Raw genomic sequence first — 141528 nt, 5'->3', positions numbered from 1 at the left:
TCATTTCTGCTCCTTTTCTCTTCTTTCTATCTGTGCATTTTCATCCCTTTCATTCCTCCTCCCCTCCTCCCTCCATCTTTTCCCCCCAGGCGTCCTGTCCGGCCACGACAACCGTGTGAGCTGCACCGGCGTCCCCGAGGACGGGATGGGCGTCTGCACGGGATCCTGGGACAGTTTCCTCAAACTGTGGAACTGAGGAACCGGATGAACACGAAGAAGAAGAAGAAGAAGAAGAAGAAGAAGAGTAGGAGGAGGAGGTAGAAGAGAGGAAGAGGAGGAAAGGGTGAAGATAGGGAGGAGGAGGAGGAGGAGGAGGAGCCGGTGCAGATGTTTGCCCCCTCTTCTCTTTTTTTATTTCCTCTTTCTACCTCTTCCTCATTCATGTATGCAAAATATACGAGAGGTTGCGAGTGAGGCTTGTTGTGTAAATGGCATCAACACAATGCACGATGCATCTCGCTGTGTGTACCAGAGAGCTCTATCGACACAGTTTAAATATCTGGAGAATAAAAGTAAAAAAAAATAAAAATGACTGCAGAGCTCTTACTCTCGGTTAAACACTTTTAGATTTTTGAAAGATGACGAACGCTGAAAATAAGACCATAGATCTACATACAGATTTATTTTTATTGTCTTTGACCTGTAAAAGAGCCCTGCACTTATTTAGATAACAGATGTAAATTTATTTGTATTTTATAGTTTAACACATTAGACTTGATGTACAGTGTCTTTTATTTTCTTCTTCCTTGTTTCCCCCCTGATGCACATGTCCAGAGTGTATGTGTACGTAGAGCAAATCCAAGATGGCCGCCGACGTTTCCCAGTCACCGTGGGGGAAAAATGAATAAATACGAAACACCAACGAGGTGCTGAGAAGAACGAGGGTGTGACGGTGGTAGACTGAGCTCTGAATCGCTCTGTGAACGTTCCTTTACTCCCCCTGGGTTCAGCTGCGTTTTGTAGAACTTTTACACGTGTGCAGTTCCTCTGTAAAAAGACGAAATGTTTGTTGAAAATCTTTCTAATAAACATAGAATTCTGCATTAACACCATGTCAAGAGTCAAGTGTGTTTTGGCCAAGTTGAGAGGACGTTCGTGTTCACATCCAGAGCAGGACTTTGGAAATTTAGAAACCAGTTTGCTACGTCTCTAAGACGTTTAAGTTGCACAAAGGTTTTAACCAGGTAGAGAAAAAGAGATATTAGCTCTTATTTGGGTCCGATAACATCAGTCGCATGGCTTTTTAAGATAAATAGACACCCAACTCCCAACTACCTGTTAGCTCAGGCTACCTCCTGTCACTCAAAGCGGGGACGCACTTAATTCTGCAGAATTTTAAACCTTAATGCAAAATAAATGAATGAGTTAGAAAAACATTCACCCCCCGTGCAGTTGCCATGAATATTGAAATAAACCATAATAAACCATAATATAATTTTTGTACCAGGCTGTAAACATGTGTATTAATGCTGTAAAGTTGGGCTTTTTAACATTGGGGTCTATGGGGATTTGCGCCCTGTTGGCGCCTCTAGTGGCCACTCGATGAACTGCAGCGTGTTGAACTTCCGTGGGAAGGTTGGTCCTTGGTTATTTCATCCTGTGTCTTGATAATGATTATGATACTATGTTTCAATAGGCTGAGGCCAAAGAGTGGGCGTGGCTTCCCTTCACACAGTCCTGATTAATCACAGGTGAGCAGTCTCCTGATTGGTTAAATCATTCTTCTTTTTTTTCTCTGCTTGGCCTCTTTGAGGACAACAGTGTGTAATATCGTATTTATTCACCGCTCTTTCACTACGTAACACGTAGAGGGCGCTGGTTTACACATCGTAAAAAATGCTCAATAATTAAAGAAGAGGAATAAGGAAGTGACACAACCCAGAGGAAACTGTTAAAAGAGTGTGTATAGTCCTCAACCTCCAGGAGAAAACGCAATGCGATGTTACTTAGAAATGTATCACCCACCGAGACCAGATTAAAGTACTGAATAAAGTGCTGATCTAATATTTGAGCAGTCTGTGGCTGATGACCTTCCTTCTGGCCCCCGGCTGGATTTCATTCCCCTTTTTAAGAGATTTTTGCAGCAGTATTTTGTTGTGCGTCGTCCCTGCTGGTCTCGTTCAGGTTTGACTCATGTGCCTCAGACTTCCCTCCAGCTCTGTACATATTCAACATTAACACTGATTAAAGTGTCTACATGTATTTGTGCATCTTCTCTGATTGTGTGTGTGTGTGTGTGCAGGTATGATTCATGCAGCTGCACATTGTTGACCTCTGACCTCCCTCCAGACCAGTTCATCCTCCAGACGCTCAAACCAAAACAATCTCTTTTATTATTGGTCAATTTTAAATGATGCACAAAATAAAACTGGTGCATCACTGTCAGGGGGAAAGAAAATATTACATCTATATATTCTTCTAGTACTTTAACCTCCCAGATTAGTCGCACAGCATTTAGTGCAACTCGGGAGGCTGTGAAAGGAGCAATATTGTGAATTTACTGTAGCAAATAAAGGAGCTACTGAAATATCATCCTGCTGTTGGTTTGGGTCTGATTTTAGCCCCACGGCTGCACATTAAGGAGCTTCATTTATTGTCTGTAAATGTGTTTTTAGGACATTTTTCCTGCATTTCCAGCTACTCCGATGAAACATCTTCTCAAAACTCTCAAAAAGACCTTTTTTTTTTTAACTCCTTTTGGATATAAACTATGACCTGTATGACTGGGACCCTTCACAGACCTGATTATGTATCATCAGAAGCGTTCAGATAATAATAATAATGTGATTATTATCGTATTCTTTGTCAGTACAGGTGTAGTTCCTCCATCGTGTAGTACCGCCTGTGTACAGCAGGGGGCGGGTGATGTGCCGTAAAGCTGTTTGACTCCTTATAAACCCAAAGCAGAAGAAGAAGAGGAGCCTTCGCTGTTGACGTTTCATCCAGAAACACCTGACCTGCTGCAGCCGGACTCCTCCACTGACTTCTGATCCTCCTCCTCCTCCTCCACCTCCTCCTCCTCCTCCTCCGCCGGGTACCGGGTACCAGCCACCGTCCACCGGCCATGACGCTGCGGGGCTTCTTCGTGGGAGGAAACTGGAAGATGAACGGGACCAAGGAGAGTCTGGGAGAACTCATCAGCACCCTGAACACGGCCAACCTGCACGACCAGACCGGTGAGACCTGAGGGGACCGGGTTTATTTACGGGTTCATGGTCATTAGGAGAGATGGAGGAGGAGGGGGAGGGGCTAGAGAGGAGGAGGAGGAGGAGGAAGGCGTTGTTGTTGCTCAGGTGACACTATGACATTGAGAGTCACGTGACCTGGATGAGTTGCGTAAAAGCCTGTGAGGTTTCATGTAAAACACTGATTATTTCTACACTAAAAGTGCTTTTTTCCCTCTAATATTTAAAAAGAAAACGTTTTTAAATAATTTAATTTCACTTACTTTTGGGATTATTTTTCCTAAAATTTCATAGATAAAATCCAGATGAATTAATTTCTCGTATCAGGCTCCTTGTTCTTAAATAAGTGTAAACATGTATTTAGTCCTGAACGTCTCTGTCGTCATCTCTCCTCTCATCATGTTGTGTTTGTTATTCTTGCTGTTGTTATATTTGTTGTTGTTGTCGTCGTCCTCCAGAGGTTGTGTGCGCTGCTCCCTCCATCTACCTGGACTGGGTTCGCTCCGGTCTGGACCCTCGGATCGGGGTCGCGGCCCAGAACTGCTACAAGGTCCCGAAGGGGGCGTTCACAGGGGAGATCAGGTAGATACACCATCAATATTACTGTTATTATTATTATTATTAGTAGTATTATTATCATCTTCTTCCTCTTTTCCTTCTCCATTTATTCCTCCTCCTCCTGCTTCTCCTTCCTTTCTTCTTCTCCTTCTTTTTCTCCTGCTTCTTCTTCTTCTCCTGTGTTAATTTCTCATCCTCCTATTTCTAAGGCAGAGGATCCGTTTTACATACTTTCATGTTGCTAATCTCCCTTTAGTTGCTTGGTGTTTTGTCTCAGTTCAGGACGCATTGGTTTCCACTGGTGTCCCTAATGTTTTGTCGCGCCGTCCCTCCAGCCCGGCCATGATTAAGGACTGTGGTGCAGACTGGGTCGTCCTGGGACACTCGGAGCGTCGCCACGTTTTTGGAGAAAGTGACGAGCTGATTGGGCAGAAGGTGGGAGCGTCAGTATTTTAACGTTTTTGATTATTTTGTTGTTATTATTATTTTTTATTGTTGGACTGTGGGTTGACTCTCAGGTGGCTCACGCTCTGGAGAACGATCTGGGGGTGATCGCCTGCATCGGGGAGAAGCTGGAGGAGCGTGAGGCCGGCACCACCGAAGAAGTCGTGTACGCTCAGACGCAGGTCATTGCAGGTACATAACAAACATGAGTACTTTTTACTTTAACATTCAGCTTTGGTCAAATTAATCTATTTTTTGTTTAATTTTGAAATTTTTCTTGTTAAGCTCTATTTGATATATATATTTTTTAAATTTTTATTTAACTTTATTTTATTTATTATTATTATTTTAACATTCAGTTATGTTCAAATTCATTTATTATATTTAATCTTTTTTTCATTTAGCCTTATTCAATATTTATTTATTCTTTTTTTTTTACAGTTATTTATTTAACTGTATTTTATTTATTTATTTATTATTATTATCTTAACATTCAGGTATCTCCAAAATAATTGCTTTGCTTTGCTTTTTCTCATTTAACTTTATATGATATTTTTAGTTTTTATTAGTTTTTTACTTTTTTATTTATTTTTTTAATTTAGAATTTATTTGGCATATTTATTATTATTATTTTAACATTCAGATATGTTTAAAATTTTTATTTAATTTTCAAATTTTTCTCATTTAACTTTATATGATATTTTTATTTCTTCTTCTTTTTTTACTTTTTTTTAATTTAACTTTGATTTATTTTTTCAATTGTTATTTTAGGGTAAATAAATAAGTTAGAAGTATTATTTTTTAAATATTTTTTTCCAGATTAATTCCTTACATACATTCTTTGGAAACTCAGTTAATTCATTACTCGATTTAAATAAAATAAATTACTTTCATACACTCAAAACACACCATGATATTTGCATGTTTTCATCTTCTATCCTCGGTTTATACGAAATTTACATTTTTAAAGAGAATTTAACCGTCCTGTATCTGGTCAGTTTGCTGCTGAATATGTTTTACATGTGACTGTGGCTCCATCTTGGCCTCGTATTTCAAAGGAGACTCATTTAAAATGTAAATAGGTCACTGGTCTCAGCTGCTGCAGAAACACCAGCAGGATTTGCTCTGTTGTGTTTCAGAGAACGTGAAGGACTGGGGGAGGGTGGTGCTGGCGTATGAGCCGGTCTGGGCCATCGGTACCGGGAGGACAGCCTCACCTGAGCAGGTAACTCAGACCTCTCCTTCCTGATACCTATATATACATATATATGTTAAAGAAGGTGAGTCTCAGACTGGTGGAACGTGACCAACGTGTCCTCGTTCAGGCGCAGGAAGTCCACGAGAAGCTGAGGGCGTGGCTCAGGGCCAACGTGTCGGACGACGTGGCCGACTCTGTTCGCATAATCTACGGAGGTCAGTTCGGATTTGATTCGACTTTAAACCTGACACACTTCACCCAGTCCATCAGTCCGTCCACGCACAGTCCAAACATCCACATGTGTTCTTGTTCCACTCGGGAGGAAACTCTCCTAAAAATCCTCCAGAAGAAAACGTATTAAATCTAAAAGTGTGGAAGTGAAGGTTCTCAGTCTTCCAGCTTTTTGAGTCCTTGTCCCAGTTTACATGCAACAGAGAAAATCAAATACCTGACGGGAACATGTCCTCCTCCTCCTCCACACTAGGTGGCGATATGTGTCTTTCAGGTTGAACTATTACATCAAATAATAAATAAATGGAGCTGTTCATGTGTCAGACCGACATTTAAACAACAACCAGATGGATGATAGTTCAGCTTTTTAATCTGGTACATATTGTGTGCGTTATTTCTGGTGCAGATAGGTGGCGCTGTCCCTCAGCTGGTTCTTCTACCGGCTCTGTTTACCTTCTTCTTCTGTGACCGACTTTCTTGGATGTTTTTGTTTTGCGTTATTACAGCAGCATGAGCGAACGTGTTGTCCAGTTAAAGTCTGATTAAGGCGTTTACATGACGGAGAAAATCAGTTTCCTTTCACATTATCCAGGCGTCTTAATCAGATGATGAGAACTCAGATTTTAGTCGGAGTAACGTGTTTACATGCACTTATTTTTCTTATTTTTATTTTTAAATGAATAAAATGTTAAAATTAAAAGAAAAAAAAAGAATTTAAAGAATTAAACAAACTAATCGTATTATTTTCGGCTGTAAAAGGAGATCCTGAAAGACATATTATACCTTTTTTAAATTAAAGTTAAACTGTTAATCTACCCGTCGAGAACCTCATTGAATGTTTTTTATTATTATTTTATTATTTATTATTTCTTTTTTAACTCTATAGATTAAGGAGTTAACAAAAATAAATGGTAAATGACTTGTCAAGAGGGAATTTGTGGCTTCAGTCGACCAGTTGTGTTGTACTGAGTGAGGGCTGGTGATAAAATAATAATAATTTAAATAAAAATAATAATAATGAAAAAATCATGTTTCACTGCTGCTGTATATGTTGGTGTTAATGGAGCCTGTGAAGCAGAACCCAAACAAATCAATAAATAAGCGTCTAATTAAAAAGAAATGTTCAGTTTTGGTTTTCTCTTCGTTCTTTGGTCCAGGTTCGGTCACGGGAGCGAACTGCAGGGAGCTGGCGTCTCAGGGCGACGTCGACGGCTTCCTGGTGGGCGGAGCCTCTCTGAAGCCCGAGTTCGTCGACATCGTCAACGCTCGAGCTTAACGGGAAAAGAGAATCGCCCACGAGCTCCGGCCTGTAGATCTGAGTCACCGTGCGTCTGCACACTGGGCCGACTGACGCACACAACCTCATTCATTTAATATATGTAGAATAAGTAAATATCATCTCTCTTTTTGTTCTTCTGCTGGAACGTCTGCAAATATTCTAGTTCTTCTTTGCACCGACTCGTTAAATACCTTCACATTTATTTCCCGTGAGACAGAAAGCAGCTTTAAAATGTTGGTTAATGTTGTTAATTGGAGTTATTTCCAGCAGAGTCAGTCAGCCCAGGATGTTTAATGTGTTCACTAACAGACTGAAATCACTTTCCTGCACTAACTGTTCCCGTAGAGTCTGTAAAAATTAAAAGTGTTTAAATGTGTAACGTGGAAATAGAGACATTTATGTATAGTTTAACTCTTGGGACCAGTGAAGAGATCAGGGACACGTTGTAAGAAGAGAACGAATAAAACGTGATAAAAATAAAATCATTTTGTGTATTTTATTGTTTGTTTCCATATATTTTTTTTTGTCCCTTCAAAATAAAATGTGCAATAAATCCACAGGCTTGAACTGAAAAGATTTTCCCGACCACTTTTGGGACCACGCCCCTCATGTTGGACGCCACTGCTTTAAACACGTTTGGAGGCTGGATTGGTTTCTGCAGGTTAAGCTACACCAATCAGCCATTACATTATGACCACTGACGTGCTCGTTAGGCTAATTGACTCTTAATTGGCCGTGGGTGTGAGTGTCTCTCTGTGGACGTCCTGAGACGGATGTCGACCTCCTCCAGAGTTCATGGTCACAGAAAATTAAAAACAGACTCAATAAGACAAAACGCCTCCAGCTGTGATTGAAATTGTAAATTACCATCTTTTTATTTCACATATTTTCACATTATTTTCAATGACAAGCATTCTGTTGTTATGTTTTATTATCACTTATTCATTTATTTATTTATTTTTTATTTCTCTTTCTTCTTTTTCAACACAGCTACTCTAAGGACAACCAGGAGGAACCGAAAGGACTTTTCATATCTTCATATATTATTTTATTTATATATTTATTTTATTTTCGTGTGTGTGTGTGTGTGTAGAGACGGAGGCGGTGGATACTTCAAGCGGTGGAGGACAAATAATCAGGATCACAGTGCGGCGAGAAGAAAAAGGAAGAAAACTGAGAACAGACGCGACGAGAAGAAGGAAAAGGAGACGAGAGGATGAAGAGATAGAAGAGGAGGAGGAGGGAGGAGTGCAGGTAGTGTCCAGGTGAGAGTGTTCAGGTGTGTAAATTATTCTCTTTCACTCTCTCTCTGCGACTGCATCGTCCTCTTTATTTTTTAATTTATTTCATTTTTTTTCTCACATCTCTTTCAGTTGCGTGCTTCCTTCTACATTATTCTATAGCATCTCTAGGTTTCATCTTTTTATTTTTTTTACAGTAACTTATTTTTTTTTTGCAGGTCTGTACATGAACCATTCCCTTAAAACTACAGTAACAGTGCACGTCTGGCTTATGAATATTAGATTCTCGTGGTGACCCCCCCCCCTGCATGTGCATTAGCGTGGGTTGCATCTCCTTGTGTGTGTGTGTGTTTGTGTGTTAGTGTGTTAGTGTGCATACAGCATCATCTCCCTCCTCATACGTCCAGTGCATAATTTATTTAGCTTTAAATTTATTTGTTTATTTTTTGCTTGGCTCTTTTTTCTTTTGTGTGTGTGTGTTTTTTCTTTTTCATGAATCTTTTTTTTTTTTTTTTTGTACATGGCTCGTTCCTTGTGTGTTTTTTTTGTTTGTTTGTTTTTTGTGTGTGTGTGTGTCTCATTCGTCTGTCTGTCTGTCTCTGTCGCGTCGGCTTCACAGGGCGCTGGGGTTCCTGAAGTTGTGGCCAGCAAAGCGAGCCTGGTCACCCAGCTCCTCCTCGATCCTACGGAAAAGAAGAAGAAGAAGAAGAAGAAGAAGAAGAAGAAGAAGACGGCTTCATGAGTCAGACTGTATATAAATATGGACGACACTCTGGATTCTGAACCTCGAAAATGAAGCCTGAAGTGGGCGGAGCCTGCGGTCGCCATGTTGGATGAGCTTTACTCCGCCCACACTCGGATGCTCCAAATATGGGCATGTGGGTCAGGTTGGATGTTGAGACCCACCCACCCAACTCCTGTCACTCAAAGTGGGAACGCCCTTCAATTATGCTGAATTTTAGACTTAAATAAACTAAAAATTAAAAATAAATGAATGAGTTAGAAAAAAATTCATCCCCCCGAACAGTTAACTATTTAGACCAAAATCGTTTTTTTGAACCAGGCTGTAAACACGTTTAATAACGCTGTAAAGTTGGGCTTTTTAACATGGGGGTCAATGGGGATTTACTCCCTTTTGGAGCCTCTAGTGGCCACTCGATGAACTGCAGTTTTTTGCACTTTTCTGCATTCATCGCTCAGACCTCGAGGATGACGCTTGGTCTGATCAGTACAGTCTGAGGGCGGAGCTACAATATTGATGCCCCGCCCACACTTCTTCCAGAGTAATAGGCGGTTTAGACTTTAGCCCCTTTAGCTCTGCTGCTGTGCCGACGCTGCACGCGACGTCACCTGCATGGATGGAACAGAAGCTTCAAAATGTCTAAGACCAAACGTTTGTCAAACGTAACACCTGGTATGAGATTCAACATCTGACCACGTATAGCATTTTATTAAAATACCAGAAATGCAGCGTCTTTGATGCCCGACAGACGCCACACCACTGGTTTTATTATTTAGTTTATATTGGTTAATTTATGTCTTAGTCTTAGTTGTATTTATATTATTTAAATTGATATTCTGTTCAACTTGCACGTCACAAAATGCCATTTCAAAAGTACCTGTTTGGCTCCGGTATCAGATAAAACCTGAACCAGACCTGTCGATACTCGTGTCGGCCAAAGTTTTAGTTTCCATTGCTGAAAGTGAAGCAGGACGTGGAAACAAAAATAAACCCGAGTGGTAAAAAAAGATGTCGACTAGTGTTCGGTATTTTAGGTGGAGTTGTTACAGAGCAAACCAAGATTGACGAGGTAGAAGTAGAAGTGGCATTAGTGTTTTAGTTTTGCCCAAGTCCCATCCACTAACGTGGAGGGGGCGGAGCTTATGACCTATACTATAGCCAGCCACCAGGGGGAGCTCTTCTTGCTTAGGCTTCGCTTTAGAGGAGCAGCTCCGCAGTATATGCAGCCTGTAGGCCATGCTTTGTTGTATTTCTTTTATTTATTTTCACGACCACATGATCAGATCCTTCCCTACAATGTGTGAACGTCAGTAAAATAATCCAACTACTGTCACTCTCTCAACTCCCTTGGTTGTTGTGTGTTCATCCTTCAAAGAAAGAAACTCTCTGAGCATGAACCAAGAAAAATATTGAGAACCCATCACATCCTCTCAGGGTTTCAATAATCCAGACATGGAGTAAAGTAGTCTCACCGTCTTTGAAAGGTAAAATAATTTTGTAAAACCAGACTCAGACTAGTTTAATTATGTGGGAGAAACCAGGTTTCTAACTGATGCTGTTGCCGGGGGAACCAGGACTCCAGGTGCAGCAGTGTTTCCTGATCTTCCTTCCTCCCTGTTCTACTTTAACATTTTTTCCCTGTGCTTGTTAAGAAATGAAAACGTGCTCTCAGCTGGTGTCTGTCTGCTTTTCCGTCCGTCCGTCCTCCTCTCACAGTGCGACGGACTCAATTTCCCTCCGTGTACGTTCACGCTCGGCTGCACTGATTAGCATTTATCGCCGGTTAATGCCTCTGTAAGTCTCTCCACCCTCCACCTCTCCTGCGTCTCCTCAGCAGTCCGATGGGATTACACCGCTGAGCCGATCCCATCTCCCACCTCCCGCCTCCCTCCCCCGGTCCTCCCCCACTCCTCCCTCCCTCTGCAGCTTGACTGGCTCGGACACATGGGGTGACACCAGCGCCGCTGTCGCCTGTCATGTCAATTAACTCTCTGATGCTAAGCACCAGGACTGAGCGAGCTCCTCGGGAGCTGCTTTACAGCACAGCTACTGGCAGATTTAGAAGCAAACGGAGACGATGGTTACACCTTAAAAGAAAAATAAAGAGTCTGCAATAGTTGGTTTCTAGAGAGAGTTAAGGTTTACTGAGTCTAGATCTCATTTGTTGTCCAATTTAAGTACAAAACAGTGGTAAACTTTTATAATTCCTGTTTTAAAACATTAAGAAGAGACATTTTTTTGCAAATGCATCCTCCAAATAGTGAGTCTTTTCCTTCAAATTCAGTCAGGACTCCTGGTTTCGTGTTTATTTTATATTTTTGCTTCATTGCGCCTTCAAATGTTTTATCACACTCACGAGAAAAAGCCTCTCATGCCGACTGCTCAACTAGCAGCGCTGTGTCTCCGTTCATGTTGGCGGTGCACAAACTAGACCTGCCCTGTTAGCAAAGCTGCTAGTTGCTAGTGGCTGCCATTATGTCACATCCTCTTTCAGTAGCATCAGATAATGAACTAAAAGTTGGCACTTGGACATGAGAGTGGGCGGAGCTTATGACCTATACTACACCACCAGGGGGAGCTCTACTCGCTTTGGCTTCACTTCAGAGGAGCTGTTATGGCGTCCATCTTTATACTGACTATGGATCAAAGAGAGAACTAGTATGATCCTAGTGGACATTACTTCATTTAAATGTCTCTCACCCAGAGTTGAGGTCAGATTAGTAGCATTCAGTCAGATATGCACCTCTTTCTTTCTCTGTCTTGTTTTACTCCTACAGGGATAAATTCTTTTAATCTTGAAGTACTTAACTACTTTAGGAAGTCATGCACGTGACAAGTAACTGGATTTAATCAGGTTTGAACCCCTCAAGGAGATCCTTTACTGTAAAGACTTAGCACATCGCCACTTTTTCTGTTTCTTCTGGTGTCGGCCCTTCTGCTTTCTTTTTGTACGATTTATATCTTTGCTTTCTCCTTTCATGACACTTTTCTTCAAAGTCCCTCTGAAGCTTTTGACATTTTGTTCATTGATTCATTTCACCAGAGTGTCTTATTGTTCAACAGCACTTGCACGTATCCCTTGCAGACGTTTTGACTTAACAGGACAAAGACAGAACACCGACCTCATGAGCTGGTTGTACTTGGCCAGACGCTCAGATCTGCAGGGGGCGCCGGTCTTAATCTGCAACAGAGACACACAGGGAAACATGAAACTACAAACACGGCCCCAAAGTCTAATCTAACAGTCAGAACTAACATTTTAAAATGAATTCTCAAATGTGCCCGAAGCCGGTGGAGTGCCACTAAAACCTACTTCTCTACTGTACTCACAGTAAGTACTGAAATCTGTATCTATTATTTTTTTCTCCTACTTCCACTTTTACTTCTCCACTTATTTTTGATGAGTTTACAACTTTTACTACGACACATTTCTCATGTGCTGCATCGTTTCTCCTTATAATTGACCTTTATCGAAACCCCGCCCCCAAACGGTCATTGTCCAACCGTACGTCCTAGCAACCGTTACTATGGAAACAAGCTGCCGACCTCCAACAAGCTAAATTGGGAAGCGGTGTGATGGGACCCTAGTTACCACAAGAGTTTGTCTGGGGGGGTCATGTTATTTACCAACAGGAGCCGAGCCTGAAGTGGGTCAAACACCGAAGAACCCACTCCAGCTAAATCTACGAGAATAAACAAGCTACATACGTCTGCTCCAAGGTAAGGCTAAAATTAGCTAAAGCCATAGTGGTAGCTAGCTAGCTAACGTGAAGCTAGCAAGACACTCGTATATAGAAAACTGTTGATCAAAGTTATGGTTACTTTTGGTGAATATTAGTAATATTAGAGCATAACTAATGTTAGTTAACTTAATGTTAGCTAGCTAGCGGGTTCACATTAGCTTGCTAACTTTAGCTGTTACATTGAATCTCAATGCTGGGATCTCTCTCTAACCTTATGTTGCATCAGTTTACGTCAAAGTTGAAGATAACGTCCCAACAGACAAGTTAAAGTTTATTTAATTATTTTTTATTTTCATCTATCGTGTAGTATTTTGTGAATGGACAGGCTGCCCTGAAGCTAGTGACTGTTCATGTACTCTATCTTATACATTCCTGTGCTTGTACTGAGCGTCCTTTAGGTTTAACATTAGAAATAATATAAACAGTGATATTCAAACTTTTGACCACCTCCTATAAGAACTACATAACAGGATATTTGTACATTTGTTTTGAGTACTTGAGTAGTAAATATTAAAATAAACTACTTGCAATATTTTAAGTACAAAAAAATGTTGAATACTTTTGTACTTGCCTGCACTGCTTAAAGAACAGTTCAACTTCTGCTTAAGTCACTTTTTTGATAGAGTACTTGTACTTTTACTCAAGTCTGGGTCTCTAGTGCTTTATACATGTTTGTATGAGTTAAAAGTCTTTTAGCAGCAGCATCCTGAGTAACATGGAGGTAGTCAAGCTCTTTCTTATTAGTAGTAATCTAAACTAGAGTATCATGATGCCTGTATTTTTCCATCTCTTATGCTTCTTTATTTATTCTGTTTAGATTTTTTTTATTTTTTTATTTTTTGCAAAGACACTGGCTCTTGTCTTTCAGTTATTAGTACTTCCTGTCTCGGTGTCTGTGTGCTCCTCGCCTTGTTAGATCCATATGTTCCTCGTTACCATCACAGATGTTACCTGCTGTGTTGCTCTGCTTGTGTTTTCTCACATTTCCCTGCTGAATTCCTAGAGCTGCTTCATTTTTTGGATTCAACCTGCCTCTTTCTCTGTAGCACCTTTAATCCTTTAGTGTCCAACATTTGGGGCCAACCAACAGATTATCACGGGTTTACATCACGTAATCTGATTAGAAAGTGGTTTCAGTCTGATTATTAGTCCAGTGCCAGCGTCCCTGTAGACTGAGTGTTGTACCTGTCCAGTGCAGAGTCCCACCACCAGGTCGGCGATGAAGGTGTCCTCTGTCTCTCCTGAACGGTGACTGACCATCACACCCCAACCGTTCGCCTGAGCCAGTTTACACCTGAGACACAGAGACCAAATCATAGTTTTAATCTACAAAGAGTCTAATAATCACTGCAAGGCTAAAAAAAATGTTTGGTTGATATTAAACTTCAACAATCTCAAAGCCTTTTGTAGCTCTGAAAAACCCATTCATGCTAAATTGTTCCATTAGCATCGAATCCTGCTCACTGTTAAATCTATGGTGCCGATATCTCATCGCATCATTCGCATCCGCACATATTCAAGGTGTTAGCATGCTAACATTTGCCAATCAGTGCGGAAAATTTCATATATTTTTTATTGGTATTTGTTCAAAAACTAAACTATAGCAAAGATTTAGATTTTGACTTAATTACGGCGCAAAAAATCAAAGTTTATGTTGGTTTATCTTCAGGAAAACAAACATTTTATGGTAAATGGTCCAAGTAACTGGTCAATCCTCTGGGGACCATCCATCCAATAGCTTTTGCGCAAAGTTGTCAAAATACAAAAGGCGTCCTTTTGATTTCTTTCCTTGGACGGTTTAAAACCTGCAGCGTATCAAGAGTCAGCGCTAACGACAACATCGTGAGGCTCAAGGTCATGGATCAGACTCATTAAACCGTCCTCTCTGCATATTGCTGCGTTTTATCGCCTGTGTTAACTAATGTGATTGTGATTTATTTGTAACCGCAGCTCATTTGACACATTAACATTCAGGAAACATGAACATTCAGACTTGCATGCTTCAGGGCTCTGGAGCAGCTGAGCTACGATAAACCGCTCATATGTCAGATTTACGACACTGGAAGCTTTTCAGTGCATCACCTTTCCTGCCATCGACTCACTGTCTGTCCATTCATCTTTCCTACAAGCCTCCTCCCGAAATCCAGCTACACTGTGATGATTGATAGCTTCATAACCTTCAATGACGTTTTTTTTAAGACTTGGACTGATAGCGGACTGGAGTACACACACACTCTCCGCAAAGATTCTAACACATATCTATAAGAGACACGTTCACAATCAGCTGCCTGCGTACGTTTGACTGACAGCTGATCTTTGCGCCGAAGATCCTGTCACTTCCTGTCCTTCATTCATCTTCTTCTTCTTCTTGTGCTTCGTTGGTTGTTAGCGTGGCTGACAGGTAGCGGCCGATGTGACTGACAGCGTGTTGACTGACTTCGTGTGTGTGATAGCATGACCAGAAACCTGAGCCTTTCTCTACAGACTCAGTGTTAAACCCGTGTTCACTACATGTGGGAGTTTCTAGATTTATATAACTATAAAACTAGCTGGTACGCTGTCGACACAGCTCCTGTATCACAAAGAAATGTGGCGTTGACTGAATGTCTTCTGTCTCCATTTATCCCTTTACTAAAATATGGTGGATTCATGTTTAATTTAAATTTATGGGGGAAAAATAAAAAAAATATATATAGAAATGTCCTGCAGTCCGTCTGTCTTCAACAGAGGGTCCGTGACCCATAGGGTGGTACTGCTAATCAACCAAAATTGTTGGTTGATTAGATATTTTTATTCTTTTTGTTTTAATTTCCCTCCACAAGTTAAAATATCTTTAACATGTTCTAACTCATGGTGAATCGTGCAGTTGTTCTGCTCTTAATTCATTCTAGAGCATTGTGCTGCTGTGGATATATTTGCGGATTTGAATGCTTTTAAGATGAAAAATACGAGGAGTACTTTTCATTTCTTTTCTTGTGCTCTGGTTCTCTACGTCGCTGAATGACTAGTTTACTCAACGTGCTGAGCTGGTGCCAGGACAAGTTGTAAAGCTGCCTACAGTCATCCAGCTAACGTCGCTAACGGTGAGACACGCTACCAAATCTAGGGTCACGTCATGCTTCGTGAGTACCACCATCATCAGCTTGTGTTGCGGCAGCCTTTCCTCTCATGTCTTCTCAAATATTTTGGCTAAATTAAAAGGAGACAATGACTTTGCGTAATTTGGGTAAACATCAAAGAAACCCTCTGGTTTGAAAGGCTGGTTCTAACTGGCTTCTCTGTAAGTAGTTTCTTATAGAAAGCAGACGTACGCCTGTATGGCTTCGGTGACCGTTCCGATCTGGTTGACTTTGAGCAGTAGGCAGTTGCAGGCTCGCTCCTCTGCAGCTCTCTCTATCCTCTTCGGATTGGTCACCGTCAGGTCGTCTCCGACCACCTGGATTCCCACCTGGGCCGTCAGACGGGACCAGGCCTCCCAGTCGTCCTGGTCGAAGGGGTCCTCGATGGACACCACTGGGAACGAAGGAGACATAAATGTTTTTTAATCCTCTGAAAGAGGTACAAACCATCTTCAAACTATAAAAGTCAGCCTCAGAGGAAGTTTGATCCTCTGAATCCTGGGTAGATGGACTGCAGACATTTATTCAAAGAAGATGAAGAAGCTCTAGACCACATCTCACAGCATATAGCTCTGTTTTTATTCGTGGACTGTAGGTCGTTTCTCCCATTGATTGAACTTCTTCTCCAGTGTCCAGCCCAGTGTGTCCAGGCGGGTCAGTTCTTAGCCAGCTTCTTGTAATGTGTTTCTTTTCCGCGAGTGATAAGATCTTAAACAGGTGTATGTCATCTTTACCTATTACACCACCTGGTATCAGTCCTAGATATATCAGGGATCATTAGGAACATTGTGGTTCCCAAATTGTCCCTATTTTCATACACAACCAAAATACATGAGAGTGGTTAGCTTTCATTGTCTCCAACAGTTTTCTTGTTGACCTAGTTGTTTATTTTTTATTTAATCCGAACTCCCTCCATCTTTTAGAGCTGGTTGATGTGCGTTGGTTTTTATACACGGATCACCAATCACTCCCAGACAACTTCATGTTAAATTATCCATTGTATTTCCTCCCTGTTGCTTCAATAAACCTCCGCACAGTTTAGAGACGATTCTTGAAGGAGTTTGCTTGTATGAATCTGTCAACTCCTCATTCACATCAATCCCTTCCAATCAGATTTCCTTCTTTATTTCTGTCTCATAAATGACCCCTAATTGCACTTATTTTTCTTAAAAATTTAATTTTTATGTATGTATGTGTAACTTTACTTGTTCTTCTTTGCACTAAAACAAATTGACAGCTTGTTATTGGAGTTATTATACAGGGTATTATACTGTTGTGTTACTGGTGCGGCCCACTTTAGATCAACTTGGCCCCCAAACCAAAATGAGTTTGACACCGCTGCTCCGGCAAAACGCCCACAATAGATGGACCAATAGTAAAGAAACGCCCCACCTGGGTAGTTGTTGACGAAGCCCTGGTAGATGTCAGCCAGCTCCTCTGCAGTGATGTGTCGCTCCGGGTCGGGTGGAGACTTGAAGTCCAGGTCGTATTTCCCCTCACGGTAGAACTCGGAGGCGGCCACGTCCATCCCGACCACCACCTTTTCTGTGAAGCCGGCCTTCTCTATGGCCGTCTGCAGCAGGTCCAGAGCTGACGGGGTGACGGAAACAGAAGGAAAAGACTGATCCAAACTAATCACCCAAACTAAATCAGGTAAAAGTTATTCAATTTGTCTGTGATGGTTCTCAGTCATCCAGGTCACGGTGCATCCCAAAAAAAAAAAAACAAGCGGAAACAAAGGAAACTGGACTTGTAGATGTTTCCTTAAGATGTTTTATCTCCCAAATAGGTTCTTCAAATTAATTTCCACAGATTTACAAGAAAATCCTTAACATTTGTCCCCAAAACGTTTCACTCTCCTCACCAGAGAAGGAAAAGCAGATTCCTCCAGTTACAGGAAACAGCTGACAGACCTACGTTCCTATCAAAATCCCAACTCAACATCACTCGTTTAGAACTGGGATAAGTGGTGAAACATCTTCAAATAGGTGTACAAGTTTGTTTTTTCACAATAATTCAACCAGTTCATGGATACGTCTTTAAGCAAAGACCCCGAGGATGGCTGTGCTTATTTAGATTCATGCTCACCCTCACTGTTCTCCAGAATATTGGGAGCAAAACCTCCCTCGTCTCCCACGTTGGTGGCGTCTTGGCCGTATTTCTCCTGAATCACCCCCTTCAGCGTGTGGTAGAGCTCCGATCCTATCCTCAACGCCTCCCTGGAGGCAGGTAGGGAGGTACGGAGGTGGAAGGATCAGGCAGGCAAAAACAATCAGATCATTGCATCAGATTATTGGGAAATTAAAATGGCTTCAACTTATGGTTGCAAACTAAAAGCAAAATATCATAAATGAAAGGTGAATTCTTACTTGAAAGACTCGGCTCCGACCGGTAGAACCATGAATTCCTGCATGGCCAGTTTGTTTCCTGCATGAGAGCCTCCATTTATAACATTAAAGGCCTGAGGAGGAGAGAAGACAAGATAAGAAAACGGGCAAGAAGAGGTATGTAATTAGTGTTTTTCAACTTTGGATTGAATTGTAATCAGATACAGATTTAGAAGAACCAAAACGTCGTTTTTACAGATGTTGCACAGGAGGAAGTGTGAATGTTACCGGAACCGGAAGCACCAGCTCCGTGTTTCCGGCCAGGTCGGCTATGTGGCGGTACAGGGGGGCGTCTTTCTCCGCCGCGCCGGCCTTACAGATGGCTAGAGACACTCCCAGGATGGCATTGGCCCCGAACTGAGCTGTTTGACAGGAAACGATGGCTGTGTTATTCCTTTCATGGAACACATCGGTATGTGGCACATTGTAACTACAGGAAAGGCTTTTAAAAGAGGTGTGAGTCTCCTTTATGGTTTTATAGGTTGTGTTTTTGTGGATTTTATAGAGTAGAGGATCTGTCAGCATGGACTGCGAGGTCGGCTGCTGCAGTTTGTTGCCATGTTTCAGCTGCCTGTTTTTTGGGGGTTGATAAAGTACGTTAAAGACATGAACAGATGTGTGCACCAGATTTGTCAACTGGCTATTCACCTATCAAGTGTATAAGCTTATTATATGTTCATTGACGTGATTGGATTGGAGGCAACACATGAGCACACAATTAAACATTTGGTCTTTTAATTTAGCTTGTACATGATTAAATTCTATCAATGTGCACATTATAAAATCCCTAAAAATACTGATAAGGTCAATGCAATCACTGTTCGCGCCAGGAAACGAGTCACTGAGGCATGTTACATGTTGTTATGATGGCTGCTTTATATTTGTAATGTGTTGTAGCACCATTACCTCATGTGTCTTGTCTTGTTGACCTATTGCCTCATATAATAAACAACTGGAGTCGTTCATATGTCAGACCAGCATTTAAACAACAATAAGATGGAGAATGGTACAACTTTTTTAATCTCGTGTTACTTCTAGTGATGGCGCTATCCCTCCCGGTGGTTCCCTGTTTACCGTCTTCTTCTTCTTTTGCGACCGCGTTTCTTGGATGTTTTTGTTTTCAGGGTCGTACATGTTGTTTAGTTTGACTCTAATTAACGTGTATACATGGCACATTATCTAGTCTTAATCGTGTAAGGAGAATTTTAGTCCGAGTAATGTGTTTACATGCGGTTAAATTGTCCAGTTAAAGTCGGACTAAGATAATAATAATTTTTTTTCATGTGCATGTAAACGTACCGACCGAGTCACATGTTTCAGATTCAATCAGACAAGACAAACCCGACTGGTGCTGACATTTGTTTCAGTTCATAAAACTCTTTTAAGAAAAGTCCAGTTGTTTGTTTTAAGGCGTCTCAGTTATGTCGTGATTCTGCAGGCGATCCCTTCTAAACACTTTTATTAATCTAAACTTCTGTATTTCTTATTGTTTCCTTACTTTATAAAATGAGTTTAAAGTGAATTGAAGGTTTGCCAACATAGTGATGTGGTTTATGTGTAGCTTTCTGGATGTAATTGTGTCTCGATCTACGTGGACAGAAAGCAAAATTAAAACCTTTCAGCTGACTGACTTCCTGTGGCGGCTGAAATTAATTTCCCCCGACCACATTACTTTCAGACCTGTTTACTGCGCCGCCTGCACTGATTAGTTCAAATGCTTGTAGATGAAAATAAATGAACAGCGAATTCATTTATTAAGCCATTTGCCAGAGTTGGTTTGGAGCGGCCATCTTTCAGCTCTTCTGCAAGCACTCGCTTTAAGTGTGACTTTTCCACGAGTGGCTGGAAGGTTTCCAGCTGACGGGGGCGGGGGGGGGGACTCACATTTGTTTTCCGTGCCGTCCATCTCGATCATCATGTTGTCCAGCTGCTCCTGCTCCACCACACTGATGCCCTGCAGACAAATAACACAAACACACACATGGAGGAAGTCGTTTCCAGCATCTAACAGATTCAATTTAACAGATTTAAGTCACAATTGTTGTAAAAAAACGATGCTCGGAGACGATATCACATTCCCATGGATCTGGGTTTTTTGTCTTAATATAAGGAGCAGATGTTCTACTGTGACATGATACATTCACTGGTCTCAGATGTGGGAGGATCATCTACCAGATAATTAATGCATATTTTTGATCTACCCCAAGGACCCTCACGATAATTATCTTTTTGATCATTATTAGTGTTTTCCTCCTCGCCATTTAAGCCATTTTCGCAGTGAGCAGAGGGAACATTTGACGTCATTACCCAGACTGCATTGCGGCTTAAACAACAATGGCGACCCACAAGTGAAATTAAATTTTCTAATTTTTGAAAAAACAAAGACATCAAGGATATTTTTCTGACTCACAAATAAAATTATGGGTCCTCTTTAATTTCTGGCCTAAACATGCAAGTTAATGATATTCCCACCGCACCTTCCTGCAGATGTTTCACAATAAGAGCATCATAAATAAAAATGAGCGATGTATGTCCACTGAAACAGTAGGAGCCTCATAATTTGAAATGGATGCAGATTGTGTTAAGTTTGTTCTAACTGCGTCATGCTTTGAACTTTGAACAATGCAACCAGGAGCAAGATCTCTTAATAAACTACAGTAAATTACCCTCTGTAATTTAGGTAGATAAAGGTCTCAGACACATTTGAGTACAATATTATTTCTATAAATGTCATATGATCTTTTTTAAAAGATATTGCAATTACACCACAGACCACTAGGGGTTAGGGTTAGTGAATCATAGTGTGATAAGGGGGCGGAGTTAATAAGTTTATACTTCTTCCTGCTGCTTTTCCAGCTGATTTTTGCATATTCTTTCCTTCCTTTCCTTTTATTTTCATTATTCTATTCTGTTCCTAATGGAGTGACCGGTGAGTGTGCATGTGACCTGGTCTGGGGACTCGAATACATTGCTAAGGAATATTTCTTAAATCTTACTTATCCTGTTGCTCCCATGATGTGACTTCGGATAAGTGGATAAAAAATGAATGGATGAATGTTTGTTATTGATGTCACATCTCTTGTGTGAGTCCATATTCCAGCAGGCTGAGCCTAAAATAACTCATCAGTTATGTCTTGAACTATATTATTACGTTGGTTTATTGTTGTAAATCTAAACCTGTCTTGTATTTTCTTACTTTTTACACTATTCTGAGTTGTTTCTGATGAGGCGTTGAGGAGCTCGGAGCCTCTCAGCCGCTGTTTTCCCGCCTGACTGATCATGACTGAGATTCATTTCTAGTAATAATATCTCCTGCTGAAGGAAATTACCCATGTTGCACTGCAGATATCTGACTCATACTATTCTTGCACACACACTCACTTGGGATAATTTTTTTTTCCCACACAGATTATCATCATCATCATTATCACATATGCTCTCATTCCTCCACTGTCGCTGGAAGACGAGTGTTATCCAGATGTGCTACACATCTGGAGACTGATTAACTCCTTTATCATTTTCAGCATCAGTAAGTGATGCAACAGATTCATTCTGATAATAGACTCAGTGGAGACGTATGGAGCAAACCTCCCCGATGTGACTACAGCTGAGTGGAGCTCAGAGAAGAGATTCTGTTACGGTTACGAGACTAATTAACACATTATTTGTTCCGTTCGGCAATCGAGCCGAAGATTTCATATGATAAGATACAATACGATAAGATACGGTACGACAACATGGATACGATACAACACAATACGATAATATAAGATAAGATACGATAAGATACGATACGATAGATACGATACATCAAGATACAATGGGTACAATATGATACGATATGTTAAGATAAGATACGATACAGTAAGATAGATACGCTACGGTACGGTATGATATGTTACGATACGATACAATAAGATAGATACGATACGACAACATGGATACGATACAACACAATACGATAATATAAGATATGATACAATACAATAAGATGGATATGATACATTAAGATAAGATACGATACGATACGATATGATACAATACACTAAGATACGATACAACAAGGTACCATGGGTACAATACGATACGATACAGTAAGATAGATACGATATGACAACATGGATACGATACAACACAATACGATAATATAAGATATGATATAATAGATACGATAGATACGATACGATACGATACAATACAATAAGATGGATATGATACGATACAATAGGATAGATACGATACATTAAGATACGATACAACAAGGTACAATCGGTACAATACGATACGATATGATACACTAAGATAAGATACGGTACGGTAAGATAGATACGATACGACAACATGGATACGATACAACACAATACGATAATATAAGATAAGATACGATACGATACGATAGATACGATGTGATATGATACAATATACTAAGATCCGATAGGGTACAATAAGATACGCTACGATATGATACTATACAATAAGATACAATACGATAAGAAATGATACAATGAGATACGATATGATAAAAAATGATACAGTACAATACGATGCGATACGATAAGACTAGACAAGCTGAGATAAGTTAAGATACGATGCAATACGATACGATAAGATGCTTTATTAATCCCAAACTGGGAATTTTCACAGTTACAATTCAGTGACTTATTCACACAATATTTGTTCCATTCGGCAATCGAGGCAAAGATAATATAAGATACGATACGATATTTTTCCTTTGATAGAATCAATATGTTGTTTCCATGATAATCTATGATCAATCATAACCCAGAGCAACTTCGTCTCAAAAACTCTTTCAATATTTATGTTGCAGATTTGTTTGCGAGATGATCGAACTACATCATTATTCTGTCAAGACCTGATTTATTTACATCATATTCATGAAAAATGCGTCTTTAAATTTGACTATTGACGAATATATAAATGTTTTGGTGACTTACTGAAGCTAGAAGGGCTGGAGCCAGAGTATCGTTGATGTGCCCGACCGCCTTCAAAACACCTGGAGCCCACGGACAAGAAAGAAAAGAGTCGGTCAAGGAAAAGTATTTGAGGAATGTGTGTACATTTAGCATTTAGCTTCCTTTTGCAAACTGTTTTGGACTTCTAGCACATTCTCCTGTAGCTGGAGAGGAGACCAAACTGGAGCTAAACAGTGGATAATGTCTCTATGTGAGTGTGTCGATGGCTACGAATACGCTAGCCAGATAAAACAGTGACAATCACACACAATATGACGTACGCTTTTTAAGAATGTCTGCATTAAAAGATGAAGAAAAGAACATTTAAGCTAAAAGAAAAGCCAATAAAAGGCAATGTAATTAAGAATATAAGTCAATATGGGAAGTGATCCATTAGCATCTGTAAATATGCTTCTTTTATGAGAGTTAATGTCAGCATGAACAATTTTAAATTCCTCCGACCAAGGAAAAGTTCATATTGTTAGCATTCTGCATTAGCCTGTAAACTGCTAGCTCCTGCGTACTGTCTCAAACTGAAGTTTCTGATATTTACTGAATAAGCCAAAAGATGTCCTCTTGTATTTAACTTAATTTTTTTAGCAGCATTAGATCGTGACTGTTTTTCTGCCCTCGCTCTGTGAATCTAATCTTGCTGCCCCCTTGTGGCGGTGATCACTAAACACAGCTTTAAGGTTTCGTACCTTTGCCCTTGTAGCGGCTCTTGTCTCCATCTCGGAGCTCCAGAGCCTCGTAGATCCCCGTGGATGCTCCGCTCGGCACCGCGGCCCTGAACAGACCTAGAGACCAAACAGGACAAGGAATAAATCAGCAGCTAATACAGGTTGATTTCCAAAAGTCTTTGTTCTTCGACTCGTGGTCAAGACTGGTTCAAGTCTCTTTGATCCAGGTCAAGTAAACCTGATTCAAGATGTTTCTTCTTCTTCTTCACCCACAAAAACTTCTTCTTTTATCATGAATCATGATAAATCATGAATCTAAGAATGTGTTTCATATATTTACAGACTAAATGTAAATTTAGTCATTTAGCATTTTTAGGTTTTGGTTTTTAACCCTCCATGTGTCCAGGAACCATATGTGGTAACTTGCTGTCATGGTTCCTCTCAGTGAGGTTTATTGTCATGTGGTTTTCATTGAGCCAATCAGAGAAGATCCAGGAACAAGGTCCAGCTCTGCATGAACTCTGAGCACAACTGGCTTATTAGGAACCACGAAGAAGAAGAAGTGTCCTAATATTGTCTAATGTGATAATGTTCACAAGTGTCTGAATCAGCTCTGAGGTTCTAATGCTCTGGATCCATGTTTACATTAGTTTATATATATGGGGGAATTCATTCATCTGGATTTTATATTTTATAAATTATTTAAGTTTGCTGCAGAGATGTCGCTGCACTGCTTCCTTTCTCTTTCTGGCTCATCTCTAACGTGCACCGATGCGCCGATGGGGGAAGATTGTTCTATTTCCTTCCTCCACTATTTGCAGACAGGCTCTGTAGCGGTCACCTTTTTCTGTGCGAAGGTCCACTTCCACAGTGGGGTTTCCCCGGGAGTCCAAGATCTCCCTGGCAACGATGCTGATGATCGACATCCTGAGAGGAACAGAGAGAAGGAGGAGAAGGAGATCAACGTTCTGCTTCAGCTTCTAACCCGACATCAGAGCTGGAATTCTGGAAGGATTCGCTCTGATTGCGTTGGTCGTGATTTAATTTAACACTAATAGATTCTTGTGTGAAGTGGAGCTAAACACACCAGGAAACCTCCCTCACACACATTGTAGTTCATTATGATTCAGGTCCACATCCACCATCCTGCAGCAATGAGTAGTCAATTAAACACCTGGATTCATCCGCCGCTGAAAATAGTCCCAAAACAGAGGGAGCATCTTTCTCTTTCCCTCCACACAAACAAATAATAATAAAATAATCCCCACATGGTCTCACAAATATAAACAAGCCATCGTTGAAAGAGAAGCACATTTACTTCATGATTCTTTTCTAACTGTGGTCCTCAATCTTTAGTTTAATATTCAGCGTTAAGTTCTCTTCAATGATACTGATTTAAAATACTTGTTGTTGTTTTTTGGTGAATTTAAATGCAGCCACTTCATGAAATATAAATTAAATAAAATCTTGTTTATGTTTTTTGTGTCACTTTTACATTTTCTGGATGAAATTTAATGAATGAAGCGCGTCTTCGTTGTACTTTTAAAATCTTTGCAGGTTTTTTTCTTGCTGCTGCTGCTGTTTACAGCTTTGTGGATCCCTGGAGAAAGTGTTCGGAAAATGTTGCTAACAGAGGAAACGTGCGTCTGGTCTCTGGCCTCAGGTGTGTCGACCCCGAGAGCTTTCGCCTCGATAGTTCACCGATCTCACAGGTAGAAACTTTTACAGGATTTTACTTCACTCTTCTTACAACTGTGCACCTTTGGTTTGATCTGATTCATTTTATCTGGGGATGTTTGAGTTAGAAATTACCCCCTACATTTTTTTATGTGCTGCATTGTTAGTCCTTACAACAGACCTTTCTCAAAACCCCGCCCCCAAACGGTCATTGTCCAATCATACATCCTAGCAACCGTTGCTATGTAAACAACGTCCATCAAGCTGCCGACCTCCGACAAGCTAAATGGGTTGTGTTCTTCCTGAGGTCCAACTCCAGCTAAATCTCAAGAAAATAAACAAGGTAAGGCTAAAATGGGCTAAAGCCATAGTGATAGCTAGCTAGCTAACGTTTAGCTAGCAAGACGTTCATATATAGAAAACTGTTTAACAAAGTTATCAATACTATTGGTGAATATTAGTAATATTAGAGCCTAACTAACGTCAGCTAACTTAATGTTAGCTGTCTTAACGTTGCGTCTCAATGCTGGGAGCTCTCTCGCTAACGTTACATTTCGTCAGTTTACATCAAAGTTGAACACAGTGTCCCAACAGATATTTTAAACTGATTTTATTTTCATCTTTCATGTAGTATTTTGTGAATGGACAACTACTCCTGAAGCTAGTGACTGTACATGTACATGTACTGTATCCTGTACATTCCTGTACTTGTGCTGCTGCTACAGTCAAAGGTATTGTGAGCGTCCTTTAGGTTTAACATTAGAAATCATATAAAAAGTGATATTCAAATGTTTGACTTCTTTCATTAATAACTACATAACACAATACTTGTGCTTTAAGTATTTAAGTAGTAAATGTTAAAATAAACTACTTGCAATAGTTAAGTACAAAAAATGTTGAATACTTTAGTACTTCTACTTAAGTGTGGTGCTTAAAGAACTCTTCAACTTCTACTCAAGTCACTTTTTCGATAGAGTACTTGTACTTTTACTCAAGTCTGAGCTTCTAGTACTTCATATGTCTGGTGGGGGATGTTTGTTTGTGTTCATAAATGTCTGTGTGTATCATATATATATGAGAAAATCTCCTCTCCTCGCATCGTCCTCCTCTGTTGATGCTTCCCTTTCTTTCCTCTTCATTCAGATTCCAGGCGCGTGTCTCTGGAACTGCAACGATATGTCAGAAAAAAAATAAAAAGAGAAGAGGCCTTTGATGGCGTCCTCGCTGCTCCGATACTGTATGAATACTTTATCGATCTGTGAGCTAAATCCGGCTCGCTGCTAGCTTGCAGAAAACTGGCACGAAGGAGGAGGAGGAGGAGGAGGAGGAAGAGGAGGAGGAGGCCCGGACCTTTTTAACTAGTGCACTGAGAGAAAGAAGAAGAAGACTCCCCAAGAAGAGTCCATTCATTTTATCTGTCTTGCCTCCAGAATGAAAGATCTGAGCAGAGACAACGATGATGAAAATCCTATAGTCTCACTCTTTACCAACACTACAGGCTTTAGATTTCATGTTCTTACGTCCTTACGTCCCTGTGAAATAATCCCCACCAGGCTTCACAAATGTAAACCAGAGAATCGTCCTTTCTTTCATCTGCACCTTATAGATTTATTATCCTGTCTTATTTTTGCTCTTCTCAAAAATAAATCTGTAAACAAATAGAAGTGACTGCTCACGTCAGAGATGAAATGACGTCTCACTGCAGCGTTTAGAGGACGTCAAAGACACAAAATGAATAAATAAACTGATTTTAATGCACATTTCACTTTTCTCTTGCATGTGTGGGGGTTAACTCTGACATTCATCCACCCACTCACACATGATTCTCCAGAGGACAAGTGGTGACAGAAAATCAATGAATTTTACTCTTTCAGACCTGACGTCCTCATATGGGGACATTAGGTTTTAGGTTTGTTGCAGCTTCTTATTCTGCTTCATTTAGACCTGTTGTCCTCATAAGGAGACGCTTGGGTCTAGTTAGCGAAGGGTACTCGTTTGAGGACGTTGGGATTTCGTTTCCAATTCTGCTTTTGCATTAAAATAAACATTTTTTTTAAATATGTATTTTGGTTACACATTGGTGACTTAATTTGAAAATCAAATATCTAAAGATCTGAATCTTATCTTAAAGAAATTAAGAAGCATTCTAAACAAATGTTTGTGTCTCAGGAGGTTAAAGCTCATTAGGCTGATTCTCTCTCTGCTGTTTATCTGAATGCGTTAAACATGAAACTCTGCACATTTGTTTCTTTTCTTCTCAACGACACAAAGGTCTCATTTCAATCCTCTCGTCCTCCGGCTCAGGGAACATTTCCACTCATTTCCACGGCCTTCCTCTACCAGTTTATGCTTGTTCAGTTCTTCTTTCTGTAAAAGCGTCAGCAGAAAAAGTGTGAAACGTATTAAAGGTGCTCAGAGCGGGAGAAAAGGCAGATAAGGTTCGTGTCTCGCTGCCAGAAGAATCTTCTCACTCAGGAGAAAAGGGAATTGAAGCGTGGGTGGTTTATATCAATGGGCTTTCTTTCTTCTCTCCCTCTTTTTTTATTTATTTTTTTTAAAGCTCCACCCTGCAGCACTGCAGAGCAAACGGTTCCTCAGGAGCATGAAATACGATCCTGTCCAGAAATTTCTACCTAAACTGAACTAGAAGAATTACATGCTGGTGGATTTTACCTGGACTTTCATTAATGAGATGCCTTAGACCTGGTTTTGCTTATTTTAATCCTTATTTTATCCCAAAAAATTCTGCATAAATAAAGTTTAAAGTCACATCTTATTTTTTTTAGCCTTCACTTCCACTTATATTTATCTTTTTTATTGGCTTGATTGAATGGTTTCCATACTGTGTCATATTCTTTATCCATGCACCACATGGACCATAGGTGTGGTTAAGACAAATCTTTGTTCTTGGGGTTTCAGATTAAGATCCTGTTCTGAGGAATGAGCTAAAATTCCTCCATTTCACTAATCGTCTGTAGACCACAGATCTGCAGTTACCGTAAAGTTGACGTTATTGCTGCACTAGGAGGTCACAGCAGATACTGGAACCAAGGAGTCATTTACTTTTGCACCTCAAAGATAGTTTAGATCAGACCTGTGTGAAAATCCACTCATGCTTTGAGTCATTTGTATGCAGAAATTTAGAAAATTCTAACTGGTACAGATACAGTTTTACTAATACTGTGCGCCACCTGCAGGTGCAGTTAAGACAAACCTTTGTTCTTGGGGTTTCAGATTAAGATCCTAAACTTTTGCTGCCAATAAAACCCCTTCACAGTCTGTAAACAACGTGGTGTTTTTTGAGGGGCGGGGCTTAACTGGAGGCAAAACATCTGAAACGCTATAGCCTGTAAACTTCGGTTAGCGTGTTTCATTCTTGTTTTGGCAAGAATGGACGAAGAAAATGCATATTTTAGAGAATATACTAATATATTCACTCCCTGAGAACGTGAGTGTTATTTAAAAAAAGTTGACTCTGACTGATGGGACTATATTCACCGACGATTTGACCAAAGGTCTGTCTTTATCAAGTGAAGCCTCTCCAACAAAGATATTACGAGAAGTCAGTGAAACCACTGTGGAGGGAAACGTAGTAAATGTAACATCTGCTTGGACACGTCTGAAACATACAACTAATGTTGAGTTAGCTAACTGTTGGCATTAGCATTAACATGTAACAAGAATCCCCCAAATAATGCTTGACTTAACGTATTTTATTCTAACCCATAACATTATCCCGACTGAAACTGATGATGTATTTACCTATTGATCTGATCTGATGGGGTCTATAAGGAGGTTAAAGTGGCTCCGTCCTGATTAATGGGCTAAAATTCCTCCAAACATCCAATCAAACGTAGACGACTGATCAGCAGTTACCGTCAACGTTTATTTGATGTTATTGATGCACAAGGAGGTGTTGAATTTTATAACATTTTAGTTTCATACGTTTGATTGAGTTCCGTTTGTTGACTCTGAAAATCTGCTCATATTTTGAGACAGATGTTCTTTTCTCCAGTGACTGACCCGTGCACAACATTTTGATGCAGCAAAGACAAATCTTTGTTCTCAGTGAGTCATTTTAAAGTGGTTCTGTTTTAAGGAATCGGCTAAAGACACTGATCAGCTGTTACACCAAACACAGCACACACTGGACACAAGGACTCACTGACTTTTGCAACTCACATGAACAAATTATCAATTTTCTTGGATAAATCAAATGCACAAGTCTAATATTCATTTTTTATTTGTTTGACCGGGTTCTACCTCCAAGGAATCTGTTGATGTTTTGAGTCATTTTTATACAGAAATGTAAAAATTGTATGTTCTTCTCTCCATTTACATACATCGTGACTGATTTATTTAATTTAAATAAATAGGACAGTTTGTACTAATGAATGTTTACGCATAAATACGAGAGATTAAAGCCATACGGCTAATTTCCATCTCGAGTCCCATGAAAAAGTAAATTACATTAACTGAACAAAAAACATATAAACGACAAGAAAAACGAAGAAAAAACACCTCACATTGATGACACTACACTTTTCCCACATTCACGCTGCACATTTACACTATAAATGTCCCTTAACACTATTGCACATGTCCCTAACATCCGCCCCTTTTCAGTGCAGCTCAGACAAATCTTTGTCCTCGGTGAGTCACGTTAAAGCCGTTCTGTTCTGAGGGATGGGCGAAAAAATAATGTTGCTGCTGCATAAAGAGGTCACAGCAGATACTGGAAACAAAGCTTCACTTCCCTTTTGCAGCTCACATGAATAAATGACAAATTTTCTTGAATATATCAAATGCACCAGTCTAATATTGGTTCTGTTTGTCTACTTTCATGGAATCTGTTGATGTCTTGAGTCATTTTTCTGCAGAAATATAGATAATTTATGTTCTTTTCTCCAGTGACACACATCGTGTCACCTCTTTGTAGGAGCAGTTAAATCTTCTTTTCTCTGCAGTGCAGCGACAAATTCACGTTCTAGATTGAGAGACTTACGCACTCGGAAGTAATATTTGACAAATATTCTATGCACCAGCAAAGTGTTACTATCCACACGCATCTCCATCAACTCCTTCCTTCCTGAGTTGTCGCCACCTCGTGAGATAATCTCGTGACTCCCCATCTCCATCTCCCCTCTCTCTCTCTCCGCTGTTTGTGTGCACGTTGCCTTGTGTTACGTAAGCTCTACAGCAGCAGCAGCAGCAGCAGCAGAGAGACGGAGGGAGGAGGACACCCATGAACGCACCACACCTACCGGAGACTGCAGTGCTCAGCAGAAAATGTGCCAGCGCAGAGGGAGGGAGGGAGGGAGGGAGTGAGGGCACGCAAGGAAAGAGCATCTAGAAAAGGAAATGAGAGGATGCAGCAGGAAATAAACAAACGTAGAGGAGAAAACTACATGGAAGTGGAAGGAGCTGCAGATTGTTTCAGTTAAACTGAATTTTATCCTCCTGAGACATTTCTCTAAAATAAGATTAAGATCTTAGAAGTATGAAAAATAAGCATCATCTTTGAACTGGAAGTAGTTTTTGAAATAAATTATGTGGACACAGGGATTATTTCACTGTATATTACAATTTAAGTCACCAGTGTGTAACCAAAATATTTTAAAGAAACCTGTTTATGCAAAAGCAGAATTGGAAACGATGAAATCCCAACGTCCTCAAACGAGGACTTGTGAATTTGTTAAATTTTCATGTCATGTCAAACTAGAAAAGTTAATAAACATAAATAAACAAGTGTATTGAACCTTTGTTTCCAGTGCGTGGGAGATAAAAGTGTCTCCTTAAGAGGACAACAAAACTAAAACATAATGTCCCCATATGAGGACGCAGGAGGTTAATCTAATTATTAGAAACCCTCAGATTTTCAGTGTAGAAAAGATACATATAGGTTATTTAGTGGTTCAATTAACCAGACAGGTCTTCAGGTTAATGCAGAAATGCTCTTGAGCCTTTGAAATGAAAACATTTGCATCCTAGTTGCAGAATTCAGTGAAATTTTTTTTAGCTTTATTTTAAAATTTGAAGTTGTATTTTCATTCTTTATCGTCTTTACAATTAGAGCCCACATGACGATGCCCTCTTGTGATATGTGGAGATCTTTAGTTAGTTATAGAGATGGATGGTAACTTAATGAATCATAATTTATAGTTTTGTTATTGTAATATCTCTCGTCTGAATTCTATCAGCCAATGTCACCACATGCTCACAAGTTCAGTTTCTTTAAATATAAACATGAAGTTTAAGAGTCTGATTTGAATCTTTGAAACGTTTGAAACGTTGTATCTACACCTGCCAGTTCATTAGGTACACCAGTGCATTCATCCTAATTTAAAAGTCTTGCACTAAATCCTCCTTCATGACTTGTTTTCACGTTGAGTCGATGTTGAAACGGCGTCAAAGAGGCTGTAATTCACCTGGATAATCTATTTCCATCGGACGTTGTAGTTGTAGTTTCCTCAGTAGTGATCAAGTTTTTTGGAGAGAACCCTGATATTAGAGATTGTTCTGAGTGTATTTTTGTGCACAAATTGACAATTTGCGTAAAAAAACTGTAGATTAAAAAGCACCCGAGAACTCACATAACTACACAGATATTTATATAATACATGCACTCACTTGCCAGTTCATGAGGTAACTAGTGAATTCACGATTATTCTAATGCAGAAAGGTGGTAATTGAATTGAATGAAGACAGTGGAGGGTGTAGTTTGTGATGCTGTTATTTAGCCTTGTCTGCAAACTACAGTGTCAAAATATTAGGAACACGTGTCAGTTCAATCAATACATATTGTCATACAGATGCTGTAAATTTAGGTGCATTCACATTGAAATCAATATTGCTAGAAGCACCGTGCTACATGTTTCAGATCTTTTGGTTTCACACACAGAATGAACGTAGCTATAATGTTCTCTGTGTCCTTTTCTCTAGCGAACAGAAAATAATGAGCATATGTCCATCTGGTGAATGTAGAGTCTGACTCATCTTCTCCTCAATCGGCTGTTCTCTGGCACCGACAGGAAGTTAACGTTTGATTTGTTTCTCGTCTGCTAATTTGTACAAAAACGTCATTAATTTAATTCATTTTTTGGGTTTAAAATCCATTGTTACAGTGCGTGACAGTACACAACACTGTCACCAGTGTACCTAATAAAGTGGCAAGTGTGTGCACGTATGCAGAGAATGAAGAAGGAAGTAGAAATTGGGTTGAGGATGGAGGGATGTGTTTAGAGGGAGAGAAAAAAGACAAAACGTAAGAACTAATTAAATGTATGCAAAGACGAGGGGGCGAGAGACATAGAGAATGACAAGGAGGACGGAGAGAGAGAGAGAGAGATGAAGGGCGAAATGGAGAGAGAAGGAAAGAGATGGAGATAAATAATTAAAGAGGAGGAGGAGGACGATACAGGAAGTGGAGAGAGCGTCTCACACATATGTGATGCTAATAACATCCACACTTACACCCGTGCAATCACCACAAGTGCTCTAACGCACACACACACACACACACACACACACACACTTAGCATCCGCCCACTCAGAGGAGGCACAAATCAAACACACAAACATTTCAGACCGTAATCAAGCGCACAAACACACACACATACACACACACTGCACATCTGCTATCCAAGAACACACACACACACACACACACACAGAGAACTGACTGCAGGATCTCACACAGTCAAAACACATAAACAAAGTGAAAATCACACGTTAACAGAGAGTCGACACTTTAGCGGAGGTTGTGTTGACTTCATGTTAACGTGCTGAACCGTCGACGCTGCAACTTTAACGTAAGTTTAAATACGATTTAAGGATCAGAGACGACAAACGGTTCAGATGTTTTTCCGAAGGTGTGAAATATTGATTCAGTCCACAAATCTACACCCACCAAACTTCCCACAGTCGACATAAATGACCAAACACAAAGTAATTATGACGTCTTTTCACTCGTACAGTGTTTACGTTTAAAGGTAACGTTCAGGTGAAAGTAGCAAACACCTGTCAATCAAAAGCCCCAGTCACACAGGATTATTTTTACCTGAGGACGTCCTGTGATTTATATATTACGTCCTACGTCTGTGTTTCACGTGGCTCATTCACACGGGAATAAAACAAACAAATTTACGCGTTGTTGTTACGGCTCTGCTACTTTCCATCTCACTCCGCTGTGTCAGACACAGTTTTAGTTAGTTTGCAAATTACAGAGGATGATAAAAATATATATTTTTGATGCTATTTATCCCGGAGAAGAAGTGACCAATCACCTGTCAGTATTTAAATCAGCTCCACCTTTACAGATGAACACGTTTATGGTTGATTTAATGGTTTCATCCCTGGGTGAATAGTTCAGCGACATCTCGACTTTACGCGACTTTACGCTGTAACATTTGTCCAAACGTCGAGTTATAGCGAGTCCTTCGTGATTCTTAAGTGACAACAGGCAGAAAAAAAGACGCAAATCAAACAAAAATGGCGAAAAAGTAAAAACTCACCCCTGAATCACAGAGATGTCGATTCACACTGAATTGGTTTTATCAGAGAACCTCTGTGTTGGGTCCCCAGGTGAAACTAATCCTGTGCGAAGGACTAAAGTTAAACCAGGTCGGACGTATTTTTTAGGAGACAATGACGACTTCAGAGGAAACAATGGAAGCAAAAGAAACTTCTGCATTTTTCTAACAAAAAATCTTTTCACAAGACTTCTGGTTTGCACCCGACATGGAGAAGCCGCAAGTCTGACGCGCTCCGTATATTTTAACTTTTCTTTGAGTAGGACGCGACATTTAAACATTTTGGAGGCGTAACTCTGCAGCGCATATATTGTAGAACCACCTGTGCGTGTTATGGCGAGTTTAGCTAGCCCCTCACTCAAGCAAACGCTCCTGGCTAACGCTAACGCTAACGCTAACGCTAGCGCTACCACCACCCATCACCCGAACCCCCCGTCTCCGACACAGCAACCTGATGGCTACGCTCTTCACCAGCTACTTAAAGCGGAGATGGAGACTCCTCATCAACTACTGCGTGATACGATTAAACAAGAGATGGTGACTTTTTGTGCGGAAATATCAAACAAGACCTGGAGACTCTCTGGTAGGACACAAAGGCTGACGTCTCCTCTCTAAAAATGGAGTTTAGAGCTGAAATGGCGTCTTTGCGAGACGCTGCAGGAAAAACGCTGCGAGCTGCAGCCCTGGAGCTTCTACAATGACGCATTTCATTTCACACTGCAGACGATTTGAGCCGAGCCGCTAGGTTCTCGTTTGTTTGCGTGGTTGTTTGTTTAAGAGTAACAGTAGTTGGGTTTATTGTTTACGGCAAAATGTTTCTAATTGATTGGAGAAGTGATACAATTTGAGTCTGGTTACGTCAGGACAACAAACTGAACCCCAGCCAGAGATTTTGACGAAAATGAAAATCCTTGGGGTGAACAGCAGGAGGCGCCACTTAAACACAAACATGCTCCAATTAATAGTTAAACTCCAGAGGAAAATGTTGAAAATGTGATGGAATCGTTATAAGAGTTGATATTTTCTGAGCGAACCAAGATGGCTGCACATTTTTATGCACAAATTGAAGAATCTGCACAAAAAAATGTGAAAACAAGAACCTCTGTCACAGTGAATATGTGTGTGTATGTATCCTCTCACTGGCCACTTCATTAGGTTAAACAGGTGAATGCATTGTAATATAAATCCTCCTTCATGAAAAGATGAAGTTAAACTCTAAAGGTTACAACAGTCTGGTTGCATTGGGAAACATTCACTAGTGTACCTAATAAAGTGGCAAGCCAGTGTGTCTGTACATATATGTGTGTGTGTGTGTGTGTGTGTGTGTGTGTGTGTGTACTGCTGCCAGAACACACTCACTACCATCAATCTACACACACATTTGACACCAAGGACTCGGCCATAATTGACTGCAGGATCACACACACAAATACACACAAAAACAAACACACACACATACACTTGACAGCCATTTTACAACAACAACTAAAAAAAAAGGAAAATGCAGCAGATATCACACACACACACACACACACACATTCTAATGCTTTGCTTGCACACAACCCATCAACCACACACACACACACACACACACACACACACACACACATTTCCTTCCTGCTTTCACATCTACGCACACACACACATTTTTGACAGCCATGAGCCACAATTGCACACACACACATACAGTGACACCTCACACTATGCAGTCCACACACACACACACACACACACACACACACATATATATGCTTTCCTGTCTCCTTTCACACATAAAACCATTTTCAATACAAATGCATGATTCACACACACACATATAAAAGTGAAGCATCTCTCTCTCTCACACACACACACACACACACACACACACACACACTGCATCCTCCTGCATCCTCCCAACGTTCAGCATCCGCCAGGAAACACGAGCAAGCAACGACAATGATGCAAACACAAACACAAACACAAACACATAAGAAGAAGAAGAAGAGGAAGAAGAGGCTTCCTGTCTTTTTACCTGCCGCCTGTGTGTGTCTGTGTGTGTGCGTTCAGCCTCTGACGGCGACCGAGAAAATACTGGAGAAGGCAGAGCGAGTCGAGAGAGGGAGAGGAAAACAGGAGGGGAGGAGGAGGAGGAGGAGGGATGTGTGACGGAGGGGGGAGGGGAGATGACTCAGAAGAAGAAGAAGAAGAAGAAGAAGAAGAAGAAGAAGAGGGGAGATGGAGAGAGAGAGAGGAAGAGGAGGTTAATTAAAAAGGAGGAGACGGGTGAAGGGGCCGGGATGAAGGGATAAGGACGGGATGCAGAGAACTTCGCCCACGACAGAGGAGGTAAAAATAGAAGAAGGGAGGACCGACCTCCCCCCTCTCCTCCCTCCTCTTCTCCTTCTCCCCCCTCGGTGTCTCCCTGTCTTCCTCCGGTGCTGCAGTGGGGTTCAGTCCATGTGAAAAAACGTTACATAATCCAACCTCCAACCGCACACGAACACATCGCGAGGCCCTGGGTGACGACGGGGAGACGGAAAAAAGTCCCAATAATTTCACCTCAACGTCCAACAAATTCCACTGGATTTATTGTGGATTCTCAAGGTTAAAATTACTCGGAATAAATCTATGACTTGAATCTGCACTTGAAGCACTGAAGACACTTTGGCTGCAGAAACACAGACACTTTGTGTAAATACACACAAATGTGTTTAATGTGTCTGGTAAACCTGAAAGAAAGAAAAACATCTTCATAAAGAATAAAAGACATCAGAGTAATTTACAGTACATTGAGGCCGTGGCCTCTTTTATTATACAGCCGAGCAAATACAACAACAGAAAAACCAAACAGAGACACAATCACTCAAAACATGTGAAAATGTTAAATAAATAATGGTTTAACTATTAAGAACTACTATAAAATGAAACCTTGCATCTTAGTTGTGACCCTGTTCTCTCCTCTTCTGTCCTCCTCATCATAAACGCCTCGTATTCTGTGTTGTGGTTTAAGGTTTGTTGTGTTGCCACAACTCAATAGTTTAGTCACTTTCCACTGAGTTCCTACATCACGTCCAATGACTGAAGCATCCAAAGTATCGATATTTAGATTTTAGATTCGACTGTAAAGCATAAAGACTTGGTATCGGAAGTATCGATATTTCAGTATCGATCCACGCACTCATCACTAGAAAAGATACTTTGATACTTGAGCAGGAAAACGATCTGCTCTTTGGATGTTGCAGGAACATTGTAGAACATCTATGAAGCCGATCCAATAGTGTATCTTTAATTTGAAGCTAACAACGGCTCATAGTTGTGAAATTCAACTGGATTTATTGTAGATTTTCACGAAAGTCGTCTTTGCATCTAGGTGTTGGTTAAGTGAAAAAGATGATCTACACACTTGGATCAATGCAAGAATCAAAAACCCTGAACCGTTAGATTTTCCTGCAGCTCCTACATGTTTTGTCTGTGGCCTCAGGAACGAGGTCATAAGCAGAATGTCCTCTAAGGAAAGAGCCGACACTACGTACGTCGGAGGAGGAAAGGCCACGTGTTTCCGAGACGATGAAGTGCTGAAGCCGTTTTATTCAAAACCACTGAAATAGGAATCAACTTCTGCCTCTAGAAAAATGCCAGAACCAAAGAAATATTTGTACTTGCATCAAAACCTTGTTTGATGGATCCTGTTTGAAAAGATGTGGAACTGTTAGACATGTTTAACGAGCGGTCGGAGGAGATTCTGCTTTAATCTTCTATTTCTAACTTTGTTTCCTGTAGGTGGAGATCATAATCTGCTTTATCTCTCTTTTTTATTTAGGGTTTGCTTAAAATTAGGCAGAAAAAGTCCACAGCTGTGGTTTGTGTTTGCGTTTGAAGCACTAAAAAATAAACTGGCTGCAGAAACTCAACTGAAAGATGTTGCCGGGTTATTGTGGAGCATGTAGGGTGATGTCGACAATTTAACACAGCAAACAGTTTATTCAGCAACAATAAAGGGATGAATGGGGATAAAGGGGGCGTTTGCATGATTTTGCACCTGAATGAAAATATAAAAATAGATAAAAACGTCACTAATGCACGCGTCTTCTTTAAAATCTCCGTATTCGTCTTCGCACAAAACACGAGTCTTAATGCATCTAATCTAAAATCTAATGCACCATCAAACCAAATAGACTCAACCTGTCTCTACACTAAATTTAAAGCTATGTTTGAACATTTCTTCCTCAGTGACAGAATAAACTGAGTGTATCTGAGCAGCCGCAGGTTATTTATATCGCTCCCGTCTCGTAATAAAGGTAACACTCCTCTGTTTACTGCAGAGGTGTTGGAAGGATCAGTGTGTGTTCATGGCGCCGAGTAAATAAAGATAAAAACATGTCAACAGCACCCGAACCAAAGAGACACCGAGAACATTTAGAGCTTGTAGTCGTGGCTATGATCAGTGTTCGCATTTAAACAGTTTGGCTTCAGAAACAAGAGCAGAAAAGACGATTTTTCACAACCTGGACGACTGAGAACCTTCACAGATATTTACATTTAGGAGCTGTTTCTCCTTTTCCTCAAGAATTGCACAGATTTAAAATCCCCCATTCATCCAAATGTGCCGCTCACGTTGGTTCAGAGTAAAGTAGGTCAGCAGAACATATGACTCTAGATTTAGAAAAAAAAAAGAAGAAGATGAGCAGAAAACTTAGAGAAGCTCAGAGCTTTTTTAATTTGTCCCATGATGAACAGAGCCAGGACGAAAGAAGATGAATAATCATAGGTCAAAAAAACCTTGTTTCCCTTTGGGGGATTCTTGCTACATGTTAATGCTAATGCTAACCAGCTAATGCTAACCACTAGCTAACACAATGTTTCTTTTGTGTTTCAGGGGCGTCCAAGCAGAAGGTGCATTTACTACGTTTCCCTCCACAGTGGTTCCACTTACTTCTTGTAATATCTTTGTTAGAGAAGCTTCACTTGGTAAAAACAGACCAGACTTCGTCCCCTCTGTGTCCTCTGGTCAAATCGTCCATCCAGTGAGTCAGAGTGTAGAGGTTGGTGAATATAGTCCCATCAGTCAGAGTCAACTTTTTAAAATAACACTCACGTTCTCAGGGAGTGAGTGTATCAGTATATTCTCTAAAATATGCGTTTTCCTCGTCCATTCTCTCCAAAACAAATAAGCTAACTGACGTTAACAGACTGTAGCGTTTGAGATGTTTTGCCTCCAGTTAAGCTCCGCCCCTCAAAAAACACCACACTGTTTACAAACTGTGAAGGGGTCTATGTAGTTTTTAAACCACTGATGATGTAGTTTCTGCAGCTAAACGTTGACTTCACTGTAATTGGTCCCAAATGATTAATGCTAATTCAGGTTCTGCTTCACTTGTAACTCGGGTAATTAAGAAATGATTTACTGTTTCCTTTTAGAGCAACATAACTCTCGTGTGCTGCTGGTTTCGTTGTTCCTCCTCCCGTTGGTGCAGAGCAGCGTCCTTGCTGCTCTAAAAACAGACCGGTGAAGTTGTTAACGCCGACTGGAGGCTGACACTGATACACACTGACACGGCAAAAGGGTGAAGCCAGTGTGTGTTACATTATGCAGCCTCTGAGCCTCCTCTGCATGTTGTTGGTGTGTTTGCATTTTTTTTATTTATTTATTTATTTTAATGTGCTTGTGTGTGTAAATACGTCCACCTGTGTGCACACGTCTCTGGATGCATGTATGTATGTGTGAGTGAGAGATAATCTATAATTAAATTCCTGAGTTTAATGGGATTATCTTTGGGAGACAAGCAGCTCGACGCCCTTGACGTCCATCCGCCTGGTTAGCGGCTAATAGAGACACACAGGCAGGAGGAAGCAACAAAGAGAAGAAGAAGAAGAAGAAGAAGAAGAAGAAGAAGAAAGGGGAGGGGGAGGAGGAGGGTAGGAGGAGATGAAAGTGAGATGAGATGCTTGTGAAGATAGAAACTGAGTCGCCATCCGGAGGGAGGGGGTCATGGAGAAGAGGCTGTTGAATTGTAATTATCTGGTTTTCTGCTGCGTTTAAAGTGAAGGTCGACCAGCCTTTCCCTCCCCCTCCACCTACGGCAAACAAACGCCAGCCAGGTCGACCAAAACACACACATTCATCCCTTTTCAGCTCCGGCTCTTTCAGATCTCTGGTCATAACGAAGCCTTTTATCTGAAAGTCTATAGGAACTGAGCCATAGACTGTATATAAACATGGACCCCACGTCTCCACTTCCTGTCGTTAGTCCAAACTGACGCTGTTTTCACGGGGATGTGGGCGCCGCCATCTTGCTTTGGCTTCACTTTAGAGAAGTTGTTCATCTTTATTTACAGTCTATGGAGTCAGGTCACAGATGAGATTTTTTGTTTTTTAAGACAATTTTGTGTCTAATTGTCACCAGCAGATGTGTGGATGGAGCAAACTGTTTAACCTGGTGCAACCAGACTAAGTTATTATCAGAACGTGAGTCTGTGTTTCAGTATGTGGCGCGATTCAACTGAAAGAAACTAAATAGACCAATCAGAGCAGCTAATGTTGCGTTTAAAGTTATTTCTGTGTCACTGTCTTTGAACGTAGACTCTAAACGTCTTCATTTGTTCCTGCAAACAAATTCAACTCCACGGAGGTTCAGATCAGATTTTATGACTTTTAAAGACTAATTTGCATCCAAGTCATAATCGCTCTGGTTTAAACTCACCTACTATTAATACAACATCTCTTAGATAAATCCAGGTTTGGTGAATTTATATATTTTGATTTGCCACGATTCAAGGCCAGATGTTTAATTATTATTATAATATTAATAATAATACATTTTATTTGTAGGCATCTTTCAAAGCACTCGAGGTCAGTTTACATAAAGCAGCATAATAATAATAACATGCAATATTATAAAAGCAGAATTAAGCACTTAGAAATGAACTGGTTAAATGGAGGAAGCTGTTTTAAAAAGATGTGTTTTGAATCTAAATCTGAAACGGTTTTGAATATCCGGTGGTGCAATCAGTTGGTTGGCTGAGGGTTTTGCTGGAAGCCGGTGGGAAAGTGCTGAAAAAAGTCGGGTGATGTGGTCCAGGACGTTCTGGTGATGATACGAGCTGCAGCGTTTTGGGCCAGTTGAAGTTTGTGGAGACACTTGGACGTTAAACCAAAGAGAACAGAGTGACAGAAAGTCAATGCATAGTCAACAACGTGGACAGTAATTGCTGCTAGAAGCTGTGACGCACCTCATCTGGAACGAAACATATATAATTTATGTGGTGCAGCTCCAACCAGACATGAATATATGAACGTATGTTGGACGAGAGTGTGTTGTTGCTTTTTTTATACTGTTTTTTAGAGAATTTCTATGTATTTATCTGATTTTATTTTATAATTTTATTAACTAAATCCTCAGATTAAAACATATTCTTGCTTAAATTTGCAGAGAGGGAAAAGAGGGATGTTTTAAGGGAAAATTATAAATAAATGTCCGGAGCTGATGTGCATGTACGTAGATGTTTGAGAGACGAGAAGCAGAAGACTGAGACTCTCAGGTTGTTTTAAAGGCTTTGAACTGTTGGTATGAAGGTAAAACAGCGTGTGCTTCATCTCCCTCTGGTGGTCAACGAGAATCTAGTCCATCATGAGGTCAACGTACAGTTATAATGACTCTTATTAGAATAAAAATGCATAAAATAAAAATGTTAAATGAACTCATGGATGGTGCTGCCTTCAGGGACAGTTTTAAACATCACAAACCAAGTTATTCCATCTCAAACGTGTTAATCACAAACCACATTATTGTAAAAATGGATTATATGGATCTTAAGTGACCACTTTTGAGCCATTGCTTTAAGTTTAAGGTTCATTTACTAGTGTTTTCAAATCAAAAGTTTGGATTATTTATACATCTATACATTCAGTTCAAGGAATGTGTACGTATGGACAGTGTCTTTGGTTGTTGAGTGGATTCATCAACATTAACATCAGCCAATGTGAGAGAGGCCTTTAGCTGCTTAGAAGTTCCCCTGGGTTCCTCTGGTTCCTCTGGTTTCCTCTGGATCCTCTGGTTCCTCTGGTTCCCCTGGGTTCCTCTGGGTTCCTCTGGTTCCCCTGGGTTCCTCTGGGTTCCTCTGGTTCCCCTGGGTTCCTCTGGTTCCTCTGGTTCCTCTGGATCCTCTGGTTCCTCTGGGTTCCCCTGGGTTCCTCTGGTTCCTCTGGTTCCTCTCCCACTATGATGGAGTGATGTTTGTTGGTGGACCACTCCTGTGGAGGGGAACAGTCGTCTTCAATCTGCCTGAAAAACGTGTGAACATCAGACTGAGACAAATCCCTGATTTATAGAAACTAAACCAGGAACCTGAGTCACATCACATTGATGGAAACACGTCTGAACACATGGACTCTGATTTGATTTAGATGGTTTAACTCTCTCTGATATGTAATATTGGCTAATTTTCCTAAACAAACAAAAACAAAGCATGATATTTCTATTTCATTAGTATTTATTTATTTAGACTATTTTTTATGCATAAATGTAGAACATTCTGAAAGACACGAAAACATTTAAGCTGCACCGTATATCACTTCTACCACTTCTTCTTTTCAACACATATGACTAAACATTAAATTTATTTAACATAATAAGAAATTACTGGACAAAGATACAAGTCAGATGAAAGAATAGAAATAAGATAAGAAAAATAAATGATATAAAGTGCTATATGTTAAAAGTAGAAGAAATAATCAGTTCCTGTACCAAGAAATTAAAGTAATTTAAGTAAATAATTTAAATTAATTAAATTAAGCAATTCTGCTTTTGCTCAGCCATTTTCAGGTATTAAAATAAACAGTTTTATATTTTGTTACACCTTGTTGACCTTATTATAATATACAATGAAGCAATCCCTGTGTCCACACGTGAGGACTATTTATTTATTTATTGCTTCCTGCTTCCTGTTCAAAGGCTCCTAGTTTTTATACTTCTTAGGTCCTTACTAATCCCTAAATCCCGATTTAAAAAATAAATAAAAAACAAATTAAAAATGGATACCAAACAAAAGCTCAGGTCTCAGGAGGATATTACATTTTTAAAGTACAATTGTTTATTTTAACAAAAAGTTACGACAAACACGTGGATATGCTGCGCTATAAATCCAGAGAACCTCGAACGCAACTGACGGAATATTTCGGACTTCCGCAATGGGGGCAAGGGGAAGTTTACGAGCAGCTCCTGAACGCAGCACAACATTACACAGCTAGTGATGGGAAGTTCGGCTCTTTTCCGAGAATCGACTCTTTTGCCACGGCTGACAAAGTAGATTCGTATCCGGAACGGCTCTTTATTTGGTATCGTTTATAACCTTTGTATTTTAGACCCAATACCGGCTCTTCTTATTCACTCACAAGAATCGGCTCTTCTGATTCGCTGCCAAACATCAGCTGTTCTGATGCACTAATAAGAATCGGCTCTTCTAATTCACTACTAAGTATCGTCTCTTCTGATTCGCAGCCAAACATTGACTCTTCTGATTCGTAGCCAATCATCAGCACTTCTAATTCACAACCAAGAATCGACTCTTTTGATTTGCTACCACACATCAACTCTTCTGTTTCACTAACAAGAATCGGCTCTTCTGACTCACCACCAACAATCGCTCTGCTGATTTGCTACAAAGAATCGACTCCCCTGGTTTGCTACCAAACATCAACTCTTCTGACTCACTAACAAGAATCGGCTCTTCTGATCTACTGCCAAACATCGGCTCTTCTGATTCGCTACCAAGAATCGGTTCATTTGCGCATGACACATCACTTATTCCCAGCACTCCAGCGGCTGTGGCGAAAAGGTAGGAGCTGTCAGTGTCATAAACTGTGATTTACCGACGGAAAACACTAAAATATCCACAGAGAAACAGTTAAATAATCCACAGTAAGTTTTACGAACCGGCAGCTGTGAAAACAGTTGATTTCCTCCGGCTAATTTTAAGCTAAGTTCTTAGACGAAAGTTGGTGGAAAGGGGTGTTGCTTTGAGGTAAAAACGGATCAAATGTAGCATTTAGTTTGTATAAAACACACACAACTACCACTTAAACGTGTTGTGGTGTTGACGTGTTTGTTTTTAGGTTAAATTTACGCCGTTTTTCGTGTGTTTTTTCTTGTTTTTCTCTTGGGTGGGGGTCTCTCCGGCGGATGTGCCTGTTAGCTCGCTTAGCTAACGTTAGCTAGGAGTAAACTTTTCAACGTTTTACGGTTAGTTTCACGTAAATCGTGTCAGCGATAATGAGCGAATATGACTTTTTATTCGTTTTAAATGCGCGTTAACACGTTGCTTATCGAGCAGGCCTCGTTTAAAGACGTTAATCGCGTCCTTTGATTATTGTTTGAGGGTTTTTTTCATGCGGAAGTGAATGAAAGGCAGTGACTCCAAGCGATTAGCTGATCGATACTCAAACATTTACAGATAAATGAGGCCTCGGAAATAACTTTCAACGCAGTTTATGGTTGTTTAATTTCGCCAAACATTCATAATATAACGCGTCAGCTTCGTTGGCAGCTTTAGTTTAGTTTCCTGTTATTGTCATTTGGTCTTTTTGTGTGTTAGAATTGCGATAAAAGCGGTTTCACGTTGTAAAGATTTACTTTTTGTTTCTGTTCTTTAAGCAGAACAGCTGATCATCTGTTTTAATAAACATTTATTCACCTCAACAACAAATACTCAACGTTTGCCTCAAATATATTAATTATTTTTCTCCCGTTTTGTTTAGTTGTAAATTATCCATGTTATGGTTTCAGCGTTCACACATTTTATACAGATAAAGTACAACTAACCATAATAATAATATATTATATTTGCTTTCTTGCTTATTTGATTATTTTTTTAGTCTTAAATGTCTTAAAAAGTGACAAAAATAATCAGAATTATGAGTCCAAAACTCAAAATCAGTCATTTTATATTAAAAAAAAATGCATTAATTTCAAATATTTCTACACTTTTGTGTCAAAATATATATTTAATAAGATAGAAAATAAACTCTCATTGCTGTTTTTTTTTTAAATCTATGATATCAAAAATCTTTCCCTTCAGGGTTAACATGCTCTTGGAGGCTTAATAGAATCGTGGGACACAACAAAATATGAAAAAATCTTGTCCTCATGACGGTTCTGCTGTTTTTTAAAGTAACTGCTGTTAATTCAACTGTGTTTTGATTTTGTAGAACTTATTTATTTAACTGACACGTGTTCCTAATATTTTGACATAGTGGGCTTGGTTTAATAACAGGAACTGTTTGGATTGAATGCAGTGTAACAGCGCCACAAATTACATCCTTCATTAATGATCATCCAGGTGATTCACCGCCTTTCTGACGCAGTTTCAACACAGACCTCATTCACTAGTGTACCTAATAAAGTGGCCAGTGAGTGTATAAACAACATAGGTTTGTCTCAAAATCTTAATTTCAAGATTGGCGCTTCAATTATGTGAAGATAAATCACTCTTCCTGCTGATTTCCAGTCCAGAATCCAAATATATGAGAGAGAAATAATCCACCGGTCGACGCCTTTAAAGTTAAACGCGTCTTAAATGTTTGTTTTTATGAACTTTTGGGCCAAACGTTGCAGGAAAACACAGATTCAGCTGCCGTCTCTTGTCATGTTTACAGAGCAACCCTTGCATGGCTTTAAAAACATATCAGTGTAAACATCTGTAACGCAGTCATTAAAACTGGGCGAGTTCCATCTTCTGAGTCTTATAAACCTGCCTCCATGTTGGGAAACGCCGGCTGGTATATTAACAAATACAAATAACGTTTGTAAATCTTTTTTTTTTTTTTCCGCCCTGCACTAAATCCTCCTCCATGACTCGTTCTGAAGCTCAGATGATGATGAAACAGCGTCAGAAAGGTGGTAAATCAACGTGATGGTTAATAGCGGAGGATGTGTTACGTGGTGTCACTGTTATCTGGGCTAAAATATCAAAATAAAATGGAAATCACTACTCAAAACACATCTATTTAAAACTGGTTATTCCACCTCACCCCATTTATAATCATTATTATTGTTAAATGGACTAATTCTGAAAACCAGACGTGTCTTGAGGAGAAGATTTAGTGCAGGACTAAAGTTTAAACCCGTTTGTTTTTCAGCGAGTAATAAAAAAGGTAATAATTCGTCTGCGCGTCTGAAACGACTCGCTGCAGATAACGGTGTTTACTAGAAAACAGCGGGAGCATTGAGAAGACGCTAATCTTCCAGGATTGTTTGCGTGCGTTGTGAGTGAGTCGCTGCAGACGAAGCCGCTAACTCGCCTCAGCTGAATGCTGCCGCTGCAGAACGACCCCCAAACAAACAAAGAGCCGGTGGTTCAGGCCCTTTTACCCCCGTTTACCATTGTCCCTGTTAGCGAAGCAGCGGCCTGGGTTTGCGATCCGCTCGGCATCCCGGTGGTCACAGGTTCTCCAGCCTGTGTGTGGTAAACACTGCTGCACAACGCTGCCACTGTTTCCATCAACTCATCTAGTTACCGGTTATCTGCTGCCTCATGCACACTGTGCACATGTTTACACGTTAAGCTCTAAATGAATTCCTCCTCCTCCTCCTCCTCAGATGCAGACTATTAAGTGTGTGGTGGTGGGTGACGGCGCGGTGGGAAAAACCTGCCTTCTCATCTCGTACACCACCAACAAGTTTCCCTCTGAATACGTCCCCACGGTGAGTAGCAACCCGACAACAGAGCAAACAAACGCACCGACGCCTGAGGTCTGCTGCAGCCGTCCGACATGAAAGTGTGATTTTTAGTGACGCTCTTCTTGAGGCTGGGTGCACAGCAGCTTCCTGTTGCACAGGATACTTGTTTATAGCGTCTGGACTGAACATACGTTAAAGAAAACAAAGTGAAAATGTGGCACAAGCAGCTGTTAGCGTCAGAGTCTGACACGCTCGAAAAGGAAATCCCAGTAACAACCACTAGGGGGCTTCAGAAACAAGTTATTCACATTGTGAAAATTACTGCAAAAAATATATTTTTTTAAATTAACTTTGTGTCTAAATGAATCAGATTGGGACTTTGAGAACCAGAAATTGAGAGATTCAGGAAATCGGACCTCAGACCTCATGGAGTTGAATCAAGCGTAACATGGAAGTAAGAACATTAAAGGAAACCAGAAGTTAAAAAGGACAAATATTTCCTCAACAACACGATGATCTGGAGTTAATAAACTGTGCAAACCAAACATTACTGAGAGATTTTTCTTAGAGATATTTAATATCAACCACAGGAGGATAATTGAATAATCCTATTAAATCGGCCATGTTTGAAGGGTTTTCTACATAAAGTTGATGAAAAGTCGTCAAATTACCTGAAAGATACAACGGATTAAATGTTTGGAAGGAAACAATTGTGGAAGTAACTCCAAAAAACTGCTTTTTCAATTGAAATTGTGTCTAAATTAATCAAGTCGGGACCTTGTAAAATGGAATTAAGAAATTCAGGAAATCGATAACGATTCCTCAGATCTCATCGTGTTGAATCGTCCGCCAAAGAGATCACATGGAAGTTTCCTAGTTTCTCAGCTAATAGAAGCTATTCGTAGCTTACCAGCTCATAGTAGCTCTTCCTAGCTTACCAGCTAATAGTAGCTCTTCCTAGCCCCCCAGCTAATATTACCTCCTTTTAGCTCCGTACCCTCCCAGCTAAATTGTAGCTCTTCCTAGTTTGTCAGCTTATAGTAGTTACCTAATTCCTAGCTTCTTGGCTAGTCGTAGCTCTTCGTAGCTTCCCAGCTAGTTGAAGCTCTTCGTAGCCTCCCAGCTAATAGTAGTTCTTCGTAGCCCCCCAGCTAATAGTAGCTCCTCCTAGCTCCCTAGCCTCCTTCTTGTTAGCCCTTTTTTTTAATGATTAACACCGACTTCTGCCTCCTGCTGGTACCTCAGAGTATTTGTGCTGCGTTTAAGTGCAACTTTTTGGTCCAGACTTGAGGCGGCGTCACAGTCGATCTTCTTCACCAGAAGTTCTTGTAGGTTCCCAAAATAACGTCCCACGGTGTCTGTTCCTATGAGCTGATATCTTTAGAAAGCAGGTGTCTCTGCGAGTCAAAGCTTTAGCACCGTTCTCTTTAAATATTTATGGAACAGGAACAGGAGTTTTAAAAATATGTATTTTTTACACGTAGGAGACACTTTTCCAACTATCTGGTGCTTGTTGTTTGGTTGGATTCTTTTTAGAAACATGTCTCCGTGCTATGAAATATATTCTTATGCTCGCCAAGTAATTATCTTAACGAGTTCTGGTCCAAAACCGTCCAGACGTTTGTTCGTGATGGCCTGAAAACAGCTGACTGGTCGGCTGCTGGAAATATCTGAAACAGAGACAAGTGACTGGCGGCTTCACCGACCGCTGGCTGCAAACTCACAAGTTATTCTCCACAGTTTTCAATCGTTTTAGGCCGACGATGCCTCGGTCTGTCGGCAGCCAGAGGAAACAAGAGTGCTGACTCAACCTGGTCTTCCTCTTCCCGTCGGACTGTCCCCCTCTCACTTCCCTCCTTCCCCTAACACCACATTTTTAACACTTATTATATAACTTTGTTTTGCTTAAGCTATTTGGAGATATTTTGTATAAACTGCCCACGTTGAATTTTAAATATATATATTTATAATAAAGAAAGTGATGAGTTTAAAATTATACATTTAGTACAAAACTAAAGGGACATTTATTGCTGGCACCATTTCTTATGGTGAACAAAGGGCCATTATTTCATTTGTATAATTAATTCGTCCATTTCTGACCATAAAATTGATGAAAAGTCGAAGAAACAAGCAATTAAATATTTAAACTTTCTGCGACTGCACTTTTTGGCCACTTGGGGTTTTCAGAAACAACTTATTCTCACAGTATTGACGTAGTGTCACGTTGTGGAGCAACATTTTAGCAAAGTACGAGTCATTTTCAAAGGAAGTCGAGGATATGAAGGTAGAAACTAACGCTAATAATGGCATAAATCAGTGTTTATTAGTTCACCAATAATCAGAAATCAGAATGAGAAAAGACTTTATTGCCAACTCTATTTATACAACGAATTTGTCTTCGTGTTGCATGAGAAATATAAAAAAAGATAAAATAAGATAAACTGTTAACATGAACACACTCAAATATACAAAATATACTTCAAAGTGGATGTTGACATAACGTCATCAATAAGCAGTTGGTCATGACATTTATCCTACTGTCAATTAAATCCAATATTTATGTTCTTTTAACTTTATTTTTTTGGGTTCAACCAATCTCAGTAAATGCTTCTTTATATTCACCAGCTACTCTCTAACCAAAGCTATTTAATGACATTTACTGCAGGTTTTTGAATTAGTTTTTGCCTGAAAACAAACGTTTGACATGTATAAAAAAAAAACAGTAGATATTGATTATAAATGAAAGATTTGGTGCTTGAAAGTAAATGGTTTATGAAATATTTCAAGAATGTCGTCGTTAATTTAAATGATATTTATTAGAAGTCATTGGATTTGTAGCAATGTTCAAGAGTAAAGTTATGATTTTACACATTTTACGTAGCTTTATTTGTTATTTTATTAATATCTTCCATTATATTTAATAACAGCCATCAGTGATGAATGTCTGCTTTAGGTTTTGGTTTCTTGGCTAAGACGTCGTCCCATTTTGAATCATTTTTATTACTTATTGTCCCATTGTTTTTATTGAAACATCCTCTTCCTGTCTCCCTTATCCTATTGTTAGTTATTCCACCTGTTATTTTATTTACTGTTCCTCACCGGCAGTTTCGTCGAGAGCCGCCGACGAGTGTGAAGCATTCAGTTTAGCGTTAGCTTGTTGTTTCCTGTCAGTCAGCTGACAAACAACAGGAAGTAATTCCTGACAAGCGGCATTCCTTACCAGAATGAAACATTCACATTTACACTGTCTTTGTTTTCCTGGATATTTATTGATTGTAAAATTGGTTCATAGTGACGGGAACATTTTTTTTCTGAGCAGCACAGTGTTGTGATTTGACGTTTTCCCTGTAGTTTCTGAAGTCTGAGCTCCATCTAAAGATGTTATCATCACAAACCTGCTTCACTGTCTGTGTCTGCACAATCAGCATCAGTGTGTAGTTAATATTCCAGCCAAATATGTTGGTTATGACTTTGTGTGATCGTTTCTGTCAGTGTGTTAATCCCTGGTCTTTCAGTCCTAGAAAAATCAAAACGAGTAATGTTTGATAAACACCAAACGAGTAGAAGACAGGTGGGTTAATATCATGCTGTGATCAGAAACAAACAACAACAACAAAAAAAAAGTTTTGAAAACTTGAAATTTACATCTAAAAAGTGGTTTTCCAAGTCTGAAACTAAATTTAAAAAGCTTGTATAATGTTTTGAAAATCTGAAATAATAGTTTACTCTCCTGCTGCTGGTTTCCAACTTCAAAACATTTAGTTTTTAAATAAAATTTTAAGCTTTCAAAATCCAGTTGCGTTACATATATCCCATGAAAGACGTATGAAAGAGCTCTGAAAGCAGCTTTTCTCAGTGGTGGAGTGGAACTATGCTAACGTTGTAACTTTAAATGGGGTTTATTCTGTTTGTAAGCAGCATGATGTTTTCTTTGCTGCTGTTCAGAGGTTAGGACCTTCTGGTTGGTGGTGGTCATTGGGCCAATCAGAAGGTCAACAAAAGCTTAATTTTGTTAGGCCAGTGGCCAGTTTAGACCAGTGTTTCCCAACCTTTCTTGAGCCATGGTGCATATTTTATATTAGGAAAAGTATATAAGTAAGTGTAAGTATAAGTAATGAAATAACGATCATCTACTCTCAGTTTACTCAGTGTTAGTTGAACACGAAGCTGATACACTCACAGGAATTGTGCAATAACTCGCGTACATGTCATATACTTACATATTTGTTGGACTCTGGACTCACCATGTGCAATAATTTCTTATATATTTTTATTTACTACATTGATCTTTCCTCTGAACACTGGTTCACTTTGAGTAGGAGCTGCTGTAACAAAACGTGATTGTGAAAGTGATTCTGAATTGAAGAAAGACACTTATGAAGATCTAGAGTCTCTCTATTTTTGCTTTTAATTTTTTACGGTAGTCGAGCTTAAAAGCCCGGCTCATTTCCAGGCAGTTAGTTTTATTGTCTCTGGTACGATGTGGATGAGAGCTCTCACATTCATCTGTGTGGGTTTCCCTCAATAAAGCTGCATGTTTCTCAGTCTGTTCACACAGTTGAACAAAGTATTCTGTGTGTTTGATGGGAGGTGGCGTTAAGTTTTCTTGGAGCGTTACCTCTGTTAGAGGAGTCGGTAAAAGTAAATCCAAAGGAAAGAGAACTGTCGTCTTGAGTTCAGCGTTTTGCTTTCTTCTGACTCGTACTAGAACCTTCTCCTGGGTCTGAACTTTCTCCAGGACCCTGTTCAGCTTCAGCTTCAACTTTTTCTTTTCCAGTGTTTAACCATTGCTGCGAGCAACATGACTTATTCTGTTGTTTGAATGGCAGCAGGTAGATACACAGGTTAATCATCTACCTTCAGCCCACTAGTGGAGGAGGTTTCAATTGTTTTTGCATGGACGAACCGAGACTAATTATTTGCAGTAAATAAATAATAATTTTACCGACCAATTTAGTGAAATTTAGTAGATAATTTCCAGCGGCACAGTAGTTGGGAGTCACTGGTTTAGGCACCACATTAAATTTAGGTTCTGATTTTGGATTAAACCTGTTTTTTTTTTTTTGTTTGTTTTTCTGATGCCAAGACGGCTTCATTCTTTGGAACACAACAAAAGAGAAGCAAGTTGTCTCTAAGCCTTCCTCGTTAAATAAAGATTAAACGGATACATGAGCAAACCTCACCTGAATACATTCATGTTCGACTCTGCGTAGTTTCCTCTCCTCCTGGCTACATCCTCCTGTTTATCTGCAGCCTGTTGGTGCATGCCATTAAAAGCCAGGCGGTGTCTGCAGGCTGCAGCAGCAGGTCGACATGTTGAAGCCGTGCAGCGACTACAAAACACAAAACCTGTTCCTTATTCACGTCCATATGCACGGAGCGGAGATTACCGACATGTTGCTGCACATGGCATCAGCCTGAAGCTACAGACGTGATGAAACAGAAAGGAAGGAATGACCTGAGAGATTACGATATACAATCTACCGACTGATTTTCTAAAAGGCACTTTTGACCAGATTAATACCACAGAGTTTGTCGTGGCCTTATTTTAGACAGCTCAGCTTAACCAGAGGCTTGGACTTTAAGTAACATCCTGCACCTTATACCATCTTCATGAGGAGTAGAAGGTGTTTCAGATCTGAACAGGAAGGAGCCATCCATCCAATAACCTGTGATTGGCAAGAGATGTGAATTAACCATGTCCAAAACATCTCTCTGTTAAAAATATCTGTTTAAAAACAGCCTAATTATCATTTAGTTGCTTCCAACTTTCTGCAATGTTGTTTAATAATACCTAGTTGTAGGGAGATTTTAAAATGATTGGATCTGATCTGGCCGGATCTTTTGAAGGTATTTGAGTTCGTATGTGTCATAAACCAAAAACTTGGCGTCTTCTTCTGTTTTAATGGCGTCATAGCAGCTTTTAAAGAAGAGAAAAGTTTCCTCGAGATGGAGGAGAAAAATATTCTAGAGAGTTATGTCGAGACACATCAGGCTTCCAGGTGTGAATGTGGTGAAGGTGTGAAACCTCCTCAGTTGTTGCAGTTGACCAAAGGTTTCCAGTCCCAGAATAAGACAAAATGAATCCAAACGAATAAAAATAATATATAAATATATTTTACAAATATAAAATGATAAAAATTTCTTGAACCCTAAAATGAAAACCTTGCATCTGGAGAGTTTCTGGACATTATTGTTATGGTGATTGTCTAATCTTAACATCCTCTAGTTTCAGTCCAGTACCTGGTATTGATATAGTTGTGTAAATTTCAGGTGGACATCACCCACAGATGTTCTTAATAAAATCTTAAACTCCGAGAAGAATTGAAGAGTTGAGTGAAACCTTGATAACTAAGATTCCTCACAGTCGTATTTACAGATTAATTATTTAATCCCCCCGGAAGCACACAATTAAAATTAAGGTCAGAATTTAAACAATGTTTCCTGTAACCGAGTGTAGCACATGTGTATAAAATGTGTCTTATTTGTTGAGATAAGTAAACTTCCTGTTTACTACTTGTTTTCTTTTAAAACACCCTCCTTCCTTTTTCGGTTCTTTTCTTATTATAGATCTGTTTTTTTTTTCTCACCCCTGACTCACCCCTCACTCATTTTTCTCCCTTCAGGTGTTCGACAACTATGCCGTGACGGTGATGATTGGTGGGGAGCCGTACACTTTGGGACTGTTTGACACTGCAGGTAAATATAAAGGATCCTTAAGGCCCTGGGCGTCATTCAACTAAAACACCTCCAAATTAAACTGGATAATCCTACAACCAATCAGAGTGGCCGGAGTATGTGACATTAAGCAATTAATTATCTACAGATACCTTAAAGATTACCTTGGGATTCTTCCCTGTCAATATCTTCTGCAACTAAGGTGCCACGATTGGTATTGGGAGATTGTTGTGAACTGATCCAGGAAATTTAAATTATTTTTTGTAGTTATTTATTCTAGGTCTGCCATAAACCAAAACCTCATTCTTGTAGCTTAAAAAATATGTTTCTTCTGTTTTAGTTGTGGTTGGCTAGTGTTAAAGCTGCCTGACGAGTCTCAGAGGAAGGAACTTTAAAACATTTAGGATCAGCCAATACTGAATATTAGAAGATGTATTGGATTGCAAAAACACCTCGATTGGGGCTTGCTGCTATTTGCTAATTCAACTCCACAGCGCTTAGACGAAGTCTATGACGATTGTTTCGTAAAACCTAACCCTAAGGCCCCGCCCAAATGATTTGATTGGCCCAGGAGATCTTTTCCATTATCAGAACGATTCCAAAAAAGATTTCATGGTCAAGGAAAGAAGTCGGGAGCTAATGGTTTGTAGTTGGGGTGATTGAGTTAAAACGCATGGTAAAACCCATGGGACCTGTTTTATGAATTATGTGCAAATTGCTCAAACAAGTTAATATTTTATTTAATTAGGAGCATAATTGGTTCCCAATGGTGAAACTTTAGACCAACTTTCCACCACAAAAAATGTTTAGATGAGGAAGTTGGGATCTTCCACTCTGTTAACCCTTAAGTCATCCAGTGTTGCAGAAATGTAGGTTAGACAAGACCAAAACGCCTTTATTACAAATTTTATTAAACAGTTTATAACCAGTTGATTGGACAATGGCTATTTAAATCATCCTAATTATAATTCAGCTGCTTCCAACGTTATCTTAAGAAGTTTATTGAGTATTTATTAAAACCTAGCGCGAGGATATTTGTGCTTATATGTGTCATAAACCAGAACTGAGTCCCTGCAGCATCAATAAGGTCTTCAAAGGTGCAGCTTTTAAAAAAAGAGAGAAATTTCCAGAGAGTAACGGCTAGAAAATGTTGTTTGTGTCTCCCCCTGCAGGTCAGGAGGACTACGACAGGCTGCGACCCCTCAGTTACCCTCAGACCGACGTCTTCCTCGTCTGCTTCTCTGTCGTATCTCCCTCCTCCTTCGAGAACGTCAGAGAGAAGGTTTGTTCAGTCAAACATTCTGTTTCTCCTTTGACTCTGCAACAAGCCGCACACCTGACCTCCCCTCGGCCTCGTCTCTTTTATTTATTTCATCTGTTTGTGTCGCAGTGGGTGCCGGAGATTTCCCACCACTGCCCCCGGACGCCCTTCCTGCTGGTCGGGACTCAGGTGGATCTGAGAGACGACGGCAACACTCTGGAGAAGCTGGCCAAGAACAAACAGCGAGCCCTGACCTGCGAGAGCGGAGAGAAGCTGGCCCGCGAGCTCAAGGCCGTCAAATACGTCGAGTGTTCGGCTCTGACGCAGGTAAAAAGAAATGTCAAAAGGGTCAAAACATCAGAAAGGTGATTTAAGTGACTTTGAACGTGAAAAAGCTGCTGATCTACTGTGATTTTACAGTTTACAGAGAGATAGAAGCAGTGACAATATACCAAACTTATTTTCTCTCCTCTGAGTTAACCTGTAATGTCAATGCTGTGATATCAAAGTTGAAATACAGAATTTCCGAGTTTTTTGAAGGCATCATCTAAGGTGCCGTTTTTTCATCAAAGTCACTGTTGTTAAAAGATGAAGAGTAGATTTATGAAGCTGTATGATTGTGTCCTAACTAGAAACCAAAGACAGAAATAGTAGAAATAATAATAATGATAAATAATATTAAATGTTAGGATGTAAATTTTACAAATTTGCAGTTGTTTTTGTATAAAAAAGCAGTAGGGCCACACTGATGTGGCTTTTTTTGGGGCCGATGCCGAATCCGATATTAGGGCATAAAAAAAATCCCATAACCAATAAATTTTTTACATTTATCAGTTAAAAAAAAAAAGAGATACCTGCTTAAATATAGTTCCAAACACGTGTTAAGACATAAACTGAAGGTAGAACATTTTACTATTTTCACCTACTTTGTGAAGAACCAGTAGCATATGAAGATAGAATAAATAAAAAAACTTAACTGTGCTTTTCTGTGAGAGCTTCTAGACTATGAAATAAAAAACCTATTGACATAAAAAAACTGCACCTGTTACAATAAATGTAGTCTCCACTAAAGGACTGAAGAACCAAATACGTGAACATCATTAGCTGTATCTTTAGCCTGGTTGCTAATGGCTGGATTTTATTTTGCTTCGTAGTTTTAACAAAAACTGTTTTTTAAAACATTTTACATCTTACTACAGTTGAGAATTAGCCATCTGGCTAACGCTGGCATATTCACTATGAAGCTGAATAATGTGTCCTTTTTAAATAAATAAAACATGAAACGCTGTAAGTTTAAAATCAACACAGTTCATGCGCTGCTGAAGATAAATAAAGCCCTCAACGGTTTCTGCATGGTGTTGATATGCTATGCTAATTAGCTCTGGTCTGGTAGCATGCAGCTGCCTGAGCGAGAGCGATATTACTTTGAGGTTTTACTGCAACGCTAAGAAGGCGTGAAAGACGAGAAACTGGGGGGGGGACGTCGTTTGTAGAGATGCAACGAATCTGTGGACGTGTTGACATTTATTTAGCTGTCGTGTCTCATCTGTGTTTCGTTGCGTCTCGTTCTCAGAGAGGACTGAAGAACGTGTTCGACGAGGCCATCCTGGCAGCTCTGGAGCCTCCAGACAACAAACCCAAGAAACGCTGCATCCTGCTATAGACGACACAAGACGAAGAGGAAGAAGAAGAAGAAGAAGAAGGAGGAGGTGGAGGCAAACGGGGAAGAGATGATGCCAGACGGGAGGGAGGGAGGGTAGAAACATGTTTAAACAGTGCCTTCAGTCATAGTGACTTAACTCTGGGTGTTGGAACAGAACGAGAGCTTCATTTTCACACTCCTCACTCACTAACTAACCAGGAAACAGGGTTTTTTTTTTTTGTTTTTTTTTTTTAGCGCCTCGAAAGATGGAGTCACGTTTATGAAACCGACTTAAACCATCTCCTCAAGATCAGAGTCGACTGACAGGGGCCCCTGCGCCCGTCTGGAAAATGATTCGGTTGATTATTCGTCTGGTTCTCGTGTTAATTTAAATATATATGCACCTATATAAATGATTTCAATTTAAGTAAGCTGATTTGAAACTAGAAAGAAAAGCGCCTGTAAACTGACTTCATCCGTCACAATTAAAGAAGCAGAATCCAGCTCATTAGGTTCGCTGGCGAGAACTAGTCCTGCTTTAAATCTTCTCTCATCATTGTGTTAGAACATTAGTGATGAAGGAAGGTTTACTGCATCATAACGCTGGTGTACCTAATAAACTGGCCGCTGAGTGTTCAGTGCCTGACATGCATCGTTGCAATAATCTCAAGCTGCAAACTCCTCATCCTCGCCGTCACATCAAAACGTTTCTTTTCCAAAGTGACAGAAATAAAAAAAAAAAAAAAAAACGTAATTAACTGAGTTTTGTTTGTCGTTCTGTTCTGTAACCAGCAGGGGGCGCCGTTCTCTGCGTTTGCTCTTAAATCGTTGAATGTTTGGGGGAAACTCTTCTTGTCCTCTGTCCTTCCTCTCCTTTGCCTTAAAATCCTTCTTCGTTCTTATTTTATTTTTTGTTCTTTTGCCTTCTGGCCTTCGTCTCGTCCTTCTCTGTCCTCTCCGCTAGCGCCCCCCGGAGGCCTTAACGGGAACTACCGCTGGGTTTAGAGCCTCCTGCGTTTCAGGGTCAGTTCTCGTCTTTTAACTTCAACATCAAACTGGATCGAAATGAAATGAAACTATCGAGACCTTTAAACTGAAGCTGTTCCCCATTTAAAATGAACTGAAATTCTACTTTCTTATGTGTTTTCTTCTCATGACGGTTTATTCTGATAATGTACGGATGATTGCAAGTATTATATAGATTTTTTTTTTTTTTCTTTTTCTCCTTGTTTGTTGTTGTTTCTTGGGGAACATTATCGTAGCCGGTGTTTGGACACTTTTTATTATTTCTTTTCTTTTTTTTTTTTATTTTAGATATTTTTATTATTACTTGACGGTTGAGTGCCAACAGATGGGTTGAATATACAAACTAAAACAATCCCTATCATAACAATAAGCTTCTGATGGCAGGAAAACACACACTCACAACAAAAATAAATAAAAATAACTAAAAACGTAAAAGCTGAAGCAATAATTACAGACGTGGACGATTTCTACTCTGTACTGAAAGATGAATGTTGGAAGTGGTGGGTGTTTGGAAATAATAAAAACAGTACTTGAATGTTTGACTTGATTCTGATTTATTTTTAACATTTCTTCTTCCCTTTTCTTGAACTTTTTGTTATTTGACCAAGAATTTAATAGATGTAAAATAATTTTCATTACGTTTTTTTTTTTTATTTTAATAATTTTTTAAAAATTGAATTATTTTGTATTTATATGTATTTTCAAACCAGGGTTAAAAAACATGGATCAATTCATCCTAAAAATATTTTCTGAATCAGTTTGACGAAAAAAAAAAAACATTTTTTTAACATTATTAGATATACAAAAAATAAACTATATAATTATAATAAAATAATTTATAATAATGTTAAATATTCCTATTGTGCATTTCCAAATTGATAAATTAAAACTTTCCATGTTAGATTCTGCATCAAAATTTAAAACATTTGATCCAAAAAGCACAAAGAAATACGCAAATGACAGAAAATTGTTAATAATACTTATTACTTTTTTGTTTGCGACTAAAGAAATTACGTTCCGTTAATTGAATTAACTAAAACTAAAAATCTTCGGGATTTAGACAAATCTATTATCAAGTGGGATATAACACTTTATAGAATAGATCAGAATATTTATTAATATTACGCAGTTTTACACGTTAAATTTTGCAACTAAGATGAAAAGAGCATTAAAAAGTGCATTAACTGTATGAAACCAGTAACTAAAAAAAAAAAATATATTTCTAAATTTAATACAATTTAATACAGTTACTGGAGATACTTTAAATAATAAAATCATTTAAAAATGTCCATTTTTTTTCTTCAGAATCAGCTTTATTGGCCAAGCATGTGTGCACATACGAGGACTCGGTCACTTAGCTCAAAAGTAAAAGCATTTAGGAAATAAAAATCTGAAAAACAAGGTGCAAAAGCAAATATATAAAACAGAGTTTTAACAGGATTTAATGTGTGAGTTACTGATCATGTGAATTTCATGAGTTAAAAGTGTCAGCGTTTAGGATTTAGACAAATCTTTTATCAAATGGGACGAACGTATAATATTCATGAATAAAAATAGAAATATTTTTGTTAACGAGGTCTCGTTAACTTAGCGTTGTCCTCTAGAGTTGGTTGCAATCTTCATCTTCACCACTTGATGCCACTAAATCCTCCCGACTGCACCTTTAAATAGAAATTTAAATCACCTGTGCTATAATAAGAGCAGAACGATGAATTTTCCTCATTATGACTTGATTGTGGTTTTAATTTGACTCCTCTGAGACTGAGCGGCGGGTAAACGCAGCGCCCCGCAGTGGCCGCTAGGGGGAGCCCTCCCACTGGTTTTGAATGGCTCTGGTGGATACAGTGATATGTAAATGACCCGGGTTCATTTTGATTGGCAGACTAAAATGGATCCTTCAGACCGTCACGTCATGGAGGCTCCTTCCTTTGTCTGACGGATGCCGGCGACCGACCGTAAACCTGGTCCCTTTATTTATTTATTTCTTTTCACTCCCTTCATCCTTTTTCTCTTTTGTTTGAGGTCTGAGGCGTTCGAGAGCTTCCAGCTCCACTGAAAAGTCCCAACAGTTTCAAACCACAGTGAACGATGTCATGGAGAGAATATTCACCTTTTAGCATTTTATTTCCCTTCATATCGAGCTAAATGTTAAAGTCTGTGTTTAAAGATACTAAATCCATTCTGTTTAGACCCAAACTTGGTCCAGTCATACTCTAAAAAATGACAATTTTATCCCAAATTCAACTAGATAAAATAAAAACAAATGAATTTGTAAAGACTCACGTCTTGTTTCCTGATGATATAGAGTTTATAAGTTGATTTTCTCGACTTTATACTTTTATTATGGACTAAATCTGCTCCCAAATACCATAAAAAAGGTCCCCGTCCATGTATTTATAGAATATCATGAACTTGATGAGAAAACCTGACAATATTAAGTTAGAATGATGTTTTTTTTTTTTTACCCTTTACTTTTATTATTACCTAAACTTGGTCCAAAATACTCTAAAGTTAAAATAATGTCCCAAATTCAGACTAATCTAAGGTTCCTGTCCGTTCATTGGAATAAAATCTTGCACTTGATAAGATTTTCTGATGACATTTAGCTTATAAATTGATTTTCTTGACTTTGTACTTTTATTATGGTCTAAATCTGCTCCTAAACACTACGGAAAGTTAAAAAATAATGTCCCAAATTCAAAGTTAGCCGAGTCCCCGTCTGCGTCTTTACAGAATATCTTGAACTTGATGAGATAAACTGACAATATTAAGTTACTATGTTGGAGGTTTTACCCTTTACTTTCATTTTTGCTTAAATCTGGTCCAAAATACTCTCATGAAAAAATATTTCATTTTAAAAGACATAGACAGGAATCTTAGCTAACATTGAATTTTGAGAATTTTTTTGAGATTTTCTGACATAATTAAGTTTCTCGAATGCAAAGAAGCATAAATTATGTTTCCTGATGCGTTTGTCAACTTATTTAGAACAAAATTGGGTCTTTTTAAACTTTGTCTTGATGATACTTGGTATCGACAGTCAGTTATACAACTGGTGTAAAAAGATATGAAGGCGCTCGTCTTAGAAGAAAGTAAAACACGACGAGTCGGCACCGAGAATAAGAAACTAATTTTTCTTGTTTTTGGTTTTCCAATAATCATCGTTAATGGCGGCGGCCATTTTGGCTCCTGTGATGCATAAAATCCAATTTCTCTACAAGCAAAAGTCAAAAATCCATCATTTCTGTCAGTTAATGGTCAATTTGAACTTTTCTCCTTCATTTAATTATTTTTTTGTTTGTTTGCTTTTATAACTTTTATGAAACTTTTTTTTTTTTTTTCTCTTCGTCCAAACTTTTATTTAAATGTAGTTTTTAAAAAGTGAAAAGTCCTCGGTGCCAACTGGTGGTGTTTACCCGGCGGCCATCTTGTCTTAGTGCTGCTGCTGCTGATTCACAGTCTGACACTTTGACTGCTGAATATTATTGGATGGCCGTCTGACCTCATTATAAGTGCGTTGCCACGGGTAACCAGCTAGAGAGAGAGAGAGGGCGAGAGAGAGAGGGAGTGTTGCATCATGGGATAGAAATCTGACCCCCCCCCCCCGTGCACGTGTACACAATTACACACATGCAGACACACAATGATGCTTTAGAAAGTAAAGTGTTTGCTTCTTTTTTATTGTGCGTCCGAACGACATGTTTGTTTATGAAAGTAAACACAAAACAACACACACACACACACACTGGAGGCTATTGTTGTGTGTGTGTCACTGTTTGTGCGCTCAGGTTGGAAAGTTTTAGAAGTCATTTGTGTGTCTGTTGTGTTCACTGTGCTCGTGTGTATATGGGTTGTGAGATTAATGTTGTGTTTTTTGTGCGCTCACCACTTATTTCTAATTGTGCGTTTGTGTGTCACGTCAGTGCGACGTTGTGTGGTTTTAAATTGGTGTCTTTTGTTTTGTGCCATCAACTTTGTGTGTATTGTGTGTGTATTGTGTGTCTGTGCACAAATAAATGTTATTTTTTTTTTGTCTATACACCAATCAGCCATAACATTATGACCACTTTCATAATATTGCGCTGGTTGTGGCGGCGAATGGACACGGGCCTTCTGGTCTGGGGGGTGTTGAATGTTGTTAGTGTGTGTTAGTGTGTGTGAGTGTGTGTGAGTGTGTGTGTTTGGGGGGGGGTGGGGGGGGGCACCACCAGGTCCAAAAGTTTCCCATTAGAACATTTAACTGGTTTAAATGTTATTTCCTCTCCGGTCATAATGTTGTGGCTGATCAGTGTATATTTGCATGCGGTGTGTATTGTGTATCCGTGCTGAGCATCTTTTAATATTGTGTGTCTGCGTATATATGTACTGTATGTGCGATGTGTGTTCGTATCTTAATATTTTGTGTATTTTTTTGATTCTTTTGTCGTCGCTCCTCAAACCTTTTGCGCGTCTTTGTGCGTTTCCCTCCACCTCCATGTTCACGTCTCATTATTTATACTCACTTTTATCTGTGTGTGTGTGTGTGTGTGTGTTGTGCACATGTGGCCTCACGCTCTCTCTATTGTGTGTGTGTGTTAGTGTCGACTTGTTAGCCTGTAATTATGTGTGTGTGTGTGGGAGGTGTGTATATGTAAAAAAATGTTTGTGTGCCATGTTTGTATGAGCGGAGCGTTATCTGCAGACACACACACACACACACAGACACACACACGGTGCCTTCATCTCTGACATAACTGGTTACCATGCAAACTGTGCGACTCTGACTATTATGGGGTGTTCTTTGTTTTGTCACGACGTGCCCTGGTATGGAATGGGAGGGGGGAGGGGAACAGGGTGTGTGTGTGTGTGTGTGTGTGTGTGTGTGTGTGTGTGTGTGTGTGTGTGTGCGTGTGCGTGTGTGTGTGAGGGGGAGGTAAGTGTGCGTTTGCATGCGCTGAGGACCGGGTGGGGGGTTGGGTGTCTGCGCAGACGTGCGAGTGTATAATGTGTGCGCGAGAGGGTGAGCGAGTGCACGCATGTGTGTTTTTTTTTTTTTTTTTTTTGAGGAGGTAAAATGGCGGCTACCGTGTGTGTGTGTGTGTGTGTGTGTGTGTGTGTGTGTGTGTGCGCGCGGGCCTGTTGTTGAATTATTGTAAAGTTGGTCCGTGCGGCCCAGAGGACACGTGGACGGGAGTTTAATGGCGCAATAGTTTGGTCAAATCTGCCGACGCATCAGTTTTGTGTTGAGTTGAGCGGCTGAAACGCAAACACACGTAACTCAGGTGGTTCTGAGACGCGACGCAACCAAAGAGTTTGGTTAAAGGGGGAAATGAAACGCACATCAAACAGAGTTATTTCACATGTAGCCGGCGGCGCGAGGCCCGATTTAGTACTGACACCTACATCTGTGATGACACCTTCACAACAGTTACAGATGTATTTTTTTAAAAAAAAAAAAAAAAAGTTGATGAAATCAAAGATTTATTTATTTTTGGTTATTTTACACCTGGTTCGCTGCTGGGGAGTCGCCATCTTGAAAAGAGGTTATGGAAAACGTCGCAGGTTTGGTTGGACATGAATGAGGATGACACGGAAAAGGATCTTGAGCCCGGTATGAATCCTGTTTGGATTAAGTTGGACTGAAAACCATCTTTTTTTTCTCTGGTGTTCCTTAGCATCGCGTCGAGTGTTTCTCTGTAAATACTCTGTAAAAAAAAAACGCCATCTAGTTGTAGAAAGGTTGTAGTTCATGTCCCAGGCCTATGTGTGGCGCTGTTTCTGCTACAGAACTCAGCCAAAAATAAGGAAGAAGAAGAAGAAGAAGAGGTGGCACGTGCATTAACCTTGCATACAGTCCAGAACAGTCAGTATCTGGTGCAGTACCATCGTTAGCCTGTAGTCCGTCATGACGTTGCTAGGAGACGTCGGGGGACGTTGCTAGGAGACGTCTAAAGTCTAAAGAGTTTCAGGGTGATGACGTCAATGAAGAAATAAACCACACAGACGTCATGTTTATTTCTGAAAGAAAAAACACTGTCAGTAGCAGCTAAGCTAAGCTAAGCTAGCTGAAACCACACGTTACCCTTTCTATCCTGCACCGTCCATCTTCCTCCACCTCTCTTTTCTCTCTTTCGCCATCAACATCCATGACATCACAGGCCACAGTACGGCAAGGTACGCTAAAGGTATGCTAAAGGTACGCTAAAAAACATAACAACCACCTTTTTGTCCACCTTTTGTTCTTATATGCTAACATTTGTCGATAGTTTTACATATTGCTGATCAGACTCTGTCTATAAAATGTGTTTTACTGGATTGAGTGTTTCATTCCCCCTTTAAGGAAGCCTTTCGCACAGAATTTAAGAACTTAAAAAAACAATACCTGGGGAGCCCTGCACAAAATCAGAAACGTTTTCTTGTAAACTAAACCAAATCCAAATGGTCTGTGTTCAGTTCCTGGCCATAAACTGTAGAAAAGGTGTTTCCACTTCCTCCCATTGGTCAGAGTGACGCCAGAACACAGAGGACACGGGCGCCGCCATCTTGTTTGTGTTGGTGCATAGACTGTATATAAATATGGCCAATGTGTCCCCACTTCCTGTCATTGGCCAAACTGATGCTATTTATCCTGGGGATACGGGCGGCGCCATCTTGCGATTTTGGAGCCAGAGTCTAATTAGTACAATGCAAACACTTCCTTCACATTTTTGCTTAATTAATACTGCTCCACCTCCACCAGCTACAATAAAATATTGGATTATTTCAGTGACAAGTCGGCACAAGAAGAGGAGATAGTTGGGATTAACAACGGAGATGAGGCCCAGAGAAGGAAAATGCAAAGCCTGATCAATGCAACGAACGTCAAACCGTTAAGTTTTATTGTGAAAACCTGATCAAGACAGTGACATCCATGACCCAGGAGACCTCACATGTCCACGACGAAGACAACACCAGCCCCCGTTTGTCCTTCGGCTGGTCCACGTTTCAACAGCTTCCCATCAGCCGCTCTGCCATTGATTTTCCTGGGTGATGATGTATGTGCAGCGCCTGGTGTCCTTGCGCCGTGACTTTGATTTTCTCACGCAACTGCGAACGCATGCAGTTCATTTCCAGCAAATCAAAAACGGTTTAGCAAAGAAATAAGAACCGCGGATGAGACGGTCGGTCCGAGTAGACGCAGATAGAATCCAATCGATCTGCTCTGAATCGAGGCCGAACACAGATACAGTTGTTGTGTTTGTGCCCATTAAATGTGTTGGTATCCTGTGAGAAAAAACGAGGAAAAATAATAAAGATTTTAACTTTATTGCACGGACTCTGGATCGGCTTAATCAAGAATGTCTTCGGGGTCCCGGGGACGGCATGCGTCCATAATTAGAAGCAACGTCTATTTATCATTCCTTAATTAGGATAATAAAAGTCCCAGTAGTCTGAAGCTGCAACTGCAGAGCATTTCATGCAGCCTGATTGTGACTAATGAGAGTTAGAACAGTCAAAGTTCCTCATCTGAATAAACTACATCTCGACCGTGCAGCTCCTCGTCAGCGCTGTGATCATTCGGAGTTGGTTTGTTCTCATTTATAATCGTGCTTTCGTATTTTCAAGTTCAATTTGAGTGTAGAAAAGTCAGGTCGGTCAGAATGAATGTTTGATTTGAGGAACTTTTAAAGCCAAAGTGACAGAAAAAGACCAATTTATATTTCTATTTTCAAGGTAATAGCTTTGGATTGATGGTGTATTGCACAGGTCTTCAACAGGGGCACAAATTCAAATTTCTTTAAATACACATTAACATGAATCCAACAGATTTTAGTAAAGGAATAAGCTTAATGTCAAATTCAAAATGGTAATAATAATAATGTATATTTATAAGAACTTGGCCGAGTTTAATATAGAACACATATAGTAGGTAGAGGGTCTCTACTTAATCCCTGCATCTTTTTGGGTCCTTGGTCAGAAAAACATTGAAGATTCCTGTTGTAGCGTTTATTTAGCTTCTAAAACACGTCGATTTTTAATGTTTTTTTTTAGCCTTTATTTAACGAGGAAAAGTCCCATTGAGATTTTTTTTGGGAAGTTGTGCATCCAAAACACAAAGCTACCGACAGGGAAACAACAAAAAAACACAAAACAACAGGGAAACAATCGACTCACGAGTCACTTGATGATGATGCTGCTGAAAGGAAACTACGCTAGTTAAAACATGAACAGACGCTTTAATCAACCTCTAAGACCTTCAACAATGAGACCAGCTCCTCAAGTTTTACATCATTTTACAACATATTCCAGCTGAACACATTTTTACCCTTTTCCTGTTGTAGTTTTAGGAGTAAAATCTCACATCATAGTTTCCAGTGGTGGATGCAGATGTATGATGGTAGAAGGCCTGTGAGTACAGATGAACCAAGGAATAAGCCAAGTCAATGGGATGAATCTCTGTGCACCATGATAAACTGGTAGGAAGCATCACCACAACCAAGCAGGGTCTCAGTTTTTGATTTACCGTAACTCAACAGTGGTTTGGTCCAATGACAAAATTCAAAGCTTTTGCTTTGTGCTTTTTTCTGGTCTTCCTCCAACCTGCAGCCTTCACCAACCATCTTCACCGTAATGGCAGCAATTTTGTCACCATTGGTGAGTTTTTGTTTAGTTTTTTTATCCTTTGGCGGATGAACTGTTTAGGTCTTAAAGGGTTTAATGTGCATTAAATGTATGTTGAAATCGCACCAACTGCTGAAGAACATCTCCCACGTTGAGAAACACGAGGCCCGACGTGATTACAAGATGGCGCGTCACCATAGACAAAAAAAACCCAAAACAATGTTTAATTTTTTTTAATGGTTGAAGCTAAATAAATCCGTGACGACGTGCAGAGTCGTCTGCAGCGTTGGGAGGTTAGAGACCGGAGAAGCAGAGGAGGAGAAACCCGGGCGATGGAGACGTCACCGGGTATTTTCAGCCTCCGAGTGGCTGCTGCTGTTTAGAGAAACATACTGTACAATGCACTTGCGGAACCTTTAAGACAGGAAGTGATGGAGGAGGAGGAGGAGGAGGAGGAGGAGGAGAAGGGGGGAGGAGGGGGAGGAGGTGGGGGCTGAGGGAGGGGTCTGAGAGCTAGAGAAAGAGAGAGAGAGAGAGGAGGCGAATTAACTGTGTGATTATTATGGAGTGGCAGTGAAGGGAGGAGGAGGAGGTTGTGTGGTGAGGGGTGCAGGCAAATGCATATTATGGGATGTCTCGGTGGGGGGAGGGGGTATTATAGGCTGGCCTAGGCCTTTTTATTTTGTGTAGTTGCTCCCCCCCCCCCACCCACCCCCCCTCCAGCAGCAGTGCTCGACGTGCATAGATTATGTATGTCGGGGAAATCGTCTTTCTTCAGGTGCAGAGTGAATCTGAGACGCACGGGATGATGGGAATTCATCAAAAAAAAAAAAATAAATAAATAAAAAAAGTGGAAGCAGCGGAGACACCGAGCACAATACGCTCCCTGTGCTCCTGTAATGTAAATGACTGAGGCGGAGGCGGCGATGGAGCGATCTGTACATGCACCCATTTTGCTTTGTCTGCACCCAAAAAAAACAGACGGTGCAGTTTATACATTAGAGGGGATTTAATGTAACTTAACACTTTAATTACAAGTCAAAACCTGCACAGACGACGGACAAATGTGTGGAGAGAAACTCTGCAAATATACAATTCAGGTTTCATTGAACTGAATCAGAAGATTTGTCTAAGCCGTTGATGTAAAGGACACAAACGGGAGGGACGACAGAGGATGCTTTGCTTTCTCATTGTTTACTCAACTACCTTTGTCACCAGGAAAGCAGCTAAGCTAACGCTAAGCTAACGCTACGCTCGACCTTCAGCCGAGGCCTTTTGGATCAACTATAAACACGTCTGGTTCCTAACGCCGGGGTTTTCTCTCTCTCGCACCGACCAGTTTTCTTTTTTTAAGAAACTATTTGACGGATTGCGACAACATTTAATGTTTTTATGACAGATTCTATTTATATCTGTGAAGGTTTTCAGTGGTGGCGTCGTATTTATAGACGCCTTTGGAAACACCCAAGGACGCAGCACAAATATGACGGCGTTTAAAATGCAAAAGAGACGTTGAAAGCATTAAAAAAAAAAAAATATAAGACCCTGAACAGAACAAGATGAAGGGTTCAGTCAGTAGGAACAGGTGAGTTTTGAGATGGGATTTAAACCTTTAATTTGTACTTTGGTTTGTGCGAATCTAGATGATGGTGAATAATTAGCATAAGCTACTGTCGCATGCATATTAGCATTTAGCACAAAGATCGTCCTTGGAGCTGCACGTTGGAAAAAGCATTTAAATTAAAACGTTTCTTCAGTCAGTTTCATATTAAAGCTTCTTTATTTTAATGTCACCGAACTTAATGTCCAGGAACTTTCAAATGAACTATAATTTTCCTCAAAAATTAACTGTTCCTCAGGCCGTTAACTTGAGATTTGCTCTTGTCAAAAGACAAGAACTGAAAAGTTCTTTGATTCTGTCTCATTCTCAAAAAAACATCATGACCAGGAACTTTTTAAGAACTAAACTGTTCCTTCTGCCTTCCAATTTTATATGTGGTTTTCATTATTGTAAAATCACTGAAACCAGTGTCCAGGAACTAAACTGTTTCTTCAGTCTATTGGTCCGGGAACTTTCCTTGGAAAGTTCTGGGTTCCCAGACATTATGTTGAGTGACATTACAATAAAGAAATCCACATATTAAGTTGACGAACCGAGGGACGTTTTTATTTTCAGGAAAGTTCCCAGACAACAAGTTAAGTGACATCACAGGCTGAAGGAACCTGTAGTTCCTAGAAAAGTTCCTGGTCCATTGATATATATCAATAAACAAACATATAAAGCTGATGAGCCAAGGAAAGTTTTCGTTCTTAGGAAAGTTCACAGCCTGAAGGAACCAAAAGTTCCCAAACATTAGGTTCAGTGACAATTAAAAGAAAAACAAAGCTAGTACAAAAACTGATGGACTAAAGGAACCTTTTAGTTTCTAGAAAAGTTCCTGGTCCATTGATATATATCAATAAACCAACATATAAAGCTGATGATCCAAGGAAAGTTTTCATTCTCAGGAAAGTTCCCAGACAACAAGTTAAGTGACATCACCATGAAAAAGTTCACAGGCTGAAGGGAAACTTTAGTTCCTAGAAAAGTTCCTGGTCCATTGATATATATCAATAAACCATCATATAAAGCTGACGAGTTCCTGGATATGAAGTTTAGTGACATGACAATGAAAAAAAAAAAGAAATATGTTGGACTGAAGGTAAGTTTGTTTCCTAGGAAAGTTCCCGGTTCGTGGCGTGACAGTAAAGTGGACGTGGATGTGATGTTTCGGTTCGTAGAAAAGTCCCCACATATTAAGTTTAGTGACATTGTGAAAAAAGAAGTTCAGGCTGAAGGAACCTTTTAGTTCCTATGAAAGTTCCTGGACAATAAGTGACATTACGATAAATTTTTTAAACATTTTTTTGTGTATTTCTGTTTCCGTCTCCGCTCTGGTTCGTGCCGTCTGACGTGTTGAGGCTGATCGAGTCCATTATTTGCTCTTTGTTATCTGGTGCAGCTGCACAGAGTCGACTGTAGGGCAGGAGTCTGAGTATTATGGTATGCATTTTGACTTACATGGTAATCTGACCCCGCCTGTAACCCTCCTCCTCCCTCCTCCCTCCTCCCTCCGCCACCGCCGCCGCTGCTGCCACCCCTCCGCTTATCTCCATGACGACCAGCTGCACAGAAGCACTATTATGGTCTGTCGTCTGCCTCCTCCTCCTCCTTTTTTTTTTTCCCCTTTTGCCTCAGAAATGATATTATTATCATTATGAAATATGCAGTTCGTTGGGGGGTGGGAGGGGCATCGAGAGGTTTCTATGACAACTGCCCCCACTACCCTTCCTTCTGATTGGTGATTATGGGATGTTAACCCCCCCCCCCCCCCCCCCCACCCCTCACCCCAAAACCACAAAAAAAAAACCTCACCACCTCCACCCCCCACCCTCCTCCTCCTCCTCCTCCTCCTCCAAATGCACATGAACACTGTGTCCATAGTGAAGGAAAGGAGACGCGTGGGGGAGGGGGGTGGAAGATGCACGAATAAAAAAAGAGAAGAAGAAGAAGAAATGGAAATGAAAAGAGAAACGCAGAGAAGTTCTTTGTGAGGAGATGATGAAGATGAGCAGCAGAGATACAAAGAAGAAGAAGAAGAAGAAGAAGAAGAAGAAGAAGGTGTTGCTGAGTCAGAGCCGGAGACGATTTCCATGAATCTGAAGCTAATTTTCACGAGGAAAAAATGACCAAACTAAACAATCACTGCAGCAGGACTCGTCCTGTTTCTGCCTCACATCCTGCACAATAACTCACTCATAATGAATCAATAACGCACGTCACCTTTGGGAAATCACCTCCTGTTTTTATGTCGCCTCACTCGCTCGTCTTCCTCCAAAACCAGTTTTTCTTCTTCATTATTCTGCAACTTGCACTTTATGATCAAAACAAAGAGAGTTCCTGGGGTTTGCGCTTCCAGGCCTGAGGTTGTTTTTCCTCGATTTGGGTTTTACTTTCCTACGTCTTTATGTTTATTATTTAAAAAAAAAAAAAAAGAAAAGAAAAGCATGATTCCCACTAAACCTAATGTCCAGGAACTTTCCCAGGAACTAAAAGGTTCCTTCAGCCCATTAGTTTCAAATGTGAGGTTTTTTAAATTTTTATTCTAATGATGTTAAACCTAATGTCCAGGAACTTCCAGCCTGTGATCTCTTTTATCATAACGGGAACTTTCCTAAAACGTCCTAAACGTCAACTTAACACGTGGTTCCTTTACTGTAATGTCCAGGAAATCACAGAGGAACTAAAAGGTTCCTTCATCCCGTCGTTTCTATATGTGAACCTCTTTTATCATATTGTCACAAAACCTAATATCTGGGAACTTTCCCAGGAACTAAAAGCTTCCTTCCGCCTGTCAACTACTTTTTCGTAATATCATTGAACCTAATGTCCAGGAACTTTCCTAAGAACTGAAAGGTTCCTTCAGCTTGTCAACTTCTTTATCATAATGTAACTAAACTTAAGGTCCAGGAACTTTCCTAGAAATGAAAATGTCCTTTGGTTCGTCAGCTTAACACATGCGTTTCTTTGTTGTAACGTCACAAATCGCTGAATCTAATGTCCAGGAATTTACAGAGGAACTAAAAAACTAAAAGTTTTTTCATTCCCATGTCAATAATCCTAATATCAAGGAACTTCCAACCTGTGAACTTCTTGTCATAGAACCTAATGTCCAGGAACTTTCCCAAGAACTGAAATGTTCCTGTGAATTTCTTTTTCATAATGTCACTTAATATAATGTCCAGGAACTTTCCTAAGAATGAAAATGTTCCTCGGCCCGTCAGCTATGTTCGTCTTCTTCACTGTGATGTCACTGAACCTAATATCAAGGAACTTTTCCAGGAACTAAAGCGTTCCTTCAGTTCAGCAGTATTAATATGTCAGGGAACTTTTTTTTCATAATGTCACTAAACTTAATGTCCGGGAACTTTTCTAGGAAGAAAAACGTTCCTTCAGTCCACATGTTTTCGTATTAGTTTTATTCTTTTCATCGTAATATTGCTGGAACTAATGTCCGGGAACTTTTCTAGGAACTGAAATGTTCCTTCAGCCCGTCAGCTTCAGATGTGGCTTAACTGATACGTATCAATGGACCAGGAACTTTCCTAGGAACAAAAACGTTCCTTCAATCCACATGTTTTTTGTATTAGTTTTATTCTTTTCATCGTAATATTGCTGGAACTAATATCCGGGAACTTTTCTAGAAACTGAAATGTTCCTTGAACCTGTGACCTTCAGATGTAGGTTAATTGATGCGTGTCAATGGACCAGGAACTTTTCTAGGAACAAAAAAACGTTCCTTCAGTCCACATGTTTTCATATTAGTTTTACTCTTTTCATCGTAATGCCACTAAACCTAATGTCCGGGAACTTTCCCAGGAACTAAAAGGTTCGTCGGAGCCCTCAGCTCATCTCCCCTCATTAGTCGACGTGTTCTCCGCTAATTTCCCACGTGGTAAAGTGTCACTTCTTCTTCCATCGCAGCGTTTACTCACAAACAGTTCTCCATTTTCTACCCCACGGCCTGAACGCAACACATTGCAGTCAATGGTGGGAAAGAAAAAGAAGAAGAAAAAAAAGAAGCTGTCTAGGACCCAGACGTTTTTCCCACCATTGACTTCAATGCATTTCCAGAGCAGCCGGTGGTAGTAAAAAGTGTGTGTATGTGTAGCACATCTTTCCGAGGGAATTTCAGAGTTTGGGTTTTTTGTGTCGTCGCTGTCGTCCCCAAAAAAATAAAAAAAAGTAAAAAAACTCCTTAACCTCTTTAACCTCTGACCTCGTTACAAGATTTATTTATTTATTTGTTTATTTTTAGTGTTATTATTATAACTTTAAAGTAAGTTTCTTGGACTCCGTGTGCAATATGTGGCCTGATGGTCTTTACATTTCTACATTTATCTCTATATGTTTATGATAATTCATTTTATATATATATATGTTTGTCTGCACTCGTCGTACAAGTACATTTCCTATAAGTAAACAGTGTTTTATGCATCATTATTATTATTATTATTATTATTATGTGGGGGTCACCCCCCCCCCATGTTTTTTTTGTTTTTTTTGTTTTTTGTTTTTTGTAGCTGGAAAGTTTGCATCTAAAATCTTGTGCACAAACGCTCTACGGTGCAAACATGCGTCAAGTTTAAAGAGCAGTCACGTGACTCCCTCTTTCTTTTTTCTAAATTTATATATTTAAAATGTATTTATTTATTTATTTATTTATTTATTTATTTATTTCTCCTCCTGTCTCTTTCTCTCTCTCTTCATTTTTTGTTTTTATTTTTTTTGGAGTTATGCTTATTGTGGGATGTCAGTGGTGGTGGCGGCGGCGGTGGTGACTCTTCGCTCATTACTATTATGGGATGCAGCGGGGCGTCTCCATGGCAACGCCGGTTGCTAAGGGAGGGGTGGAGGTGGAGGTGGTGGTGGTGGTGGTGGTGGGGGGGGATGTATTGCATGGAGGAATGGGGAAGAGACTGTAGGAGAGGGAGGGAGGGGGGGGTGACTATTATGGTCTGTATGTTGCAAGGTAACTATGCAGAGTGGGGGAGGGGTGAGTTAAGTGTGGCGAGAGAGAGGGGGGGGATATTATGGGATGCCTGCCTACACTCACCCCCCTCTCCACCCTCCCCCCCACCCCCCCTTGATCTCTTTGTGTGTGTGTGCGGGGTGTGTGTAGTAGTAGTGTGCAAGGAAAGAAGAAGAGAAAGAGACGGCGTCGTGCACACACGCTGCCACAACATATACAAAAAAAATAAAAAATAAAAAATAACCAAAAATCTAGGCAAATTGCCTCCACTACAAAAAAAAAACTACAAGCGAAGAAGAAGAAGCCTCCAAGTGTGGACGAACTGAAGCTGGAGTTTTTTTTTCTGTGTAGTTTTTTTGGGGGAAAGAAGCTTGTGTGGATTCAAGTTGTGAGTATCTTCTCTTTTTTTTTTTTTTTTTATTATTATTGTTTGTGGGTGATGGAGTGAGGAAGGACGGACGAATAGATATACACGTCTTTTTTATTTTTTTTTTCTGTTTTATACGTGGAGTTTCTTTTTCTTTTTTTTTTTCTTTTTTTTTAGTTTTTTAGCAAATCTGAACGTAGCTCGGCGACTAGCACGCGATGCTAAAGGCGAAACTAAACGATAGCGGAAAGATGGCTTGAGATGAAATGAGGAGGAAGAGAGTGTGTATGTATGTATGTGTGTGCAAAATGTATGTGATTTAAAGTTTTAGAAAGATTTAGTTATTATCCGATGAGGAGGAGAAGAAGGAGGAAGAGGAAGAAGGAGAAGCCGCATGTAGTGAGGAGGAGTAGCTGCTACTCGGGACTGTGTTTTACCGGGTTATGTGCTTTTGAATGCTACTAAATATTCACTTTTTCTATTGTTTTTTTCTCTCTTCTTACTCCTCTTGTTGTAAACCCCCGGTATATTCTCACCACCTCCTAACTACACCAACACATTCACCACCCGGACTACAACAAGACTTCTTCCCCCCCCCCGAGAAGGACCGGACCGGGTCAGGAACTCTGGATTATCCCGACAAAACTTAACAACTTTTATTTATTTAGTTAGCTGGCTGAACTTCCAGCTAACTGGATTAATAGAAAAGTTTCCCTGCTGTCGTCCGCTATGTCTGGAAGCGAGGACGACAGAGACGACTATGGAGCCCCGGAGGACCGATTAATTCACGGTAAAAAATTCACGGGAGAGCTTCGTTTTGTTAGCTTCAAAATGCTAAATGTTCACATCAATCATTTTTTTTTTTTCCGGTCAAGGATGTTGAGCTGAGCCAAGTCGCTTCACGCTCACGATGTCGGTGTTTTTAATTTTATTTTTAACCACGACTAAAAGGAGGAGGAGGAAGGTTAATGGGGGATTTGGTTGTATTTTGGTGAAGTTACGCCGATAAACCGGCACGCTTTCGCGGCCTAACGTTAGCCAAGCTACCGGTGTTTTTCTTTACGTGTCGATGACAAGATGGAGGCAGCCAGTTAGCTCGAAAGCTGGAGGATGACGTTCATTTTTTCATTTCGTTTATTTATTTATTTATTTAAAAAGGGACAATGCGCATAAATCAACGTTTCTCTTGAACAATATTTTTTTTAAATGAGTTTTTTTTTAAAAAAAAATAAAAAAAAATAATATGAACACAGTTGAATCAGTACTTTTACCGAAGTATTTATATTTACTATATATATATTATTTTACACAAATATCCATTTTTTTATATATATATAAGTAGATTTCAGAGCCTAGACTCTCACTTCATTGTAAAAAATGAAGAGTAAAGCAGTTTTTACACAAGTAGCTGTACTTTTGTACTTTTGTCCACAAGTACTTTGTGTACAATTAGTACTATTACTCTTAACAAAGTATATTTTTATATTTTTTTTTACACTGGTACATTTCAGAGCCTTTACTTTCTTACTTTTATGTGAGTAAAGGAGTTGAATCAGTACTTTTTACCAGTTTCCATAAAGTATCCATACTTCAAATCAAACTTTATTTATATCGCACTTCTCATACAAAATGCATCACAAACTGCTTCACACAAGATAAAAACATAAAACATTACGACTTTACTTTCTTACTTTTACGTTGGTAATAATGTATTTTTCCTTTTATTCATATGTAGCATCAATAACAATAACAGGTGGCTAAGAAATACAGTGGTGAAAGTAAAAGTACTGATTCAATTCCTTCACATAAGTAAAAAGTAAGAAAGTACACGCTCTGAAATGTACTTAAGTACAAAGTGAAGTCGTTTGCCGTTAATGAAACAACACATCCATCGATAATTTTGCACTAAATTAAGAGTAAAATCCAGAGTGAACTGACCAGAGTCTTGACTCATCAGCAGCATCGGGATCATTTTAGCAGCTTCTCTTTTCTTAAAGCCAGAAGTTTGTGAACATTTGTCTTAAATAAGGTCATGGATGCACTGGAAGGTCTGGCTTTTCCAAACCGTCGTCCTCGCTGCTGCTGATTCTCTCTTTAAACCTCTACTTTATTTCCACTGTTATCTTCTTCTTCTCCTTCTTCTTCTTCTTCTTCTTCTTCTTCTCCTTCTTCTCCTTCTTGTTTTGACTTTCCCTCTCTAGTCCGATGCTCCAGTCGTGTCCGATCATGTCACGTCTTGTCATCCGTGGAGGGTTAAAAAAAAGTTCTTCCAATGTGAGCAGGAGAAAGTACAGATATTTGTGTACAAGCGCAGGGAGCAAAAGTAAAAAAAACAAAAACACATGTCAGTTCAGGGGCCACGTCGGGCCGTTATATTAACCTTTTAAATAATGACAAAAGTAAGGAAGTTTATTATAAAAATGGTAACAGAGACAAGTTTTAATCAACTTTCAAAGCACGAATGGTCCCTCATCACTAAAACCTCGACGTTAGCCGTTAGCCGTGATGCTAATGCTCAAAACAACTACAACAACCAGAACGTTAGATGCTATTAGATGCAGCTAGTGATGTTCACATCTTTGTCCTTCAGGTGGAGGCTAAAGGTGAAGTTTCTTATGGCAGCAGGTGTTTTATTCCGTAGTTCAGACATTTGACTAAACGTTTTACATCTATAAGGGACCAAACAGCCAGATTCTTCCTCTTTGTAAAAGCTCAGACTGGTGGTGACGGCGTCGTGCTGTTTAGGATTTTAGCCGTCGTCGTGTCCCGTTAAGTTCTCCCAAACTAAGGACGTTAAGTTTGTCAAGTTCCTCATGGGCGTTTGGTTTGAAAGTAAAAATAATACAGACTAACTCCCACATACACACACACACATATATATGTAGCTCCAACGTGCTAATGTGGCTAAAGATACCATTGTTTACATTTGGTGCCTCAGACAAGGTCGACACATTGAGAACAAAGAGTCCTCAGGGTTTAAGCTCCAAGTGCTAAAGTCCTGCCCAAAAAACTTCCTTTTGTTTTTATTCGTTAAATAAATATGTTTTTTTTTTTTTTAAATAAGTCCGAGGCTGCACGAATCCGACTAGACCCCAACACAAACCGAACCGCTCTTATTTCTCCAGTAAATTCACATTATTTAGTCGTGTCAGACACTAAAGCTGCAAATGCACCGACTCAAAGGAGGTTGTTTTAGTTGTTAGCGTCTCATTTATTTGTTAATCAGTTGCGTAGTTTACTACATGTGAAGCATCTTCAGCAATTAGCATCTTAATTTGTTCGTTAATCTGCACAAAATTCAGTTTATAATAGATTTCTGTGTAATTTTCTAAACATTTTCTCTCAGATTGTCTCAAACGTGAAGACGTGTGAAGGACACATGGGAGATTTCAGACTCTTCATCTAATATTTGATTAATTTTATTTCTATTTCTTGGCCTGTAAGATGATGACATGTTAACATTTTCCCTGGTTCTCCCCTAAATCGTAACTTCGTGAAGTTTCTGGTGGTCAACATTAGTTTAAAATAGTTTAATTTCATTGTACAGATGCGTGTTTTAGTATTTTGACTTTTAGGACAGAAGCTGAGATCAGGTTACTAGTTTATCGTCTACTAAGTCACAGTTTTCTGGGCTCCTGCTCCTTTTTACTGCAGCTGTGTGACCGTAAACCACCTTTAAACCTTTATTTTCAGACATATTTACACCTGTGAATAATTTCTCATGGTGTTTTATGTCGAACGGCAGCAGCGAGCACAGAGAGAAAAAGAGCATTTACAGGAAGACGCTTTCAAAAATGTGGAATAAATATGTGAAACGTCTGGGTTTTAAATAAATGGTGCAGAAAATTGTGCTTTTCAGTGGGATTCACGGTTATTTGGTTGCTACAAAAGGGGGAAATGGAAGTAATTTAAATACAATCGGATCTAAAAACAAAAAATAGAAATAAGGTCACATTGGTCGATCAGAGTTAATCAGACTGAACCGGGGCCAGAATTTCTCGCTTTAAATACGCGAATGTTCACCTGGCAGTGTATGAATGATCTGAAACCGTGAAATATGTTTTGTGTTTTCAGACGACGAGGAAGAGGAGATCTCCGAGAATGAGACTCCCAAGGTGAAGAAGAAGAAGAAAGCCAAGAAGAGCAGAGAGAGCAAAGGCAGCAAGAGGCGGTCGCGACGAGAGGTGAGAGTAAAAAAAACTTTATTATTTCCAGGAACGAGGGAAGAACGCGGCTTTAAAGTTCTTTGTTGTCAAGTTCCCGATATGTTTCCGCATAATACGTAATAAAAATAACACCAGTTAGTGCGTCACACAAGGTGGAAGCACTGAGAGCAAGTTTCCCTTTAGTTTCACTTCAAGTACTAAAATACTCCCCAAAAAAAGAGACTTTTATCCTTATTTATCGAATAAATACGACTCAAATTAAGCACATTTCTCAAATAAATGCACCTTTATTTGGTCGTTTTGGACACGAGAGCCTTAAATGCACATGCACCAACGATTCAAGGACAATATTTGTTCATTAAGAATCGATTCAGTGACATTTTAGTCAAAAATTCAACCGAGAAATAAGTAAATGCTGGACGGTGCAGATGAAGTCTCCTGGATTTCTGTTTTATTATGGAGATAAACAACAATTAACGGCAGATGCATTCAGATTTTATTTGAATAAAGTGAAACTAACACTTCAGGTTGAGTTAAAAGGAGGTTAATCTTTGTTTTTCAGCATAAAAATGATACAATATTAACAAGCACTAACTTCAGGTTGAATTAAACTCATTCTGAATTGAGAGAAAACTAAATAAAGTTGTGTCCCTTGTCTCCGTCCTCGTCCCAGGAGCTTCCCATCAGCTCCCCGGAGCCCATGGACATCGGCGGCGTGGAGGAGGCGGAGGACGGCGTCGCCGCCCAGCGCTCGGACAGCGAGGGCAGCGACTACACGCCGGGACGCAAGAAGAAGAAGAGAGGCAGCAGCGGGAAGGAGAAGAAGAGGAGCAGCGCCGGGGCCGAGAGGAGCTCGTCCAAGAAGAAGGACCCGGAGCCCGAGGACGACGACGACGACGACGATGACGACATCTCGGTAAGAACCAGACACGACCTGAGATAAAAAAAAAACCATCAGGTTTTATCAAACACTTTGAAAACAGGGCTTAAAGAATGAAAACGTACAAACTGTCCACAAACATAAGGCATTTGACGTGTTAATTTAAATAATAAGAAATACATGAACCATAATTATCACAATTAAAGCAGCAATGTATCAAAACCAGCAGAAATAGAGAGAACGTGACGGAAATAACACAAGATTTTACACGACTTTCAATCTCTAAGTGTTTCAGAAACACTTTGACTTTATTTACCAGGTCGGTGCAGTGGCTCAGCAGGAATATTATATATTATACGTATGAATATTAATCTAAAAACGCTGTAGGAAAAGGATAAATGTAGGATAAATATATTGCAGGAGTGTGTGTGGATGCAGCAGCTTCAAACTTTTTCTGCAAGAAGAGACACATGTTGGTGTTTTGTGGTGATGGATGGATTTTTCTAAACGTTTGATGTGGTTCGTGTTTCCATCAGAAGTTGTTCTGTGAATTAATTGTAACGCTGGTAAAGTCTCGTCTCACGTTAATCCCGTAATTCTCTCAAATTCTCGTCACTTTGAGGAAGAACGGACGTTAAAACGAACTGGTCTCGTGACCTCCTGCGTTTTTTTTCTGGTGATGGGGAAATGCCAAAAAAATAAAGTGTTTCTGTTTCGCTTTCACAGTAAACTTTTATATTAATACGTCACGAGAGCGTAAAAGTGTTTTAGCTTTCTTTCTTTTTTAGAAATGTTTGCATTTCAATATTTAGGTTTTGCGCATGGAAATGCAACAAAAATACAACAGTGTTGCTAGTTCCTCCTATGTTTAGCATTAATTTGACAACAATAAGTTCCATACTTATTAAATTACACATTGCGTTAGCTACCTGAACACAGCGTCATGTGTGGTGTCTTTGACACGTCCAGTGCTGGTACTGTCGTCTCTGGATGCTGCTCTTTCAATAAAATGCTAATGCTAATGCTACGCGTGGTCAGATGTTGAATCTAATTCCAGGTGTTTCCTCCTTGTTGCGTCTTTTAGAGGTGAAGTAAAGACAAGACAAACGCTTCCATCGAGCTAAGGAGGCTAAGCTAATTAAAAACTCACTGGCACCAAATGAAGCAGATCAGTCTGGTTACTAGAGTCATTGCCGGGTCTTTATGGCACCAAGTGTCATCGGTTCCCGTCCCGGGATAAAAGCGTCTTTCACCGACATGTGAAGAGACTGAAGAATTAAAGTTTGTTAATATTTTTCCGTGAAGGTGTTCGATCTAAACACGTCTCTGTGTTAAAGTCGACCTATTGATGTTGATGGTAAATCCTTGACACCGATCTCTGTTCTTTTCTTTGTTGGGATCAGGATGAAGAGATTAGTTTCTTAAAGCTTGTAGACAATCTGTTGTATTTGTTGTTTTTGTTTTTTGTTTTTTTGTTTTTTTCACGGCTGCTGTGAAGCAAAACTAAAACCAAACACGTCTGGAAGTGATTTACAGAAGTGATAGAAGCTGTTTAATTTTAGAATGAATGATTTTTGTTGGGCTCTTTATTCTAAACTATATAGGAGAAAACTAGTGAAATAAGTCTTTTTGTTTAGTTTTTAAAGGACAACAAGTGTGTTTGCAAGTTATAAATACAACTAGTTCTCGTATATTTACGTTTTGGGCTGTGATTTGCTTTATTGTACTAAATACAGGTGTGAATGTGATGTAGGATAAAACTAGTCAGATAAGAAAAGCCTTCATGACTGGACTGGGACATCCCGTAGTTTCAGTTATTCATTTCCGGTGCTGAATAATTGTTTATTTGCACGTTATAAATACAACAGATTCTCAGTAAATTGACATTTTGAGTCTTAATTTGTTGCTGTAAAAGATTGTGCAGTTGCACACGTGCAAAGAAGAATAAGAATGGAAAAGAAATCAACGTTAAATTACTGGCGACGTGTGAACGTTTGATTGGGACGCGTCATAGTTTTAGTTTTTTTTATTTCTGTGCGTGAGTAATTTAGCTTTTCATGGACCCTTAAGTGTGTTTACAAGTTATAAATGCAACAAATTCTCAGTGTATTTACATTTTTGGACGTGATTTGTTGCCGTAAAAGCTTTGTGCAGTTGCACACGTGCACTAGGATGATACAAGGATGTGAAAAAACCTGCAGAAAGAAAAAAGAAGTCATCATATTATGGTTAATGCGACATGACGTAGTTTTAGTTCTATTTCTATTCTATTTCCGTGGGTGAATAATTGTTTGTTTGCACCTTATAAATACAACTAATCCTCAGTATTTTGATCTTTCTGGTCATAATTTAATGCTGCACAGTTCAAGATTATTGTCCTTTTTGTGCGTCTCTCTCTCTGTTTGCTCCACTGGTGATTTGAACTTGAATGAAAATTGAATGAAAAAAATATTTAAAACCCGTTCCAGTGACGAGGAAAAGCTTTGTTTGCAGATTAAGTCGCTTTCATGTGACGTGTTTGGCTTCAAATTGGCCAAAAACAAAGAGCACGAAGCTGAACAAACAGGCGAGTCTTGCACATGTACGTGTACATATACACACACACACACACATATATATATATATATATATATAATGTTGCGTGTGTGTGTGTGTTGTAGGGGCTTAATTTAAATCTTGGTGCATGAGCGCTGGCTGTGGTCGGTTTGACAGAAAGACGGATATGAAACGAGAGACGGTTTTAAACAAAGGGCTGCGTCTGGTCGACCCGGCGGCCAATAGGGGGCCTCGTACTTAATGACACTTAAAGCAAGTGGGTGGCGTGGGATGGGATGGGATGGGGCGGGGTGGTGGTGGGGGGGTAGGGTGGAGTGGTGGGATGGAGGGGGGGTGTCTGGGATGGGTACGTGAGGAAAGCATACATATATTCAGTTACCATGGCAACGCCGCCTTCCTTCCTAGCGCTGCGCACTTGACCCTTTTTCTTTCTTTCTGTTTTTTTTTTTTGTGGTTAGATAAACATGTTTTTGATTCATTGGCAGCGCTGCCCTCAAATCAGTCTGCAGGCGTGAGGCGACGAGAAGAAGAAGCAGGAAAGCGTCTTTAGTCTGCGATTAATGAAATGTTGCAGAAAATTTTAAAAAGATAATCGGGATAACGAGTCCAAACACTCAAAAATGTCATGACACGTTAAAGGAAAGACAAGATTTAGCAAAAATCAATAGATTCTAAAATAATCTGTGCAGAAATATACGTATTTGTACAGTGTAGCTAAGGTTTGCTGTCATTACATGATGAAGAAAAGCCAAGATTTTGCAAAAATACAAAAGAACATTAGGTGAAAACAGTCGTGCACAAAATCCTTTCTCCACAAAGGTCTTTTGGTATCAATCGATTACTGAAATGTTGCAAAAAATTTAAAAAATAATCAGGATTACGAGTCCAAACACTCAAAAAACTGAGGTTTACTCTCTCAACATGATAAAGAAAAGCCCCGAATTTTCTAAAATCAATAGATTTTAACATAATTTCTGCATATCTGTGCAAAAATATACACATTTATACAGTATTCCTGTATATAAAGTGTAGAATAAAAGCTCTACTCTCTTGTGTTGGGATCCATAATATCAAATATTTAAAGCAAATATCAGTTTACCTCCACTGTCGACCTACATCTGAGAGGATAGTTTCCCGCTAGAAATATGAAATATGTTGGATGAAAACGCACAAGTTCTTAAAAAATGAATAAAAGTGTCTAGAAACAAACGGTAAACAAAGTAAAATGCTTAAAAATGAAAAATGTGTAGAGTCTCTTGCCGGATCAGGAGAGAACAGTCCTGCATTTAAACCTTTCACCGTGAAGGAATCGGCATCAAATGATGGAATAATGCAAAAAGTGGAAAAATATTCAAGATTATGAGTCGAAAAACTCAAAAATCTAATGTTTGCCGACATGAAATTATACAGAAAAGCCCAGATTTTGCAGAAATCGATAGATTTTAAAATAATTGCTGCATATCGGTGCAAAGAAAATCCCTATTTATACATTTACCTATTTATACAGTGTGTGTGGTGTAAAAACGAAGTGAAAGGTGGATGGATGCATGAATGGTTTGCTAATTTCAGAGCCTCTCGATCCTGCAAACGCTGCCTGGTGATAAAGAGGCGATAAAGGCTCATTATTCCATACGCAGGCATGATAATTTTCCATATTGTGCGGTAAAAATAATGTAATAAGAGGCTTTTGTTGTTGTGCAAGACGAAGGGAACAAAGGTGCTTTTGTGATGCACGAGGACGTTTTAAAGAATCTAAATAAAAACTGTTCTCACAGATTTTTTTATAAAAAGTCACAGCTGGTCCCACATGTTGGTCACTCAGTCTGTGCGTGATCCGGCAGCTTCTTACGTAAGAAACATGAAAAGTAATGTTTAGACGTAGACTTGTGCACATTTTTTGAGTCTGATGTTGGTTCTCATTCACCCAGAACTTCAAAAGGGTTAAAGAACGTCCGGATTTTCACCTTTTCTGACGTTATTCTGGAGCATTTATGTCGTTCTGTTTTCATTTCTAACAAACGTCTTCTCTGCTGAGAACTTTGTGTTGCGTTTTATGCATGAATTGTCCCATATAAGTCAAGTTTATTATTATTTATCGCTGGTTATTTGTCAGAAAGACACTTTAAGAAGTTTCAAATATAGATGTTGTGACATGTGAATGGAAACAGTATAAATTTGCAGCCGATATTTGGTCTTTTTTTGATGATTTTTTATTTTTATTTTTCTGTAGGAGCCGAAGTCTTCGTCTCAGCTGCTGGACGACTGGGGCATGGAGGACATCGACCACGTCTTCAGCGAGGAGGACTATCGGTCTCTGACCAACTACAAGGCCTTCAGCCAGTTCGTCAGGTACGTGGAGACGCACATTTCAATTCAGTTTCATTTACACGACGTCAAAACAAACTGTCTCAATACACTTTACAAAATCCAATCTGAATATTTTACTTTGAAACCGTTGGCGAGTTCTTCACAAGCTCCTATAACGAGGAAGTAATTAAGTCTTAATTAAACCTGTGAAGGTTCCAGGTCACGGTTTATATCCAAAACTGGACCTGTCTCGTAGAGTTTTGAGAAGATGTTTCGTCTGAGCAGCTTCTGCAGCTTCGTAAGAGACGTGTAGGAAGTTGAGGTTTAAATAGGAAACTGTGGGTAATTTCTCTTAACAGAGGAGGTGGACTGAGATATAATCAATTAACAATAGAGTCCCCGTTTAGTTCCAGCCCCGTTCACGTCTGGAGGCTGGAGCCTACGACTGATAATGGCTTCGTTAGAGCTGCAGTCATAGATGGAGCTCTACCTAACGATGGGTCAGTATCCAGACGGTTCTGGTTCCTACAGAAACAGTCGAGTTAGTTTCTGATGGTTTTTACCCACAGAGTTTATATTTAAACCTCGATCTTCTCACCAGTCTCTGCTCAGACGAAACGTCGTCTCAAAACTCTGCATTAGCCTTTTTTTTTTTTTTGATGTCCCTAATTACTATAAAATTATACCTGCCACATGTTTTAATCCGTCAAATGTGTTAAGTACTGACTCCCTGTTTACAAAGAGTCTTAAAAAGTCTTAAAAAGTCTAAAATAGTCTAAAATTAGAAAATCCCAATTTCAGGCCTTAAAACGTCTTAAATACGAGGATATTTTGGGTCTTAAATTACATCAACAGTGTCTTAAATCCTTACTAGTAATGTACTAATAGTAGCTCTTCGTAGCTTCCTAGCTAATAGTAGCTCTTCCTAGCTAATAGTAGCCATTCCTAGCTAATAGTAGCCCTTCCTAGCTAATAGTAGCTCTTCCTAGCTAATGGTAGTCATTCCTAGCTAATAGTAGCTCTTCCTAGCTAATAGTAGCCGTTCCTAGCTAATAGTAGCCGTTCCTAGCTAATAGTAGCCGTTCCTAGCTAATAGTAGCCGTTCCTAGCTAATAGTAGCTCTTCCTAGCTAATATTAGCCCTTCCTAGCTAATAGTAGCCCAAATTAAGGCCTTAAAAAGCATGTGTTTCATTGCAGGTCTTAAATTACATTTAGTCAAGTCTTGAATCCTTACGTCCATTTACTGCTTCACAGTTAGATGCGTGTAGCTCTTTGTTAATTATGACCATTAGCAGTAGCAGCAGAAATAAAAGTGAGACCTGGAAGTGGAACTGCATTTATAACGAGGTTTGAACCGGCTGAGTTTATTAAAAGAAATCTCACCTCGAGCGTCGCTGGGCCTTTTGTCCACCACACATTTTTGTGATTTTGAAAGTAATTCTGCGTCTCTGATGTTATTTTCTGTGCTTCATGTAGGTCTTAAATTGAAGTTTTGAATTTCACGTGTTCAAACGTGCAGAAACCCTGGTTTGTTTGGTGGTTTTTTGACATTTTGTTTCCCGTCTCCAGGCCTCTCATCGCCGCCAAGAACCCGAAAATCGCCGTGTCCAAGATGATGATGGTTCTCGGCGCCAAGTGGCGAGAGTTCAGCACCAACAACCCGCTGAGGGGGGCGGCGGCCGCCAACGCCGCTCTGGCCACCGCCAACGTGCCGGCCGCCGTCGACAACATGGTGGCGGAGGTGGCGCCGGCCGCCGCCCCGGCTCCTCCTCCACCTCCCGCCCCGGTGGAGCCCCAGCCGGCCCCTGCACCGCCGCTACGCAAGGCCAAGACCAAGGAGGGCAAAGGTTCGGCGAAAGGCTTCGTTTACGTATCGATCTCTGCTGTTAATGTTCTCGTTCCTGACCCCGTCGTCTCGTCTGCAGGTCCCAACGCCCGCAAGAAGCCGAAGCCTGCGCCCAAACCACAGGAGAAGAAGAATAACGCCAAGACAAAGAAAGTGGCTCCTCTCAAAATCAAACTGGGAGGATTCAACAGCAAAAGGAAACGTTCATCGGTACGAACGCATGTAACTCTGATCGCAGGGGATCGTTGTACGATAAGTTATTGCTGCAGCCGTTGACGTTTCTTTCTCGCGTCCTCAGAGCGAGGAGGACGAGCCGGACGTGGACAGCGATTTCGAGGACGGCAGCATGAACAGTGTCTCCGTCTCCGAAGGGTCCAACAGTCGCAGCAGTCGCAGCAAAAAGAAGCCGTCCAAGAGCAAACCCAAGAAGAAGAAAGGTACCGTGTGTTTGTGCGAATTAATGTTAAATATATTTCTATGAATTCTATAATGTGCAAAATGAAGAATTTAGTTGGTGGATTCCCTTAAATCTGCAGAGAATCTGATTTCTTCTTCATGTCTCCATGTTTAAGTTGTTGTTATGAGTTTGGCTGAAAAGACTACATTACCCATGAGCTTTAGCAGGCGCTGCAGTCAAATAGAGTTCAAGAAATCAATACTAAGATTCAAATTTGAAAGATCCGACATCCATTAATAAAATCCTAGACTCGAATTAAATAAATAAATAATTAAAATGAATTCCATTTCCTGTTGCTCTTAGAAATATAATCTGTTTTTATCGATTCTATAATGTGCACAGTGGCGTATTTTTATGACTTACTGGCTTAAATGCTCCTTTTTGTGAACATTGTCTCCTGAATTAGTGGTATTTTGTTGGTAGATTCCCTTTCAAGAGGTAAAAATTTCATTAAAAGCAATTAGAGGGAAGAACTACATTACCCAGGAGCCCCTAGCAGTCGGAAATCAATACTTTAGTTCAAAATGGAAAGATACAATGTCGATTAATAAAGTAATAAAATTAAATTATAAATCTTGTTTTAATATATTTTTATGGATTCTATAACGTGCACAACAGCATAAATTGGTGATGTAGAAGCTAAATAAACGCGACCAAAGGTTGAATTGTGTGCACGTTGTCTCCTGCAGTGGGAATCTGTGGTATTTTAGTTCTATTTTTACTAAAACATTTTGCAGAATGCGTGAAGCTTTGTGGTATTTATATAAACTCTCGGTCTAGTCGAGGAGTTTGAGTGAGTTCGGTGGCGTCTCTGTGCGTGATGTTGTTGTTATCAGGTTATTTTGTCTTTTTTATATTAAGAGTTTAAACGTTTAATGACAGAAGAGCTGCACAAAGGAAAAGCAAAGTGTGAAACAGGTTTCACACCTGACATCAGGTCCAGATGTTGTGTGTTTTACTTGGATAAACTGAACCAAAGCAGCACTGAGCCCGTTTGTCGTTTGTAACCAGAAGCAGAGGAAGGCGACGGCTACGAGACCGACCACCAGGATTACTGCGAGGTTTGCCAGCAGGGCGGCGAGATCATCCTGTGCGACACCTGCCCCCGAGCGTATCACATGGTTTGTCTGGACCCCGACATGGAGAAGGCGCCCGAGGGAACCTGGAGCTGCCCACACTGTGTAAGAACCGGGACCGTCGCCCTCTTTTACCGCCGGTTTGGTTTTGGTTTTATTTAAGTTATTTCCACCAACTATTTCTAAAAGTACCAGGTTTCCCGATCAGTAATAACTCTCTCTTTGAATGTAGCTTCACTCCCGCTACTTCTCCCTCTTCCTTAGCAACCGTCGACACATCATGTCCTGATTGGTTGATCGGATGCATTTTTCCAGCAATAGGAAAAGGGGAAATAATGTGCACCAAACATGAGACAATATTCAGGAAAAAGCCTCAGTTATTTACAATAAGTCTAGTTTTTCTTGGTCTGTCGACACTGTTTAAAAGCTGCTGTGTAGTTTCTACAAAAGATGAAACTTTCAGTGAGAATCCTCTTGCGGTTTATTATGAATCGAAACCAAGCAACATTTCACACTATTTACCTGACGTACATTTTATACAGAGAATCCTTTAAATCAATATACAATAAAAACAAATGGTTGATAATTTAGATTCTTTAATATAATCATTAAGTTAAACATTAATATGATTTTTAGCACTAAGTCTGGTCCATCTGGGCCGTAGCATTTAGTTGGTATAAGTGCGTAGGAAGGAGAGGCTGGAATGCGGTTACATAGTTTATGGTTTAGTTTATGGATGTTACACAAGCTTCCTGGAGGTAATTACGCGTGAAGCCTCAGAACGTTGTGTGACGCCTTCGTTTTGTAAAATGCTCCAAATAAGCGTCACTAAAATGTAAAAACAAACCCACCAGGTGTTTTAAACTCATCACTGGTCACTTCTCATATATTTCTGGTAAAAGTCTGATCAGTCATTTTATTATGACGGTGTAAGAATTGTTTAATGTTTAATGATGAGTTCAGCTCGTGTTCAGACATATTCAGCAGGTTGTAGCTTCGTGCTGCGACGCTAAACGCTGCTAAAAATGGACTTAATGGCTCAAAGGTGCAGGAACTTTTATAAGTGTCGGGATAAAGTTGTTGTGGAGTCTCTCTGTTGGGAACTGACTCTGATCCAGTAAAGATCTGGACGAGTAACGGCTTTTTAAAGAGAGATAAGGATGCAAAACAGTTTGACTGATGCGTAGGAACTGTTTCCTCCTCAGTTTCTTCTTCTTCTGCTTCTGTTTCTTCTGTTTCTTCTTCTTCTGCTTCAGTTTCTTCTGCTGCTGCTTCAGTTTCTTTTGTTTCTTCTTCTTCTGCTAATTCTGTTTCTTCTGTTTCTGCTGCTGCTGCTTCTGTTTCTTCTTCTGCTTCTTCTTCTTTTGTTTCTTCTTCTGTTGCTTCAGTTTCTTCTTCTTCTGTTTCTTCTTCTGCTGCTTCTGTTTCTTCTTCTGCTGCTTCTGTTTCTTCTTCTGCTGCTTCTGTTTCTTTTGTTTCTTCTTCTTCTGTTCTTTTGTTTCTTCTTCTTCTGCTGCTTCTGTTTCTTTTGTTTCTTCTGTTTCTGTTTCTTTTGTTTCTTCTTCTGCTGCTTCTGTTTCTTCTGTTTCTTCTTCTTCTGTTCTTCTTTTGTTTCTTCTTCTTCTGTTTCTTCTTCTGCTGCTTCTGTTGCTTCTGTTTCTTCATCTGTTTCTTCTTCTTCTGCTGCTTCTGTTTCTTCTTCTTGCTCCCTTCTGTTTCTCTTCTTCTGTTTCTGTTTCTCTTCCTTCCTTCTGCTGCTTCTGTTTCTTCTTCTGCTGCTTCTGTTTCTTCTTCTTCTGTTTCTGTTTCTCCTCCCTCTCCCTCCTCCAGTTTACGCTGTGTTGATTTACTGGTTGTGTTACTTCCCTCTGGAGGATTATATTATTTATTATAACTCCAAACAGTCGTGTCTCCCTTTAATAAATCTCCTCACTGTTGTTTTTTTTTTTTTAATTGTTACTGCAACACTACGACACATTAAATATTCGGCACAAATCAACATATTTAGGTCACAGATGACGTCAAGGAGTTTTTTTTTTTTTTTTTTTGCGGCCCTAATAAATAATTTTGATTTACCAATATGCTCCAGAACTGAGCAGAGCAGATAAAAGCTGTTTCTAAATGTGAACGTTTTGGGGCAGGAAGTGTTAAAACTTGGCGTGTTGATCTCAGGAGAAGGAGGGCATCCAGTGGGAGGCCAGGGAGGAGGCGTCGGACGCCGAGGAGGACAACGTGGAGGCCGGCGAGATGGAGGAGGACGACCACCACATGGAGTTCTGCAGGGTTTGCAAAGACGGAGGAGAGCTGCTCTGCTGCGACTCCTGCCCCTCGTCGTACCACATCCACTGCCTCAACCCGCCGCTGCCAGAGATCCCCAACGGAGAGTGGATCTGCCCCCGCTGCACCGTGAGTCCCCCCCCCCCCATGAAACATCCGAGAATCCAGTGAATGTTTGTGCACGGTTTAAAAAAGCTTAGATTCAGATTATTCACTCTGGAGCTGCCGGTCGACTAATCGGATCAAACGTAACATGCATCATCAGCTTTAAGATGCATTTAAACTAAAAATAAAGGCAATTAAAATGAGTTCAACTCTTAATGAACTTTTGCAGCTCGTACCAACATTTAAATATGCAAATTAAAACTCTGGCCTTTAACATGTTTTATCTGTAAAATGTTTAGTGCATTTTAAAATAGAACCAGTGCAACAAAAAGAAACACATTAAATGTAGAAGAGAGTTTCCCATTGAAACGTGGAGTCGGATTTTTTTTTTATTTTGAGGTTGAAGTGTGTTTGAAGATCATGTGTTACTACATAAATCTAACAAATTCATTTAAACCAAATAAATTGTTTTATTTGTGACTTTCAGGACAAAAAAAAACAATAATTTGATGAGATGAAGAGACAAAGCTTTAGATTCTAGTTGTGACTAATCTTGACCCTGATTTACTTTTTCCTTTACCATATTATTTTTAACCTGTGCAGCTCTATTTTTCTTTATTTTTATATATTATATTCTATTATTTTATATATTTGCACTACTTAAATGTTTTAACATAACATGATTTAGCGGCTAAATAACTTTAATGAATCCAGAGGCGAATCTTTTTTTAAGAGTTTTAAGCATAATTTGCACACACACAAAGTTTTTCAGCTTTTTAAAGTTTGTTAAATTGAGGTCACACCTTTTTAGATAGATTAAAACCTCAGTAAGACACAGAATCATCACTTAAAGTTTATTTTTATGCAGAAAGTTTTTATCATTGTTCATTCCTCTGTGTGTTTTATGGGACGGCAGCGTCTTTTTGAACCAGTCATTGGTTTCATTGCTGAAAGTTATTCTAGGATTCATTTATATCCTGGATGCAAACGTTGAGGACGCTGTCCTAACGATGGTCCACACTGTCCCTCCAGTGTCCCCCCATGAAGGGGAAGGTGCAGAAGATCTTGACGTGGCGATGGGGGGACCCTCCTCCTCCCACGCCCGTCCCCCGTCCTCCAGACCTCCCGGCCGACGCCCCGGACCCGGCGCCGCTGGCGGGACGTCCCGAGAGGGAGTTCTTCGCCAAATGGTCCAACATGTCCTACTGGCACTGCTCCTGGGTCACCGAGCTCCAGGTCTGTACCAAGACGTGACGTTCACAAATCATTTAAAATGCAATTTAATTTCATAACTTACAGCAGAATGTGACTTTGTAAACAAAAAAAACGGATCTTCCCAGAACAGGGATCCAGAAACATCAAGACAAAATACAATAAATTATGACACAACACCTATTTCTACATAAAACTATCTAAGGTAATTCCATAGTTACCAAACAGTGTAGGACTTAAACACATCAGGCTAAATACTTCCAGCCAAACGTGGATCAAACAGATTTCACCAGCAATTTTCTTTTTAAAAATAGACAGGAATGCAGAGTCTTTTATCTTTTATCTTTTATCTCGTTCTCAACTTTGTTCCAAGTCTGTGGATGTTTAAAGACTCGTACGTTCCAGTTTCTTTCCCTTTACTAGTCGTTTCCTCCTCGTGTTGTATTCGTGAGATGAATCTTATAAATACTACGTTTATACATAAATGTCACAGGTTTCTATAGAGAAGAGGATCAGTTGGACATGTCGCTCTTTAAAATGAGATTCAGTGAGATCTGTCTGGTTAAATAAAGGTTAAATAAAGAAAATCTGTTTTTTATGGTTTTAAAAAATCCAACCAAAACCATTTTTTGTAAGTGTTGTTGTTAATTAGCTTCAGTCATGTTAAGGTCCGATCTCTCCACATCAACACGGGGCCTAGTTTGGGATTATTCTACAATATTTACTCATCATCACGGTGAAATAGTCCAACCTCAGTCAATCTACCGCCTCAGTTCCTCTCGTATGATTCGTGACTATGCATGAAAAAAACAAACAAACATTTTTGTTGATTGTCTCCCGTGACCTCGTCTCGTAGCTGGAGCTGCACTGCCAGGTGATGTTCAGGAACTACCAGAGGAAGACGGACATGGACGAGCCGCCTCCCATCGACTTCGGCGACGGGGAGGAGGACAAGAGCGTGAAGAGGAAGAACAAGGACCCGATGTACGCGCAGCTGGAGGAGAAGTACCTCCGCTTCGGCATCAAGATGGAGTGGCTGATGGTCCACCGCATCCTCAACCACAGGTCGGTGACTCTTTAACTAACCAACAAGCTGCTTCCAAGGAACCAAACACTTACATTAAAGTGGCGTCTCCTCCCTCCCTCCAGTGTGGACAGGAAGAATAACGTCCACTACCTCATCAAGTGGAGGGAGCTGCCGTACGACCAGGCCACGTGGGAGGCCGAGGACATGGACATACCCGAGTTCGACCCCTATAAAGTGCAGTATTGGAACCACAGGTGGGAAACTTAAACTTAAACTTAAAAACGATGCTTCACTTCGTATCACTCAGTGCAAAGAAACGCCTGATGTTGGAAAGTAAACTGAATGGTGTCGATGGAACATTTTGAGATGGTCTTTGTGTCTTTTGAAAGACAAGACTGTGAAGTTTCCGTCAGTAGAGTCAGAATCAGTCGACGTGGTTTTGTTCTGGAGGAATCAAAGTTAAAAAAAATAAAAAAAACTGGTGCCTTTTTATTCCAGGGAGCTGATGATGGGAGACGAGGGACGACCCGGGAAGAAGATCAAGGTGAAGGGGAGGGTGAAGCGACCGGACAGACCTCCAGAGAATCCTGTGATCGATGTGAGACTCTTCACTATTATCATTATTATTATTAATGTGACTTAACCTGCAGAATTTAAAACGTTTTTTTTTTTTCTTTTTTACTTTCCGGTTTGCAGCCGACCATAAAGTTTGAGCGCCAGCCCGAGTACCTGGACAGCACCGGGGGGACGCTGCACCCGTACCAGCTGGAGGGTCTGAACTGGCTGCGCTTCTCCTGGGCTCAGGGAACCGACACCATCCTGGCCGACGAGATGGGTCTGGGCAAGACGGTGCAGACGGCCGTCTTCCTCTACTCGCTCTATAAAGAGGTGAGTCGGACGGAAACGCTGCAGCTCTGTGGGTTTAAAGTTCATCCTCCTCGTGGTCTTTTTGTTTTTGTTGTTTTTATTGTTTTTCAAGCAGAAAATCATAGAACAGAACCAGAAAACAACTTAAAATAAAACTGCCCTCTTGCAGAAAAACACATGAATGAAGCAGAACAGATTTCTCCGTATATATTTACTTTTTACGAATAAAAACTGTGTTGAATGTCTTCAATTATTCCCATCCAGGCTGAAATTGTTGGACATGATAGATTTTTACTGGAGCTTTTATTTTACACCATATAAACAGAAATACTGTATGAATATGTATATTTTTGCACAGATATGCAGAAGTTATTTTAAAATGCAAAATCTTGGCTTTTCTTTATCGTTTTTATGATGGCAAACCTCGTAACCCTGATCATTTTTTAAATTATTTTTGCAATATTTCATTAATCGATTGATGCCAAAGACCTTAGTCCTCAGCGCACGACTGTTTTCACCTGATGTACTTTTGTATTTTTGCAAAATCCTGGCTTTGCTCTATCAAGTAATGACAGCAAACCTTAGATACACTGTACAAACATTTATATTTCTGCACAGATGTGCAGAAATTATTATAAAATCTATTGGTTTCTGCAAAATCCTGACTTTTTTTTAATCATGTTAAGACGAGAAACCTTATATATGTCATTAAAAAACAGTTTTAGGCCTAAACCTTGAGACAAATACAGAAACTAGAATGAATAAATAAAATAATATCATTACTAAGATGAATAAAATAAAATACAAATACAAAATTACAAGTTGAATATTGATGTAATTCCAATATGAAGAAATATCAGGACATTCTGGCCACTCGTCATCATCTTTTATTAAATATTATTTATTTTATAGTTTAAAATAATTTATTTTTATGTTTTAATACGCTGTGTGTGAGTATTGTAGTAATATTAGTAGTATTAGTAGTAGTATTCTGCAGGTAACTGTAATGCTGCTGCTCCAGAGCCGTCCAGCCATTTTGTTTAAGTCAGGTGGTGAAATCTGACGACGTTAAGTTGGATCCCAAACAGTAAACATTCATGATGTCTTGTCATGTGAGCGGCTGCTGCCACCTACAGGCTGGAGGCCAGAATACACTTCCTGCAGCTGTTGTAATGTTTGAGGCTTCATTTGATGCTTTTCTTTGTTTTTTAAAAACAAAACTTGACCAATCGTCCATAAATAAGCCGTTCTTGTTTAGTTTTTTTGTTTTTTTTGTGTTTATTTAACTGTGATGGACCTCTGTCCGCCTCCAGGGTCACTCCAAGGGCCCGTTCCTGGTCAGCGCTCCACTTTCCACCATCATCAACTGGGAGAGGGAGTTTGAGATGTGGGCGCCCGACATGTACGTGGTGACGTACGTCGGGGACAAGGACAGCAGAGCCGTCATCAGGGAGAACGAGTTCTCCTTCGAGGACAACGCCATCCGAGGAGGAAAGAAGGCCTCCAGGATGAAGGTGGGAGGAGGGTGGAAGTCCTCGTAACAGCTGGTGAAATGTGGTTTTGGGCTTTTTTGATTATTTAAAGTGTGCGGTGGCGATTTTTCCTCCCAACAGAAAGACTCGTCCATCAAGTTCCACGTCCTGCTGACGTCCTACGAGCTGATCACCATCGACATGGCCATCCTGGGCTCCATAGACTGGGCCTGTCTGGTGGTGGACGAGGCCCACAGGCTGAAGAACAACCAGTCCAAGGTAAACGAGAAACAGACCGGGCCAGAAAAAAAAATATAAAAACACATTTTCCTGCTTTGCAACCAACCTGAAACTCTTCCTCCTTTTCGTCGTCCTCCTGTAGTTTTTCCGGGTGTTGAACAACTACCCTCTGCAGCATAAGCTCCTGCTGACTGGAACTCCTCTGCAGAACAACCTGGAGGAACTTTTCCATCTGCTCAACTTCCTCACCCCCGAGAGGTTCAAGTAAGTCCAGGAATCAGCCGTGATCGGTCCTGTTGGTCGTAGCGTGTTTCCTCTTCTGCTGCTTCTCCATCTCTGCAGTTTTTTTAATTGTTTTGGATTTAAAAAAGAATCTATAGGTTAACTGTAGGAGAAAATATAGTTGTTGTGGTGGTTGGAGAGTCCAGTCAAGGTCTGAATAACCAGACCATGGTTCAGCAGAGGAGGTTTGGACGTTTTGGAAGTTTCAGTCGCAATGGTTGAAAGTGAAGCAGGAAATAGAGACAAAATGAACCTGACTGGTAAAAAAGGACACATCGTTGACTAAGAGTGAACCAGATTGATGAAGTACAAGTGTAATTTTTGGCGATTTCAACTGGAACGACACCTGAAAGTCGTAGAATCTTCACTACCTCCCGGAGATGAGTTTCCAAGATGGCCGCCCCCGCGTGTAAACACTGACTAGAAGCTCCTGTAATATTCTGTTTATGCTACATGGGTCGTACAGACCGATGAAACAGGATTTGTTTCGAAACGCTGAAAGGAAAGAAATGCTGCTTTAAGTTTTTTCATGTGTTATATGAGAACTGAAAAGACCATGTCATGCTAACAACGGCTAAAAACAAATAGCCTGGTAAAACCAAAACAGCGTTGGGGATATTTGACTTAAACAGCTGAAATTTAGTTTAACATTATAAGTTTCTGCCAGGTTATAATCTGATAAAGTTTTGTAAATGCGACCATCTTGTTTTCCGACTTTTGTCACCAGATTTCTTTATTCCCAGTTTCCCTATAAGTTCAGAGTATAAACAAGAATGAAGAAAATGTTTCTCTGTTTCTCTCAGATAGAATATACAGGTTAAAATTGTAAATGAACAAAATGCAAAGGGAAAGAAACAAAGTACAAAATAGACATGATAATAAAAATGAGCCCAGTTACAGCAGCTTGAGTTTTACCTGTGGTTGAAACTGAGCCGTCTTTGTCTCTGTCTGCAGCAAACTGGAGGTTTTCTTGGAGGAGTTCGCCGACATCGCGAAGGAGGACCAGATCAAGAAGCTGCACGACATGCTGGGTCCGCACATGCTCAGGAGGCTGAAGGCCGACGTCTTCAAGCACATGCCTTCCAAGACCGAGCTCATCGTCCGAGTGGAGCTGAGCCCCATGCAGAAGTGAGTCTGAAGGGATTGTTGGAAGTGAAGGAGGAGGGAGGGGGGACGACTGTGAACGCTAAAAAAAAAACGATTTGAATCCGTCCGTCTTCGCAGGAAATACTACAAATTCATCCTGACGAAAAACTTTGAGGCTCTCAACACCAAGGGAGGAGGAAACCAGGTGTCGCTGCTCAACGTCGTCATGGATCTCAAGAAATGCTGCAACCACCCCTACCTCTTCCCAGCGGCCGCTATGGTACGACCCGGAGTTAGAGACGAGTCCGGGCAGAAAATTAGCTTTTAAATCCACAGTGACCGTTTCAGATAACAAATAACAAAACCGATACCCGGGCCGATGCCTGACAGGCCTCAGGCATCACTTTAGTAACTTAGTAAGACAAAATAAGATAAGATAATGTTAAGATAATAGATAATTGTTCACTGGTGGCATGAAAGCAAACACTAATAACGGTTTATACTAATAACGTTTAGTCCAATCTCTCTGTTGGTCTAAACTCTGGAACAAAATGTAGATTAATTTTAGACTTTCTGACACACGGCTGAATTTATCTCTGAGCGTTCGTCTTGATTCTGGAGAAGAAGCAGGTTTATTTAGAACTGTGGTCACCGTGGAGACTACTTCCTTTTACCAGTGGTCACCATGGAGACTACTTCCTGGACCAGTGGTCACCATGGAGACTACTTCCTGCTTCATTCAAGGAAAAGTAGAAAGTAAACTTAGCCTAAAACCACTCAAAAAAGAAAATAAAAATACTTGGTCCGTCTTCAAAAAGTCCAAAACTATGAATCCAGAAACCTCCTCTTGTTGCTGGAAGTGTCTCACGTCTCCGTTGTGCGTCCACCAACGTTAACTAACGTACTTGATTTGTCGCGTCTCCGCACAGGAAGCTCCAAAGATGCCCAACGGGATGTACGACGGACAATCTCTCACCAAGGCCGCTGGGAAACTGCTGTTACTCCAGAAGATGATGAGGAAGCTGAAGGACGGAGGACACCGAGTGCTTATTTTCTCTCAGGTAACCGACCAGAGAGCAAGATAAAACAGAGGGTTTTAATAATGAAATAAAATAAAATCAGCTTCAACAACTCGTCTTTGTTTGTTTGTTTCCTGCAGATGACCAAGATGTTGGACCTCCTGGAGGACTTCCTGGAGAACGAGGGCTACAAGTACGAGAGGATCGACGGTGGAATCACGGGAGGGATGAGGCAGGAAGCTATCGACCGTTTCAACGGTGAGATTAAAACTTCTTAGCACTAAAAAAGTCTAAAATTGAATAAAAGATTTGAGCATATTTTACCTGGTTGGTGTTAAATTACATTTAGTCAAGTCTTAGTAATGTACTAATAGTAGCTCTTCCTAGCCTCTTAGCCTCCCAGCTAATAGTAGCTCTTCCTAGCCTCTTAGCCTCCCAGCTAATAGTAGCTCTTCCTAGCCTCTCAGCCTCCCAGCTAATATGTAGCTGATCTTTCCTCCCTCTCAGCTCCCGGCGCTCAGCAGTTTGCCTTCCTGCTGTCGACGAGGGCCGGAGGTTTGGGCATCAACTTGGCCACCGCCGACACCGTCATCATCTACGACTCCGATTGGAACCCGCACAACGACATCCAGGTACCAGAGGAGGAACCGATGGGGCCCTAGCACCACTAACGTTAGCCTGCCTAGCTAACGGTAGCTCTTCCTAGCCTCCTAGCTAACCTAGTGGTGCCTCCAGTAGCATTTTTACACCAGGCGTCTACCGCTGTGTGACATATACACAGTGGAGTCTTAAAAGGTCTTAAATTTAACCCATAATGTTCATACAAGTAGAGCAAATATTACCCAGCATCCCTCTGGAAAAAGATGCATATTTTTTTAATAAATTAAAAAGAAAGAGAGAGACTTATCAGTTTATTTATTTTGAATATCTTCAGTAATGATCAGTGAGCGTTTTTACTGCCACCTGCTGGTGTGAAGAGGAATTCACTTTTAGATGCAGAACATATGGAAAACACTGGAGCTGCCTTTTGTTTTGCGTCCGAGTCTTTATCTTTAGCTAAAGCTTCTTGTTTTCGTCCTCCTCGTGTTCAGGCCTTCAGCAGAGCTCATCGTATCGGTCAGAACAGGAAGGTGATGATCTACCGCTTCGTCACGAAGGCCTCGGTGGAGGAGAGGATCACTCAGGTGAATAAAACTTCACGAACGTCATGAAACTTCAGGTTTTTGTGACCGATGGTGACGTAACGGCCGTTTTGTCTGCGTCCAGGTCGCCAAGAAGAAGATGATGCTGACTCACCTGGTCGTCCGACCCGGACTCGGGTCCAAGACCGGCTCCATGTCCAAGCAGGAACTGGACGACATCCTCAAGTTTGGGACGGAGGAGCTTTTCAAGGACGAGGGAGAAGGTGAGGAATCAGGGAGGACGTTTTTAGAAAAGGAAATAAAACTACGCACTGAAATGATGCAGACATCGAGTAGAGAGTTTCAGAAATTAGACAATTAATCTGGGATATTGTCAAGTTGGAGCAGTCAGTCGAGTTCATCTACCGCTGAAATTAACTTCTTCCCTCTGAACTTAAATAAAACCAGCAGCCAATCAGACGTAGGCGGGAAACTTCCAGAATAAAACTAAATATCTGCTGCACATATTCAAATGTTCAGTGTATCAGGCTTGTTTTAACTTCTCTGAGTTAATCTATAACGTGAACTATGATATCGGAGGCTGAAGTTTTCCCAGTTGGAATATAAAGTTCTCATTTACAAGGTTTTAGTGAACGCGACATCTAGTTAACTGTTTAATGGAGATTCAAGATGTTTTTATTGATCCCTGCAGGGAAATGATTTGGTCCAAGTTAGAAAAACGTACACGTACAAAAATGTTTACATAGAACAAACAGCGAATAAATGTGCTATTAGTTATCAGACGGTGCGTTCAGGCGCAGTGTTACATGTCGGAAAGACGGAGACTGAACGTATGAAGCCAGGAGAAGACGTCCTGGACGGAGACATTGTGTTTATTTCCTGTTATTCATGTTTTGTTGCTTGTTAATTGTTAAATATTAAATGTTAGGATGCAAATGATGCATTTAAGAGTCGGAATGTGATCCACAGTTTAACTGTTGCACTGCAAGAGTTTACAAATAGTTATCGTATAAACATAACAGCAACCGACGCAGCGCTGCCTAGTGTTTGGGAGGAGTTGTTGCAGACTGAACCAGAAGCAGAATAATGTGCGTTTTAAAGCAAATTAAACTTAAAAAACACGCGTGTGCTCAGGTTTGCGTTCGGGCGAGAACAAAGAGGAGGACAGCAGCATCATCCACTACGACGACAAGGCCATCGACCGACTCCTGGACCGGAACCAGGACGCCACCGACGACACGGAGCTGCAGAGCATGAACGAATACCTGAGCTCCTTCAAAGTGGCTCAGTACGTGGTCAAGGACGAGGAGGAGGAGGTGAGCGCCTCATTCAGGCCGGACCAGGAACAGCAGCAGCAGCATCATTATCCAGACATCCTCCTATAACCTGTCGTTTCTTTTTCTCCTCCTCAGGAGGAGGAGGTGCAGCGGGAGATCATCAAGCAGGAGGAGAGCGTGGACCCGGATTATTGGGAGAAGCTGCTGCGTCATCACTACGAGCAGCAGCAGGAGGATTTGGCCCGAAACCTCGGGAAAGGAAAACGCATCCGCAAGCAGGTCAACTACAACGACGGCTCCCAGGAAGACAGAGGTACACCTTTATTTAGCTATTTATTTATCTGTTTATTTATCTGTTTATTTATTTATTTATGCAACGAACCTCAGGTCCTTACGTTCATGGAACTGGTCGACTTTAAAACAAAAGTAAAGAATAATATGTTTCCAGAGTCAACAGAAGATGAGTCAGTATCAGCTTTTCAAAATAAAAGACAAGAATCGGTGCAAAACAAAAGATGTGTAACAGTAAAATACGCACATTTATTTCACTTAAATAATGTTTCCAAGTTTAGCCTGAAGAGTTTTCTCAGTTTAAAAGTTTGTCTACGTTTAGTCGCTGGTTTCTAACTGAACCAGAGTAAATTATTTGTTTAACAAACCATTTTATTTTATTTTTTTAGTCAAGTTAATTTGTTTTACTTTTGCTCTGATTAATTTTTCTGGTTCTTCGTGACTCGTTTGTTCTTCTCCATCTTCATCTTCTTCCTCCTGCTTCTTCTTCTTCTGCTGCTGCTGCCGCCACTTCCTGTTCTGCTTCTTCTTCTACTCTTGCTTTGTGTTCTGCAGCTTCTTCTTCTTCTTCTCCTTCCACCGCTGCTTCTTCTTCTGCTGTTTTCTTCTCCTCATCCTTCTTTTTCTACCGTTCCTTCATGTCCTGCCTCTTTTCTCCTGTTCTGTTTCTTCTTCTACTCTTCGTTCCTCCTGCTTCTTCTTCTACTTTTTTATTCTGCTGTTCTTTCTCTCTCCTTCCTCCTCCACTGCTTCTATTTCTTCCACCGCCTCTTCTTCTACTCTTCTTTATTCTGTCTGCAGCTTCTTCTTCTTCTTCTTTTTATCCCCTTCATTGTTTCTTCTTCTGCACCTTTTGTTGCTGCTCATTAATCGATCCTTAGAAATGCAGTGAAACCAGATGAACATGAGGAATAAATGGTTTGATTCTGTTTACATGCAGCATAACTTTAATGTTTTGTTTTCTCCTCCCAGCTGATTGGCAGGACGATCAGTCCGACGGCCAATCAGATTACTCCGTGGCGTCCGAGGAGGGAGACGAGGACTTTGACGAAAGGACAGAAGGTGAGAATAAACATTTGACGTTATTTGAGGGCGTTTTACTTTAGGAGGTTTTATCAGGAGTTAATCATTGTTTCCTCTCGGCGCAGCCAACTCCCGCCGGCCGAACAGGAAGGGCCTGAGGAACGACAAAGACAAACCACTGCCCCCCCTGCTGGCCAGGGTGGGAGGCAACATCGAGGTGAGCGTCGCAGCGGCGCCTCTGGTCCCTGCTGCTTTGACTTCAGGCTCTGAACCTTCTCATCTCATCCTCTGCTCTTTCCCAGGTGTTGGGTTTCAACTCTCGGCAGAGGAAGGCCTTCCTGAACGCAGTGATGCGTTATGGGATGCCGCCGCAAGACGCCTTCACCACCCAGTGGCTGGTCCGAGACCTGCGAGGGAAATCTGAGAAAGAGTTCAAGTGAGAGCGGCTTCTTTTTTCTGCTCGTTCCTTTTCTTCTTCTGCTGTTTTTTTCTCCTGCTCTGCTTCTTTCTCCTTCTCTTTTTATGCACCTTCTTCTTCTTCTGGTCTAATTGCTCTTCACTCCACTTTTTACTCCTACTTTTCTTCCTACTCCCTCTGGTTCTGCTCATTCTCTTCTTCTTTTTTTTCCTCCGCGCTTGTTTCTCTTCTTCTTCTGCTTCTTTTTTCTGCAGCTTATTTCACTAATTCCATTTCTTCTTCTGCTGTTTTTTCTCCTGCTCTGCTTCTTTCTCCTTCTCTTTTTAATGCACCTTCTTCTTCCTCTGGTCTAATTGCTCTTCACTCCACTTTTTCTCCTACTTTTCTTCTGCTCATTCTCTTCTTCTTTTTCTTCCTTTCATGCTTCTTGTTTCTCTTCTTCTTCTGCTTCTTTTTCCTGCAGTTTATTTTGCTCATTCCATTTCTCCTCCTGGTTCTTTTTCTACCATTTTTTTTTGTTATTACTTCTACTGCTCCTCCTTCTTCTTCTTCTTCTTCTTTTGCAGCTTATTTTGCTCATTATTTTTCTTCTTCTGCAGTTTTCTCTCCTGCTTTGCTTCCTTCCTGCTTTTTATTTCGTTCCTTTCTCTTCTTTTCCTGCTTATTTTTATGCAGATTCATTCTTCTTCTGCTCATTTTTTTTGCTGCTGCTACTTTTCGTCCTCAGTTTTAGTCAAATAAAGTAAAAGAAACTCTGATTGCTTTTCTTCTTCTACTACTTTTCATCGTATTTCTCCTTATTCTGCTCCTTCTGCAGCTTATTTTCTTCTTCTCCTGCGCCGCTTCTGCATCGTCCTCCATCTGCTTCTTCTTCTTCTACATCTGCTTCTTTGTCTTTATTCTTCCTCCACGGTTCTTATTTTGCTTGTTCTTCTGCTTCTTTTTCTTCTTCTGCATATTTCTCCACTTCTTCTTCTACTCCCGTTTTTCTTTATTCCTATGTCCTCTTATTCTCGTCCTCCTCCTCTTCTTCTTCTGCTTCTTTTTCTGCATCTTTCTCTGCTTCTTCTTTTAACGCCTTGTTTTTCTTTACTCGTACCAACTCTTGTTCTTCTTCTTCTCCTCTCTTGCTCTGATTCGTCTTCTTCTTCTCCAGGTTCTTTTAGTTCTTCGTCGTCTCATTCTTCTTCTTAATGTTCTAATGTTCCCTCCTCCGTCTCTCAGGGCGTACGTTTCTCTCTTTATGCGTCATCTGTGTGAACCCGGCGCCGACGGAGCCGAGACCTTCGCCGACGGCGTCCCCAGAGAAGGGTTGTCACGGCAACACGTCCTCACCCGCATCGGCGTCATGTCTCTCATCCGCAAAAAGGTACTTTTTTTTATTTTAAGTTTTGTTTTTGTTTTTTTTTTTCCTTCTGTTTTTGTCTTTGAATGAATAAATAAATGTGTCTTCGTCGTCGTCTCCTCCAGGTTCAGGAGTTCGAGCACGTGAACGGTCAGTGGTCGATGCCCTGGATGGCAGAGCTGGAGGAGGCGAAGAGAGCGGCGGCCGCTCAGCCAGAGTCTCCCGGGAAAACCCCGTCCACCGGGACGCCGGCCGACACCCAACCCAACACCCCCGCCCCCGGTAAAACACGCTGCTTTAACCACCTACTGCAGCTACAAACCATCACACACCTGCAACCTACTCTTTATTTATTTATCTGTGCACTCTAATCCCAAACTATTTATTTATTCTTTGTAAATTATGCTGCTGCACAACCTGATCTCTTGCACTGTGCATTGAATAGTTAGGTGTTTTTTTTGTGTATTTGTGTGTTTTTGTGTCGTCTGGTTGGGTCTCATATGCTGCACTTTGCTGTTTGGAGAAGATAAAGATTTACAACTCGATACGATGCAAACGGCTCCTCAGGGAGTTTAATCTGTGTGAACAGCATGAATTTACAAAGTGTGAAATAACTTCTGTTCCTAATTTATTAAAGGTTTTATTTAGAGAAGTGAAAAGAATTCAACACTGAGGCCAGACAGACAAACACGAGCCCAGATTACACTGATACCACTTAGTTTTTTAAAGAAATTATATATATTTTTAAAGGATAGTTTGCAAATATTCTCCACATCCCGACCTTTTTAATGACTCGTTAAATTAACTGTTTTAAAAACACTTCGGTGCCTGGACCTGGATTTTTTTCATTAATTTTTCTGCACGATTTTTCCATTTTCCTTCATTCTTCTAATTAATTTGTTATTTCTTTGGACTAAAACGTGTCTGTTGTGTCATTAATTAAATGTGTTTGCAGTTGAGGAGGAGAAGAAGAGCGAGGAGGCCTCGAAGGAAGGAGAGAAGGAGGTGAAGAAGGAGGCCGAGGCTGAAAAGAACGGAAAAGATCCGGTCAAAGCCAGCGACGAGGTAGACGATGAGTTCGAGTGTCTTGACTTAACGTAGGAATCTTTGAGCTCTGGGCTGGATGTTTACGTCTCTCTCCCCGTCGCTAGGTGATCGCGATCCCCGACGACGACGAGAAGAGTCCACAGGCCGAGGAGCAGCCGCCGCAACCGGAACCAGAGAAGAAGAAGAACGGGGAGGAGGCGATGGAGACGGACAAACCGAGCAACGGGGAGGAGGCGGAGAAGGAGAAGGAGAAAGAGAAGGAGGCGGAGAAAGTGGAGGGAGGAGAGGGAGAAGGAGAGAAGAAGAAGAGTCCGGAGGGAGGAGAGGAGGCGAAGTCGTCGTCTACGTCGTCGTCGTCGACGTCGGAGACAAAGACGGAGACGACGGACGTCAAACCGGAGGACGGAGCCGACGTCAAAGGTAAAACTTTTTATTCTTTGTCATTTCAGGAACAAAAAAAAGTTTTCAGGCACCTCCTGAATTTATGAAATATCGTATTAAGAATCACTTTTCTGTCTTTATGTGCAGTTTCTTTTAGTTCAGTCAAAATATTAAACAAATCTTTAAAAAAAACACATTAAAAACTTTAAAAGGTTTCTTAAAAAATCTGAAGAAATTTGGATTATTGGTCATTTTGGTTCCATTGATCCACTAATGAAGCTGTGCTTATTATTAAAAGACGATATTAGTTGACGTACTACGTGGTTTTATTAATATCAAATATATTATTATATAAAACCAGCATTTTTAGAGAATCTTCCGGGACGAAAACGACTGAAACGAGGAACCAGATTATTTATTCTTTTTATTCTGTTACTTATTCACTTTGAATTTAAGAACTGACACATTGAAACTGTCCAGAATTAATTTTTTTCTTGTAAACAATAAACAAAATAAATATAATTATTATTTGTTTCTTGCAGTCACATTTTGAAACAGAAAAAAAAAAGATTTCATGATCATTTTTGAAATTGTGTAAAATTTTAAGGGTTCGCACAAAACACATGAAATAACATAATGAGGAGGAATTTGTGCATTAAGTTAAACACAGACATTTCTTATTAAAGGTCAGAGCTTTTTTGAACCATTTTGACCAGAAAAATGTCGATTTATTCCTCAGAGTTCTTAGTAATTTTCTCCGTAACACACATGTTATATATTATATCGACCCACTCGTTTGTTGTTGGTTTGTCTTTCTGTTCTAATCTTAAAATGCTCATAATGAGCATGTAACACGCTCAAATGTAAAATAAATAAATAATAATAACTTTTATTTATTTCCTTTTCAGCCGAAGAGAAGACGGAGAAGATGGACACGACTCCTCCTCCAGCAGAGGACAAGAAAGGTAACAACCTCCTCCTCCTCCTCCTCCTCCTCCTCCTCCTCCTCCTCTTCCTCTTCACCAGTGTTCCTAATGTTTTGGCCGATCTCCGATGGTCTTTGACGTGTCTCGTCTCCGTTCGCCCCTTCAGAGCCGAAGGAGGAGAAAGAGGCTCCGAAGCCCGAGGAGGCGACGGCCAAACTGCAGAACGGCGACGGCGGCGGCGTAAAAGATGGCGCCGCGTCGACCACCTCCTCCTCCTCCTCCACCACCTCCTCCAGCGAGGAGAAGAAGAAGGCCAAGACCCGGTTCATGTTCAACATCGCAGACGGAGGATTCACAGGTAACGACACGGGAAACGGCTAAAAGGTTTAATCGGATTAATCGCGATTAAATATCGTCAAATTAATCGTGATGACGGATGAATCGCTGATGAAGCTCCTCCTCTTTCCCTCAGAGCTCCACTCGTTGTGGCAGAACGAGGAGCGCGCTGCCACGGTAACCAAGAAGACCAACGAGATCTGGCACCGTCGCCATGACTACTGGCTCCTGGCCGGCATCATACAGTATCCTTTCACCTTTCACCTTTCACCCTTTAACCCTTTCACCCTTTAGCCGCCGACTCAGCGGCCGAGCGGAGCTTTTAAGTTTAGTTTAGTTCGATTTAGTCGTAGATTTTTAAAAAAATTTTTAGTAGGTGGATGTTGTTTCCTTGACGACGCGCCTCCAGACACGGCTACGCCCGCTGGCAGGACATCCAGAACGACGTGAAGTTCGCCATCCTCAACGAGCCCTTCAAAGGAGAGATGAACAGAGGGAACTTCCTGGAGATCAAGAACAAGTTCCTCGCCAGAAGATTCAAGGTGGGAAAACGTTCAGGTTCAGGTTCAGGTCCAGGATTTAAGTCGGGTTCAGTTGTTCCTGGTCCAGGTTTTATTAGTTATGAACCGTTTATTTTAGGGTTTAGGAGAGAATTTGTGACCTGATCAGATTCATCATCTTCCTTTCTTTCTTTCATAAAATGTCTGTTATTCATGAATGGATGAGTCCGACTACAGGACGTTATAGTAGAGTCGGTTTGGTCCAGACTTCTCTTCTAAACGTCCTGTTTTTCTTTCCTGGTCCAGGTTTTATCAGGATTAATTAGTTATGAACTGTTTCTTTTTAGGATTTTGGAGAGAATTTGTGACCTGATCAGATTCATCATTTTTCTTTCTTTCTTTCATAAAATGTCTGTTATTCATGAATGGATGAGTCCGACTACAGGACGTTATAGTAGAGTCGGTTTGGTCCAGACTTCTCTTCTAAACGTCCTGTTTTTCTTTCCTGGTCCAGGTTTTATCAGGATTAATTAGTTATGAACTGTTTATTTTTAGGATTTTGGAGAGAATTTGTGACCTGATCAGATTCATCATCTTCCTTTCTTTCTTTCATAAAATGCCTGTTATTCATGAATGGATGAGTCCGACTAGAGGACGTTATTAGACGTTATTAGTCGTTATTAAACGTCCTGTTTCCTGGTGTCTCAGCTGTTGGAACAGGCTCTGGTGATCGAGGAGCAGCTCCGTCGCGCCGCCTACCTCAACATGTCGGAGGACCCCTCCCATCCCTCCATGGCCCTCAACACCCGCTTCAGCGAAGTCGAGTGTCTGGCCGAGTCCCACCAGCACCTCAGCAAGGAGTCCATGTCCGGGAACAAGCCGGCCAACGCCGTCCTGCACAAAGGTAGCGACGCTCCCGGGAAACCGCGTCCATCGTTTTAGGTTTTAACGCGTCGAACCGGTTTAAGACGACGAGTCCAAGTGTCAACTTTAGTAGAAAACTTCAAACTATAGAGCAGTTTTTAAATAGTGTTGATGAATCAAGACTTATTCCAAATAATTGAAGCTTTTTCCTGAATTGTTGTTGTGTTTGGTGCTTGGAGAAAAAACGCTAGAAAGAAGAGAGAGCTAGCGCAAAAACCATGACAGCCTCCTTTCCTACTGGTGGAACAGAGGTTTCTCTTCGTCCTACTTAAGATCACTGTTGTTTTTTGTTTTTGATTTTGTTTTTTTCGTAAAAAATAACTAAAATTTACTACTAAAAATGTCCCATTGACTCCCAACAAATTCAATAATTTTGAGGAGTTTTAACCCTTTAAATGTCAGTTTAATTCCTTTTTTTTAAAAAAAAAAAAAAAAAACAGCCCTGGATATGACCAGGACTATTTTAAATATTGACTTGATTGGATTATTTTTGCGTAGCATCAGATTTAATATTTACTACTAAAAATGTCCCATTGACTCCCATTATAACCACATTCTGCCGTGACACAATAAAATCATTCATTCTGCAATATTACAGTTTTATTTTCATGAAAAATTGTCAAATTAGTAGTCAAATTTTCATTTTTAGAGTTCAGCACTATAATCAGGCATTTCTCTGTTATAGGGTCTGTGTGTAAAATGTTTATTTCATTAGTTGTTGCTTGTGTTATTGAGAGATTTAAAAAACGTGGTTATAATGGGAGTCAATGGGACATTTTTAGTAGCAAATTTTAAATCTGATGCTTCACAAAAACTAATAATGAAATCAAGTCAATATTTAAGATAATCTTGGTCAAACCCAAGACTGATCTGAAAAAAATTCCCAACATTAGTTTACGACAGAGGATTAGGGCCACATTAAAAAATAAAAAATAAATCACATACTTTGAGATTAAAGTCGTAAATGTACGAGAATAAAGTCGTATATTTACACAATTTTTTAATGTGGCCCTAATCCTCCATCGTATGAGTTTTATGGAAAAAAAATCTCCATTTAAAAAAACAAACAAAAAAAAAAAACACGCAGTGATTTTAAATAATAAACCTCATTTAAAGGGTTAAAATGACCAAAGTTATGTCATTTTTTTTGTAGTTTTGTGCTGAAGTAGTTTAGGACCATGAATCAGCTCAGTTTTTAGAGCAGTTGTTTGGACTTTGCTGTGACTCCAGAGGGTGAATTAAATGTCTAAGGATGTGTTAAAGTTGTGTTACATCTCTCTGAACTCGCTCCCTCTGTGTCTCAGTGCTGAAGCAGCTGGAGGAGTTGCTTAGCGACATGAAGGCGGATGTCACCCGCCTCCCGGCGACCATCGCCCGGATACCGCCGGTTGCCGTGCGACTCCAGATGTCGGAGAGGAACATCCTGAGCCGCCTGGCGAGTCGACAGCCCGACACACAAGCACAGACGCAGCAGGTAAACGCAGCCAACGCTTATTCTGACTTTTTGACTTTTTGGACTTTTTGACTTTTTGACTTTTCTCTAACGTCTTCGTGACTTTTCTCGTCAGATGTCGCAGCAGTAAACCAACACTCGGCTCTTTTACCTCGACAAACACCCTCCCCCCTTCGACTCCTGCCTCACCTCAACATTCCTGATTGGTGCACAGCGGAGTGACGGACAGCGTGCCCAAGCTTGAAGCCACGCCTACTTCTTCCTCTTCTTCTTCTTCATCATCACCCTCTTCTTCCTCCTCTTCTACTTTCTCCCCTTCAAACAGACTTTTACAGATTCTTTTTTTCTTTTTTTTAGTTTTCATTTTTTCTGGAGGATCAGATTCCTCCCTGATCCTCATCATCCCCCAGAAAGAACGAGGCCGTGGACAGAAAAGCTATTTTATTTTTAAAATTTTTTCCTCCTTTTTTTTTTTTTTTTGTTTTTTTTCAATTTCTGTATTAATATTATTGATATAATGTTATTATGATGGTTTTTTGGGACCTAAATAAAAAAAAAAATGTAATAAAGAATTTGTTTGTTTTTATTTTTTTAAATAAAAACAAATGGAAATAAATCCCGACACAGTCGCTGCCGCAAACACTGAATTTATTTGACAACGTCAAACAAACATCCACGATCTCTGACCCCGGTTTCCTCAAAACGCTCGTGAAACGCACATAAACGTGGTAATTTTATTTTCCCCGTTAATTAATTATAATATCTACAAGAGTTTCCACTCGTTAGAGATTCATTCACATACAGAGGAATAAAAAATAAAAACACAAACGGGTCAAAACATGATGAAAATAAACACAAAAATGTGTCAGATTAAAACCTCGTTAATATCATTTAGCTTGAGATGATACAGACACACAAACTCTGTTTAACCCTTTACTTCCATTTATTATGGATTTATTTATTTGGAATATTCTGATTTTAAACCCAAATATTTTGCCGTTTATTAAATTGACACAAATCTAAAATGATGAGACTACGAATTAAAATCTGAGCGTGTCGATTAAATAACACAAAATAATTATAATTCATCTGAAATAACAGGTTTGTAAAGGTGGAGAAATTAACTCTAAAAGTGTAAACATGGTTATTTTTTTTAACATGGACGTCAATGGAGACTGACTCACTTTCGGAGTCAGCCTCTAGTGGACGTAAGAGGAACTGCAGCTTTTTTTTGTAACTTTCTCCTTTTTGTTGTGTTTTGTTGTTTGTTGTGTTTGCAGTTGGACGTCCTCATGGAGTCAAGACAGAAGTTGTGTGTCGTTTGTAGCCTGGAAGCCTCATCTACAATTTTATTTGTGAAAGTCGATGAAAATCGTCTCAGCTGGGAACTGATTATTATTATTGTTTTATAATAATATGATTATTGTTCCCGTGATGATCTCCTGGATTATCAAACTGATTTATTAGAGGAACAGTCGTCCAGTTCTGGTCCCTTTAACTCATTTTAGTTCATTTAATAAACTAATAACGTGTTTGTTATCATCAGAAATGTTTGTTAACCCACGAAGAGAAACTCTGGAAACTCTGGAAACTCTAGAAACTCTAGAAACCTGCCTGGTGCACGGATGTTTCCGGGGAAAAGATAAAGTAAAACAGGAGGTTTCTGAGGAGGCGTCGCTGAGGAGGAGCAGGAGGAGGCGTTTGTTGGTGCAGACTGGTCCTGGAGTGAAGCTCGGCTCAGTAGAAGAAATAAACTGGAAGAAAATATGAAGAATAAATGAGATAAAAGTGACGTCGTTTGTAAAATAAGAGAAAAAAAAAGACAAACTCACGGACGATGACGCCGACGAATATGATGCCGATAATCGCCATCATGATCATCATCTGCAACACAACAACACAACGTCTGGTTAGCTCAGACCTCCCTGCCATAACATTATGACCACTGAGGACCCAGTCTCTGCTTCTCCTCCTTCATTTCAGCATTTCTGACCTCCTCCTCCTCCTTTTTCTCCCTATTCTTTTCCTCTTCCTCCATCTTTTTCCTCCATCTCCTTCTTCATCCCTTTCCTCCTCCTTCTCCTCCTCTTCCTCCTGTTTCTTTCTTTCCACCTGAACATTCATTTTTTTCCAGCTCTGAGGTCAAAACGTTCATCCTGACCTCTGACCCTGATTAACATAAACTACTGCAGAAAAAATAAAAAGAAGATTTTTAAAAAGGGAGAAAACGTTTAATCCCATTAATTTAAATGAAAGTGTCGTCATGGAAACGAGAGGAAGCGGCGGCTGTTTCCTGTTTGAGGTTTGAGGATCTGTGAAGGTTTTATATTTAATACTTTTATAATAATAATACATGTGTGTGTGTGTTGCGTCACGGGTCACAGCTGGTTCTTTAATCCTTCTCTTTAATCCAGATGCAGATTTCTCCCCGTCAATCAAACCTTAATCCTCCTCCGTCTCTGCTCTGATTGGACGAGCTGGGATGTGGGAGGCGGAGCTTCGACGGATGACGTTCAGACATTAAAGCACGAGGACGAGGACGAGGGTAAATATGGAGACTCAGGGGAATCAAACGTGAGAAATAAATAAATGAGAGGAGGTCGGTTTATTTATTTCAGATTTTCCGTTAGAGGCGCAGAGAGAAAAGACCTGGAAATCCTCTCTGACCTATTTCCTGGTCATAACATGAAGCCACATGTTATTATAGTCGGAGTGTCTTTTCTTTTCAAGTGTTTAGGTTTTCAGTAAATTACTCTTTTAAACAGATGTAATTAGAGAAAAAAAAATGTCACATGATCGTTTTTAAAAGATATTTTGTTTTCACAAACACGTTGCAGTTACATCGATGACCACCAGGGGTCTGAGAATCACTGGTAGAGACTAAATAATAATAATAATAATAATAATAATAATAATAATAATAATAATAATAATACTAGACCAAAAAGGTCAAAATGTCGACTTTATTCTCCACATTATTTCATTTTTTTCTCATGAAGTGATTGATTCTCTGACATAAAACATGAACCCAGTGGTTTTATTTCAATATCTTTGTAAATTTTTATCTTTATCATTTAATCTTTCACATATTCCTCAAATAAGTTGTCTTTGACATGAGGTCGTTTGGATTAATTTATCTAATAGTTATATTTTTATAATAATATAACAATTTTTGTTATTATTATTATGTAAAATATTAATTCAGTCTCGTGTTGGGATCATTATTGGATGTTATTTTTTTTTTACCTTTTTAAAAGCTGATTTGTCATAAAATGTGAATAAAAAGTGATAAATGAACATGAAATATAATAAAAATCTTTTTAATTTGTTAAGTTTGCAGCGTAAAACACACTGACTGTAACTCAGTCACATCTAAATGTTATTAACTTATTGTTAATAGTTTTTCTTTTGCTGAATGTAAAGAGATTAATAAAAATAAGTTAAAAGTTAAAAGTTACTCGTCAGTATTTAGTTGAACACTTTGGTTGTTTTTCAGAATGAAACTAAATTTTAAAGAATCCAGAAGCAGATTTTTATTTCTCGTCCACAAATAGAAACGAGTTTCTAACGTGAAACACGAGGACGTGTGACACCTTTAATCTTTAATCCTCCTTTTATTTATCTCTGAGTCAACATGACTTTAAATATGTGATTAACATCATCCTTCTGTTTCATATTTAATTCTAATTTAATGGAGACACAGAAATAATATTTGTTCTTCAAACCAAATGTTAGAGAGAAACTAGAATATGAAGCTAATTAAACATATCTCAATCACTCAGGGACCTGGACCAGGACCAGGAACCAGGAACCAGGAACCAGGACCAGGACCCAGGGACCAGGTACCAGGACCAGGGACCAGGAACCAGGAACCAGGAACCAGGTTCCAGGACCCAGGGACCAGGAACAAGGACCCAGGACCAGTACCAGTACCAGGGACCAGGGACCAGGGACCAGGGACCAAGGACCAGGACCAGGGACCAGGGACCATGACTAAGGACCAGGAACCAGGGACTAAGGACCAGGACCAGGACCAGTACCAGTACCAGGGACCAGGGACCATGACTAAGGACCAGGGACCAGGGACCAGGGACCAGGACCAGGACCAGGGACCCAGGGACCCAGGGACCCAGGGACCAGGACCAGGACCAGGGACCAGGAACCAGGACCAGGACCAGGACCAGGGACCAGGAACCAGGACCAGGACCAGGGACCAGGGACCAGGACCAGGGACCAGGACCAGGCTCTTTCTCACCTTGCAGTTTTTCCACCAGTACTTGTTCTTGAGTTTGGCGGCGCTGCTCTCGAACTGTGAGGCTCCCGCCTGAAGCGCGTCGGCTCGGTCGTCCAACTCCGACAGCTTCTGGTCTCTCTCCAGGACTTTGTCCACGTTCACGCGCATGATGTCCACCACCTGAGAGGGACGGAGACGGACCAGAGGAACCGGACTCAGTTATACAGTGATGGGACGGAGACGGAGACGGAGACAGAGACGGAGACAGAGACGTCCTCCAGTCTCTCAGTTCTTCTCTGTTACTGCAAATCAAGTTAATGTACTTTTATCTGGGTTTTATTCTTTGATGGTTTTGTCTGAACTGTATTGAACTTGTACTTTTATTTTTATTTTATTTGTACTGTGAAATGTAGAATAGATTAGAATAGAAATGAATAAAATAGAATAGAATAGAAAAGATTCCCTCTACTGTCATTATACAGTTTATAATGAGCTTCTCTTTGTTCCGTATTTTCAAAATAGTGCAAAAGTTTTTAATAAGGGAGAATTGGAAAAAATAAAATATAAATATAATATAAAAAGAAATGTAAAAAAATATATTTAAATATATATATATGTTAAAACAGATTGAAGAGACCAGCAGCATCAGTCAATACTACACATTGTACATTATGCTGATGATGTTAGTTTCTCTGTGTTAGTTTCTCTTCATCTCGTTTGTGTTGTTATTGACTCTGTTCTCTGTTCTACTCCATAGTTTAATGAGTGAAGTCCTGCTGGTTCTGACCTCGTCCACCTGGGCCTGGGTTTGCTGGAGCCGCCTGTTGCTGGTCAGGTTCGGGGCCGGAGCCGGGGGCCCCCCTTCGCCCTCGTTGGCCCCGGGAGCACCAGCGTCTGGAGTCGACCTGCAGGTACAAATAAAAAGCAAAGGACGTTTCTTCAAAAAACACGCTAAAAATTAAAAATAGAACATTTGTTTTTAAATAAATGTTTTAATCCACGTCAGTATTAATCATAAATACCAACAATTAGATCATTTTATGAACTTTAACTCTTTATATGTCAGTGTTAAATATTTCAATAATATAAATGTAAAGTGGATTAGTAGCAACATTGATATTAATGTTTTTTTTTAATTGTAGTGTCAGATTAAAAAAACAAAACAACATGATCTAAAGAAACATTTAAACAGTTTCACATAATAACATAGTTTTCCTCTTGTGAGACGTTTTGCTGAGTCATGACTCTGCAGCTACGTGAAGCTAACGTTTAGCCACCGTGAGCTAATCACAGCTCATTAATTCAACTTTAATTCATTTACACGTTCTCCAAAGTTCCTGAGAACGTCAGAATGAGACGTTTAGTCAGAAATCACGAGATAAACGACGCCTAGAAGCAGATTTAAGACGTTATTTTGAGCGAATGGAGGAAGAAAAGTCGCACGTTTCATCACCTTCACGTCTGTGAAGCTTAATGTTGTTGTAAACTCTCTGCTTTGGATTCAATTCATGGTTTTCTGACTCATATCTGTAGAAAACACGAGTCAGGAACTTTTCCTGCTACTTTGAGTTAATTCCAGGATGAATTATTTGTTCTTTTTACAGCTTATTGACTCGTACGATGAAGAAACACACTTGCCAAAACATTAGGTACACTAGTTATGCATCCTAACATCACAGCCCTGCGCTAAACTAATTATCTGGCCAGTAGGTACGACTGCTGCGTTTAAGGTATTAAATAAGTGGCACAGATTTTTACTGGATGCAGCGTCGGTTTGAAATCTGTGAGTTTATGGAAGCAGAAACACGTCGTATTGATTCTAAACTTGTAAACGTGTCTCACCCAAGTCAACGGGAATAAATCAGAGCAAAATGTGTTTTTAGTTAAACCTCCCAGAGCTCAAATAGACGAGGTTTGTTTCGGCAAAATGGAGAAAGATTAGTGCAGCAGCAGCAGACGGACGGATGGATGATGGATGGATGATGGATGGATGACGGATGGATGGAGATCAACATGCACGCTATAATACTCTGCCTCCCTTCCCCCACCACAAACAATACTTTACATCAAATCTCATTCTTCTTTTCTAAAAAAGATAAATAAATAAGAAAACGTCCATTTTTTTGTGCTATATTAATCAGAAGTTGTTTTTTTTTTTTTTTTTTTTTTGCAGACTGGGCTGAATAAAGTCTTCGTCTGTTTGCTGGAGTAAGAGTTGAAGTGTTGGAGGAGACTTGGTGTTGATGGATGGGGTTTATTGGAGGTGAGTCAGCCGGTGAGTCACGGTCGTATTTCTGCAGAGTCAAACTGCTGCAGCTCCCAAGAAATTTACAACAAACTGATCACAAGCAAAAAAACTGGTCAGAATAAAAAGATTAAAATTTAGAATAACATTAATATTAAATGTGCTGGATCTGCCCAGAGCTGAAGGTTTAATAACATGTTCTTTAATTACGATTCATTTTAACACAACACAGACATAATAATAATAAAAAGAAATATTTAGAGGTTTATATTGAATCAGAAATGAATGAAGGGATGTTGGATACTCACATGTCAGCGGCAGAACGATGGAGATAATCTGAGAGAGAGGAAGGGTGAGGAAGGAGGAGGAGGGAGGAAGAGGAGGAGAGAGGAAGAGAGATCCAAGCTGAATATAAATGAAGGAGGATGACTTTAGTTTTCTCCTCTGGTAGAGATCTCCTTTCACTTTTTCTTTTACTCCAAACAGCAGAAGCAGCTGAACAGAACAATAAATAAATAAATAAATAAATGAATGAAGTGCGTCACACACAAACCCTGCCCCCTAATCACACCCACTCTTGTCCAGGCCACGGCTTTAATACCGGGAATGAGTATTATTGAGATAAGCTAGGAGGTTTCCTTAAATGACATCAGCATGTGGATGTACATTGATTAACAGACAAAATAAGCTAAACCTTAGTATGTGTTGGATTAAGTAGTTATCTGAAAATAAAATAAAATAAATGGACTGAAAAGTTAGCTAAACATAATAAATAATGTAGTTTAAACCATAGACTGTATAAAGATAGAGCCCCTGGTGGCCGGAGGCTGCACTATAGGTCAGTATAGGCTCCGCCCCCTCATTTTAGTGGATGGGACTAAAATGAAACACTAAAATACACGTCAAATATATATATTTTTTTATTTTCAAAAGAGGGTTTCTATAATTATACGTTGTTAATATTATATCGATTTATGCTGAAATTATAAATTTTCTAATAATAATTTAATTTGGTGTTAGTTAATCAACGCTATAGAACAGGAAGTGACATCATGATCACGGGTTGCAATGTTAACCGCTCCGTGAAAAGGTCTCTGTGGGTCGCAAATAAAATAAAATAAAATAAAATAAAATAAAATAAAATAAAATAAAATAAAAAATAAGGACAGTGTGTAATGCAACATTTCTGTGTAACTCGTGGAGGTAGAGCAGAGTCACGGAGTAGAGTAGGGACTCAGGATTCAAACGTGCAAAATGGCCGCCGGCTGCGTTTACGAGAAAATAAAATAGTACTTGAAAATGTTAAAAACAAAACGTTTAAGAAACGTCGAGTTGTACAAGTTCAGTTGCCCCTCTTGAATCGTAATGTCCTTCTTAAACTTTTTGTTTTTTTGGATATACCATGACCTGAGTGAAAATAGCTTCGGTTAGCTTGCGTCAGTTTGGCTAACAAACGGAAGTGGTCACGGTTTAAGCTAACAAAAAGTGAAGGGTAAAAAGTTATAAGGTTAAAAATTATTCAATTAAAGTAAAGGACGCTAAAACAAACACTGAAAAGTCAACTTAAACCCACCGATTAAGTAGTTAACAGCTAAACAAAATAAACAGCTAAAGGTTGATGTAGAAGCAACGGTTTAAATGATTAGCTAAGAGCTACCATTTTTTTAGCTAACGCTACAGAGAAAAACGGGTTTAAAATATCTAAAATTAAGATTTATTCTCATTTTAAACTTATATTGGTAATTAATTTGTATGTATGGTTGTGTTACAGTGTGATGATATTTAGTTTTGGTCGTGTAAAGTTGAGTTTTAGTATTTTTTTCCCTCGGATTATACATCTATTTGTTCGTCGTATTTTTATGGATTCCGGTTTTTTATGCGAGTATTTTATGACTTTACTTTAATGTTAGGATGTTTCTATTTAACTGTGGTTTAATAATCAGGCTGGTTTCAGGTTTTTATTTTAATTAAATGGTGGAAATGGAGGTGAGGCCTGCAGGACTTCATGCTAACATGGGTGTTTGTTTTGTATATATTTTATAGTAGTGAAACAATACAGTGGGTTTAGATTGAATTATCCATCTCTTGTGTTGTGGCTCAATGTTATTGGTCAAAGTATATTTAAAATATCTGTAATTTGTCCTAAATTTTAGTTTTCTAGTCTCAGACGAGTCACCATTCACTACCAAGTTATTGACGTTTTAAAAATGTGAATATCCACGTCTGTAATTTGGTAAAATGTAGAAGTATTGAGTGAATGTATAACTACTTTTAAATAATAAATAAAAACTAAAAGAAAAGTAATGCAATTGAATGTGTTGCTTAAACCAGGGTTTAGCTGGATTTAGTAAATAATCTGATTTTTAATATTATAGCTAATAAGAAAAAACTAAACAATAACTGAAACCTAAACTAAGACTTAATTCAGACGAGTCTTTCTAGTCTTTGGTGATCGATAAAGGTCTGAAATAATTCTTAATAACATAAATAAATCAGTGGCTGCTGGATGTGACTCAGTTCCATCAAATTTAAATATTTTATATTGTTTAAAATGTTAAATTTGTACTTTCTAGTGATGTCATCCTTCACCTCTTCATGAAACAGAAGCTTATTGTATTTTGTAAATATATACGTGTGTGTGTTAAATCCAGTGAACAGTTCGTCTTTCACCATCTTTTATTCAGTCAATATTTTGCATCATAACATTTTTCAGACATTCATCTCGTACACAAACACTTTTTTTTGTTCCTCCAGTGTCGTCTTCATTCTTCCGTTTCATTTTAATTCTTCATTAATCGTCTTTAATTTGATCCACACTTCCGTCCTCTCTCCTCAGGTTGTCGTGGTTCAGGATAAATATTGAAGCAGTCTGGGATGTTTGCATCTGATTTGACATTAAAGGAACAATTTTCAGCTTTTAGTCCATTTCTAAAACCGAGAAAGCGTAAATAAAAATGTTCTTGAGTTATTTTAGTCTGAAATGAAATGAGCTCAGGACTAAAAGTGAAAATGTTCCTTTAACGTTGTCAGTGTTTCTGTGATGAACTCAGCAGGTTATTAACAAGCAGATGGATTTAAAATCAAGTTTGATCAAACATTTGTACGTGAATTCGGTTTAAAGTTTCGTTTCTGCAGATGTGTTTGCTCTTATTTCTTCATGTGCTACAGCGCGACTAACAAATAAACGAATAAAAGGTTAAACTGCATTAATTACAGCTAAATTCACATCGTAGGATGTGAAGCTTGAAGCAGCAGGTTAACATCACTATTATTATGTACATTACATACAGAGTTTAGTCTTTACAAACTGTACAATTTACACAAATAAAATAGCTTTTTACTTCTCTAAAATAAAATGCTCTCTGGATCTATTGACTTCCACTAAACGTGGAGGCTGGCTCGTCGTGTTTATTCCTCTTTAGCTAAAAAAATAAATATTCAGGTTCTCGTCCCCACGTATTTTAGCAAATAATGTCACTAAAGATTAAAGGGCTTAACTTTACTCATCGATATGAGACAAAAGTATCTTACAGCAAAATTTCTTTAAATCTGGCAGGTGAAATAAAATAGATTAGTATAAAGTTAGATGTTGTTCCACTTTATCTGTTGTTATTTTTTATTTTTAATCTAAATTACCCATAAAATGATATTTCACTAAGCAGAATCAGAATCTACAGTCCATTGTAGTTCAATAATGTTCATTTGATCGATAATTGTGTCGTTTAAAGTTTATTTTTGACTCATTCACTTTCTCTCAATAAACTATTAAATGTTTGATCTCAGTTTAAGGCAAGTTGGACTTTTATAGGTTCATTAATTAACGTTTTTAAATGTGCAAACAACTGGACGTAATAAAAATAAAGGTTTCATAAGTAAATAATGTGCAAACCGTTTTCTTTGTGCGTTTCCTCCTTAGTTTCACACATAGTGTTCATGTCGTCTCTCAAGAAAAACTACAACAGTAGAATTTAGTTTGATCTTCAGAGACGTGACCACATTTAAGACTTAAATGATTCATGGAAGACTTAAACCTCGGTGCGTCTGTGTGGATTTGTATGTGTCAGGGTTTCCTCCAGGACAGAGGAGGAATGGCAGCGTTGATGTCGCAGCAGGAATCTCCGCCCTCAGAGTCGACAGGAGGAGACGACTTCTTCTCCTTCTCGTCCCCGTCAGACTCGTCCACGGTCAGAGGGACGAGGGAGCTGGACTTCCTGGAAGAGGACGGAGACTCAGAGCTAAACACATGGAGATGAAGGTTAGTGTTGTGTTTGTGGGTGGGTGGGGGGGTGGAGATGGGGTGGAGAGGGGGGGTGGAGATGGGGTGGAGGGGGGGGTGGAGAGGGGTGGACGTTACCTGTCTCCCGTCTGGGTGATGAGTCTCCTGCATGTCTCCATCTGGACGTCCAGGCCTCTCTTCATGGAGCACATCTCCATGTACTCGTGCAGGTGTCGGTTCATGTCGCTCTTGGCCGTGGCCAGTTCCAGCTGATGAAGGGGGAACAAACATTAACACTTTCATTTTAAATGATCTGAGTCTTGGTTTGATTTGTAATCAATAACTAAATCACGTCCTCTTATAGTTATTATCTCATTTAATTATACTGGGTATGTAAACCTGCACACACAGCAGCATTGGACACGTTAGCAATTATAACAAATTAAGAACAAATATAATGTTTCAGAGTTTGATACATCTAAAAAAAAAAAAAAAAAAAAAACTAAAGAGAATTTTTGATAAAAATTTGTGTAGGAAAGTTGTAAATGAGGAAAAAAAGCAAAATGGTTCAAAATTGACTAACAATCAAACTAACTTCATTTTATTTGATTCCTGTTGATTGATAATGTTTCATGTCAAATCAACTCATTGATTAAATCAAAAATATTGCAATAACTGGAAAAATTAGTTCTCTGTTAAATAAGAAAACCTCACTACATCTTTATTATTCAATGATTTATTGTTTTACCAGTTATTCTGATATAAAGCTGATACTCAAACTAAACTGGAACCAACTCTTCTCATTCATTAAACCTGTTTCACAAACTTGGCAAAAATGAATATTGATCAAATCAACAAACTCCACATTTATTTGTATTTGGTTCATTAAATAAAACACTTTCCCCGTTTCTAAATAACTTATTTATCGACAATAATCAGTTTCATAACTGTCCAAGCCCAAAACTAAAGAGAAATTTTGATAAAAATTTGTGGCAATAAAATAAATACAGTAAAAATAAATAAAAGTTTCAAATTAAATAAATTAACTGTAAATAAATATAAATAAAGTGCTAATGATATTATTGCCTTATAAACTCTTCTTAAAACTTAAATCCTTCTTTCTTTTTTTTTAACATGCATTAACCTTCTATTTTACTGTCGCCCATTAAACTTTTGCTGATGTTTATCGCAGCGTTAAAGAACTGACTCACTGCCACCAGGTGGAGGGAAGCTGCATTGCAGCCTCGTCGCCCACAGATGCAGAACTGATTTGTTTGCAGCCCAGTAGGTGGCGCTCTGCCACATGGTTAACAATCAATGGACTCAATAAAATGACCGAAGGTTGTATTTTTTTTCTTATCGTGCACAAACTACCCACATTTTATAACCTTAGCTATTATATTTTAATTTCCATTCCACACTGTACATACAGAATGTATATTTCTATCTTCCTCTATTTTTCAGAGCGTTGTTTTTATTTTTGTGCATTCTTTGAAATGTGATATATTTTTTAAGGAAAAAATATTTTGTATATATTTATGGAAACCCTAAGCTGCCATGTGTTCACGTGTTATTCTTTTATGTTTTCCTGTGACAACTAGTTCCTCTGTTTTCTCCAGATTTTGAGTTAATTATCTCGAGAAAACAAAGTTAATTGAAAATAGTTCTGTCATGCTGACTGATGGACGGCCTTAACATTAATACAGTAGTAATAACAATAATAATAACCGTACTGTAAAGTACTTTAATGTTTGCTAGATAACCATTAAGATCTCGAGAAAACAGAGGAAATTAACTTGAGGAAATAATATGTGGATGTATCTATTCTTGTCTAATACGTGGGATACAAAAAAACAAAAAACAAAAACGTCTTATGTCTTTCAGGTAAAAGTTTTGGAGTCGGCTACAACAGGAAAACACCCAGGATGGATTTTTGTTTGTATAACTAAAATAAAGTTGCTCCAGTGAAACTACACTAGGATCTGAACGTGTTTCACTAAACCACTCGTTAGATTTAATGTAGTTAAGTGTTAAATGTTAAATGTTAAGTGTTAAATGTTAAATGTTAAGTGTTAAGTGTTAAATGTTAAATGTTTGTGTGCTCACCTCTATCTGGTCGATGGTTTCCTGATATTCCTTCTCTCTGGTCTTGAACAGACTCTCTGTGTCTTTGATCACGGTCTCGATGGATTCATCCTGCAGCTGAACGCACACAGGAAACAGCTTCAGTTTATCTGAGTCATTAAACGCTAAAACGTTAAAATCCAACATCCAGGTTATTTTATTAGGGAAATTTAAAGATGGACTGATACCAAACTATGAATTGTTTTAAATAGTTTAAGTAGTTTTAATTAGTGGCTTTTATTAAGTAAAAATAAAACGCCAGAGCCGTTAGCATCTGTTAGCTTCTATTAGCTTTGTTGTGTTTTGTACCTCGACTTGTGTTTCCACCCCCAGTGAATATCCAGGAAAATCCTCCCACAGCAGCAGAGTCTCCTCCGTCTCCTCCCAGGCCAAACTGTCACAGTCGTCCTCAAACTCACACTCCCTGCTGTACACACACAAATACACACAAACGTTCCTCACATATAAATATAAATACAAATATATCAGTGTTATCACACGACACCTGTTTGTTTTATTCTCATAAAACACATTCACTGTCAGGAAAAAAGCAAAATGGTTCAAAATCAACTAACAATCAAACTTCATTTTATTTGATTCCTGTTGATTGATAATGTTTCATGTCAAATCAACTCATTGATTAAATCAAAAATATTGGAATAACTGTAAAAACGTGTTAAATCTTAAATAAGAAAACCTCATTAAATCTTTATTATTGAATGATTTATTCTTTTACCAGTTATTCTGATATAAAGCTGATACTCAAACTAAACTGGAACCAACTCTTCTCATTCATTAAACCTGTTTCACAAACTTAATATTGATCAAATCAACAAACTCCACATTTATTTATATTTGGTTCATTAACTAAAACACTTTCCCCGTTTCTAAATAATCAATTCATAACTATCCACGTCATCATGTTTTAGTTTAACATCCCAGGATCCTCACGTCCTTAAACTTTCTCCAAGATCATTTAAAGTTAAAATCCGTTTTCTCTTTTTAAATAAATCCCTGTTTATCGTTTCTGTTCTTCCATTATTGTTATTGTTGCTGTATCGTGTTTTAAAATGAGCCGAACGAAGCGATAAAGATCCTGAAACACCTACAGCTGGTTGAGGACCCGCTGCATCTGCTCGTTGATCTGATTGGCCGATGTGCTGCACGAGTCCTCGTCTCTGGCTCCGCCCCCCTCGCCCTCCGACACGCTGGCTTCGTCCCCGTCGCCGCTCTTCTGTGATTGGCCGCTGTGCTTCCTGGTCCGGCGGCTCAGGGTGGAGGGCGGAGTCGGCACCTGCTGGTTTAAAGGGTTCGTTTACGTTAAACGATCGTTTACGTTAAACGATCGTTTTAATCAGATTAATCGCAATTAAATATCGTTTATTTTTTTATCTATTAATCATTTAATGAGAAAACAGAATCAAAGAATCAGATCGTCTTTTTCTTGGTTTGTCCTCTTGTCTTCTCATCCCTTGTCTCCTTGTCCCCTCATTGGTCTTTGTCTTTCTCTCGGTTTGTCCTCTTGTCTCCTTGTCTCCTTGTCCTCTTGTGTGTCTTGTCGTCTTTGTCATATTTTTGTCTTGGTTTCTCTTGGCTTGTCCTCATTGTTTGTCTCATCTTTGTCTTGTCTCATTGTCCTCTTGTCTTTGTCTTGGTTTGTGCCCTCACTTCCTCATCCCTTAGCCCCCTCAACCCTTGTCTTTGTCCTCGTCACCTCGTTTTTCTTGGTTTGTCCTCTTGTCTCCTCATCCCTTGTCTCCTTGCCCCCTCGTTGGTCTTTGTCTTTCTCTCGGTTTGTCCCCTTGTCTCCTTGTCCTCTTGTGTGTCTTGTCGTCTTTGTCTTGTCTTTGTCATATTTTTGTCTTGGTTTCTCTTGGCTTGTCCTCATTGTTTGTCTTATCTTTGTCTTTGACCTCTTGTCTTTGTCTTGGTTTGTGCCCTCAGTTCCTCATCCCTTAGTCCCCTCTTCCCTTGTCTCCTTGTCCCCTCGTTGGTCTTTGTCTTTCTCTCGGTTTGTCCTCTTGTCTCCTTGTCCTCTTGTCTCCTTGTCATCTTTGTCATATCTTTGTCTTGGTTTCTCTTGTCTTTGTCTTGGTTTGTGCCCTCACTTCCTCATCCCTTAGTCCCCTCAACCCTTGTCTCCTTGTCCTCTCGTCCCCTCGTTTGTCTTGGTTTGTCCTCTTGTTTGTCTTGTCATTCTTGTCTTGTCCCCGTCCCCGTCCCCGTCCCTCGTCCTCGTGGCTGCAGACGTACCTGGAAGATGTGGCTCATGTCCTCACAGTTCCTCTGCTGGGCGACGTCGCAGAGACGGGCGGTGATGTCGATGCGGCGGCAGATGTCCATGTCCACCTTCATGGCCTTCTCCTGGATCTTAGTGTCCAGCTCAGACCGGTTCTGAGGGAGGACGGAAAAATATCAGACCGTGATTATTTCTTAAAAGACACAAACATGAGCCTGATTAAATGTAGCAGGTTTTTATTCTTCTCTTGTGTAAACGACGATTTATTGATTCTGAAAAACCATAAACATCTGATAAAGAGTCTCCTGATGAAAACGAACCGTCCTGATAACTCACATTCACGCTGTCAAAATGTCTTTAATGTGAATTATTCCTCTCAAATAAAGAAACTGAGGTTTAAACAACACAAAAAGTTCATGTGTATGTTTGTCTGTGGGTTAATATTTAGTCTGGAAGTAAATAAAAAATCAATAAAGAGCAGGAAATAGAGGTAAACCAGGTATTTATATCATTTAGCCATAATAGTATAGTAACATGTTCTAGTAGAGTAATATTGATGTATTTAAACCAATAAAATACTAAATAAAGAGGTTTTGTATATTTAGAATAATAATCTAATATTTTCAGTAATAATAAATTCAGTGTGATAGTGAATTGTTTTTAAGAAATAAAACATAAGTCCCAAACATTTATCTAAATAGAGACAAATGAAAATAAAGATTAAATTAAAACAAGTATAACAATTACAGTTGTTCCAGTGACATTTTTGTTCTGTTTTTCTTATTTAGGTGGATTCTCAGAGCGATTGTTCATATTTCAGCATAAATATCAGATACAGAAACGTGTGAAATTAGATTTAAATGGATGAAAATCAAGTATTTAAATCAGGACGAGGTTTAGTTCAGTGGGATGAGTTTTCAAAGTGCAGAAATAAATAGAAGCAGTAAAAATAAACTGTAATTATTCAATAAAAGGTAACTGCTGCTCCTCATTCCTCCACTAGGGGGCGCAATGTTTCAGTAAGAAATATCAGACGCAGAACTAAACAGCTGATGGCAGCATTTATTCTTCCTAAGAATATATTTATGAAAAACTTTATACTTAAACTTATGAAAATGGAAATTATAATTTGTTTAAAAGTGAAATCGCGTCACGAGAAACTAGAAACGTTGGATTATACACTGAACTCATTTTTAAAAAATGTTTTTACATCATATTAATTACCTGAAATGACTGAAACCATCCTTGAAAAAAAAATTATTTGACACGTATTTTAGTGTTTCGGCCCAAGTCTTACCCACCAACATGGAGGGGGTGGAGCTTATGACCTATAGATGGCAGCAGCAAATTAGGCAAATTAGGCCACGCCCCAATTTGGGTGGGAACAAGAATTTGTCGGCTGGAAAGTGGGTGAACTCGTTATATTTTACTCTATCACTCACTGAATCTCTGGGTAATGAATGAATCTGTCATCAGTTCATAATGATTCCATGATGTTGAAGTAATGAATCGTGACATAAATAAAGAACGAAGCTTAATCAACATTAACGCTTTCATTAAAAAAAGAACAGTAACGTAACTCTGTCGTAACCTGCTGTTATTTCAGTTCAGTACAAACATTCACTACTTTGACTTTATAACATGAATGTTGAATTTTTAACATTATAACTGCGATCACTGACATTAGCTAACGTTAGCATCATAGCTATAAGCGTTTGCTGCACATATACACATCAGGGTCCTTGTCTTTTCATCTCCGTCCACCTGGTTTATGGTTTTATTATGAAGCCATTAATTTCTTTGGTTTTTGTTCCTCTCTCCTGAGGGGAGCAGAGAAAATCAAACCTCATAGTCTTATCTTTTAAATGGTTCAAAGAACGACACACACAACGCAGCAACTTCTCCTTTGTTTACAGGCATGAGGGGGCGTGGCCTCACCAGAGATGAAGGGTCACTGTCGTCTATAGAAATAATAAATTTACGGCTTCATAATAAAACCATAAAACCATAAAACCAGGACAGAGATGAAAAGTCGATATGTGTGTACGTCGTAAATTATGATGCTAACGTTAAGCTAATGTCAGTCGTCGGAGTTACAATGTTAAAAACTAAAAATTGTTGCTGACAGTAGAAAACGACAGTCACTGGAGTTGGAGTTAATATCTGCTATGACGCCTCCGGCCACTGAGCGGCGCTGTTCTACAAGCTTTGGCTCCGTCCGCCTGTGGTCTGAGGTCATAGAACCATAGAACCATAGAACCAGAGTCCAGTCTGGATATAATGATGTAAATAATAAATAAACTCACGTTACTGACGAGTCCTTTGAAGAGAACCAGCTCAGCCTTCAGCTGCTTCACCCTCAGAGACAACTCGTCCTGGCAAAGCTCGCTCTCCTGGAGCTCCTGGTCCACACAACAACAACACAACGCAACAAAATACAATACAACACAACACAACACAACACAACGCAACACAACACAACACAACACAACGCAACACAACACAACGCAACAAAACACAATGCAACAAAATGCAACGCAACACAACACAACACAACACAACACAACACAACACAACAACAACACAACACAACACAACACAACACAACACAACACAATGCAATGCAACACAACACAACACAACACAACACAACACAACACAACACAACACAACACAACATAACACAATGCAACAAAACACAATGCAACGCAACAAAACACAACACAACACAACACAACATAACACAACACAACACAACACAACGCAACAAAACACAACACAACACAACGCAACAAAACACAACACAACGCAACACAACACAACATAACAACACAATGCAACACAACACAACACAACATAACACAACACAACACAACGCAACAAAACACAACACAACGCAACACAACACAACAACACAACGCAACAAAACACAACACAACGCAACACAACACAACACAACACAACATAACACAACGCAACGCAACGCAACACAACACAACGCAACACAACACAACACAACACAACACAACACAACACAACACAACATAACGCAACGCAACGCAACGCAACGCAACGCAACACAACACAACACAACACAACACAACACAACACAACGCAACACAACACAACACAACACAACACAACACAACATAACACAACACAACACAACACAACACAACACAACACAACACAACATAACACAACGCAACACAACACAACACAACACAACACAGCGGGTTCATCTCATTAATCTGTTTGAATCCGTGTGAAGCTCAGTCTCTACAAACCAAAGTAAAATCTTTCACCTCCTCCAGCTCTGACACCTTCTCCTGCAGCTCCATCCTGGCCGTGTACTCCTCCTCCCACCTACAGGTAAATAATGAGAAACTATTAACATTAGACAGGATCAGATATAATAATATACATGTAAACCTGCAGCCGTGTACTCCTCCTCCCACCTACAGGTAAATAATGAGAAACCATTAACGTTAAACAGGATCAGATATAATAATATACATGTAACACTAATAATCCTCTAATAATCTGAATGAACCTCCATCACATCACACTCATTTCCTCCTCGTTCTCCTTTTCCTCCATTTACCTTCTTCTTGTTCTCCTCATTTTATCTTTTTCTCCTCCTAATGTTCCTCCTATTCCTTCTCTCCTCCTTATTCTACATCTCCTTCCTTAAAATTTACATCTCCTTCCTTAAATTGCATCTTCTTACTCATTTCTTCTCCTCCTCCTTATTCTATTCATAGTTTTATCTTGTTTTATCCTCCCAATTTTCCTCCAATTCCTCCTCTTCCTCCTCCTTATATCTATTTTCTTCTCCTTTTCTCATTTTCCTCCTCTTCTTTCTTCTTCTCCTCCATTTATCTCAATCTGCTTCTTCTTTTTACTCTTTTTTATTCTCCTCCTTTTCCTCCATCTACCTTCTTCACTTTAATCTGTTCCTCCTTTTATCTCCTCCTTACTCTACTACTTTTATCTCCTTCTTATTCTTCTTTTATCTCTTTTCTCCTCCTCTTTCTCTCTTATTTAAGATGAGATTCATTCATCCCACGATGAGGAAATTCTCCTTGTTTTCTGTTTGTTTATTTAATCTCTGATCAGAATTATTCATATATTTCTGATTAAAATGAGATCAAATTAGTTTTGTTCTAATGAGAGAACAGACGGAGACACTGAGATGGGACAGAGACACTGAGATGTAACTGAGGGACAGAGACGCTGAGATGGGACAGAGACACAGAGATGTAACTGAGGGACAGAGACACTGAGATGGGACAGAGACGCTGGGATGGGACAGAGGGACAGAGACACTGAGATGGGACAGAGACGCTGAGATGGGACAGAGACACAGAGATGGGACAGAGACACAGAGATGGGACAGAGACGCTGAGATGGGACAGAGACGCTGGGATGGGACAGAGGGACAGAGACACTGAGATGGGACAGAGACGCTGAGATGGGACAGAGACGCTGGGATGGGACAGAGACGCTGAGATGTAACTGAGGGACAGAGACACTGAGATGGGACAGAGACGCTGAGATGTAACTGAGGGACAGAGACACTGAGATGGGACAGAGATGCTGAGATGGGACAGAGGGACAGAGACGCTGAGATGGGACAGAGACACTGAGATGGGACAGAGACGCTGAGATGTAACTGAGGGACAGAGACACTGAGATGGGACAGAGATGCTGAGATGGGACAGAGGGACAGAGACACTGAGATGGGACAGAGACGCTGAGATGTAACTGAGGGACAGAGACGCTGAGATGGGACAGAGACACTGAGATGGGACAGAGACACTGAGATGGGACAGAGACACAGAGATGGGACAGAGGGACAGAGACGACGTCCTTGAAGCTTCCGTCTGTTTATGAGTCTTATCACGTGTCTCTGCAGGAGGACGGTTTATTCAGCGTCACAGCTGATTCAGCTCATGACATTTAAAGCTGAAACAACAGAGACATGAACGTCACAGTGAACATGGAGATTATCAGCGTTGGTCTGAATCAGAGGCTTTAACAGCGACTACATGTGGGTCAGAGATATGTTTTATATTTTTACAGATAATCTGAAAAAGAAAAAAGAAGTAAATGTTTCGCTGCATTAGAAGAAACAACGAATCCAGACACAGAAACCTGGTGTTTAGTGTCAGATAATAATAATTTATACTGTATTTATTGATGAAGTCAAACCTTAAGTTACTTCTTTAGTCACGTTCTGGAGGGATAAGATGAGTTTGTGGATGTTGTTGTTTTGTCGACAGTAACTATTTCAGCTCCAACAATAAATAACAATAAAACAATAAACTGAATATTTGTGATTATTCCTCGTCGTCCTTTTAATGCTACAGTATTTTATGGTTAATGTTACTTCTCAGTAAAGCTCTTAGCGTTAGCATCTTTTATTTAGCTGCATTTATCACAACTGATCCACTTTTCTAAATAAGAAGATGATCCTCTAGTAAAAAGCCGTTGAAGCTTTGTTGTATAAAGTAAAGATCATACTTTAATATATTGTTTATTAAACCCAGTGTTTAAATCTGTTTACTGACGTCATTGTAGGTCACAGGTAGTTTTACTTTAACTACGCAGGTTTATTCTTTGATAGCGAGTCTGGGAACTGTTATTTACGAATAAATATCGCTTAGTGGTCGTTCTCTAAGGGATTTACTTGGTCACAAACATGTTTTTTTTAATATAGTTTTTATCCTCTAAAGAAGTGACATTATTTGAATCCCTCTCTCACGGTCGTCAGTGATGCAGGAAGCAGCTCCATTATTTATTTTACTAAGGAGACATTTGTTGAAGGAATTGCTAATATTGGACCTTTTTTTGTTTTTGTGACACGTTTTATTGTTTAAAATAAAAGTATTGTTGCACGTTACTATGTTTTGTTGAGATCAGGTGAAATCTACCTCATGTCTATTATTTACAACATTACTGCTCTTTAGCACTTAGTCAGATTTACCTATAATCTTAGTTCCTACACTGAATTTGTTCTACACACACACATGTGTGAAAACTAAAGGATTTATTATATCTGCACTGAACCCGTCGTTTGCTTCCCAATAAAAACATTTTAACGGCTCAAGGTGTCGACACGACCTCCAGATTCACTTCATCCTAAACTGATCAAGTGTCTGAGCGAACAAACAGGATGACGCTGCAGAAGAGAAGAGAAGAGAAGAGAGGAGGATGGAATAAAGAGGGAGGCACAAGCAGAGAGAGACTCAGACAGAGGAGGTGGATGGGGGAGGGAAGAGGAGGAGGAGGTGGGAGGAGGGAGGAGGAGGAGGGGAGGGAGGAGGGTGAGATTAAAATGGAGAGGGGAGGCAGAGTGGGTGACATCACTGCTGGTGGTCACAGGCCAGTGCTGCATTGCAGGTACCAAGAGGAGGAGGAGGAGGAGGAGGAAGAAGAGGAGGAGGAGGAGGAGGAGGAGGAGGAGGAGGAAGAGGAGGAGGAGGAGGAGGAGGAGGAGGAGGAAGAGGAGGAGGAGGAGGAGGGGGAGGAAGAGGAGGAGAAGGAGGAGGAGGGGGAGGAGGAGGAGGGAGGAGGAGGAGGAGGAGGAAGAGGAGGAGGAGGAGGAGGAGGAGGAGGAGGAGGGCGACAACAACGTCTCCCCAGACGTTTTCCTCCCCTCAGATGAACATTTACTCTGTTGGTGAAGATGACTCATGTCTGCAGGACAGTTTCCTTTAGTTAAACTCCTGCCAGTTTATTAGGAACAGCAGGAAACACATCCTCATATTAGAGTCAAAGAGTAAAAACTGCAAAAACTAAAACAACTCGATGGGATCGAGAACTGATGGGAAGTATTTTCCTAAAAGTTTGGCAAAATGCAACTAGATGTGAAACTAGAGGTAAAATATTGTGGATGTAGTTTTAGTTTCAAGGAAAAGTTGTTTAGAAAGCGAAATATCTGAACTGAATCCTTTCAGGAAATCAGCTTCAGAGAAAAAAAAGAAAGAAAAAAAAAGGAAAAAAAAGAAAAAGAAAAAAAGAAGAAAAAAGGGAAAAAAAAGGAAAAAAAACAAAAAAAAGAAAAAAAGAAAAAAAGGAAATCAGCTTCACTACCTGAGATAAAAAAATAAATACACAATAAACTATAATAAAGTCAGTAATAAAGTAAATATATTTAAGGGCATAAGAACTATTTACTGAGCTTAAATAACTAAGCACAGAATAAAATTATGAAAATGAAAAAACAATTAATTTCCTGAGATACAGATAAATGGTTCATCAAACATCCTCCAGTCCTAAGGATATTATAATAATAATAATAATAATAATAAGTGTAAATGTTCTCGTTACATAAACAGTGCAGGTGGAGAGTGAGTTTATTATTTGTAATTTAGTCACGTAGAGTTTTAAGTTAATGAAAGGAAAACAACCCGATCATTAACATGCTAATTTAAGAAAAAAAACAAAAAAAATCAACCTTCAGACATTTTCTCAGAGTTACAGAAAAGGAAGGAAATAAACCTATTTTTATATGTACTTTATTAACTGTTATTGGATATTTCAAATTTGAATCAGAAAAAAAAATAGATTTCTTGACCTCAAATCAACTCGACAGTAACGATAGCTAAGGCTCATGGGTAATGTAGTATTCAGAGTCGTCCTTCTTACCAACCTCACAACTAAACGAGTAGAAATAAATGAACTTATGTCTCACAGCCTGAAATGAACCTGGTTTAAACCTGAACACTGAGGAGCAGTGACGTGTTTTTCTGGACGTCCTGTCTCAGCTCAACAACAAACCAACGCACTCAGGCCTTTTTTTAGGAAAACACAGCAAACGTTGTGTTACAGGATGAAGATGAGCTGCATCACTGCATCTAAATATCACATGACGTCTCACAGGAAACACAAACAACCACAATACTCAAGTATTTACAACAGAATCCAGGAGATTATATATTTATTGGACTCTGGACTCAACATGTGCAATAATTTCCTGCTGTGCAATAAGTATTTTTACTCTAATTACCTAATTATTGGACATATTCTTACTGCCTGATAGACAGATATCTTTAACGCCTGGGATCCAAACACTATTCATAAATGTACATTCTGCAGTGGAGACCACATCCCTGTTTTATTAACACTTCTTCTTCTTCTTCTGTCTTAATGGAGGCAGGTTTGTGCTGCAGCTGCCAAAAACTGCAGAAGAAAAATCCCTGAGGTGGAAGTAGGAGATGATTTAAACAGAATCCATAAAGTCCACTCAGGTCCAAGGCTTCAGACAAACAACAACAACAACAACAAACACTGAGCCCTTTAAAAGAAGAGAAGTTTCCTGGAGACAGATCTTAGACCAGAACGTTTAAAAGGGACGAGCTACGTCAGCTTCTTGTTTTTCTGTCGTCTTTAAAACAGAGAGAAGTCAAATGTTTCCATTGATCTGTAGATTTCCTGCCCTCGCTGACCCAACAGACGCTCGGCGTCCTGCACATAAACTGCTCAGATAAACAGATCTCATCATCCTGACCGGCCTCAGGATCAGGTTTCAGCTTTTCAGGGTCGATAAAACGCTGAGAGCCAATAAACGCTGTGGAACGGAGGCTCCACGGTCACAGATCCATGATTTTAATCTGTTTCCACGTCCATGTGTGGTTTAACATCTGGAACAACATCAGTCCACTTCATCCAAACAAATGCTAACAAACTGATTAACCCTCCTGTTTCCTTCTGTTTAATAACACTTTTTATCATCCGCATCAATTAGACTCAAACAATTTAAACCTAAAAAAAAATGATCCATGTTAGAAAAGTTGTTCCCAAGTTTATGTGAGTTATTTAAATAAAATCTCCACCTAGATCATCATGAAATCACTGACTGACCTTAAACCAGAAAGAAATATGTTTATACTCTTGTTCTCTATGACATTTGGTATTAATTATCTATTATCACTAGAATAAGAACATATATGATGTAGGAGTCAGTGTCTGTGTTCCCATTAAATCATTATTTATTATTATTATTTTATTTCATTCATTGATAACTACCTCATTCTTATTTTATTTTTATTCTTACGTCTCGTTCACACGTTTTTCTTATCTTATGACTCTTGGACAAAATAATTTGCCTGCAAGGGAACAGAAAGAAGAATAATCTTAAATAAACGGCTCCTTTAGCCCCAAAAAATTAATTTACAAGGAACTTAAATTAAAAAAGCAAAATAATGATAATAATGAAATGAAATAGAATAAAACAGCGGTTTCCCAACACTGACAGTCATGTTTAATTTTAGTTCCCAAGATACAAACAAAACAAAACACTGATGTTTCATTATGTTTCCTTAGTGGCTTTAATTGTTCTTTTAAATGCACATTTTGATTTGGATTCTTTGTTCAGATTGTTCCACAAAACGATTCCTTTCACAGAAACACAACGTTCCATGAGTTTAGTCGTGAAAAGTCATTAAGAAGTAAGAAGTTAAACAGTGAATGAAGTGAAATTGACTCTACGGATAAATAACAGGAGGGTTAATGAAGCAGGAAGATTCATTATTAGTGTCACTTCCTGTTAGGAGGCTAATCAATACTTTGTGGTAGATTTCCTGCAACACTAAAGAAAACACATCCACCTCCATTCATGCACCATGTTTAAATAACTCCTACCTTCTCTTGTATTCGTCCCTCTCCCTCTTCACCTTGGCCAGAACGTTGTACAGGGCCCTGATCTCCGGGGTGATGGTGTCGATCTGGACCCCGACGCCGTCCGGGTGGGTCCACGAGACCCCAGGTCCCGTCGCGTACGTCTCCCTCCCGGCGCCGAACCGGCGGGTGTGGTTGAAGGACCAGATGGTGCCCGGGAGGAACCGTGGAGGAGCAGCAGGAGGAGGAGGAGGAGGAGGAGGAGGTGGAGGAGGAGGTTGGGGCGACGTGCCGTTGGTGTTTGTCCCCGCGTGGGACGTGTACCTCTCGTTGATGTTGTTGGTGATGGTGGTGATGGTTCTGGACGGGTCGATGGGGCTCAGAGCCGGGCTGGTGGTCGGGTTGGAGTTTGAATCCAGGTGCTTGTTGTCAAAGAGAGGAGGGGGGTTCAGGGTGGGGGAGAGGAGGCCCCCGGGCAGGTAGGCAGAGTTGTTGGCGTTCTGCAGGGGGATGAGGCCCGGTCTGGTGGGTATGATCGGCCCGATGAATCCGGTCTGGACCCCCATGTCTTTGGTCAGGGGCTTCTGGTGTCCGTCCCCGCTGTTCTCCTCTAACGCCTGCTGCAGCTGCTTCTCCAGAACCTTGTTCCTTCGCTCCAACTCGTGCACTTTGGCCAAGAAGCAGCGGAAGCGCAGGTTCAGGGTCTTCAGCACGCTGATGTTGGAGCCCAGGTCGTTGCGCAGCGCCGTGGCCGCGGGGGGAACCCGGTGCAGGTAGGCGAGGCCCGACGGGGGCAGCGAGCCCAGGTCCAATCCGGACAGCCCATCGGCTCCGAATCCGCCGTGGTCACCGAGGAAGTAGCCCGGTTCCGGGATGGCGGAGTCGGTCTGGCCCGTCATCTGGTGGTGGTGGTGGTGGTGCTGATGCTGATGATGCTGCTGCTGCGGGGCGAGGAAGCCGCTCTCCCCCAGGACCGGATTCATGCTCGAATAGGAAAATCTGAAGTGCTCGAAATCCGGCATGAACCCAGGCGTCTAGGTTTTCAGTTCCGCAGGTAATGACGTGTAAAAATCTGAATATTATCCTGGAGCAGAGTCAGGCCCGGCTGCTTCTTTCTTTTAACGCACAGGACCTGTGCGCTAAAAAAAAAAAAAAAAAAAAGGGCAGACGATGCGTTTTAGCAGGATGCTTTAAGGGCTTAATGGCAGAATCACACAACACAACGTAATAATTGCACATCTGGATTATGCAGCAGAATTAGATGAGTTTTACGCAGCACTAATTTCTTAGGATCAGAAAAACATGCCTTATTTAAACGTTAGAAGCGCCGCAGAAACATGCTTTACTTTGACATGCATTGAGCAACGTACCTGGAAATCCGAGCAGCAAATAGTAGCGTTGGTTGCAGGTATAAAAAAAAAAGGTTGAAATCTGTGCGGAGCTGCGTTGCTGCAGAGCTCAGGAATAAACAGGAGAGAATGACTGCGGCTGTTCTTACCGTAATGGCACTGAAAGAGGGGCACCTACCACATCAAGCTACGGTAATAATCATAGTAGAGGCGCACATATCTGAAAAGTGCGAAAATATGGGAAAAATAATAATTTGTTATTGGATGTATTTAAATAGCATCGTTAAAATCTGAATCCCACTTAGTCGAGTTTCAGAAACAAAAGAAAATCCCGCATGTATAGGTCTCATTTTAAAGAAAAGTGAGCATATTTCTGAAATTAAATCCAGGGACATTTATAGCTCGGAGATAAAAATAATAAAAAAAAAAGTTATCCAGATGAAATGAAGAAACTGTTTTAATTTATTCTGACGTATTTATTCACATTTGAACTGCGACCGGCTACCGTAATAACTGTAGTCTGCACGCAACATGCGTAACCCTTTTTGTAATTCAAAAACACGTTAAAATAGAGGACAGAATCGTGGACAACTTTAGCCGGGGAACAGGTCGTTCAAAACTGTCCCCAGAAAACGGAGACGTCTGGTCAACCTATTTTAACGTAGTTGTATTTGTGTCACCTCCTTGTAATTTTCCGCCATTAGCTACGTGTTAGCATTAGCTAACGTTTGAGTATTGGCATACATTTGATTAACAACGCCAACCGTCCGAGATGGATACACGTAGGTCATTTAAAACACTCACAGTTGCTCGGAAGGTGTTCATAAGTTCTTAAAACACTCGTATACTCATAAATATAAATTCAATAATACTGTTTCCAATTAATAATGAAAAATATTTAAACCGTTTGGGATGCTCGTGCCATGGTTTGAATCATATGAGGCGGCCTTCTAAATGCCTGATTAAAAATATCTTTATAAACCGGTTAAAATATTTTATAGCGTTCACTGCACTAAATATTCACACAGGAAAATATTGTTTCCTCCGATTATTTTACTTTTTTCCCCCTCAAGAAACAGCCCTGTCTCTTTAGTGCACATAGCGGATATCAAATAAACGTAACAGCCTTTTTCTGGCTAGCTGGCTGGCTAACGGCTAACCGTAGCTAACCTTAGCCGAACATTTGGTCATGACATAAATTATTTTTGCCCAATAAACGGTACGTTTCGCTTTTTAAATGTAACAGAAATACTCTTTGTTATTTTAGGGGTCACATTTTGGCAAATGTTTACGTTTTAACTCAGAACTAACTAAATCAAAGTGACTCTTTCCTGTCTGTAAATAGCCATATTTGCAAATGTCAGATTATTTCCTTCTACAATTAAAAAATATTCCATGATTTTGTGACTCATCACTAAGATACTGAATTTCATAAACCAATAATTTAAGACGAGACCATTGACAGACAACATGTTGACATATAGTCTTGAGGAAAAAAAAGGCAGACACACTTATTTTTGTATAGTAAGTGCAATAGATGTCATAAAAATTGCACGTTTTCCCACAAACTGTGGATTTTTATTGTCATGTCAAGTGCAAATCAGCCACAGTTTGGAGAGCAGTCAGTATAATACAGCTCAGTGATGGAAAATAACTGTACAACCTCCCACTGCTGAACAGAACAGCGGTGACTTCATCATATAAAAATTATATTTTTATATACGTCTGTAGAAGTAGTTTGCTCCCGGGGTGGACGGTGCAGCATCCAGCTGAAGGTGAAGGGAATCATGAGCTGGAGGTCGCGGCTCTTTACTCCTTGGTGAACATGTGCTGGACCAGGTCGCACACACGGTTGCTGTAGCCGAACTCATTGTCGTACCTGTAGACAATCAACAAAGTTAAAGCAATTTTTATGGGAGAGGCAGCGAGATTTACATCATAAATGTTTCGTTTTGTCGTGTCACAAATGTATGAAAGTTTTACTAGTCCTTCATTTTTTAATCCAACTTTACCTTTAGAGGTAAATAATTCACACAGGAATGTTTCTGAATCCTCTGAAGCTACTAAATGATCAGTAAAGACCAAAACAACGCTGGAAACTCCTGGACTCACCATGAAACCAGTTTGACAAAGTTGTCGTTGAGGGCGATGCCGGCGCCGGCGTCAAAGATGGAGGAGTGAGTGTCTCCGTTGAAGTCTGTGGACACGACCTGAGCAGAAACAGAGATGTCCTGATGTTCAGAGACCTGCTGCCACCTGGTGTCCCACGTACAGACATACAAGCTGTCTTAACGTCCACCCACCTGGTCCTCGGTGTATCCCAGAATTCCCCTCATGGGTCCCTCGGAGGCGGCCTTGATGACCTTCTTGATGTCGTCGTACTTGGCCTGAAGCAGGAGACGACAAGTTTAGCTCGGTTATGACATAAATACACAAACAGATAAGATTATAAATCCTCACAGGCTTCTGCAGACGGACGGTCAGGTCAACGACGGACACGTTGGGGGTGGGGACACGGAAAGCCATGCCGGTCAGTTTACTGCAACAAGACCATCAGAGCGTTTTAGTCCACGGACAGTTGTTATTATTTCCCCCCTCAGAGAACGTGAGGTGAGAGTTACCCGTTCAGCTCGGGGACGACCTTGGCGACGGCCTTGGCGGCGCCGGTGGAGGCGGGGATGATGTTCTGGGAGGCGCCGCGTCCATCGCGCCACATCTTACCAGAGGGGCCGTCCACGGTCTTCTGGGTGGCGGTGACCGAGTGCACGGTGCTCTGGACGGATTAGAAACGTCGGTGAGCGGCCATGAGTGTTTTGTAGTTTCATAAACGCCATAAAGATGGAGACTGTGTCACTGGTTAAATGGTCACACGGGACTAGTTTTACTGCTACTTTCCACTTCACTCCACTGGATGTCAGAGACGGCTTTTATTACTTGGAGTAGGATAAGAAAAATGTATTTTTTAAACTATTTATGCCGGGGAAGAAGTGACCAATGACCTGTCAGTATTTAAGCTCCACGTTAATGATTGATTTAATGATTTCATCCCTGGTCCACACTTTGATTTATTAAACATCCTTCGTGATTCTTAAATGGTAAGAGGCTCGTAAAAGTAAAAACTCAGCCCTAAAGAGATGCTGATTGTCACTGGATTAGTTTTATTTCAGGACCTTTGTGTTACCAGACTTACTTATAGGAAATTTGCGGTTTAATTTTTACTTTAGAAATCACAGACATGGACGATTCACACGGGATTAAGATCAGATATTACAAATGGAGTTTTCCCAGATAAAACTAGTCCCGTGCAAATAGGGCTTTAGAGAAAATTAGAACTGAGGAATTACAAGATGGAGGATTTTAATTTAATGTTAAGTCCCAAAACGCTCCGCTCTGTGTGAGCAATGATTCAGAGTCAGTGTCTCACGGCATTAATGACATTTATGTCAATATTAACACCACAAGCTTCTCTTTTGTCCTTAAATTATTCTTTTTTTCATTTACCATGAGACCCTCGACGATGCCGAAGTTGTCGTTGATGACCTTGGCGAGGGGAGCCAGGCAGTTGGTTGTGCAGGAAGCGTTGCTATGGAGACAAAACAGGAAATAAAAAATATAAAACTAGAAACTAAACGAGAAAACTGAGCCACGGACGAGTCCTGCAGAGACTCACCTCACAACCTTCATGGAGTTGTTGTACTTGTCGTGGTTGACGCCCATGACGAACATGGGAGCGTCGGCGCTGGGGGCGGAGATCACCACCCTCTTAGCTCCGCCTCTCAGGTGAGACTGGGAGGGGCAAGAGTTAAGATTTAAAGCAGCGGTAACTAGGGATGGACGATAACTTATTGTACATGATTTACCAACACGAACAACCACCAGAGTTTATGCGTTAACTCACAGACGCCTTCTCGATGGTGGTGAACACGCCAGTCGACTCCACGACGTAGTCGACGCCCGACTCGCCCCATTTGATGTTGGCCGGGTCCCTCCTGTGTTCAATCACAGGCAGGAAGGTTAATTCATTGAGCAGCCGCTGGAAGAACAAACCGCGAGAGGCCGACGTACGCGTACGTACTCGTGGAAAACCGAGATCCTCATCTTTCCGATGACCAGCTTTCCGCCTTCGGCCTTCACCTGCCCGTGCTTCCAGGGGCCGTGAGTGGAGTCGTACTTGAACATGTAGACCTGAAACGGGTCGGACGATGGAGAAATTTAACGAGAAACTACTCACACATGCTCCAATAATTCCCTTTTAACCGGGTGCAGCGGGTCGTCTCACCATGTAGTCCAGGTTAATGAAGGGGTCGTTGATCGCCACCACCTCCACTTTGCCGCTAGTGGCAGCGGCTCGAGTCACCAGGCGACCGATACGTCCGAATCTGAGACAGACAGACAAATATAATAAAAGTCTGCGACACCTACATGAAAAATGACACTAATTCATAGTGTCTGCTGCTCTCAATTCACTCCAAAGCAAAGTCAAAAGTAAATATTGGAGTTTTAACCCTAAATATCTTAATTCATGACATTTAATTGCTTATATGAAGGTAGAAATGCCCAAATTCCCTGTTTGTTTCTACTTTTTTGTAGTGGTAAGATTTCAAATGTTCATTTTTATGAAAAAAAAATCAATTTCAGTGTCTTACTTCAACAGGAACCAGCTTGAATGTTAAGTTTTGTTTAAGGGTGAAGAGATTTTCATGCCAGTTTTAAGAGACTCATAGTTTCTCACCTCAATGCAAATGAAATAAAAGAAAAATATTCTCAATTTTGGATAATTTTAAGTTGCTTGCTAATAATTTCATGGTTAAAGCAAATTATGTCAGGAAAAAAATAAACTCCTAGTCTGTACTTGGTAAAAAAAAATATCTTCAAGGTTGAAATCATATAAATATTGAATCTTAATTCTTCAGATTGTGGTAGAAATGAGAGAAAACACATTTCAAGTGTAATAATCTGCCAAATCAGGCTTTTCTGGCTCAAAGCACCGGACGTATAAAGTAATAAATCTAAATGCTGCATCCGTTTTTATATGTTTACTCTGAGCAGCAGGTGGCGCTAAAAGCCAAACTGGTGTCAGAGCAGAGGACGGCTGCACCTTAAAAGGCCTGATTTATTTTACATTTTATCCACTTCACTGAAGCTCCAGAGGTTAAAGGAAAAGGCAGCAGAGTTAGTGGAGAAAGACACTGACTTAAATAAATACAAACGTCACATTAACCATCAGGTTTCAGCAAGAAATGATTCAGATGAGAGTGTGAGGAAGTTTCCTTATGAGTGATTGATAGACTTTAACAAGAACAAAGTAATCTAGTGATCTGGTCCTTCCATCCTTTAGACAAGAGAGTCAATTTATTATTAACATCAGTATATATCATATAAAAGCTATAGTAAATAAAGTTATACATCACTAAACATGTATATAAATACGAATAATAATTACAGCTCTACAAAAATATAAATAACTGTACGTAAATATTATAAATACAGATACCATGTGTATTACAAAACCATCAAATTTCTCAATATTGTGCATAAATATAAATAAGCTGATTTCTTAATGAAAACCTTTGTCTTTAATATCACAAAATGAATGTAGCTGTGACATGGACCTGCTGGTGTTAAAGGTTTTAATGTATATGTGAAGCAGTGAAGCAGTGAAGCAGTGGGACGTATGTGCTCAAGGAACCTGGCAGGAATCTATTGCAAGCGAGAAAAAACAAGGTCTGAATAAAGCGTTGAAGCGTGAATCAGTGAAGCAATTTTGACACCCAGGACTTTAATGGACGCGAGAAACAGACATGAACGTCAAAATACATGAATCAGTGAAGCAGTGAAGCAGTGAAGCAGTGGGACGGGGTTAATGCTTTGCTCCAAGGAACCTGGACACAGGATTCGTATTTGCATGCCGGAGAAAAAACAAGCGTCTGAGGATAAAAAGCTGTTGACAGGCTGGTATGTGGACGGAGACATGTCTGCAGCACCCAGGACATTTAACTGGACGCGAGACAATCAGACATGAACGTCCAAAATACATGAGCACGAACCAGGAAGTGAAGATTTCTGGTGTTTGATGGTTGAAAGTCTTTGCTGCAACTCAGTGTTTATTTACCTTGTTTAACTGTAACAACACGTTGGAACCATTTGTTTGCTAACATCTTCTTCTCTTTTGCTAAAGCTAAAGCTAAATTTATACTAATTCACACAGTAGATAAATCAATGCTTAAATAACGAGTGTGTCTGTTATAAAAACATCAGTGATTCGGTTTCCGTCTGCCTCCGTAGGACAGTTTCTCCTCCGTTAGCTTTGGGAAGCCTCTAAGCAGCCGAACGGGCCAAAATGGACCCGAGCCCAGGTTCTGTTTGCCGCTGGTACCGGTCCAGGATTATCAGAGCCCGGTCTCCCTGCAGCTCGACAGCAGCTGCTTCAGAGGAGGAAAGAAAAATGTTTCTACGCTCATCTCCAAAAATCAGACCAGCGTCCACATACACACCAGCCGGGCCAGACGAACGAACGAAGTCCGGGCCTCGGCGGAAAAGGTTAGCGAGTTAAAATTAGACGACGGGGAGAATGAAAAGGAATGTGACAGCCGAGGAGAGCGGAGATACGGGCGGAGAGAAGGGATGGGACGCCGAGCGCGACCATTAATAATCAGAGGAGAGACTGAATAAATAGCTTAAAAATATTTTTCTTCTCTTTGTTGGTTGAGCGCCACTCCCATTTTTAACCGCATCCCAAATAAAATGACCGTCACAGTTTCTGGAGCCAAACGTGTCCAAATAAACCACTTAAAGCTCAAAAATATTTAGTTTACAATCATGAAAGACCAAGAAAAGCAGAAAATGGTCATAACTTCCTGGTTCCTCTTACAAAAATCTGTTGAGTTATTTAGGAAATGAAGGTTTTCCTATGTCTTATTTTTTGATGTATAACTCAAATTCGTCCTCCAGAGAAAGAAAACATTAATCCAGCTGGAGATGCAGAAGATCATTTTTCTTTGGGTTTAACATGAACGTAAAGAATAACCTGATTCTTTATAGATTTTACAAACAAAGTGATCAAGGTTTACTTCTTTAATTTGCTTTAGAAATTCTAGGCGAAAGTGTAATTTTATAAGGATGTTTTTATCTTTTTAGATCAGTGTTACTCAGCCAAAGGTAACATGGTGTCTACAGCTATAACAGTGACATTTTAAGTTATCGTTTTTCTACAAGATTTGACCCTTTTCTTTAAAAAAAAACTGTTGTTTGCTTCTTGAACGTCCCATTAAAAGGTTTTATTGTTTTATTTGTTGTTTTTATCTTTTTTTACAGTGTATAGGATGGCAGACTTTGGATTTCAGTGACCATTTAAGTGAATATTGTACAGTAAACTACAACTAAACATTAATAAATAAATAATGGACTCACCCATTGATTCCAATCTTCACCATGTTGTCTGATGTAGTATAGTCCTCACTGAAAGGTGGACATAAAACTTATATTTATCATACAAAAGCTACAGAAATCACCACAAAACTTACATTAAAAAATAATAACATAAAAAAAAATTTAAAGGTGGATTTATACGAACTACACGACAGGAAGTACAAGAGTCCTCACGAAAGAGCCAATTTTCTTTCAGTTTATCTTCCACCTTTTGCTCAGATAAGACTCTAAAACCAAACCCTCAACGTTGAATTATCCATCTGCAGTGACAGCTTGTATTAAAGTGGATAAAAAAATATCAAAGTACCGTTTTAGAGTGAAGGAGCCTCAGTCTGTCTCCTGATGAAGAACAAGTGGGAGCTGGGAAGAACCGGGAAGAACCGCCATTTATATGCCGCGCGCTGGAGGAGGCCACGCCCCCTCCTCGACCGTTAAGTTTGTCCAGGTGAAGCTCAGTTTACCTTTAAACGGTTTAAAGGGTATTTAACTTCCATAAAGTGGCGACACAAGTCTTTTAAACAAGAGTCAAGTACTCAATTATTTTAATTTGACGGGATGTGAATTTTAATTGCCCTTTTCCCCCATTTTGTTCCTTCTTTCTCTCTCTTTTCTCTCCTCCGCCAAGCAAAGTAGTCCCCGAGCAGGCCACATACAATGAGGTTGCTAGGCAACAGTGCCAAAGAGCAACCGTTCCGCAGGGTGTGACTTTTCAGATGGAAGCTACAGTTTGTAAAATCTGTAGGAGAATAAACAAATTAAAGTTAGTTTTTTTATATGTGATAAAATAGATATTTTCATTTGCTCAGAAGGTTAGTGTGGCTGACATTTAAAAATGTTTTCCTACCTAAATCTCTTTCTATGGTGGCCCCGATGGCTCAACACAGTCACAAGCCAAAATCAACAATATAAGCACTAAATACGTGTAATATATAAATATGTATGTTATATAAAAGGAAAATAAATCTCAATAAAGATTTTAAAATTAAATTTTATTACATGGATAGACCTTGAATAAGTATACCTGGATAGGTATATTAGTTATAAAAACCAACAAACAAACAAAAATAATTTTAATATTATTAAAGATCATCTCCATTTGTACCAAACACATTTTACAATATTTAATTCTTGATTTAAAACTCGATTAAGAAATAAGTGTAGTAATTATTTTATTCAAAATAAAATTCAGTATGAAATCACATAAGGCTAAGCTAAGCTAGTTAGCTTTTAACTAGTTACTAGTTTTAACCTTAGTTTTTTCAAAATTCAAGATTTAGATTATGTATTACATTTAGATAATGTGGCACATTATTTGGTAAGTTTTGATATTTTAGAGTATAAAGTTTTTTATTTTTATTCT

At 39.9% G+C, this 141528-nt stretch overlaps 8 protein-coding genes and 2 long non-coding RNA genes across 18 annotated transcripts in view; 6 read left to right on the top strand and 4 right to left on the bottom strand.

Annotated features, from left to right (window-relative positions):
• The window catches only part of gnb3b (guanine nucleotide binding protein (G protein), beta polypeptide 3b), a 7863-nt gene extending 6816 nt beyond the window's left edge, over positions 1-1047 (top strand). The window contains exon 9 of the mRNA XM_047605802.1: positions 90-1047. Within this exon, the coding sequence (XP_047461758.1) occupies positions 90-196 (107 nt within the window). The 3' untranslated portion in view covers positions 197-1047. The remainder of the gene's footprint in view (positions 1-89) is intronic.
• A 1871-nt stretch (positions 1048-2918) lies between these two features.
• LOC125019853 (triosephosphate isomerase) lies at positions 2919-7394 on the top strand. Its single transcript, XM_047604844.1, has 7 exons — positions 2919-3176; positions 3644-3767; positions 4079-4178; positions 4262-4379; positions 5327-5412; positions 5513-5600; positions 6774-7394. Exons 1-7 carry the CDS (start codon positions 3065-3067, stop codon positions 6890-6892), a joined length of 747 nt encoding a protein of 248 aa, XP_047460800.1. The 5' UTR covers positions 2919-3064; the 3' UTR covers positions 6893-7394.
• An 859-nt stretch (positions 7395-8253) lies between these two features.
• On the bottom strand, positions 8254-36152 carry LOC125019851 (gamma-enolase). Its single transcript, XM_047604843.1, has 13 exons — positions 36003-36152; positions 24622-24707; positions 23802-23897; positions 23083-23141; positions 20012-20081; positions 18356-18489; positions 18110-18201; positions 17829-17959; positions 17133-17330; positions 15933-16134; positions 13807-13915; positions 12001-12059; positions 8254-8819 (listed from the first exon to the last, which is right to left on the bottom strand). The coding sequence occupies exons 2-13, from the start codon at positions 24704-24706 to the stop codon at positions 8750-8752; spliced, it is 1305 nt and encodes a 434-aa protein (XP_047460799.1). The 5' UTR covers position 24707; positions 36003-36152; the 3' UTR covers positions 8254-8749.
• Positions 12090-30733, top strand: LOC125019854. Of its 3 annotated transcripts, none has more exons than XR_007114130.1 (3): positions 12090-12598; positions 25338-25492; positions 30650-30733. It is a non-coding gene; the product is annotated as an uncharacterized LOC125019854 (long non-coding RNA). The 3 variants fall into 3 exon arrangements; XR_007114129.1 differs by lacking the exon at positions 30650-30733 and adding an exon at positions 26601-26753; XR_007114128.1 differs by lacking the exon at positions 30650-30733 and adding an exon at positions 25637-25755.
• A 7566-nt stretch (positions 36153-43718) lies between the features above and the next one.
• LOC125020027 (cell division control protein 42 homolog) lies at positions 43719-57790 on the top strand. Of its 2 annotated transcripts, none has more exons than XM_047605225.1 (6): positions 43719-43804; positions 46564-46668; positions 53271-53343; positions 54495-54604; positions 54713-54910; positions 56157-57790. In XM_047605225.1, the coding sequence occupies exons 2-6, from the start codon at positions 46564-46566 to the stop codon at positions 56244-56246; spliced, it is 576 nt and encodes a 191-aa protein (XP_047461181.1). In that variant the 5' UTR covers positions 43719-43804; the 3' UTR covers positions 56247-57790. The 2 variants fall into 2 exon arrangements, with proteins under 2 accessions (XP_047461181.1, XP_047461182.1); XM_047605226.1 differs by lacking the exon at positions 43719-43804 and adding an exon at positions 43851-43887.
• Positions 57791-72522: 14732 nt separating this feature from the next.
• chd4a (chromodomain helicase DNA binding protein 4a) lies at positions 72523-107281 on the top strand. 2 transcript variants are annotated; one of them, XM_047604387.1, is made up of 41 exons: positions 72523-72791; positions 73353-73560; positions 76845-76954; positions 77610-77852; positions 82603-82721; positions 84250-84527; positions 84606-84736; positions 84825-84963; positions 85998-86164; positions 88232-88465; positions 89474-89677; positions 90510-90718; positions 90803-90934; positions 91179-91278; positions 91377-91568; positions 92861-93061; positions 93161-93298; positions 93402-93523; positions 94496-94669; positions 94766-94907; positions 95557-95688; positions 95787-95904; positions 96154-96278; positions 96738-96830; positions 96913-97051; positions 97923-98104; positions 98201-98378; positions 99329-99418; positions 99505-99596; positions 99682-99815; positions 101022-101166; positions 101268-101424; positions 102098-102207; positions 102294-102609; positions 103479-103535; positions 103663-103854; positions 103969-104077; positions 104242-104374; positions 105041-105236; positions 106561-106730; positions 106825-107281. In XM_047604387.1, the coding sequence occupies exons 2-41, from the start codon at positions 73500-73502 to the stop codon at positions 106837-106839; spliced, it is 5979 nt and encodes a 1992-aa protein (XP_047460343.1). In that variant the 5' UTR covers positions 72523-72791; positions 73353-73499; the 3' UTR covers positions 106840-107281. The 2 variants fall into 2 exon arrangements, with proteins under 2 accessions (XP_047460343.1, XP_047460342.1); XM_047604386.1 differs by having other exon boundaries at positions 85995-86164.
• A 59-nt stretch (positions 107282-107340) lies between these two features.
• On the bottom strand, positions 107341-113750 carry LOC125019557 (vesicle-associated membrane protein 1-like). Its single transcript, XM_047604394.1, has 5 exons — positions 113497-113750; positions 111731-111848; positions 110965-111123; positions 108542-108593; positions 107341-108463 (listed from the first exon to the last, which is right to left on the bottom strand). Coding segments are annotated over exons 1-5 (348 nt in total). The 5' UTR covers positions 113499-113750; the 3' UTR covers positions 107341-108446.
• On the top strand, positions 113132-119371 carry LOC125019558. The gene is made up of 4 exons (XR_007114091.1): positions 113132-113206; positions 117253-117443; positions 118597-118745; positions 119289-119371. It is a non-coding gene; the product is annotated as an uncharacterized LOC125019558 (long non-coding RNA).
• On the bottom strand, positions 115850-133072 carry LOC125019556 (non-homologous end joining factor IFFO1-like). Of its 5 annotated transcripts, none has more exons than XM_047604390.1 (10): positions 132762-133072; positions 131416-132530; positions 125073-125133; positions 124074-124169; positions 121782-121922; positions 120638-120825; positions 119838-119952; positions 119511-119606; positions 117543-117673; positions 115850-117423 (listed from the first exon to the last, which is right to left on the bottom strand). In XM_047604390.1, exons 2-10 carry the CDS (start codon positions 132411-132413, stop codon positions 117249-117251), a joined length of 2001 nt encoding a protein of 666 aa, XP_047460346.1. In that variant the 5' UTR covers positions 132414-132530; positions 132762-133072; the 3' UTR covers positions 115850-117248. The 5 variants fall into 5 exon arrangements, with proteins under 5 accessions (XP_047460346.1, XP_047460344.1, XP_047460347.1 ...); XM_047604388.1 differs by having other exon boundaries at positions 119838-119955; positions 132762-133067; XM_047604391.1 differs by having other exon boundaries at positions 115850-117399; positions 119838-119955; positions 132762-133067.
• Positions 133073-134254: 1182 nt separating this feature from the next.
• On the bottom strand, positions 134255-140593 carry LOC125020519 (glyceraldehyde-3-phosphate dehydrogenase-like). The gene is made up of 12 exons (XM_047605902.1): positions 140476-140593; positions 140151-140198; positions 137020-137119; positions 136816-136925; positions 136639-136729; positions 136411-136526; positions 136242-136323; positions 135362-135513; positions 135201-135279; positions 135044-135127; positions 134853-134950; positions 134255-134619 (listed from the first exon to the last, which is right to left on the bottom strand). The coding sequence occupies exons 2-12, from the start codon at positions 140171-140173 to the stop codon at positions 134550-134552; spliced, it is 1005 nt and encodes a 334-aa protein (XP_047461858.1). The 5' UTR covers positions 140174-140198; positions 140476-140593; the 3' UTR covers positions 134255-134549.
• Between the last annotated feature and the right edge of the window lie 935 nt (positions 140594-141528).

The sequence above is a fragment of the Mugil cephalus genome, chromosome 14 (genome assembly GCF_022458985.1).
Source record: "Mugil cephalus isolate CIBA_MC_2020 chromosome 14, CIBA_Mcephalus_1.1, whole genome shotgun sequence".
Taxonomy (NCBI): Eukaryota; Metazoa; Chordata; class Actinopteri; order Mugiliformes; family Mugilidae; genus Mugil; species Mugil cephalus.
Note: the sequence above shows the minus strand (reverse complement) of the source record. Positions and strands in the feature narration are given on the sequence as shown.

Excerpts from the sequence above, each read along its gene's own strand:
- LOC125019853 (XM_047604844.1), top strand. The coding sequence starts at position 3,065 with ATGACGCTGCGGGGCTTCTTCGTGGGAGGAAACTGGAAGATGAACGGG. Across the intron at positions 3,768-4,078 it reads GCGTTCACAGGGGAGATCAG|CCCGGCCATGATTAAGGACT; the intron begins GTAGATACACCA and ends CCGTCCCTCCAG. Across the intron at positions 4,179-4,261 it reads ACGAGCTGATTGGGCAGAAG|GTGGCTCACGCTCTGGAGAA; the intron begins GTGGGAGCGTCA and ends GTTGACTCTCAG.
- LOC125019851 (XM_047604843.1), bottom strand. The coding sequence starts at position 24,706 with ATGTCGATCATCAGCATCGTTGCCAGGGAGATCTTGGACTCCCGGGGA. Across the intron at positions 18,202-18,355 it reads AGCTGGTGCTTCCGGTTCCG|GCCTTTAATGTTATAAATGG; the intron begins GTAACATTCACA and ends TCTCCTCCTCAG. Across the intron at positions 12,060-13,806 it reads TGGGACTCTGCACTGGACAG|ATTAAGACCGGCGCCCCCTG; the intron begins GTACAACACTCA and ends TCTCTGTTGCAG.
- LOC125020027 (XM_047605225.1), top strand. The coding sequence starts at position 46,564 with ATGCAGACTATTAAGTGTGTGGTGGTGGGTGACGGCGCGGTGGGAAAA. Across the intron at positions 46,669-53,270 it reads CCTCTGAATACGTCCCCACG|GTGTTCGACAACTATGCCGT; the intron begins GTGAGTAGCAAC and ends TTCTCCCTTCAG. Across the intron at positions 53,344-54,494 it reads GGGACTGTTTGACACTGCAG|GTCAGGAGGACTACGACAGG; the intron begins GTAAATATAAAG and ends CTCCCCCTGCAG.
- chd4a (XM_047604386.1), top strand. The coding sequence starts at position 73,500 with ATGTCTGGAAGCGAGGACGACAGAGACGACTATGGAGCCCCGGAGGAC. Across the intron at positions 88,466-89,473 it reads GGATCTGCCCCCGCTGCACC|TGTCCCCCCATGAAGGGGAA; the intron begins GTGAGTCCCCCC and ends CTGTCCCTCCAG. Across the intron at positions 96,831-96,912 it reads TGGAGGAGAGGATCACTCAG|GTCGCCAAGAAGAAGATGAT; the intron begins GTGAATAAAACT and ends GTCTGCGTCCAG.
- LOC125019557 (XM_047604394.1), bottom strand. Across the intron at positions 111,124-111,730 it reads CCCAGGCCCAGGTGGACGAG|GTGGTGGACATCATGCGCGT; the intron begins GTCAGAACCAGC and ends CGTCCCTCTCAG. Across the intron at positions 108,594-110,964 it reads ACTGGTGGAAAAACTGCAAG|ATGATGATCATGATGGCGAT; the intron begins GTGAGAAAGAGC and ends GTTGTGTTGCAG.
- LOC125019556 (XM_047604388.1), bottom strand. The coding sequence starts at position 132,413 with ATGCCGGATTTCGAGCACTTCAGATTTTCCTATTCGAGCATGAATCCG. Across the intron at positions 121,923-124,073 it reads TCAAAGGACTCGTCAGTAAC|AACCGGTCTGAGCTGGACAC; the intron begins GTGAGTTTATTT and ends GTCCTCCCTCAG. Across the intron at positions 120,826-121,781 it reads ACATGAGCCACATCTTCCAG|CAGGTGCCGACTCCGCCCTC; the intron begins GTACGTCTGCAG and ends CCTTTAAACCAG.
- LOC125020519 (XM_047605902.1), bottom strand. The coding sequence starts at position 140,173 with ATGGTGAAGATTGGAATCAATGG. Across the intron at positions 136,527-136,638 it reads CCACCATCGAGAAGGCGTCT|TCTCACCTGAGAGGCGGAGC; the intron begins GTGAGTTAACGC and ends TGCCCCTCCCAG. Across the intron at positions 135,514-136,241 it reads GCATCGTCGAGGGTCTCATG|AGCACCGTGCACTCGGTCAC; the intron begins GTAAATGAAAAA and ends TAATCCGTCCAG.